Source organism: Homo sapiens, chromosome X, assembly GCF_000001405.40.
Source record: "Homo sapiens chromosome X, GRCh38.p14 Primary Assembly".
Classification (NCBI taxonomy): Eukaryota; Metazoa; Chordata; class Mammalia; order Primates; family Hominidae; genus Homo; species Homo sapiens.
Genome location: NC_000023.11, coordinates 54748516 through 54861490, shown reverse-complemented (window position 1 = coordinate 54861490; position 112975 = coordinate 54748516). Strand labels below are relative to the sequence as shown.

General features: G+C 44.0%; 2 protein-coding genes and 1 non-coding gene across 5 annotated transcripts; 1 reads left to right on the top strand and 2 right to left on the bottom strand.

Annotated features, from left to right (window-relative positions):
• On the bottom strand, positions 45476 to 53746 carry MAGED2 (MAGE family member D2). Of its 3 annotated transcripts, none has more exons than NM_177433.3 (13): positions 53689 to 53746; positions 52115 to 52188; positions 51278 to 51769; positions 50362 to 50670; positions 50178 to 50241; positions 49838 to 49917; positions 49240 to 49334; positions 48467 to 48546; positions 48331 to 48373; positions 47941 to 48003; positions 46716 to 46830; positions 45801 to 46243; positions 45476 to 45610 (listed from the first exon to the last, which is right to left on the bottom strand). In NM_177433.3, exons 2-12 carry the CDS (start codon positions 52157 to 52159, stop codon positions 45809 to 45811), a joined length of 1821 nt encoding a protein of 606 aa, NP_803182.1. In that variant the 5' UTR covers positions 52160 to 52188; positions 53689 to 53746; the 3' UTR covers positions 45476 to 45610; positions 45801 to 45808. The 3 variants fall into 3 exon arrangements, with proteins under 3 accessions (NP_803182.1, NP_055414.2, NP_957516.1); NM_014599.6 differs by lacking the exon at positions 53689 to 53746 and adding an exon at positions 53058 to 53145; NM_201222.3 differs by lacking the exon at positions 53689 to 53746 and adding an exon at positions 52268 to 52410.
• Positions 46991 to 47121, bottom strand: SNORA11 (small nucleolar RNA, H/ACA box 11). The gene has a single exon (NR_002953.1). It is a non-coding gene; the product is annotated as a small nucleolar RNA, H/ACA box 11 (small nucleolar RNA).
• On the top strand, positions 63236 to 112573 carry ITIH6 (inter-alpha-trypsin inhibitor heavy chain family member 6). The gene is made up of 13 exons (NM_198510.3): positions 63236 to 63382; positions 64395 to 64549; positions 69455 to 69565; positions 70407 to 70654; positions 72842 to 73011; positions 87294 to 87410; positions 101564 to 101735; positions 102493 to 104526; positions 106382 to 106474; positions 107526 to 107561; positions 107727 to 107840; positions 110111 to 110488; positions 111385 to 112573. Exons 1-13 carry the CDS (start codon positions 63281 to 63283, stop codon positions 111594 to 111596), a joined length of 3942 nt encoding a protein of 1313 aa, NP_940912.1. The 5' UTR covers positions 63236 to 63280; the 3' UTR covers positions 111597 to 112573.

The following is a 112975-nucleotide window of genomic DNA, read 5'->3' as shown; positions in this document are numbered from 1 at the left end:
CAAAGAGAATAAAACACCTAGGAATCCAACTTACAAGGGATGTGAAGGACCTCTTCAAAGAGAACTGCAAACCACTGCTCAATGAAATAAAAGAGGATACAAACAAATGGAAGAACATTCCATGCTCATGGGCAGGAAGAATCAATATCGTGAAAATGGCCAAATTACCCAAAGTATTTTATAGATTCAATGCCATCCCCATCAAGCTACCAATGACTTTCTTCACAGAATTGGAAAAAACTACTTTAAAATTCATACAGAACCAAAAAAGAGCACGCATTGCCAAGTCAATCCTAAGCCAAAAGAACAAAGTTGGAGACATCACGCTACCTGACTTCAAACTAAACTACAAGGCTACAGTAATCAAAACAGCATGGTACTGGTACCAAAACAGAGATATAGACCAATGGAACAGAACAGAGCCTTCAGAAATAATGCTGCATATCTACAACCATCTGATCTTTGACAAACCTGAGAAAAACAAGCAATGGGGAAAGGATTCCCTATTTAATAAACGGTGCTGGGAAAACTGGCTAGCCATATGTAGAAAGCTGAAACTGGATCCTTTCCTTATACCTTATACAAAAATTAATTCAAGATGGATGAAAGACTTACATGTTAGACCTAAAACCATAAAAACCCTAGAAGAAAACCTAGGCAATAAAATTCAGGACATAGGCATGGGCAAGGACTTCATGTCTAAAACACCAAAAGCAATGGCAACAAAAGACAAAATTGACAAATGGGAGCTAATTAAACTCAAGAGCTTCTGCACAGCAAAAGAAACTACCATCAGAGTGAACAGGCAACCTACAGAATGGGAGAAAATTTTTGCGATCTACTCATCTGACAAATGGCTAATATCCAGAATCTATGATGAACTCAAACAAACTTACAAGAAAAAAACAAACAATCCCATCAAAAAGTGGGTGAAGGACATGAATAGACACTTCTCAAAAGAAGACATTTATGCAGCCAAAAGACACATGAAAAAATGCTCATCATCACTGGCCATCAGAGAAATGCAAATCAAAACCAAAATGAGATACCATCTCACACCAGTTAGAACAGTGATCATTAAAAAGTTAGGAAACACCAGGTGCTGGAGAGGATGTGGAGAAATAGGAACACTTTTACACTGTTGATGGGACTGTAAACTAGTTCAACCATTGTGGAAGTCAGTGTGGCAATTCCTCAGGGATCTAGAACTAGAAATACCATTTGACCCAGCAATCCCATTACTGGGTATATACCCAAAGGATTATAAATCTTGCTGCTATAAAGACACATGCACATGTATGTTTATTGCAGCACTATTCACAATAGCAAAGACTTGGAACCAAGCCAAATGTCCAACAATGATAGACTGCATGAAGAAAATGTGGCACAGGGGGTGGAGCCAAGATGGCCAAATAGGAACTGCTCCAGTCTACAGCTCCCAGTGTGAGCGATGTAGAAGATGGGTGATTTCTACATTTCCAACTGAAGTACCAGGTTCCTCTCACTGGGGAGTGCCGGACAGTGGGTGCAGGACAGTGGGTGCAGGACAGTGGGTGCAGCACACCATGCGTTAGCCAAAGCAGGGCGGAGCAACACCTCACCCGGGAAGTGCAAGGGGTCAGGGAATTCCTTTTCCTAGTCAAAGAAAGAGGTGACAGACGGCACCTGGAAAATCAGGTCACTCCCACCCTAATACTGTGCATTTCCAATGGGTTTAACAAATGGCCCACCAGGAGATTATATCCCACACATGGCTCCGAGGGTCCTACGCCCATGGAGCCTCGCTCATTGCTAGCACAGCAGTCTGAGATCAAACTGCAAGGCAGCAGCAAGGCTGGGGGAGAGTCGCCTGCCATTGCCAAGGCTTGAGTAGGTAAACAAAGCAGCCGGGAAGCTCGAACTGGGTGGAGCCCACCACAGCTCAAGGAGGCCTGCCTGCCTGCCTCTGTAGGCTCCACCTGTGGGGGCAGGGCACAGACAAACAAAAAGACAGCAGTAACCTCTGCAGACTTAAATATCCCTGTCTGACAGCTTTGAAGAAAGTAGTGGTTCTCCCAGCACACAGCTTGAGATCTGAGAATGGAAAGACTGCCTCCTCAAGTGGGCCCCTGATCCCCGAGTAGCCTAACTGGGAGGCACACTGAAGTAGGGCAGACTGACACCTCACACGGCCGGGTACTCCTCTGCGACAAAACTTCCAGAGGAGCAAGCAGGCAGCAGCATTTGCAGTTCACCAATATCCGCTGTTCTGCAGCCACCACTGCTGATACGCAGGCAAGTAGAGTCTGGAGTGGACCTCCAGCAAACCCCAACAGACCTGCAGCTGAGGGTCCTGACTGTTAGAAGGAAAACTAACAAACAGAAAGGGCATCAATACCAAAAACCCATCTGTACATCACCATCATCAAAGACTAAAGGTAGAGGAAACCACAAAGATGGGGAAAAAACACAGCAGAAAAACCGGAAACTCTAGAAATAAGAGCACCTCTCCTCCTCCAAAGGAACACAGCTCCTCACCAGCAATGGGACAAAGCTGGACAGAGAATGACTTTGACGAGTTGAGAGAAGAAGGCTTCAGAAGATCAAACTACTCCGAGCAAAAGGAGGAAGTTCTAATCAATGGCAAAGAAGTTAAAAACCTTGAAAAAAAATTAGATGAATGGCTAACTAGAATAACCAATGCAGAGAAGTCCTAAAAATACCTAATGGAGCTGAAGACCACAGCACGAGAACTACGTCACAAATGCAAAAGCCTCAGTAGCCAATGCAATCAACTGGAAGAAAGGGTATCAGCGATGGAAGATGAAATGAATGAAATGAAGTGAGAAAAGACGTTTAGAAAAAAGAAAAAACACAAATGAACAAAGCCTCCAAGAAATATGGGACTATGTGAAAAGACCAAATGTACGTCTGATTGGTGTACCTGAAAGTGAAACGGAGAATGGAACCAAGTTGGAAAACATTTTGCAGGATATTATCCAGGAGAACTTCCCCAATCTAGCAAGACAGGCCAACATTCAAATTCAGGAAATACAGAGAACATCACAAAGATACTCCTTGAGAAGAGCAACTCAAAGACACATAATTGTCAGATTCACCAAAGTTGAAGTGAAGGAAAAAATGTTAAAGGCAGCCAGAGAGAAAGGTCGGGTTACCCACAAAGGAAAGCCCGTCAGACTAACAGCAGATCTCTCAGCAGAAACTCTACAAGCCAGAAGAGAGTGGGGGCCAATATTCAACATTCTTAAAGAAAAGAATTTTCAACCCAGAATTTCATATCCAGCCAAACTAAGCTTCATAAGTGAAGGAGAAATAAAATCCTTTACAGAAAACAAATGCTGAGAAGTCTTGTCACCACCAGGCCTGCCCTAAAAGAACTACTGAAGGAAGCACTAACCATGGAAAGGAACAACCGGTACCACCCAATGCAAAAACATGCCAAATTGTAAAGACCATCAAGGCTAGAAAGAAACTGCATCAACTAACGAGCAAAATAACCAGCTAACATCATAATGACAGGATCAAATTCACACATAACAATATGAACCTTAAATGTAAATGGGCTAAATGCTCCAATTAAAAGACACAGACTGGCAAATTGGATAAAGAGTCAAGACCCATCATTGTGCTGTATTCAGGAAACCCATCTCAAGTGCAGAGACACACATTGGCTCAAAATAAAGGGATGGAGGAAGATCTACCAAGCAAATGGAAAACAAGAAAAAGGCAGGGGTTGCAATCCTAGTCTCTGATAAAACAGACTTTAAACTAACAAAGATCAAAAGATACAAAGAAAGCCATTACATAAGGGTAAAGGGATCAATTCAACAAGAAGAACTAACTATCCTAAATATATATGCACCCAATACAGGAGCACCCAGATTCATAAAGCAAGTCCTGAGTGACCAACAAAGAGACTTAGACTCCCACACAATAATAATGGGAGACTTTAACACCCCACTGTCAACATTAGACAGATCAACGAGACAGAAAGTTAACAAGGATATCCAGGAATTGAATTCAGCTCTGCACCAAGCGGACCTAATAGACATCTACAGAACTCTCCACCTCAAATCAACAGAATATACATTTTTTTCAGCACCACACCACACCTATTCCAAAATTGACCACATAGTTGGAAGTAAAGCACTCCTCAGCAAATGTAAAAGAACAGAAATTATAACAAACTGTCTCTCAGACCACAGTGCAATCAAACTACAACTCAGGATTAAGAAACTCAGTCAAAACTGCTCAACTACATGGAAACTGAACAACCTGCTCCTGAATGACTGCTGGGTACATAATGAAATGAAGGCAGAAGTAAAGATGTTCTTTGAAAACAACAAGAACAAAGACACAACATACCAGAATCTCTGGGACACATTCAAAGCAGTGTGTAGAGGAAAATTTATAGCACTAAATGCCCACAAGAGAAAGCAGGAAAGATCCAAAATTGACACCCTAACATCATAATTAAAAGAACTAGAAAAGCAAGAGCAAACACATTCAAAAGCTAGCAGAAGGCAAGAAATAACTAAGATCAGAGCATAACTGAAGGAAATAGAGAAACAAAAAACCCTTCAAAAAATCAATGAATCCAGGAGCTGGTTTTTTGAAAAGATCAACAAAATTGATAGACCGCTAGCAAGACTAATAAAGAATAAAAGACAGAAGAATCTAACAGAGGCAATAACAAATGACAAAGGGGATATCACCACCGAGCCCACAGAAATACAAACTACCATTAGAGAATACTATAAACACCTCTATGCAAATAAGCTAGAAAATCTAGAAGAAATGGATAAATTCCTGGACACATACACCCTCCCAAGACTAAACCAGGAAGAAGTTGAATCTCCGAATAGACCAATAACAGGCTCTGAAATTGAGGCAATAATTAATAGCTTACCAACCAAAAAAAGTCCAGGACCGGATGGATTCACAGCCGAATTCTACTAGAGGTACAAGGAGGAGCTGGTACCATTCCTTCTGAAACTATTCCAATCAACAGAAAAAGAGGGAATCCTCCTTAACTCATTTTATGAGGCCAGCATCATCCTGATACCACAGCCAGGCAGAGACACAACAAAAAAAGAGAATTTTAGACAAATATCCCTGGTGAACATTGATGCAAAAATCCTCAATAAAATACTGGCAAACCAAATCCAGCAGCACATCAAAAAGCTTATCCACCATGATCAAGTGGGCTTTATCCCTGGGATGCAAGGCTGGTTCAACATATGAAAATGAATAAACGTAATCCAGCATATAAACAGAATGAAAGACAAAAACCACATGATTATCTCAATAGATGCAGTAAAGACCTTTGACAAAACTCAACAGCCCTTCATGCTAAAAAACTCTCAGTAAATTAGGTATTGATGGGACATATCTCAAAATAATAAGAGCTATCTATGACACAACCACAGCCAACATCATACTGAATGGGCAAAAACTGGAAGCATTCCCTTTGAAAACTGGCACAAGGCAGGGATGCCCTCTCTCACCACTCCTATTCAACATAGTGTTGGAAGTTCTGGCCAGGGCAATCAGGCAGGAGAAGGAAATAAAGGGCATTCAATTAGGAAAAGAGGAAGTCAAATTGTCCCTGTTTGCAGACGACATGATTGTATATCTAGAAAACCCCATTGTCTCAGCTCAAAATCTCCTTAAGCTGATAAGCAACTTCAGCAAAGTCTCAGGATACAAAATCAATGTACAAAAATCACAAGCATTCTTACACACCAATAACAGACAAACAGAGAGCCATATCATGAGTGAACTGCCATTCACAATTGCTTCAAAGGGAATAAAATACCTAGGAATCCAACTTACAAGGGATGTGAAGGACCTCTTCAAGGAGAACTACAAACCACTGCTCAATGAAATAAAAGAGGATACAAACAAATGGAAGAACATTCCGTGCTCATGGGTAGAAAGAATCAATATATTGAAAATGGCCATACTGCCCAAGGTAATTTATAGATTCAATGCCATCCCCATCAAGCTACCAATGACTTTCTTCACAGGATTGGAAAAAACTACTTTAAAGTTCATATGGAACCAAAAAAGAGCCTGCATGGCCAAGTCAATCCTAAGCCAAAAGAACAAAGCTGGAGGCATCACACTACCTGACTTCAAACTATACTACAAGGCTACAGTAACCAAAACAGCATGGTACTGGTACCAAAACAGAGATATAGACCAATGGAACAGAATAGAGCCCTCAGAAATATTGCCACATATCTACAACTATCTGATCTTTGAGAAACCTGACAAAAACAAGCAATAGGGAAAGGAGTCCCTATTTAATAAATGGTGCTGGGAAAACTGGCTAGCCATATGTAGAAAGCTGAAACTGGATCCCTTCCTTACACCTTATACAAAAATTAATTCAAGATGGATGAAAGACTTAAATGTTAAACCTAAAACCATAAAAACCCTAGAAGAAAACCTAGGCAATACTGTTCAGGACATAGGCATGGGCAAGGACTAAATGTCTAAAACAGCAAAAGCAATGGCAACAAAAGCCAAAATTGACAAATGGGATCTAATTAAACTCAAGAGCTTCTGCACAGCAAAAGAAACTACCATCAGAGTGGACAGGCAACCTACAGAATGGGAGAAAATTTTTGCAACCTACTCATCTGACAAAGGGCTAATATCCAGAATCTGCAATGAACTCAAACAAATTTACAAGAAAAAAACAAACAACCCCATCAAAAAGTGGGTGAAGGATATGAACAGACACTTCTCAAAAGAAGACATTTATGCAGCCAAAAGACACATGAAAAAATGCTCATCATCACTGGCCATCAGAGAAATGCAAATCAAAACCACAATGAGATACCATCTCACACCAGTTAGAATGGCAATCATTAAAAAGTCAGGAAACAACAGGTGCTGGAGAGGATGTGGAGAAATAGGAACACTTTTACACTGTTGGTGGGACTGGAAACTAGTTCAACCATTGTGGAAGTCAGTGTGGTGATTACCTCAGTGTTCTAGAACTAGAAATACCATTTGACCCAGCCATCCTATTACTGGGTATACACCCAAAGGATTATAAATCATACTGTTATAAAGAGACATGCACATGTATGTTTATTGCAGCACTATTCACAATAGCAAAGACTTGGCACCAACCCAAATATCCAACAATGATAGACTGGATTAAGAAAATGTGGCACATATACACCATGGAATACTATGCAGCCATAAAAAATGATGAGTTCATGTCCTTGGTAGGGACATGGATGAAGCTGGAAACCATCATTCTCAGCAAACTATCGCAAGGACAAAAAACCAAACACCACATGTTTTCCCTCCTAGGTGGGAATTGAACAATAAGAACACATGGACACTGGAAGGGGAACATCACACCCCAGGGACTGTTGTGAGGTGGGGGGAGGGGGGAGGGATAGCATTAGGAGACATACCTAATGCTAAATGATGAGTTAATGGGTGCAGGACACCAACATGGCACATGTATACATATGTAACAATCCTGCACATTGTGCACATGTACCCTAAAACTTAAAGTATAATAAAAAAATAAATAAATAAAAAATAAAATAAATAAATAAATAAATAAAAGAAAATGTGGCACATATACACCATGGAATACTATGCATCCATAAAAAAGGATGAGTTCATGTCCTTTGTAGGGACATGGGTGAAGCTGGAAACCATCATTCTCAGCAAACTATCACAAGGACAAAAAACCAAACACCGCATGTTCTCACTCATAGGTGGGAGTTGAACAATGAGAACACATGGACACAGGAAGGGGAACATCACACCCCAGGGCCTGTTGTTGGGTGGGGGGAGGGGGGAGGGATACCATTAGGAGATATACCTAATGTTAAATGACGAGTTAATTGGTGCAGCACACCAACATGGCACATGTATACATATGTAACTAACCTGCACGTTGTGCACATGTACCCTAAAACTTAAAGTATAATAATAAAAAAAAGAGATGAAGAGACAATCTACAGAATGGGAGAAAACATTTGAAAACCATGCATCTGATAAGGGGATAATATCTGAAATGCATAAGGAACTCAAACTCAATAGAAAGCGAACAAGTAACTTGATTTAAAAAAGGTCAATATACTTGAACAAATATTTCTCAAAAGAAGGCTAAAAACATCCAGTGAGTATATGACAAAATGCTCAACATCACTAATCATCATGGAAATGCAAGTTAAGAGTACAATGAGATATTATCCAACTCCTGTTAGAATGACTTTTACCAAAGAGACAAAAGATAACAAGTGTTGTCAAAGATGTAGAGAAGGCGGAACCTTGTACATTGTTGCTGGAAATGTAAATAAGTACAGCCATTATGGAAAACAGCATTGAGGGTCCTCAAAAAATTAAAAATAGAACTATCATATAATCCAGCAATCTTGCTACTTGGTATATAGCCAAAAGAAGTGAAATTGCTATGTAGTAGAAATATCTGTATTCCCACGTTCACAGTAGTATTATTTATGATAGTCAACATATGAATCAATCAAATTGTCCATCAACAGATGAGTGAATAAAGGAAATATAGCATATATACACAATGAAATACTATTCAGTCTTTAAAAAAGAAAATTCTTCTGTTTGCATTAACATGGATAAACCTGGAGGACATTGTTAAGTAAAATATGTCAGGCACAGAAAGACAAATACCACATGATCTTAATTATATTTGGAATAAAAAAAATAGTGGAACTTGGTTGCTCTGTCTATGGAGTGGCCATTCTTTTATTCTTCTCCCTTCTTAATAAACTTGTTTTCACTTTACTCTATGGACTTGCCCTGAATTCTTTCTTGTGTGAGATCCAAGAGCCCTCTCTTGGAGTCTAGATCAGGACCCCTTTCCTGTAACCTCTTTCTGGCAACCACGGAATGGACTATAGTGTGGAAACCCCTGACCCAAAGGCTAACTTTGGGTAAGTGGTGGGGTTCGGTAACATCTTTCTGGCAAATCCTGAAGGGACGATACTGAAGAGACTCCCAATCCAAAGGAAAATCATCTGCGTACACAAATTGGCTAACTTTGGGTAAGTGGACTGTGTATACCCGGGTAAAGAAGGATTGGGTTAGAGGCCCAACTTAGGGGAGTTAGAGTCTCTCCTAAAACAGAGAGGGTTAGAGGCTCCTCTCAATAAAATGCAGGGACGCTTGACCAACCTTGGGTTGGAGACCCAACTTAGGAAGGTTAGAGTCCCTTCTAAGATTTAGGAGGTTAGAGGCCCCTCCCAGTAAAATCCCTGTCGGTAAAGTCCCTTTTGGCTAAGAATGGATTTGGCACCACGGGATGTTAACTGCTATTCTCTTTGGATTAATCTGCCTTGCACTCTTTGCTGATGGCTGTGGGTGACGGGGTTAGGCATGTACAGGATTGCGGGACATGAGAAGCTTTTTCCTCCCTAAAAGGGGAAACCTGAGAGCTGATGGGACTGCTGGAAAAAATCCCTTCACGATAGCAGCCACCTGATCTTTTCAGTGTCACTACTATGGGTGGGTCTTTCTCTGGCCTCCCTGATCATTTTGCCTTCCCCACCCTGCCACAGGCAATGCTTTTCTCTCTCTCCTTTCCCTTTTTTATCTCTTCTATTACTCAGGGAGACCATCTTGCCCAGAGACCACATGTTGAAACTCCTGGTTGGAGGATGGATTAACGATTATGGGAGCAAGTTTGAGCCCTGCCAGTTTGATATTGGGTGCTAAGCAGAGTGGCTAATGTATATGTTTTGTCACACGTATTTTACTCTGGCCAGAATGGAAAGATATAATTTTTGTTTGTGTTGCAGCTTGGCCCCCAGGGCTGTGGTGCAGCCGTCTGGGTCACTAGGGCCACTCAGGGAAAGAAAACCCAGAAGCCTGGCATGCTAGCAAAAGGGTAAGAATTTATTACCACTCAGACTTCCGGCCTCTTTCTCTCTTTTTTTTTCTCTGTTTCTCTCTCTCTCTCTTTCTCTTTCTCTCTCTCTCTGTGTGTGTGTGTGTGTGTGTGTGTGTGTGTGTGTGTGTGTGTGTGTGTGTGTGTAAACTGGATGAGGTTTCCCTTTGGTCAGTCATGTCCTTGGGAGCTTGACCTTGTAACCACGTGGCAGTACTTTCTCTTGGTCTCCACCATCACAATGGTGGCCTGGGTTCTGGGGCTAATTCCCAGCCTAGGGGATGATCCTTTCTTTTCTGTCTGTCTATGTATTTATATGTATTATGTGTGTGTAATATAAAAGAGTTTTAATTAATTGGTTTAAAAATGAGAGCTTAAATCAAATATTTTCTCAAAAAAGCAAAAAGCATAATGCCTTTTAGTTCATGTGACCTAAGTAATCTTTGGGAAATACAGACACTTGTAAAAATTACTGGTAAAATAAAATATCTTCAAAAATGTAGACGTGTTCTAAGTTATGCAAGTCAGATATTAGGTTTGCATAAACTGCTTCTTTGACTTTTGAAAATTGTTCAATTTACCTACCTTGGAGACATTAGATTCTAGATAAAGCCTGGGGACATGTGGAATTAGCCATGCCCCAGCTATGCAAAGAAGGTTATGAAGAAAAGATATTTTATATAAGAAAATATGTTGTATGATAAATTCTTGTCCTAAAGCAAAATGACTGGTTGTTTAAAAAGAGGGATTTTTTTTTAATTATTATTATACTTAAGTTCTGGGATACATGTGCAGAATGTGCAGGTTTGTTACGTCGGTATACATGTGCCATGGTGGTTTGCTGCAACCACCAACCCGTCATCAACATTAGGTATTTCTCCTAATGCTATCCCTCCCCTTGCTCCCCACCCCCTGACAGGCCCCAGTGTGTGATGTTCCCCTTCCTGTGCCCATATGTTCTAAAAAGAGGGATGTTTAAGGCAAGTCTACACATGTCTGTGTAAGTAGCAAAAAAAATCATGAAAGGGAATTTATGCAAAAAAAGTTGTACAATTTAAAGGTGATTAGGCCTCCTAAATGCATCATAAAATGCCACTATGGCTCTAACTGTACAACTTCCCTGCTTTACAACTAGGTAAGGCCTGGGACATGTGGAGTTAGCCATGTCCCCTAGCTATGCTAGAAAAAGCCCTTATCTGCACTTCTGCCTGGTGTGTCCTAGGATAGGCTCCACACCTGGTACATAATTAAAATTGCTACTCATCAAGGTTTTCACCAAAAGTAAAAGTTACTAAGAGTTAACATTGTATCATGTAATTGAGAATACTGAAGAAATAGTTTTACATGCAAGGTGTGCAAGAGAAATGAAATGAGTTTTTGGTAAAAGATTATAAGAAGGCATGGGTATGTGGATTTTTCTTGCCTAGATTAAAGAGTTAAAGGATTGTTTTAAATCAGATAGAATAAAGCTGGAGGTTTAAGCTTTGTGGAAGGTTTGTAAAAATTAATTATAAAAGAAATTCTGTGTATGAACATATTGGGTAAAGTTAAAGGGGTATTATTCAGTTTTTTGTAAACGGAACATTTGAATAAAAGCACAACAGGTTTTTCTTAAAGCAAAAACCTGTTACAATCTGCTCTTTAACAAAAATTTGTAAAGGGTTATAAAAGATTTATGAAAATCTTACTTTATGGTCAAACTGATTAAGATTAAATACATTTTTCTATAAGGTTTTATTAAGAATTGGGTTTGACATCAATAACGTACTAATGCAACAGTGACATTTGGCTCTTTTGATACAAAAATCATACAGGAAGCATTCTCAAACATGAAATGGTGCTTAGTTTTCTGTAGGCTGTGTTTCTATAAATATGTTATTGGTATGTATTCCAAAATCATGGAAAATTCCTATAATTCTGATATAACTTAGCATATGTTGTTAATAATTGTTATATAAAATCATTGTATGCTACAGAGGTAACCAAATTTGTCAATTGTGTTTTTGACTGTGGCTGTCCTAAGACATTTTATCATCCACAGGCAATTACTGTCTTGTTTTAATTTTCTTCAAAAGGTGGTTTCTAATCAGCTATAGGACTCTAACAGGTGTTCTTACATGCAGATTTCTGATAACTTTGAAAATTGTGACATTAGAGTGAGGAAACAACTTTCAGAACTCTCATGGAGAGCTGAAGTGTTCACAAATATCAAGCAGAACAGGAGTTAACTGCATAAACTAAACTAAAAAAGTCTGAAGTAATATTTTTAACTTTGCTTAAAACATTGTTAATCCTTTTTTTGTTTTTCAGAGTCAAGGAAATTTTACTGTGAGCTATTTACAGCTTTTAGCAATTCAGTAAAGTATACTTCTGTGAACAAAATTTAGAGCATATTTGTTTCTACCTGATTTCTCCAGAATTTGAAAACTAGTTGTGAGAGTATTCTTAATTTATGGCAATATCATAATTTGCATAAGTGCAATAAGAGTCTATTTTCTTTTCCAACAGGACATAATTGGAGAAATCGGTTATTTCACCAAGGATTTGATTGGAATGACATGCTTTCCTTTTAGGAATCAAACTTGACTTGTAAAGCCAATAAAAGCCTTTTGAGGAACTGGCCTCATACCTTGCCTACACAGTCTCTGTACAGGGTATCTGACCTGAGGTAAGTAAAGAATGTCTCTTTCTAACAGGTCCAGAAGCCCCAATTTATCTTGGGACCACAAGAGGAGAGGAACTTACTCAACTCATAGGTATTTGAGGGTACAAACCCATGGCTGGGCTCAGCTTTTAAAAAGTCTTATCTAAGATTCCTTCTATGGAACAAAGTTCCTTCAAGGCCAGTTTACAAAGAGCTTATGTGAAAAAAATTATTCTTGCTGCACTTTATACAAATAATCAGGCCTAGTATAATAAAGCAAATTGATCTTATCATAATTTTTCTCTAGTAAAAATGGGAAACTGGCGAGAAATATGTTTCAATGACTGTGGTACACTTGTTATTAAATTCTAGTCTCATCAGTTGTTTTTAAATTTGTTTCTGGAATTTAGGGCTAACCTTGCTTGTTCCTGTGAACCAACAAGTGATCTCTAACTGCTGCTCAGAAGAAACAAGAGGGATGGGTAATGTAAAAATCTGGATCAGTATTCTAATCCTGGGCATGTATTGGAATCATCTAGAAGCCCCATATCAGCTTGGGTTCAACAGTTGCCCAGTTCATGGAAAGTCTTCTAATTTACTTTACTTGGGATAATTTTACTTATTTTGCTTTACTCTTGTGGAACATATTGCTGTTGTACTCTTCATGTAGGAATGCAGAATAAGCTTACTGAATTACATATATATATATATATATATATGCTTTAAGTTCTGGGGTACATGTGCAGAACGTGCAGTTTTGTTACATAGGTATACACGTGCCATGGTGGTTTGCTGCACCCATCAACCCGTCATCTACATTAGGTATTTCTCCTAATGTTATATCTCCCCTAGCCCCCCACCACCTGACAGACCCCGGTGTATGATGTTCCCCTCCCTATGTCCATGTGTTCTCATTGTTCAACTCCCACTTATGAGTGAGAACATGCAGTGTTTGGTTTTCTGTTCTTGTCATAGTTTGCTGAGAATGATGGTTTCCAGCTTCATCCATGTCCCAGCAAAGGACATAAACTCATCCTTTTCATGGCTGCATAGTATTCCATGGTGTATATGTGCCACATTGTCTTTATCCAGTCTACTGTTGATGGACTTTTGGCTTGGTTCCAAGTCTCTGCTATTGTGAATAGTACCACAATAAACATACGTGTGTATGTGTCTTTATAGTAGAATGATTTATAACCCTTTGGGTATATACCCAGTAATGGGATTTTGGGGTCAAATGGTATTTCTAGTTCTAGATCCTTGAGGAATCACCACACTGTCTTCCACAATGGTTGAACTAATGTATACTCCCAATAGTGTAAAAGTGTCCCTATTTCTCCACATCCTCTCCAGCATCTGTTGTTTCCTGACTTTTTAATGATCGCCATTCTAACTGGCATGAGATGGTACCTCATTGTGGTTTTGGTTTGCATTTCTCTAATGACCAGTGATGATGAGCTTTTTTTCATATGTCTGTTGGCTGCATAAATGTCTTCTTTTAAGAAGTGTCTGTTCATATCCTTCACCCACTTTTTGATGGGGTTGTTTGTTTTTTTCTTGTAAATTTGTTTAAGTTCATTGTAGATTCTGGATATTAACCCATTGTCAGATGGATAGATTGGAAAAATTTTCTCCCATTCTGTAGGTTGTCTGTTCACTCTGATGATAGTTTCTTTTGCTGTGCAGAAGCTCTTTAGTTTAATTAGATCCCATTTGTCAATTTTGGCTTTTGTCACCATTGCTTTTAGTATTTTAGACATGAAGTCTTTGCCCATGCCTATGTCCTGAATGGTATTGCCCAGGTTTTCTTCTAGGATTTTTATGGTCCTAGGTCTTACATTTAAGTCTTTGATCCATCTTGAGTTGATTTTTGTATAAGGTGTAAGGAAGGGGTCCAGTTTCCATTTTCTGCATATGGCTAGCCAGTTTTCCCAACACCGTTTATTAAGTAGGGAATCTTTTCTCCATTACTTGTGTCAAGTTTGTCATTATGACACTAGCTGGTTGTTTTGCCCATTAGTTGATGCAGTTTCTTCATAATGTCGATGGTCTTTACAATTTGGTATGGTTTTTCAGTGGCTGGTACCGGTTGTTCCTTTCCATGTTTAGTGTTTCCTTCAAGAACCCTTGTAAGGCAGGCCTGGTGATGACAAAAATCTCTCAGCATTTGCTTGTCTGTAAAGGATGTTATTTCTCCTACACTTATGAAGCTTAGTTTGGCTGGATATGAAATTCTGAGTTGAAAATTCTTTTCTTTAAGAATGTTGAATATTGGCCTCCACTCTCTTCTGGCTTGTAGGGTTTCTGCAAAGAGATCCGCTGTTAGTCTGATGGGCTTCCCTTTTTGGGTAACCTGACCTTTCTCTCTGGCTTCCCTTAATATTTTTCCATTCATTTCAACCTTGGTGAATCTGATAATTATATGTCTTGGGGTTGCTCTTTGTGGTGTTCTATTTCCTGAATTTGAATGTTGGCCTGCCTTGCTAGGTTGGGGAAGTTCTCCTGGATAATCTCCTGAAGAGTGTTTTCCATTTGGTTCCATTCTCCTCATCACTTTCAGGTACACCAATTGAACACGGTTTGTTCATTTCACGTAGTCCTATATTTCTTGGAGGCTTTGTTAATTCCTTTTAATTTTTTTCTCTCTAATCTTTTCTTCTCTCTTTATTTCATTAAGTTGATCTTAAATCACTGTTATCCTTTCTTCTGCTTGATCATTGCAGCTATTGAAACTTGTGTATGCTTCACGAAGTTCTCCTGCTGTGTTTTTCAGCTCCATCAGGTCATTTATGTTCTTCTCTACACTGGTTATTCTAGTTAGCAATTCATCTAACCTTTTTTCAAGGTTGTTAGCTTCCTTGCATTGGGTTAGAACATGCTCCTTTAGCTCGGAGGAGTTTGTTATTACCCACCTTCTGAAGTCTACTTCCATCAATTTGTCAAACTCATTCTCTGTCCAGTTTTGTTCCCTTGCTAGTGAGAAGTTGTGATCCTTTGGAGGATAAGAGGTGTTCTGGTTTTTGGAATTTTCATCCTTTTTGCGCTGGTTTCTCCCCAACTTTGTGGATGTATCTACCTTTCTTCTTTGATGTTGGTGGCCTTCAGATGGGGTCTTTGAGTGGACGTGCTATTCCTTTCTGTTTATTAATTTTCCTTCTGACAGTCAGGCTCCTCTGCTGCCAGTCTGCTGGAATTTGCTGGGGGTCCACTCCCGACCCTGTTTGCCTAGGTATCACCAGCGAATGCTCAACTGGAAATGCAGAAATCACCCACCTTCTGTGCCAATCTCGCTGGGAGCTGCAGACCGAAGCTGTTCCTATTCAGCCATCTTGCTAGCAAATGCCTGAATGTTTTCTTAAACTGAACACCTATTGATCTTCCAGATATCACCAAGAATCATGAATGGCCCTCACCATACTGATGCGTTCTGACTGAGCTTCTCTCTACCCTGAACACAAGAGACCCTAATAGGCAGGAATGTCATCACCCCTATTCAGCCTGAAGAAGTTATAGAAGATGGATCTTTTTCCCTCTGCAACCTTTAGGATTATGGGTTCTTTTATAAAAAGAGAGGGGGGAAATGTCAGAGGAGCGTGAACCAGAGCAACTCCATCTTGAATGGGAACTGGGTAAAATGAGGCTGAGACCTAATGGGCTGCATTCCCAGATGGTTAAGGCATTCTAAGTCACAGGATGAAATAGGAGTCGGTGCAAGATACAGGTCATGAAGACCTTGCTGATAAAATAGGTTGCAGTAAAGAAGGTGGCCAAAACCCACCAAAACCAAGATGACCACAAGAGTATCCTCTGGTCATCTTCTCTGCTACACTCTCACCAGAGCCATGACAGTTGACAAATGCCATGGCAATGTCAGGAAGTTTCCCTATATGGTCTAAAAAGGAGAGGCATGAATAATCCACCCCTTGTTTAGCATATTATCAAGAAATAACCATAAAAATGGGCAACCAGCAGCCCTCGGGGCTTCTCTGTTTATGGAGTAGCCATTCTCGTATCCTTCTACTTTCTTAAACTTTCTTTCACTTACAAAAAAATAGTGGAACTCAGAAGTAGAGAATAAAATGGTGGTTACCAAGTTCTGGAGAGGTGGGGGATTAGAAGATGTTGTTCAAAGAATACAAAATTTCAGTTAGGCAGGAAGAATGAGTTCCAAAGATCTATTGTACAATACAGTGATACATACTTAATGACAATGTACTGTATATGTGAAAATTGCTAAGAGCACATTTTCGGTATTCTCACCACAAAGAAATGATGTGAGGTAATGCATATGTTAAACAGCTTGATTTAGCCATTCCACACATATACATATTTCAGAACATCGTGTTGTATCCCGTTAAATATGTACAATTTTGTTTGTCAAAAAGTGAAAAGAGAAAAGAAGGTAAACTCTGTTATTGCATGCAGTGGTCCACAAATATCATTTATGTCAAACTGTTAAACATTCTTGTTCAAATTACCTATATCCTTAAAAATTTGTTAACTAAACTGTTTTATCAGTTACTGAATTATGTTTAAATCATTACTTATGACTGCAATTTTATTCATTTATCCTTTTATTTCTGTCAAATTTTGTTTTACATATTTCAACTATTGATAGGGTTGAATACAAATTTATAAATATGCCTTACAACTGAATTGATCCCTTTATCATTAAAAATATTCATCTTTATATAAGGTAATATCTCTTGATTCAAAGTATATTTGTTCTAGCATTAATACAAGCACAACAGCTATCTTTCTACTTTCAGTCCTACAACACTTGTAATATTTCACTTTACTCTCTTCTTGCTTCCATGATTTCAGAAAAGAAGTCTCATGCAATTCATATCCTCGCTCCTCTATAAATAAGGTACTTTTTTCCTCTGGATTTTAGAAAGATTTTCTCTTCGTCTTTCATTTTTCCATCATGAGAATATGATACGCCTAGGTTTGAATTTCTTAGTATTTATCCTGCTTATAGTTCCCTGAGGTCCTTGGACCTGAGGTTTGGTGTCCATAATTTATTTTGGAAAATTTGTATCTATTATTACTTCAAATATTTCTTCTGTTCCTTTCTCTCTTCTTTCTCCTTCTATTAGTCTCATAAAAATAATTACTATTCTCACAGTAATATGCATATGTTACACTTTTATAATTGACCCAAAATTCTTGGATATTCTGGGGTATCTTTGAATTTTTTTTTCTTTTTGGTTTTCAGCTTGAAGAATTTCCATGGACATACCCTCAAGTTCACTGATGCTCTCCCCAGCCATATCTAGTCTACTGATGAACCAATCAAAGACATTTTTCATTCCTGTTACAGTGTTTCTGATATCTAGCATTTCTTTTTTATTTTCCTAGCATTTTCATACCACTGCTTACATTACCATGAGTTGTCCTTGCATGTTGTGCACCATACCGATTAATGCCCATAGCATATAAATCATGAGTTTTTTTAAATTCTCAGCTTGATAATCCCAACATCTGTGACATATCAAAGTCTGGTTGTGATGTTTCTTTTGTCTCTTCAGACAGTGTTTTTCTCCTTTTAGCATGCCTTCTCATTTTAGGTTGAAAGCCACGCATGATGTATCAGGTAAAAGGAACTAAACTAAAAGGCTTTTAGTGTTGGGATTTACCAACACTAAAAGGCTTTTAGTTTTGGGATTACCTAACTCATTACCTAACTCTTACTAAGAGTTAGGTAATGTTTACTGTTTGGAACATTTATAGGTGACAGAGACTGAAATTATTTCTAGTGTCCATGTTTTTGTTGTTTCTGCTATCTTTGGTTTTCCCTAGGAACATTTTCTTAAACATGGTGTAGGACTTGTAGTTCTATCAGCTATAATACTCTATTATTGCCGAGGAGCCCAGCTGATGTGGTGATAATGTGTGGAGTGAGAGGAAGCATTCTATACTCTTATGAGGTGGTCTCAGTCTTTTAGTGAACTGGTGTCCCTGGGATAGAAACTTCACAAGTGCTTCTGAGATTTTACCCCTCTTCAGTGAGACAAGAAGGCTAGAAAGGGCTGGATTTGAGGAGATCTCTTCCCCTACACTGGGGCTTGGAAGCTGGCTTGGAGAACTACCCTTCTTTCCTCAGGTTGCTCAACTCTGGTAAAACAAACTCAGCCTTAGGTCCCAAGGGCTCTGTGGTTGAAAGATAAAGGAACAAAAGCTATAAAATCACAGGACACCTGAACAAAAGCTCCAGGGTATTATGGTATGAAATGCTGCTTGCAGAACTTTATGGATTCAGGGGCTAAAGTCAAAGCCTGCTTGGTCTACGGCCTCAAAACTCTGACCCATGGGCACAGTAGTAGAAGTGCAGCAAGATTAAAATTGATATGGCTCCAGACTGTATGGTTTCTAATTCTGTAATGCCAGTACTCTATACTATTAGGCCTTTAAAGTAAAATTTAAAAAACAATTATCAAACCCAAAACCCTGTGACCTCAGAAAGAATCAGAGCCTCTGTGACCTAAGGTTTTCTTGCTTCTGGATTCTAGGATCCCAGGATGCTCTAGCTTAAGAGTCCTATATGACTCTCGGCTTTTGTGGTTGAGGGTCTCAATGGTTTCAGTCCCCATAGAACAATGTGTCAATGTTCTTAGGACTCTGTGGCTCCAGGTCCACAGGCTCCTGTTAGGTAAGATATAAGGACCCTAGGGTAGGCCCAAGTCTGTAAGACTCAAGGGTCATGGGGTGGTGGAATCTCTCCTTCTAGGATCCCATTGTTACCACACTGTCTGATTTCTGGGCCTTCTGATGCTAGCACTAAGAAAGGTCTCCAGGATCCTTGTTACCTGTTTCATCTTGGTACCAAACATGAAGCCACTTATGTCAATAACAAAAACCACATTCTTCTCCATAGGTGGAAGGCCTCTGGGGGCAAAGTAGTGAATGAAATAGTCATTATAAATCTGGACAAAAAAAAAAGGTAAAACCAAGAAGGACTGTGAAAGCCAATCTAAATCAAGTCCCCTCTTATTTTACTGCATAACACTCTGTGTTTTGCTTCCCAGGACTACTCACTTTCTAAACAGGCATGTGTGTGACTTCTCGCTGTCCATCTCCTTCAGAACCGTGTCTCTGCCATTCAGACTTTCATCCCAGGGCCTCCCCCAGAGCTGTGGAGGGAATGAGACTGGCTTGTAGCCCACCACTCCAAGGATCAGGATCTCTGTAATATATGAGTTCCTGTCTGTGAGAGAGTTGGGCTTGCACAGCCTTGAGGGTCCCTAGGGATATTTTGCCTGGGCTGCAGGAACTCCAAGTATTGTTTTAACCTCCCTATATAGAGTGAGCCTGGGGCCCAGCTCTTTGCTGCCAGGGGCTGGGAGTTGTAGGGCCTCCTTCTCCTCCTAAAACCTCCTTTCTGCTGTTGCTGGGCAGAGCAGGGAGAGGAGGAGGGAACCTAAGCTGAGTGAGCTGTTTATTCAGAGGGGATTGGTTACACCAGGTACAGATGCCTTGGGCTGTCCTGGATGTGATTGGCTGCTGACTCCCCTCCCCCACTCCATTCCTCCCTCTGCAGAGCCTCGGGGCTGGGACAGCTGAGGGAAGGGGAGGGAAGCTGGGAGGGCCCCTCAGGACCAGTCTCAGCTCAGCTCAGGGATGTCTGCGCTGGCTGAGGGTCTGTGCTACCCTGAAGCTGAAGCAGGCTCTGCCCAGGGCCACAGGCTTTTGCTCCTCTCTGCCCTTCAGGCACTCTCTGACCATTAGGCTGTACACTACCTCTTCCCTCTCAAGAGGAAAGAGGAGATGGGAAGACATCTGCTCTTCCCCCTCCACCCCGGCCTTTGAATTAATTCACATGTGCAATTGCAGCCTCTGTCTCTTTTAATCCTGGCACTCTGGTACAGTTCAAAAAGGCCTGTGTCACCCACACTACAACTGCCCAAGCCAACAGCAGAACCCAGTGGCCTCTGCACACCACCCATACCTGGGCCGGTGAGCGCTCCTGGGAAAATCATGCCTACCTTTCCCCCACCCCATGCCCACCAGGGCCCCCACTTCCTATCACATAACTCAAGAGCAGGACCTTGCTCACCAACCTCTCCCAGTCACTTTAGCAGTCATTCCATCCTACCCACCTGACTCAGGAAAAGAATTAAGAGCACGGAGCCAGGGACTCTTTGCCCACTCCACCCATATAGAGGCTCCACATCACCATATACCTCCTCCCTCAGCCTAAGGACAAAGAGGTCCTGCCTTGGACCTCATGCACTCCAAGTGCCCAGCCTCTCCAGTACTCCTCAGGTCCCCTCTCTCCAACCCCCTTTAACATGTACCCCACTGGGTCTTCCTTGGAGTATAGAATTTTATTGTCTTTTCCATGCACTAAGACTAGCTCTTGTCCCCAGTCCACTCCCAAACTTCTCTCTAGCTTCTGTTTTCCCTGGAGCATCACAGACTGAGAAAGTAGGCACCCTCAATGGGCTCAAGTGCAGATCACTCCTGGGGACCACCACAGTCTGGCTCCTGTGCCCACCCCACATGAACACTTCCCTCACTAAAGGCAACTGTGACTAGTTGCCTCCAAACTCAATGGCTGGGAGAGAGGTGAAGCAAGATGGTAGACTAGAAGTCCCCACTGATTGCCCCCCCACCAAGGAAGGACACCAATTTAACAACCATCTACACAAAAAAAGCACCTTCAAATGAACCAAAAATCAGGTGAGCATTCAGTAGCAGATTTTAACTTCATATCAATGAAAGAGGCACTGAAGCGGTAGAAAGAAGTCTTGAATTGCTGATGCCACCCCTACCCCACCCTCCACCTCTGCCCCCAGCAGTGGTGGCATGGTGTGGAAGAGCATTTCTGTGTGTTGGGGGAGGGAGAGTGCAAAAATTGTGAGGCATTGACCTCAGTGCTGTCCTCTTAGAGCAGTAAGAAAAAAACTGAACCAAACTCAGCTGATGCCTGCACATGGAGAGAGGATTTAAAACGGCCCTAGCTACAGGTGAATTACCCATGTCAGCAGTTGAAACATGAATTCCCACAATCCTCGCTACCATGAGCTAAAGTGCTCCAGGGCTGTAAGTAAACTTGAAAGGCAGTCTAGGCCACAAGGGCTGCAACTCCTAGGAGAGTCTTAGTGCTGAACTGGGCCCAGAGAGAGTGGACTGAGGGGGGCAGACAACCTGAGACACCAGGTAGGGTGGCTAAGGGAGTGCTGGCATCACCACTCCTCTAACCCTAGGCTCCATAGCTTGTGGTTCCAAAAGAGACCCCTTCATTCTACCTGAGGAGATAAGAGGGAAGAGTGGAAAGGACTTTATCTTGCATCTTGTATACCAGCTCAGCTGCAGCAGGATAGAGCACCAATCAGGGTTGTGAAATGCACTTTCCAGGGCCTAACACCCAAACCACATTTCTAGACACACCCTGGGCCAGAAAGAAACCTACTGCCTTGAAGGGAAGGACCCATTCCTGGCAGCAGTCTTCACATGCTAAACGAAGAGCCCTTGGGCCCTGAATAACCAGCTATGATACCCAGGTACTACATTGAGGGCCTTGAGTGAGACTCTGAGACAAGCTGGCTTCAGGCAATGCACATTCCAAGCTGTAGTGGCTATTGGGAGAGAGTCCTTATGCTTTACAAAAGCAGAGGGAAAAGAAAATGGGACACTGACTTGTACTTTAGGTACCAGCTTGGCCACAAGGGTGTAGAGCACCAAGCAGGCTCTTGGGGTCCCAGGTTCTAGGCATTGGCTCTTGGATGGCCTATAATCCAACTTTCGGGCCTGCCCTAGGCTAGAGGGGTGCCTACTGCCCAGAATAGGCAGCATTCACCACAAGGTGACTGAAGAGCCTTTGGGCCTTAAGGGAACATCAGTGGTAGTCTGTCAGTACTCCCTGTAAGCCTGTGGTTGCAGCGGCCATGGGGTGAGGCTCTTCTGCCTTTGAAAAGGGAAGGGAAGAGTGGTAAGGACTTTCTCTTGTGATTTGATTGTCAGCTAAGCCGCAGGACAATAGAACACCAGGTAGAATTCTAAGGTGTTTGACTCTAGTCTCTGGCTCCTGGATAATACCTCTAGACCCACCTAGGGCCTGGAGGAACTCACTACCCAAAAGCAAAGGACACAGGCCTTGCTGGTTTTGACACTTTCTAATTGTACAGCCACAGGGTCTTGAGCAAACATAGGTGGAAGCCAGAACGTGGTTGCAGCAGGCCTTGGGCGAGAACTAGTACTGTGCTGGCTTCAAGTCTGACCCAGTGCAGTCATAATGGTGGTGGCCACAGGGGCACTTGTGTCAATCCACCCCCAGCTTCAGGTGGCTCCCAACAGAGAGAGAGAGAGACTGTTTGGGAGAAAGTAAGGGAAGAGAACAAGAGTCTCTGCCTGGTAATGGAGAGAATTCTCCCAGATATTGTCCAAGACCATCAAGACAATACTTCTATGAGTCTGCAAGAACCACAGCATTACTAGGCTTGGAGTGCCCCCTAAAGCAGATACAGCTTAGATCACAACACATACATACATTCAAATATCTGGAAAGCCTTCCCAAGACGGACGGGTACATGAAAGCCCAGCCTGCAAAGACTATAATAAATACCTAACTCTTCAATGCCCACCCACAGAAGAACAGCTAAAAGTATCAAGAAAATGCAGGAAAACATCATGTCACCAAATAAACTAAATAAGCCACCAGGGAACAATTCTGGAGAAACAGAGATATGTGACTTTTCAGATAGAGAATTCAAAATAGCTGTGTTGAGGAAACTCAAAGAATTTCAAGAAAACACAGAGAAGGAATTCAGAATTGTATCAGATGGAAATAACAAAGATATTGAAATAATTTTAAAAAATCAAGAAGAAATTCTGGAAGTGAAAAAAAATTGACATATTGAAGAATGTGCCAGAGTCTTTTAAGAGCAGAACTGATCAAGCAGAAGAAAGAATAGTGAGTTTCAAGACAGGCTATTTGAAAATATGTCGTCAGAGAAGACAAAAGAAAAAATAATAAGAAGCAATGAAGCATGCCTACAGGATCTAGAAAATAGCCACAGACAGACAAATCTAAGAGTTAGTGGCCCTAAAAAGGAGATGGAGAAAGAGGTAAGGATAGAAATTTTAATCAAAGGGATAATAAAAGAGAACTTCCCAAACAGAGAGAAAGATATCAATATTCAGATACAAGAAGGTGATAGAACACCAAGAAGATTTTACCTAAAAAGACGGCCTTGAGCCATTTAATAATCAAACTCCCGAAGGTCAAGGATAAAGAAAAAATCCTAAAAGCAGCAAGAGAAGAGAAAAAAATAACAGACAAGGAGTCTCCAATACTTCTGTCAGCAGACTTTTCAGTGGAAACCTTAAAGGCCAAGAGTGTGTGGCATGACGTATTTAAAATGCTAAAGGAAAAAATGCTTTTACCCTAGAATAGTATATACAGAGAAAATATCCTTCAAACATGAAGGAGAAATAGTTACCCAGACAAACAAGAACTGAGGAATTTCATAAATGCCAGATATGTCCTACAAGAAATGCTAAAGGGAGTACTTGAAACAGAAAGAAAAGGACATTACTGAGCAATAAATAATCACCTGAAGGTACAAAACTTACTGGTAATAGTAAATACACAGAAAGACACAAAATATTGTAACACCATAACAGTGGCGTGTAAACCACTCTTAACTCTAAGTAGACAGACTAAATGATGACCCAATCAAAACTACTAACTACAACAACTTTTCAAGACATAGTCTGTACAATAAGATATACATAGACACAAAAAAGAAATAAAAAGCAGGAGGATTAAGTTAAGGCACTGAGTTTTTATTAGTTTTCTTTTTGTTTGTTAGTGCAAACAGTGTTAAGTTGTTATCAGCTTAAAATAGTGAGTTATGAGATAGTATTTACAAGCCTCATGGTGACCTCAAAACAAAATCATACAAAGGATACACAGAAAACAAAAAAGTAAGAAACTAAACCATATCACCAAAGAAAACCTTTGCTAAAAGGAAGACAGGAAGGAAAAAAGGAAGGAAGAGCAGCCCACAAAAAAATAGGAAAACCAACAACAAAATGGCAGAAGTAAGTCCTTACTTATCAATAATAACACAGAATATAAATGGGCTAAATTCTCCAATCAAAAGACAAAGAGTGGTGGAATGGATTAAAAAAAAAAGACCCATCGATCTGTTGCCTACAATTAACACACTTCACCTATAAAGACACATGTAGACTGCAAATAAAGGGATGGAAGAAGATATTCCATGCCAGTGGAAACTAAAAAAGAGAAGGAGGGCTATACTGGGACAAAATCTGTAAGAAGAAACAAAGAAGGCAAAAATATAATGATAAAGGCGTCAATTTGGCAAGAGGATATAACAATTGTGAAAATATGTGTACCCATCACTGGAGTACCAAGATATATAAAGCAAATATTATTAAAGCTAAAGAGAGAGGTAGACTACAATATAATAATCACTAGAGACTTCAACACCACACATTCTGCACTGGATATCTTCCAGACAAAAAAATCAACAAGGAAACATTGGACTTCAACTGCACTATAGAACAAATAAACCTAACAGATATTTACAGAACAATTCATCCAATGGCTACAGAGTACACATTCTTTTCTTCAGCACATGGTTCATTCTCAAAGATAGACCATATGTTAGGTCACAAAACAAGTCTGAAAACATTCAAAACAATTGAAATACCATCAAGCATCTTCTCTGATCACAGTGGAATAATACTAGAAATCAATAACAAGAGGAACTTTGGAAACTACAGAAATCCATAGAATATGCTCCTAAATGAACAGTGGGTCAACGAAGAATATGCCCCTAAATGAAGAGTGGGTCAATGAAGAAATTCTGAAAGAAACTGAAAATTTTCTCAAAACAGATGATAATGGAAACACAATATACCAAAACCTATGGGATACAGTAAGAGCGGGACTCACAGGGAACTTTACAGCTATAAGTGCTTACATCAAATAAGAAGAAAAACATAAACAACATAATGATGCATCTTAAGGAACTAGAAAAGCAAGAGCAAACCAAACCCTAAATTAGTAGAAGAAAAAATAATAAAGGTTAGAGCACAAATAAAGAAACTAAAATGAAGAAAACAATACAAAAGATCAAGGAAAAAAGGGTTTTTTTGAAAACAAAAAAGGTCAACAAAATTGACAAACCTTTACCCAGAGTAAGAAAAAAAGAGAGAAGAACTAAATAAATAAAATCAGAATAAAAAAGGAGACATTGCAAAATGATACTGCAGAAATTCAAAGGATCATTAGTGGCTACTGTGAGCAACTATATGCCAATAAATTAGAAAATCTAGACGACAATAGAGAACCCATAAATAAGGCCACACACCTACAACTATCTGATCTTCAACAAACCTGACAAAAACAAGCAGTGGGGAAAGGATTCCCTATTCAATAAATGGTGCTGGGATAACTGGCAAGCCATTTGCAGAAAACTGAAACTAGAACCCTTCCTCATACCATATACAAAAATTAACTCAAGATGGTTTAAAGACTTCAATGTAAAACCCAAAACTATAAAAACCCTGGAAGACAACCTAGGCAATACAATTCTGGACATAGGAACGGACAAATATTTCATGATGAAGACACCAAAAGCAGTTGCAACAATAGCAAAAATGGACAAATGCAATCCAATTAAACTAATGAGCTTCTACATAACAAAGGAAACTATTAACAGAGTGAACAGACATGAGAAAATGTTTGCAAACTATGCATCTGAAAAGGCCTAGCATCTATAAGAAACTTAAACAAATTTTCAAGAAAAAAACAAACAGCCACATCAAAAAGTAAGCAAAGGGCATAAACAGACACTTCTCAAAAGAAGACATACATGTGGCTAACAATCATATGGAAAAAAGCTCAACATCACTGATCATTAGAGAAACACAAATCAAAACCACAATGAGATACCATCTCACACCGGTTAGAATGGCTACTATTAAAAAGTGCAAAAACAACAGACGCCAGCAAGATTGTGGAAAAACAGGGAACGCTTTTATACACTATTGGTGAGAGTGTAAATTAGTTCAACCACTATGGAAGACAGTGTGGCGATTCCTCAAAACCTAAAACACAAATACCATTTGACCCAGCAATCCCATTACTTGGTATATACCCAAAGGAATACAAATTTTTCTGTTAGAAAGACACATGGATACATATGTCCATTGCAGCACTATTTACAATAGCACAGACATGGAATCAAACTAAATGCCCATCAATGATAGACTGAATAAAGAAAACATGGTGCATATACACCATGGAATAGTATGCAACCATTAAAACAACGAGATTATGTTTTTTACAGGAACAGAGAAGCTGGAAGCTATTATCATTAGCAAACTAACACAGAAACAGAAAACCAAACACTACCTGTCCTCACTTATGAATGAGAGTTAAATGATGAGAACATATGGAAGCATAGAGGCAAATGACACACACTGTGGCTGGTCAGAGGTGGACGGCGGAAGAGAGAGAGAATCATGAAAAATAACTAATGGATAATAGGCTTAATACCAGGGTGACAAAATAATCTGTACAACAAACCGCCATGACACAAATGTACCTATGTAGCAAACCTGAACGTGTACTCTTGAGCTTAAAAGTTAAATTAACAGAAAGAAAACCTAGAAGAAATGGACAAATTCCTAGACACATACAAGCTACCAAGACTGAAGCATGAAGAAGTTCAAAACCAAGGCCAAGCCTGGTGGCTCATGCCTGTAATCCCAGCACTTTGGAAGGCCTAGGCAGGCAGATTACCTGAGATCAGGAGTTGGAGAGCAGCCTGGCCAACATGGTGAAACCCCATCTCTACTAAAAAAACAAAAATTGGACTGGTGTGGTGGTGGACACCTGTAATTCCAGCTACATGGGAAGCTGAGGTGGGAGAATTGCTTGAGCCCAGGAGGCAGAGGTTACAGGGAGCCGAGACCATGCCACTGTACTCCAGCCTGAACAACAGAACAAGACTCTGTCTCAAAAAAAAAGAAGAAGAAGAAAAGAAAAGAAATTCAAAACCTGAACAGGCCAATAAAAAGTAACAAGATCAAAGCCATGACAAAAAGCCTCTCAGTAAAGAAAGGCTCAGGACCTGATGGCTTCATCTCTGAATTCTACAAAACAGTTAAAAACGAACTAATACCAGTCCTACTCAAACTCTTCCAAAAAATGGAAGAGGACAGAATACTTCAAAATTCATTCTACATGGCCAGTATTGCCCTGATACCAAAACCAGACAAAGACACATCAAAAAATGACAACTATAGGCCAATGACTCTGATGAATATGGATGCACACATTCTCAACAAAATACTAACAAACTGAACTCAATAACACACTTAAAAGATCTTCATGACCAAGTGGGATTTATCCCTGAGATGCAAGGATGGTTCAACATATGCAAAGCAATCAGTGTGATACAGTATACCAACTGAATGAAGAACAAAAACCATATGATCATTTCAATTGATGCTGAAAAAGCATTTAATAGAACTCAACATTTCTTCATGACAAAACCCTCAAAACACTGGGGATAAAAGGAACATACCTCAACATAACAAAAGCCATATATGACAGAGCCACACCTAGTATCATACTGAAGAGAAAAACTGAAAGCCTTTCTGCTAAGGTCTGGAGCATGACACAGATGCTCGCTTTCACCACTGTTATTCCACAAAGTACTGGAAGGACTACCTAGAACAATCAGACAAGAGAAAGAAATAAAGGGCATCCGAATTGGAAAGGAATAAGTCAAATCATCCTTGTTTGCAGATGATATGATCTTATACTAGGAAAACCCTAAAGACCCCACAAAAAATATTAGAACTGATAACAAATGCAGGAAAGTTGCAGGATACAAAATCAGCAAAACAAAATCAGTAGTATTTCTATATGCCAACAGTGAACAATCTGAAAAAGACATTTAAAAAGAAACCGCATTTACAGTAGCCATGAATAAAATTAAATGCTAGGAATTAACCAAAGAAGTGAAACATCTTTATAATGAAAAGTGTAAAACACTGTTAAAAGAAATTGAAGAGGACATTTTTATATCTAAAAAATGGAAAGATATTCCATGTTCATGGATTGGAAGAATCAATATTGTTAAAACATTCATACTACCCAAAGCAATCTACAGATTCAATGCAATCCCTATCAAAATCGCAATGACATTCTTCACAGATTGAAAAAAAATCCTACAATTTATATAGAACCATGAAAGACCCAGAATAACCAAAGCTATCCTAAGCCAAAAGAACAAAACTGAAGGAATCACATTACCTGATTTCAAATTATACGGCAGAGCTATAGCAACAAAAACAGATTGGTAATGAGACAGAAACAGACACATAGACCGATGGAAAAGAATAAAAAACCCAGAAACAAATATATTCACCTATGGTGAACTGATTTTTAACACAGGTGCCAACAACAAACACTGGGGAAAGAACAGTCTCTTCAGTAAAAGGTGCTGGGAAAACTGGATACCCATATGCAGAATAATGAAACTAGACCTCTCCTCTCTCTCACCATATACAAAAATCAAATCAAAATGAATTAAAGACTTAAATCTCAGACCTCAAACTATGATACTATTAATACTACAAGAAAATCTTGGGAAAATCTCCAGAGCATTGGTCTGAGCAAAAATTTCTTGAATAATGCCCGATAAGCACAAGCAACCATAGTAAAAGTGGACAAATGGGATCACATCAAGTTAAAACGCTTCTACACTGCAAGGGAAATGATAAACAAAGTGAAGAGACAATCCACGGAATGGGACAAAATATTTGCAAACTACCCATCTCACAAGGGTATAATAACCAGATTATACAAGGAGCTCAAACAACTCCATAGGAAAAAAATCTAAGAATCCCATTGAAAAAGGGCAAAAGATTTGAATAGATATTTCTCAAAAGAAGACATACAAATGGCAAACAGATATATGAAAAGGTTCTCAACATCACTATCATCAGAAATGTGAAAATCAAACTACAATGAGATATCATCTCAACCCAACTAAAATGGCTTCTAACCCAGAGACAGGCAATAAGAAATGCTGGCGAGGATGTGGAGAAAAGGGATCCCCATACACTGTTGGTGGGAATGTGAATTAGTAGAACCATATGGAGAACAGTTTGGAGGCTCCTCAATAAACTAAAAATTAGAGCTTCATCATACAATCCAACCATCCCACTTCTGGGTATATACCCAAAAGAAAGAAAATCAGTGTATCCAAGAGATATCTTCACCCTCCTTTTTGTTGCAGCGCTGTTCACAACGGCCAAGACTTGGAAACAACATAAGTGTCCATCAACAGATGAATGGATAAAGAAAACATGGTACATATACACAATGGAGTACTAATCAGCCATAAAAAAGAATGGGATCTTGCCATTTGCAACAACATGAATGGAACTGGAGATCATTATGTTACATGAAATAAGTCAGGCACAGAAAGACAAATCTCACATGTTGTCACTCATTAGTGGGATCTAAAAAATGAAAGCAGTTGAACTCATGGAGATAGAGCATAGAAGAGTGGTTACCAGAGGCTGAGGGAGGAGGGGCAGCAGGCAGTGGGGAGATAGGTGGGAGGTAGGGATGGTTAAAGGGTACAAAGAAAAGAGAAATAATGAATAAGACTTAGTATTTGATAGCACGACAGGGTAACTATAGTCAATAATAATTTAATTGTACATTTAAAAATAAGTAAAAGAGTATAAATGGATTGTTTGTAACACAGGGATAAATGCTTGACGGAATGGGTACCCCGTGATGCGATTATTACAGATTGCATGCCTGTACCAAAACATCTCACTTATCCCATAAATATATACACCTACTGTGTACCCTCAAAAATTAAACATAGGAACTTTACTAAAACAAACAAACCCAATGTCTGTATTTTGAGTCTTTTGGGACTGCCTTCCCCACCCATATACATCACAGTTGAACACGGGTGACTTCTGCGGTCTTCAAAAGTCGTTTTCCCAATTCTGTGAAGAAAGTCATTGGTAGCTTGATGCGGATGGCATTGAATCTATAAATTACCGTGGGCAGTATGGCCATCTTCACGATATTGATTCTTCCTACCCATGAGCATGGAATGTTCTTCCATTTCTTTGTATCCTCTTTTATTTCATTGAGCAGTGGTTTGTAGTTCTCCTTGAAGAGGTCCTTCACATCCCTTGTAAGTTGGATTCCTAGGTATTTTATTCTCTTTGAAGCAATTGTGAATGGAGTTCACTCAGGATTTGGCTCTCTGTTTGTCTGTTATTGGTGTATAAGAATGCTTGTGATTTTTGCACATTGATTTTGTATCCTGAGACTTTGCTGAAGTTACTTATCAGCTTAAGGAGATTTTGGGCTGAAACAATGGGGTTTTCTAGATATACAATCATGTCATCTGCAAACAGGGATAATTTGACTTCCTCTTTTCCTAATTGAATACCCTTTATTTCCTTCTCCTGCCTAACTGCCCTGGCCAGAACTTCCAACACTATGTTGAATAGGAGTGGTGAGAGGGGGCATCCCTGTCTTGTGCCCGTTTTCAAAGGGAATGCTTCCAGTTTTTGCCCATTCAGTATGATATTGGCTGTGGGTTTGTCATAGATAGCTCTTATTATTTTGAAATACGTCCCATCAATACCTAATTTATTGAGAGTTTTTAGCATGAAGTGTTGTTGAATTTTGTCAAAGGCCTTTTCAGCATCTATTGAGATAATCATGTGGTTTTTGTCTTTGGTTCTGTTTATATGCTGGATGACATTTATTGATTTGCATATATTGAACCAGCCTTGCATCCCAGGGATGAAGCCCACTTGATCATGGTGGATAAGTTTTTTGATGTGCTGCTGGATTCGTTTTGCCAGTATTTTACTGAGGATTTTTGCATCAATGTTCATCAAGGATATTGGTCTAAAATTCTCTTTTTTGGTTGTGTCTCTGCCCAGCTTTGGTATCAGAATGATGCTGGCCTCATAAAATGAGTTAGGGAGGATTCCCTCTTTTTCTATTGATTGGAATAGTTTCAGAAGGAATGGTACCAGTTCCTCCTTGTACCTCTGGTAGAATTCGGCTGTGAATCCATCTGGTCCTGGACTCTTTTTGGTTGGTAAGCTATTGATTACTGCCACAATATCAGAGCCTGTTATTGGTCTATTCAGAGATTCAACTTCCTCCTGGTTTAGTCTGGGAGAGTGTATGTGTTGAGGAATTTATCCATTTCTTCTAGATTTTCTAGTTTATTTGCATAGAGGTGTTTGTAGTATTCTCTGATGGTAGTTTGTATTTCTGTGGGATCGGTGGTGATATCCCCTTTATCATTTTTTATTGCGTCTATTTGATTCTTCTCTCTTTTTTTCTTTATTAGTCTTGCTAGCGGTCTATCAATTTTGTTCATCCTTTCAAAAAACCAGCTCCTGGATTCATTAATTTTTTGAAGGGTTTTTTGTGTCTCTATTTCCTTCAGTTCTGCTCTGATTTTAGTTATTTCTTGCCTTCTGCTAGCTTTGGAATGTGTTTGCTCTTGCTTTTCTAGTTCTTTTAATTGTGATGTTAGGGTGTCAATTTTGGATCTTTCCTGCTTTCTCTTTAAAGTTCATATGGAACCAAAAAAGAGCCTGCATTGCCAATTCAATCCTAAGCCAAAAGAACAAAGCTGGAGGCATCACACTACCTGACTTCAAACTATACTACAAGGCTACAGTAACCAAAACAGCATGGTACTGGTACCAAAACAGAGATATAGATCAACGGAACAGAACAGAGCCCTCAGAAATAATGCCGCATATCTACAACTATCTGATCTTTGACAAACCTGAGAAAAACAAGCAATGGGGAAATGATTCCCTATTTAATAAATGGTGCTGGGAAAACTGGCTAGCCATATGTAGAAAGCTGAAACTGGATCCCTTCCTTACACCTTATACAAAAATCAATTCAAGATGGATTAAAGACTTAAACGTTAGACCTAAAACCATAAAAACCCCAGAAGAAAACCTAGGCATTACCATTCAGGACATAGGCATGGGCAAGGACTTCATGTCTAAAACACCAAAAGCAATGGCAACAAAAGACAAAATTGACAAATGGGATCTAATTAAACTAAAGAGCTTCTGCACAGCAAAAGAAACTACCATCAGACTGAACAGGCAACCTACAAAATAGGAGAAAATTTTTGCAACCTACTCATCTGACAAAGGGCTAATATCCAGAATCTGCAATGAACTCAAACAAATTTACAAGAAAAAAACAAACAACCCCATCAAAAAGTGGGCGAAGGACATGAACAGTCACTTCTCAAAAGAAGACATTTATGCAGCCAAAAAACACATGAAAAAATGCTCATCATCACTGGCCTTCAGAGAAATGCAAATCAAAGCCACAATGAGATACCATCTCACACCAGTTAGAATGGCAATCATTAAAAAGTCAGGAAACAACAGGTGCTGGAGAGGATGTGGAGAAATAGGAACACTTTTACACTGTTGGTGGGACTGGAAACTAGTTCAACCATCGTGGAAGTCAGTGTGGCGATTCCTCAGGGATCTAGAACTAGAAATACCATTTGACCCAGCCATCCCATTACTGGGTATATACCCAAAGGACTATAAATCATGCTGCTATAAAGACACATGCACACGTATGTTTATTGCGGCATTATTCACAATAGCAAAGACTTGGAACCAACCCGAATGTCCAACAATGATAGACTGGATTAAGAAAATGTGGCACATATACACCATGGAATACTATGCAGCCATAAAAAATGATGAGTTCATGTCCTTTGTAGGGACATGGATGAAATTGGAAATCATCATTCTCAGTAAACTATTGCAAGAACAAAAAACCAAACACCGCATATTCTCACTCATAGGTGGGAATTGAACAATGAGAACACATGGACACAGGAAGGGGAACATCACACTCTGGGGACTGTTGTGGGGTGGGGGGAGGGGAGAGGGATAGCATTGGGAGGTATGCCTAATGCTAGATGATGAGTTAGTGGGTGCAGCACACCAGCATGGCACATGTATACATATGTAACTAACCTGCACAATGTGCACATGTACCCTAAAACTTAAAGTATAATAAAAAATAAAATAAAATTTAAAAAAAAAAAGTCGTTTTCCCTGCAATCTGCTACAGTGAACTCTCCTTATTCTCCTACCACTTCTGTCTGCCCACTCCCTTCGCAGTGTTTCCCAGTATTTCTCAGGTCAAAGAAAATAATTATGCTGGTGCAGCTCAATGGAGTGAACTGCTGGGGACTGGGGCTCTGGGCAGGCTGTGCGCAGTTGATGGGGTGGCTGAAGGGATCCATAGCTGCTGGATTGGGCCACTCCACCTTAGCTGCTGCCTTGAAGGATCTTCCCTTCTGGCTCCACACATGCTCCCTAGGTGACCTCCCTCTGTCACTTGGTTTCCACCACAGAAGCCCTACCAGTCACTCTGAATCTCTTCTCCCATCTAGGGCTCCCACAATTGCCCCCTCACCAGTGGGTGCAGACTCACAGTTGGACATCTGCCCCGGAATGTTTCAAGAAGCCTCCAATGCATCCTGCCCAAACAATGAATTCGTTGTCCTGCCCCTACTTGGCCCTTTATGCCTTCGCAGTCAGGGGCACCATCATCCACATGGTCACTCTGGAGACAAATCTGAGTGTTGCCTTCAATCTTCAGGTGGCCCCCATTCCCTGCAGCCAATCAACTTCCAATTCTTATTGCTTTTCTCTGCTGGATGCTTCTCCAGGCCACCCTCCTCTTCATCCCTAACTGACCAAGCCCAAGCTTAGGCCTCATTTTTCTCAGTTTCCCTCTTCTACTGCGGCCTCTCCCATCCATGCTGCTCAGAGGCAGCCGCTGAGACCCTGTAAACATTACCTCACATGTCATTTTATCTCATGGCTCCCTGTTCAACTACAGGACAAATACCATATTCCTTGTGTTGCCCTGCAGGACTCTCCAGCCTTCTATGTGGCTCTTTGGGTTTTTCATCTCAAATCTCTGCTCCAGAACGCCAAGCTGTTTGCAATTCCCTACACATACTTGGTAAGTTTTTGCCTGTTTCTTTTCTCAGGCAGCCACTACATTGCTGGAATGCCTTTCCCTCCCACAGGCCCTCGCCTATGGCCCATTTTTATTAATTCCTTAACAGACAGGTCAGCCTTGGTCTCCCCCTGGGAACCTTCTGGAACTGCCTTTCCTCTTCATTATGGCTTCCATCCTACCTTGTGTGTCATGGAAAGGGCAATTCTACCCTAGTGCCAATATTGGGTTTCTGTGTCTCGCCCATAGACAATAGGTAGGCGGTGTGTGTGATACCCTTTGGGGTTCCCAACGTCAGCCAACACCAGGTATGACACAGATGAGGTGCTCAGTGAGCCCCAGCGGGGTGGATGATCTGATGATGTGCTGGGCTTTCAAAGAGGAGCACACTCAAATAGGAAGTGGGAGATGACCTGAGTGTTCCTGGCAGGGTGTCAGAGGGGGTCAGGGCTCACGGTGCTTGGGAGTTCCTGGTTGTACTAGTCAATGCTTAATCCCATGCCTCCATCCATCCGTATTTCAACTGCAGGCAGCTGTGGTGATGGTAAAGAATGAACCAGCAGAGGAATACCTCCATGAACTAAACACACCCACGAGACATAACACCAGGTTAAAGCCCCTGCTGCCACCTGCTGGCAAGGTACCCTTGGCTCCTATCCTGGCAGGAGAATAACTTTTACTCCCCCTACACAACAGACTGAGCCACACCTCTGTGCCTCTGCAATGCTGTTCCTTCTCACTGCATGCCTTTCCCTTCACCTTCTCGACCGACTTGCAGGTATATCCAATTCATTTTTCCCATGCTTACTTAAATTCCAACTCCTTTAGGATGACGGCCCTGAAACCCTCCTCCACTGGCACCACGACAGAACCCATGACACACTTAAACACAACACCTAGAACACTTGATGACTGTCAAGGCTCTGTGTATCTGGGTGCTTCAGGATGGGGTGATGGCAGAGGGAGATGAGTGGCTGTGTCTGACTCACTTCTGAGTTGTCAGAGTCAATGAGTACAAGACTGGCCTAGTCCACTTATTCATTCAACATGTGAATGAATGAATGAATGATGCATGAGAAGAGGTTTAACCATGGGACACTTTTAGTCCAGGGCAGACAAACGAATTGTTGGTGGACTGGAGTCATCAAGGAGGAGGTGTTTCGGCAGTGTTTCAGGAACACAAGGATGCTGAGCAGTGGAGCAAGGAGGAAGAAGTCATTCTCAGGGCAGTGGCCACCATGAGCAAATGCTCACACAGATGAGAGGCAGGCTCGGGTGTTTTGGAGAAAAGTGTGGTGTGGTGTGGTGTGGTTTGGGGCAGCTGGAGGGTGGTTTGTGTGCTGGGGTTGAGAGTTCTGTGGCGGGAGAGGCAGAGTGGAACCAGATGTCTCAGGCTGCCCCGCCATCCTTGTGCTCAAGCCAGGGCCCTGGGATCAGTGCTCTGTCCTTTCCCATCTGGGAGAGTGTGGGACCTCTGCTCTTTCTTCATGAATGTGGAAACTCAGAATTGAAGGGCTCCCTGTTTAGGCAGATGGCTCCACTGAAGCAATAAGGATTGTTAAAAGCCGAGAGAGAGCAAGGAAGCCCAAGAGAACACAGGAGAGTATAGGAGCTATAGAATGCATGAGAGCCCATGAACATGAGTGCCCAATTAGTGGCCAAGGGTTTACTTTGCAGAAGGACTGTTTTCGAGCAGGCTATGACTTGATTCAGTTAGGGATGGGTCCTTTGGGCACTTGATTCACTGGAGACAGTTCCAGGTCTCCAACCCTTTGGGGGATTCGATGTGCCTCCCAAGGTTGAAGCCATGTGTCTTTTCACATCAGCCTATCCTTGTTCGCTAGCTCTCACTTATCCCTAGGGAAACTGGAGTGACCAGCTGGAGAGACCCGAGCAGTGTGCTCAGGCCTGTCTGACTCCAGAGCCCATCCTCTCTCCTCTTCCCCAGGCCCCCTCACCTGCACGGCTCTAATGATGTCCTCCATGACCACATCGTACTGAACCGGGAAGTCAGCCATGATGCCTGAGCCAACTGGTCTTGCAATGTCGGGCAGTAGGTGGTGTGGTGTGGGGCTGCTGAGGGGTGGTTTGTGTGCTGGGGTTGAGAGTCCTATAGCAGGAGATGCACGATGGGACCAGATGTCTCAGGCTGCCCTCTCGATCCTGGTGGATGGGGGCAAATCAGCCTCACCTGTATGAGTGGGTACGATTGGGATGGGGTGGTACAGAGGGCTCACAAGACAGAAGAACCACAGAAAGGGCAGCACAAGGGGTGCTATCTGGGGAGGGTGAGAAGTCTAACCCCTCCCCAAACCTCCGGTGACTCCTGCCTACAACACCCTTCCACCTGCCCCACGCTCCTCTCCCAGTCCCACAGCCAGCTCCTCTCTGCATCCTCCATTGAGCCCAGCCGGACAGACCCAGCTTGGCCCTCAGCTCCCAGGCCCTAGCAGTGTGACGCTCACTGGCAACCTCACCCTACCTCATTGCCCATGCAACCTGGGGCCCAGTCTTTGGAGGCATGGCAAGTCTGGAGGTACACCAGCAGCCTGCGTCTCCTCCCAGAGAGGCAGTGCAGTCAGTGTGTGTCCAGGAGACAGACAGACACACAGACAAGGTCTAGGTCTCCTCCCATCCCCCCACTGCTGTGGAAACAGCAGCCTAGCAAGGTTATCCTCTGGATCGGATTTCATATTTCTTCTTCCCTCTCTGCCTTCTGACTCTGGGCATCATGTGTGTGAACAAGCCTTTTAGAGTCTCATGAAATCACAGATGACTCTCTAGTCCCGGATGTTTGCTGAGCTGGCCACAAGATCAACTCCTCTGGAATCCAAGACAAATGTCCATTTAGAAATGTCACTGTGCCTCCTTTTTTTCCAGAAAATGGAAACTTGGGAATTCTGCTCCCCCTTCTTCCTGCCACAGCTGTCAGGAAGCTCAGGGACACACTGAGCCCCATACTCTCTGAGGCGCCTGCTCACATACATTCCCTTGGCTTCCTTCCTCTCAGAGCTCTTTGTTCTGTTTTCTCCCCCACAGGATTGGTCCTACCCTCTGTTTTAACCTTTAAGGAGAATGGGGGAGGGACCTGCCATTTTTAGCTTAGGGCTGAAGAGTGCAGGCTGCAGGGACTCAGATGGCCTGTGGGCCCAGGTCCCCGCTGCTGCTGTGTGTCCCTGGACAAGAGACTCATTCTCTCTAAGCCTCTGGCTCCTCATCTACAGCACAGGCATGACCACAGCTCCTACTTCATAGGCAGTGCTTGTGGGAAATAAATGAGGCCATTCATGTAAAGCGTTTGGAGCCATACCTGCATCTCAGTGAGTGCCACCTAATGCTAATGAGTAGAATGATCGTGCAATCTTCTCTGCACCATGTAGTTGGGAGGGAGGAATTCTCTCAAAGTCTCACAGTGGTCCTGAGCTGTAGATGGCATCTCGTCCATTTTACAGATGGGAAAAGTGAAGTCGAGCAATGGAGTGACTGGCTTTGATCGTCCCACATTAGGGGAGTGTCAGCACTGGGATTTGGATCCAGTCTGTGTGTCTGTCTGTGTCTGTTACATCCACTGTCCACCCCAGTGCCTCTCTGGGTCAACAGAGTCGAATGAGTTGGGACCTCCAATGCTAAACAGCTTTGGAGGGGCTGCCACATGAGCCAGGGATTTCTCTGCACCTGTCCTCTCATCTCTCAGATGAGGTGAGCAGGCCAGCTCCGTGATTCTCCAACCTGGCTGGATGTCAATGTCCCCTGAGACTGGTTGATGACACAGCTTCCTGGGCCCCACCCCCATGCTACTGAACCAGACCCTGAAGGCTGGGCTCCAGGAATCTGCATTTCTAGGAGCCCATGTTGTGATTCTGAGGTAGCCAGTCTGGCCTTCCAAAACCTCTAGGTGAGATTTGAAGCAAGTCTGTGAGGCAGGATGCTCCTCTTCCCTCCAGGGTGTGAGACGGTGTCCTCCAAAGAGCCTGCACTTGCTGCACTCACTGACCTGCCATTCTCAGTGGGGATCCAGGGAAAAGCACGATTTGGCCAGTGTGGATTCTACAACCTCAGCAAAATAAACAAGGAAAGTTTCACACAAAAATTCCTCATTCACACTTGTTTTCTCATTCATTCATGCATTTACTTTCACCCACTCTTTCCTTCGCTCACATTTATTCATTCCTTTTTACACTCACATTCACTCTCTGTGTCAGGCAGAATGCTGTCCCAAAACACATGGCAAACTCCGTGGGCAAACTGATGGTAAACTCATGAGGACATAATTTACAGAGGTAGGTGGCATTAGAGGACCCACAAGGGATGGGCAGAGATGGGGGAACTGAATCTGCCAAAAGCCATTACCACCTCAAGCCCTGAAGGGTCAAGGTGCAATGGCAGTTAAAAGAAAGTGACAAGAGTCACAGCCACGGAAGAAGAGCGGCCCATGGGAACTGATGGCCCGAGTTAGGGGAGCCTCGTGACAGCTAAAGCACAACCCAGCAGATAGGGAGGCATAGGGATAAATACCCTAAAGCTCTCGTTGTGACCTCCGCGCATCGGGTGCCATTGTCTCTCACTTGCAGGACAAGGAGCCCAGATGATACAATCAGCAACGGTCAGTCTCCTGAAGCACAGAGCGGGACAGGCATAGATGGGGAGTGGATTTAGAAGGGCAAGTGGGGAGTAATGAAGAGAGCCCCCACCATTAGCCCCTGAGCAGCCCTTGCTCCTGCTTGGGTCTGGCCCAGCCACCTGTCCCACCTCAAGATCTTCATCGTGGGCACACGCTACATGGTAACTGAGTGCAAGAGCACATCCAGCCGCACAGAATACTACCTCATGAATATCCCATCACGCCCCACTCTATCTACCTATGCCAGCGTGGTGGGAGCAAACTCAACCTCAGAGGCCACATTGGAGGCGACTCTTGACTCTCAGCTTGCGGCCAGCAGGTAGGGAGGGCCACACACACAGATGGGTTGGCTGGGCTGTCCCAGGTGGGCTAGGGGTGTAGGGGTAGCCACTGCCTGGGTCCTGAGGTGGGAGACAGATTCTGTCACTCTTGCTCTTCCACCCGTCAGCCACTCAATCTTGCCCCAGCCACCAAATGACTCCCAATGCCACCTGCTCTGCAGGTCTAAGAGCTTGGCCCCGGCACCCAAGCCCTACCCAAAGCCAGCTGCTTCATGACAGTGACCCCCTTGACTCTGCCTGACTGGTCCCCTCATCTTTCTCATGACTCCATGCCTTTGCTGGTGCACCTCCCCCACCTAGACGGCCCTCCTCTGTCCCCTCTGTCAGCAGGTGACCATCACTGGTCACACAGACCGCTGCCCTGAGACACCCACCCTTGAACCACTCTTCTCCCCTCCTCACCCCAACATAGGTGTCACACTGGCAGCCCTGTCCCCACCCATGACTGTGTCCTTCTTGCCCTCCCCACTCCCTTCCAAGGCCCAACACTGGCTCCATGGTGTGGTCCAGGAAGCCCTCTTCATCTTCTCCTCCCTCCCAGGCAGGTTGCTGTGCCCTGGGCTTCAGTTCTCCCAGTTCTGGCCCATGTGTGGCTTTCCTGGCCCGAGTCTCTTCTCCCCAGCCCAGGACAGTGATCTGCACATTCTGGGTGCTGGCTGAATAAAGGGATCCATTTCCACAGCATTTACCCCTGCACCTGGGCTTCTTAGCACAGGTATTGTTCCTTCTGGCAGGACTGGTTGGGGGTGGGACAAGTGGGAAAATTAGTGCAGGAAGGACAGTTGTTGTCACAATTGTCATTTATTGGACACCTATGCACAATCATGGTGCCATCTGCTTCCGCATATGTGGCTCATTTCATCTTCACCACGAGTCTATGGGATGGGCATTCCTGCCACTGGTTTATGGATGAGGAAGCAGAGTGGCCCCAGGGCAGGCAGCTAGGATGAGACAGAGCCAGGACTGAAAGCTGGCCTACCCGCCTGCCCTCAGCTCCCCCATTGGAGAGGTGGGGGTGCCCCAGGCAAGTCGCTGCCCTGATGGATGGCTGCGTCCTCGTGGCTCCCTTTCTGTTATCTCTAGACTGACAGCCTCCCCTCAAGGTAGACTCTGACCTGTTACTCCCCCATGGCCCACTCCTCAGAGCAGAGTCAGAGGCCGCAGGAAGTGTGACCCTGGCCCATGGCAGCCCCTGCAGCCAGGGCCATCTTGGCTGGAGCCAGCCTGGCCTTGCCAACACAGCTTGGAGCCCAGCTAGACACGTGGCCGTCTCCACAGGGCATGCCTCCCTGCACACAACCCTGTGTGTGCATGCACACAACCGGCACCACCTTCATGTTCATCACAGAGCACCAGGCCCAGTTTACAAAGCACCTCCCCGTCGAGGTAACTCTCACTTGCGCAGCACCCCCCATGTACCAGGCCACGGTCCGGGTGCTCCCCACCCACTATCTAAAGTGCGGCCCCCAGAGAGCAGGCCGGGTGAGCCAATGCTCTTTGGATATGAGGCCAGAGAGGGGCAGGGACGTGTCCGAGGGCACAAGGGACCATGTAAGGGAGCTGGGGGAGTTTACCCTACGGCTCCTTCCTCCCAGTCAAGGGCTCCTTCCACGAGAGCACGCTGACTGCTGACTCATGTCCATAATGAAATGTATGTATGAAACGCCTATAGCCGCATATAGAAATGTGTGCCTGGACCTATGCACCTGTGCAGATGTTCCTAACACATGCCATCAGCGGTTAACAACACGCCTATACACAGAGGAGGAAATCACTAGCTCCTCTGGGCTCCCACAGCCCTTTATGGTTCCCCTCGGTGCTGCCAGTGTTTCCCTCACCGGATTGGCCGTCTTGAGAACAGGAACACCCCAGCACCCAGCACAGGGTGCTCACTACATGGAACCCTGCAGTCACTATACATGGCAGTTGAAGGAACAAATAAATGTCTGACAGATTGGGATGCTGTGTGGAGCCTGTGAGAAGCCCCATCTGGAGAATCATAGCGTGAGCTTCTAGCATTTTGGAGCAAAAGCCATGCTCTCTTCATCAAATAACCACTCACCTTTTGAGAAGTGGCACCTGGCACCTGACGATTAATTCAACAAGGTTGAACTACTGGCTCCTGGTAGAGTATGAGCACTTAACCACGGGACCCCAAGTGACCATGCACCTGAGCTGCTCACCCTAGGCCTGTGCCATCTTATCCACCAAACCATAAAGTCAGGCAGGTAATGACAATGCTTCATCACCAAAGGGCAGTGGTCACAGGAGATCAGACCGGAGCAGGTCCTGCAGGCACAAGTGAGTTACGGGAGGCTCACCCTCCCCATAACACCTTCTCCTGCCGCATTGCTTGCCCTCCCTCAGCTCACACCGAGGGCCTTGTACCGAGTTCCCAACAACCAGCTTCCCAAAGAAGGAAAAAAGCCCAGGAGCATGGTTTGCAAATGACACACATGGTAAGCAGGAACTAGCTGGAGGCTGAGCTGTGGTGCAACAGCCGCACTCAGGTGTGACCCTGACGGGAAGTAAAAAAAGGAAATCCTCTTCGGAGTCAAAACTCAACAGCCATGCATGTGGGTTGATCTCTGTCCAGAAAGCGACTTGGCCAGGGGCACTGATCAATACAGATTGTGTCTGCCAGATAGAGACTGGGAAGGAATGAGATTGGAGAATTGATAGCAATAATGACCATGTAATAAAATACTTAAGAGTACTCATTATGTGCAAGGCACAGTTCTAATTGATTTGCCTGCATATATATGAGGAGCAAGTGGACAGATCTCTCAGGATGGGTTGTGTGGGGATATTTGTGTCCCATGTGAGTGCTCACCAAAAGGTGCATGATTACCCAGCCCGTGGAAGTCTGTCAACCTCTTCTCCAGACACCCAGTGCTTGTTCAATGAGCCAATGAACAAAATTATCATAGTAGAAGGGATGGATGTTATGCACCAGTTCAACATTGATTTACCTTCACATTAACTTTTTACTTAAATATTTTATTCATTATTAACCCTGTATTGAATAAAAAGAGTAAGGTTTATTTTTTATGTATAAAGCACAAATATACATAGTTATTAAATAGATATCTACAGTATATCTGTGTAAATAAAACTACATGGGGAAGGACAATTAGGATAAAAATGTCTAAAAAGGCTTCTTAAAGGGTGATAATAAAAAAAAAAATGGGTGGAGCAGCTGCTAAAGGGGCTCTGGCCACCACTAGCCAAGGGGAAGATACATGATACAATCTACAATTATTTGGAATTTACTTAATAATATACTGAAGAAAAAACTGAAAATTGTGGGAGTTCATTCGTCACAGTAACGGCCTCCAGGCTGATAAAGATGGCAAAAACATGAACAAGGGTCTGTTCTCATTTCCCCTGCCACTCCTTCCCCCTGCTCCGAACACTCCCCTGCTTGCCTGGGACCAGACCTGCTCTCTCCTTCCCTGTCCCACCTGCCTTCAGTCTGACACTTGAGGAGCGGGGAGTGAGGAGTGAGGAAGAGCCAACCCCTTCTCCTGTCAAATTCTAGGCTTTGTGGGAAGGGAGGAAGAGGCGGGTGCTCTTCAAGCCCAGTGTCCTGTGGAAGGAAGGCAAGAGGAAAGAAGAGTTCTGCATGACTATGGGTCACACTTAACTCTATCAAACACTTGGAACTCATTTTTCTTAGCATCACAGTCCCTGAGTTCCTCACCACCTCATCATCGCCCACCCCTTCCATTTTCAGATGGACATCACCAGAGAATCTGAGGGGGCCCTAGACACAGTACCCACTGAGAGTCCTTCCTAGGAGGCCAAAGCTGCCTGTGATTTTGTCTACCTGTCCTGGGTACTACCCAGGCCCTGAGGAGACCATATCCTAATCTTCAATGGAAGAGCCTCTGTTTCTAGTGAAGATCACTTCAGCAGGTCTCAATTCACAGCCACAGGTAAGGAGCTGTCTTGCTGCACATGGAGCTGTGTTTCTCTTTTTAAAATTCTGTTCCCTAAGCAATAAACATCCTTCCTTTATTGCTTATAGATTCTACAGGAGAGGAGAGGTGGCCATTACCGGGGCCTCATTGTCCACAAGATCGTCCCAGTGATTAGAAGCCCAGTGATGTTGGGATTGGAGATGGCGAGGGCTTCGTGGGGAGAAAGGTGGTCCAGGGCAGTACCCCCCCAAAACAGGGAGGTGGATCTCTAATAGCCTGAGGGCCCTGTCCCTTAGTGAGCAGTGTAGCTGAGAGGACACCACATGTGGGTACTTTCGCACCTGGCTCATAATGCTCCCCTCTCTCCCACCTCCTGCCACCATCTGGGTGATCTCACTGTCCACGTGGATAACCCAACCAATACCCTGGCCTCCCAGACCACCGACTCCACATCCGCAGGAAGCATCTCTACCCTTCGACTACCCATTCCTTGAACCTCCCCATCACCCAGAGCTCTCTGTGCTGTGACTTCCTAAATACAATCATCCCACTGTCTGACTAGTCCCCCAGATCACACTTCTTATTCTCTCAATACCCCTTTCCAGATACCTGGAATGCTGCCAGACATATAGCAGGCACTCCTAATGAGGACTTCACTGAGACTTCTGCACTGTCAGATGCACATCACTCACACAGATATCCATCCACAGACTCCTGCACTGTCCCCAAATCTATCACACACTCTCCTCATCCCCCCTCCCCAAGCCTGCCTGGGTCCCATGGTCCATTTCTTCCACCACTCTGTGTACAACTACTACATGTCAGGTACCATGGACACAGTGGTGAAGGTACAGACTCATCCAGTCACTGCCCTGGTCCTGTGTTCTTTTTTTTTTTTTTTTTTTTTTTTTTTTTTGAGACGGAGTCTCGCTCTGTCGCCCAGGCTGGAGTGCAGTGGCGCGATCTCGGCTCACTGCAAGCTCCGCCTCCCGGGTTCACGCCATTCTCCTGCCTCAGCCTCCCGAGTAGCTGGGACTACAGGCGCCCGCTACCACGCCCAGCTAATTTTTTGTATTTTTAGTAGAGACGGGGTTTCACCGTGTTAGCCAGGATGGTCTCGATCTCCTGACCTCGTGATCCACCCGCCTCGGCCTCCCAAAGTGCTGGGATTACAGGCGTGAGCCACCGCGCCCGGCCCCTGTGTTCTTATTCCAGATCCAAACAGCAGAACCCAAACCTTGGAATAAACCAACACTCATCTTCATGGTTCCTATACCAAGATTACTGAGCACCTTGCTATGTTCCCCCAAAAATCATGGGCTCCATCCTCTACTGGGGCCTCCCTACTGCTCAACATCCTCTCACAGTCCCCCTCTCTGAGTCCTATCCGAGTAGTCCCTTCTCCCAGGCCTTCCCACAACCCAACTCCTCTCACCTCCTCCAGGACTGGGCTGCAAAAGTCAACATTCAACTTCTCCCTCTCCGTTGACTCCTCCCTACTCAAGTCTCTCTCTCCTTCCCCAAGAAAATGCTCCCTTGTTCCTGTATCTCCATTTAGCTCTGTACCCCTCTCTCTCCTCATTCAAATTTCTCAAAAAGGGATTCTATATTTGATGTCCAGTCTCCTCTACTTACACTTTCTGCTCTAGACTTGCCGACCTCAAGCCTCTCCTTCAAAGTGTGTCCTCTGTAACTACAATCTCTTGAACTCCACCCCACTAAAATCCCACCACCCTGAAGGCTAGACGTGATGCCCAATCTATCCCAGAAAGGTGTGTTAATCTCGCTCCTGGGAATCCAACAATTAGACGTGAGGCCCAATCTATCCCAGAAAGGTGTGTTAATCTCGCTCCTGGGAATCCAACAATATCACCTCAAACTAAACACAGACTGAGGTGGAAACTTTCCCAACTCACTGATTTTTAAATGTGATACCAAAATGTGACAGCCCGCCAAAAAAAGCAATAAACTCAGAAATGGCAAATAGATTTAATGCAGAGTGTCAACTTCAATTGATTGATAGTGGCTGCCTAGAGTGCTGTGTTGAGTAGGTTTCTGAGGATGCACCCTGGCTTGAAGAGAAAGACTGGCAGGATTAACAATATCTGAAAACACAAGTAAGAGAAAATAAAAGGGTCAATTGACATCCAGCAAACAGAAAGGAATAAAATGCCAAAAGCAGTGTCTTGGCACACTCTCCACATCATTCTCCAACTTGGGCCTTCCTAGAATCATCCAGCTCCTCATCCCAGCCCCATAAGCCCCAGATGTCCCCACTGAAACCAAGGCAGATACCTAAAATCTCACTTGTAGGAGAAACCACAGGCACCAGAGCTGCCACTGGTGCTGGCACCAGCTCCACCAAGGCCAGCGAAGAGCCCAAATGTGAGAGTGGCGGTCAGGCTGGCACCAGCACTGAAGCCACCACTGGTGCTGGCACTGGCACTGGCACTGTTATTGGTACTGGTACTGGCACCAGTGCTGGCACTGCCACTCTCTTGGGCTTTGGCTTTAGCTTCTGCTCCCGCCTGGATCCGGGCTTTGGCCCAGGGTCCGATATCAGCTTCGTCCCAGTTGCAGGGCCCGGCAGCATTCTCCGAGCCGAGCCCAATGCCCATTCGAGCTCTAATCTCGGCCCTAGCCTTGGCTTCAGCTGCAGCCTCAGCTGCAGCCTTCAAATCCGCTTCCATCGCCTCTCGGTACTGAGCTGCCCATTCCTTGGGATCCTTCTTTTGTACCTGAAACAAAAATAACCATCAGAAGGAGCATAGAGGGATTAAGCCATAGTAATAATACAGTATTACTATGTAAATAACCATCAGAAGGAGCATAAGAGGATTAAGCATCTACCTTTATGCTAGGCACTATGCTACATGCTTAGTATAAAAAGATAATAGTAATAATACAGTATTACCAGTAATTATGCACCTAATATTCCATCCCTGCTCTGACACTTCCTAGCCCCATGACTTTGGACATGTCACCTACCAACCTTTCTGGGCCTCGGTTTTCTCATCTGTAACAGGGCAATGACATATCAGGTTGTAAGGCTTAAATGATTCAGATAAAGTGCCTGTTACAGTGTTTTGACAATTAACAGAAGCACCAAAACATTCAGATTTGAACTGCAGGCTGCTCTGCACACAGCCTGCCCCAGCCAGGGGCACCCCATGCTCTTGACTTGCCAAGCTCAAGGAGCTCTCCAATTACCTTGCAGGCAAACTTGAGGACTTTCATCTTGCTGGTCTCATAGTAAGAGCGCAGGCCCCAGAAGAACTCATATTCAGGGGGATTGCTATTGGGGACTCTGGCATAGTCCAGGTACCTTGGAAAGAGAGGTTCAAAGCCTTTATTTCTAAGACCATTCATGGCCTACCCATGCATAGACTGGACAGGCTCCAGATGGCAACATCATCCACTAATTACTACAGTCTTTCTTCCAATATTGAGCCCTGTCCCACTGGTCTTGCCCAGAAGCCACATAGAGGTGTTGGGGGACGTTTGTTCATAGGGAAGCCACAAGTTTGACGCCCTCATCACAATGACCCCAGATTCCTGTTGGGTGTGTTGTAAACAGAGGAGCCATTCTTTGGGCCCCCTGCTCTGAGCACACCCCACTGCAAGTGTCTTGGCCTCAGCCTGGCCAAGCCCAGAAAGGTCCACCACAGAAAATGACCAGAAAGACTACAGAGGAAGAACAGCCAATAGCAGCATGCTTCACACATGCTGAATTCCTGACCCTTTGTGTGTGTTTCTGTGTGCACATGCGTGTGGCTGTGTGAGTGTTTGCATGTCCTCCAAGGACCAAGGATAGGTGAGCTTTGGCCAGAAATTCAAGAGGACTGGGCTCCAGGCCCATACCAGCTGTGGGCCATGCTCAGATCTCCCTTCTCGGAGCCCCAGGTCCCTCAACTGTAAAACGGGGATGGGATGACAGCTGCAGGGTAGTTATGAAAATGAAATGAGATGTACAAGTCAACTCCCCAGCATGGTACCTGGTTGCCTGAAGCTACCATTCTATGTCATTTCTTTACGGAAATTAATTTCTATGAAGCTCTAGTTAGCAGAATAAAAAGAACTAAGGCTTTGGAGCCAAGTTCTAAACATAACTCTTCTACTTGCTACCTGTGTAACCCTGACCAAATGACTTCACCTCTCTAAACCTCAGTTTCTGCATACGTACAATGATGGTAATGATAATCCCTCCCTTGCAGAACTGGTCTCAAGACAAATGTTGAGGTATATGTAACAGATCAGGAAACATGTGCTGCTCCTGTTTCCCATCACCGCCCAAGGAATAATCCCACCTGCATACATGCAAATATGCAAATACATACACACATAGACACATGCATCCATGCACCACGGCTTTATCACTCAGTTCTGAAATAGGCCAAATGCATGGGACACATGAACACCAGACAGAGATACTTACTTCTGCTTCACAAACTCATCAGTGATGAGCTTCTTCACGTCCCCAAAGAGTGAATGATGTATCCTGAGAGAAGAAAAAGAAAAATAAATAAACAAATAAATTCACTCAAGGCTATGGCACTTCCCAGATGTGGGCAGAGGCATTTCCAAGATGGAAAAGAGGTTTCCAGCACAAGAGGGAAGCTCCATAGAAGCCCAAGAGACACTGAGAGAGGGAGCAGAGAGTTCAGGACCATTCACCCATCATCCACCCAGGTCAGAACCCTGGGCCCTCTACCCAGTCCAGCACCCCACCCGCTCCACCAGACCACCAGACTGATGCAATCCTAGGACCGTCCTCTCTTGCCAAAGGACAACACGGACAGCAAGCGCTGAGAGAGCCCAATCATACCCAGGGCGCAGCCCCAACTTGCGCAGCACCTCCCAGATGACAGCTGCGAGGGGAGGCAAGAGGAGACAGGGACAGAAATTGAACACATGGAATCTAGACCACAGCCACCCATTCAGCTGCAAGCCCAGCCACTCACCCTCACTGGACCGATTTCCATTCATGAAGATGATGCTAAGAAGCACCATGAGCAGACCCAGCTTGGGTGAGTCCTTAGTCCTAGAGAAATAACAGGACAGAGAGGTTTATGTTCAGCAGCCATCTGCAACAGACACACCAGCCAACTCACTAGGCTAGCCTCTCCCAGATTCCTCAGATACAGAATTCTACCCAGTCTCTGCTTCCAGCTCTATGCCACCCTTGGCAAGGCACTTAGACTTGCAAGCCTCAGTCTACTCTTCAGTAAAATAGAAAAAATCATATTTTCCCTTCCCTGGGTTTCCAAGAAGATGGAAGAATGGCTGCCAACCTGGTACAACACAAGCACTCAGTCAATGTGAGTCCCTTCTTTCTGTCCCAGAACCTTCAGCCCCACTGACACTCCTGCGCTTCATGCATCCTGATCCACCCACACCAGGAAGCCCTCCTTGAGAACCACTCTGCCAAAGCCAGGCCAGGCACCCAGTAGGAAGAGGCAAGCAACGACAGGCCTGCTTTCCTGGGAAGCTTCTACAGAGACAGCAAACCTGACAGCAGGAATGTCCCACTCCAGGCTCCTACACCCTCCAGTCAATCATAATCAGGTGCCACCACTGTAAGCAGGGCTCCAACTATGCATAGGAACTGGGACGGGGCTTTTGAGACCCTGTCTTTCCTGACTCTCTAAGAGGATGGGGGAAGTAGGACAAAGGAGGAGTAGCAGCACATGGCCAAAGCAGAAGCCCCCCACACCTCAGCCCTTTCCCAGCTTACGTTCCCAGTATGCCTGCATCAGTGGGCTCTAAGGTGCTGAGAAGAATGTACAAGTGGTCATTCTTATCAATTTCCTTCAATTGAATCCCAAATACCTGTGGATGGGGAGAACAGCTTGTGAGATGACAAAATTCAGCTTCCGGGGCATGCTGCAGCTCCCTATGTACCTAGGAGTTTCGCATGTGTGAGAAATCAGTGAGATAATACGCACAAAGTACATAGCTAAGTGCCTGGCACCCGGTAAACACGCTGCAAATGTACTATTGTCATCATCATCTTTGTGGTGAGTGGGACTCTAGGGAGACAGAGAATGGGGAATGAAAGGGAGAGGTGAAATCTCAAATACATGGCAGGAGCTGCCATGGACGGACAGAAGCCAGGATTAAGTTGGGTGTCTTGGGTCCTAGCTGCACTTTTACCATTGACTTGCTGTGTGACCCATCGCTAATCTACACCCCTCCCTAGGCCACTGTCTGCCCCTCAGCATAGCGATGGAGCTGGATTAGCAGGTCTCTTTGGTTCCCGAGAAGGGACTTGTACATTTTTGTTCAATTCAAGGCTTCCCCACTGTGCCCATCCCCCAGGGCTGCCCCTTCACCTTCTCCAAGGAATAGCCTGCTCGTTCAATGATTTCGGGGTACACATCAGTGTATTCTTTGATGATGTCCTTCAGCATGTCTGCAAGGGGAGAGTGTTGTGAGCACCTGACTGAAGAGATGCCAGGTGGCCCTGATGCCCAAGCTATAGACTCTTTGCCAACCACACCAAGGGTGGCATAACCCGGTTCTGTGCTTATCAACAGAGATGCTAGCACTGCCAAATCAGAACTTTGGGAGGACAGAGACATAAGCATAAGAGCAGGGGATATCCCCAGCACAATGGTGTAAGGGCAATGGAGGGCAGAGCTCAGGGCAGAGGGAGGATTGGTAGGACTTTACCCGAGCGCTTGATGGGAATCTTCGTCTGGTCTTTAGCCAAAAGGTACTTCACCAAATCATTTGCCTGGCAGAGTAGAAAAAGATGGAAAGACCAAAACAAGTTTGCAGAAAACTTGAGACGATGGCAAAGAAAAGGACAGCCAAGGCAGTAGAAAAGGCAGAATAAAAACGACAGAGTTCTTACCCTCCCTTGCAAAAGGGCCACATCCCGAGGTGGTGGTGCTTCAGGCTCTTGGGATGACTGGAGCTTGGCAGCTCTACGGCGAGCCTTGCCCCTACGGGCTTTAGGTGATCTCAGGGAGAGCAAGGCTCTCCGGGCCCAAGCAGCCAACCGAGTCCTTGATGCCCTGCGGGCCCAAAAGGCTATGGGACCCCTTGAAGCCCTGCGGGCCATTGAGGCCATTAGGGCCTTTGAGACCCTTCGGCCACCTGTGGTTCCAGAAGCCTGACTCTGATCACTGCTGCCATCCTCTTCCCCATCCAGATGCTTCACCTGCATCAACAGAGAGGAAGCTCAACGTCACCAGATGAAGCAAGTGGTCCTTTTCCTCTCCCTATCTCTTCCAGGAAGCACCCGCTAATCCCACCCCTGTAGTAACAGCCTGACTCAATAGATGTTGGCCATGCTGAACCCTGGATTTGTTTCTCACTGACTTCCAAGCAGGTGTTTCATCTGCCTAGCAGGCCAGGAGCAAACCAAGGGTGGGTGGAGGCTGAGTCTTCTTCTCTTTCTGTGCCCACTACTGGCTCTGCTTGAACCATCCTAGACAAGCCGCTTCACCTCTCTGGAACTCAGCTTCCTTCTCCATAAAATTGGGGCTATGAGAATTACTTTCAAGATTTAATGAGATAACCTGCATAAATGTGCTTAGCTCAAGGCCTAATACAGGGCAGCTACTATGTAAACATAAACTGCATTACATTCAGATTGCACCTCCCCATCAGTCTGCAAGCTCTCTGAAGACAGGAATTACATCACATTACTCTCAGTGCCCCCCACAGCCCTGATGAGCACAGGGATCTTTCTAAATGTTTGTAGAACAAATGAATCAACTGAGAGAGGAGTAGAAAACCAAGGGTGGTGACTGCAGAGGTCTTACCTTTCGGGCTTTCTTGGCTTTGACCTTGGGCCGAGTATCCTGATTCTCCTGAGACTGGGCAGCTGCACTCTCAGGCTCAGGTTCATCTGCTGGGGCCTGAGAGGGTGCAGCCTCAGTCTCCTGAGCCTTTGTATTGACCTTTGTATCAGCCACATGGCTGACCTTTTTGGTCTCAGTGGCAGGCATTGTCACAGCCTGCGGGTCAGCATTCTGTTTCTTGGTGTCAGCTGCTAGACTCTTGTTTTCAGCTGCCAGAACCTGGGTATCAGTCAGCTGAGTAGTAGATGAGGCCTGGGTGGCAGGTGCCTCCCGAGCCTCTGGGGTCTTTGAGACCTCTGTGGCCTTTGAGACCCCAGAGGCTTTTGAGACCTTCACATCCTCTGAGACCTCCAGTGCCTTTGAGGCCTTCGGTGTCTCTGGGACCTCCACATTCTGGGTCACTGTCAACAGAGTCTGCATCATCGAGCTACTGTCCTTTTCTGAAGCTTCAGCCTGCAAGAGGAAGCAGGGAAGTTCATAGACCTTCTCCTCACCCCCAACTAAGCAAATGGCTCCAAAATTCCAAGGCCACACTTCTCTGACCTGTACTGACTCCTACCTGCGGTGTGCTCTGACCACCTCAGCCCAACAAGGCCTCCCTTTCCTCTGAGCAAGAACTGATGGCAGAAGAGGGGCCCGCCCACCTTCTCTCCCTCCCTCCACTGGGCAGGGGGACACCCAGGCAGGAAAGTAGGTGGAGAAGGACAAGGATGGGAGGGGAAGAGCCAAGGGACTTGGGGGCAGCAACAAGGGCTGGAGAGGAAAAGCAGCTGGGGAAAGGACAGAAAGAGGCCTTACCTGGAAGCGAGTTAGACCTGCACCACTCTCGCTTGTGTCAGACATGTCTCAATTTGGCCTGGCAAGAGCTGAGCCTGAAGGGGAGAAGGCCTGGGTCAAGTTGAAGCCCACTGAACGTCCTCTCCCCTGTTGTGCCTGGAGGCTGATCCTCACCTTCCGTAGGTCCCCAATTCCAACCCCCTCCACCACCCCCAACGACTCCGTTCTCAGATACAGGAATTCAAAGCTTCTAAGTCTCAATTCTCTGCAGCCGCACCCTCCCCTTCTCCAGGAAGATGTGCCAGCGCGGCAGCTCTGAGGACCCCGCCCCTTTTCCCAGTGCACCCCCCACCCAGCCGCAGGTCGATAGAGCGCATGCGCGTCGGCTGCAGGGCCGCTCTCAGCCCCGCCCGCTTTCCCAGCACGAGCCCTTTCTTTGATGTCCACCGTGCACATGCGCATTCAGCAGCTGGCTCTTCTCAGTGCTGGCCCTTCTCAACACGCCCCTTTCTAGCGAAACATAGTGCGCATGCGCAATGGTCGTGGTCTCAGTCTGGCACTCTGCCCCAACACACGCCCCTCTCCAGGTCCGCAGTACCATTCGGTCCCGCCCCCTGCCCAACAAGCCTTCCTCCAAAATTGTCGCAGTGTCTGGTGGACCCGGCCCCTCCCCTACTCACGCCCTACAGAGTCCAGTGTCTCTTGGCCCCGCCCTTCTTCCTAACACGCCCCCCTCCAAACAGGCGCATCTTGGTTCCGCCCCTTCCCTATTACACCCCCTCCTCAAATAAATACTGAGCTAGTGATTCCATCTTGGGCCCGGCCAAACCGGGTCCAGTCCCCTCCCTTCCCAGCCGGATGGATCCGGTACGATCCGGTCCTTAAGGCAGGTTTTCTCCAGATCCCAGAGGGTGGGGCCGACCCCTAGCGGGGCTCTCATCCAAAAGCCGACCCGGCTGCTCACCTCGTCCTCCTACAATTCCCGAGTGCGTCCACTCACTCCAAGCCCCTCCGAAACTCGGAGACTGCCCTCCCCTCTCTAGGCCGGAAGTGGTCCCGCCCCTTTCCGCCTCCCTAGGGGGCCTCCGTCCCAGCCTGTCTGCCCCTCCCCCGCTCCCTGCTCCTCATTCCTTATGCCCCCCTCCGTATTCCCTTAGCCTGGCTCCCTACTCCCTATTCCTACCTCACATTTCCTATTTACTCCAGAATTCCTTCTTCCCATTTCTTACATCCTCCTCCGTGTTACGTTTGCACACCCTGCCCCTCAGTATTCCTTAATCCCTCTCTGCATCCCCGATTCTCTTCTCTGGATCTTCACTCCCCCTCAGTGTTCCCCTCCCTCCTTGTATTCCTCGTCCCCCTCCCAACATTCCTGGTTCCCCGTTTTTCTCCCCTCCTCCCTCCGCTAGTCTCTGCTCCCAGTCTGTACAGCCTACTACTTTCTCAGTCGTCCTCATTGCCTACACCCCACTCCAGGTCACCTCTGCTTCAGCTGCAGTGGTGCAGTAAGAATTGCTCATCTGCCTGGCTATGGGTTCGAGGGGTCTGGAACCACTGTCTGACCTCCATAAAACCCCAATATCAACGCCCCTCACCTTGTCCTCCAGCGAGTTCGGGATGCGTCTGCCTTCTCTAAGTCCCTCTCGAAGTCTCAGCCTCCTGGACTAGAGCTGCAGACAGCCCAACCCAGCCCAGCCCCTTTCCGCAGCCCCCTGCCACCCCCCCTCGCCTTCCTCGGGGGTGGGGCAATGGGGCCCCGCTCAGGGCTGTCTGACGCCAAAGCCCATGTTTATGCCACTGTACCAGGCTCAGTCTGAAGCTCTTCCAACTCAAACCGCCCCCTGAAAGCAAGTCATTCATTGAATTTATTTTTATATCTTCATTTTTTCTTATTACAAAGGTAATATGTTGTTCTTTTGTTGTTGTTGTAAAAATTCAAACAATGCAGTAATATATAACACACCAATGAAAGGCCACTCATCTCCCAGAAATAACCACTATTAACATTTTGCTATCCAGATTTTTTTTCTATTCGTATACTAATTATTCAGGTTCTCTCTCCGACAAATGGTACACTATACATACCTTCTGTTCTGCGACCTGTTTTTTTCCAGTTATATATAAAACATCTTTCCGTTAGTGCACATTTTTCTAAACAGCTGCATGATCTTTTCTTGCATAGATGTCCCATAATTTATTGAACCAGTCCAGTACACATGTACATTTAGATTGCTTGGTGCACTTTTTGTTATTTATGGTATTTTTTGCTAGCTCAAATGCTACAAAAAAGTCTTCCATTTTGATGCAAAATTTGTCAACTTACTCCTAAAAAGTAAATGGATAACATTCCCGCCAGCAATGTCTCTCCTGTACATGTCACATATTACAAATATTTTTCATGTTATTTATGATAATTTTTGCCAAACAAAAATGTTTAATTATTATGTAGTCAAATATATCCATTTTTCCTTCATCACAACTGGATTCTGCTGCTTGCTTAAAGATGCTTTTCACACTCCTATAACAAACCCCGTTTTTTTTTTCAAGCACTTTTGTGGCTTTATTATTTACATTTAGATGTTTGATCATTTCAAAATTTATTTTCTATACGGATTCAGCTTGATTACTCTTCAAAATCATAGTCTCTTACCTCTACATCATGTGCAAACTAATCCATCTTTTCCCTCTCTGCTTTGAAATGGCACCTCTATCACATAATAAATTCACATAACCAATTGGATCTGTTCAAGAGAACAAAATAAGATGTAAAATAATAGGAAATAGACAAATCATCATTAATTACTGAATATATAAATGCAGACCTGGAAAACCCAAGAGCATCAACTAAAAAGTTATTAGAAACCATAATAAAATTCAGCACAACTGTTAGTTGCAGAAATAATATTCAGTGCCTTTCCACATATAAATGTAATTCAAATGGACACAAGTCTTCTGCTTTATGTGGTCACCTTTTACTATGTAAATAACATATAATGAATCCCTGTGTTCCATGGATAATTCAAGATAGACAAACACACAAATTTCTTGCATATTCAAGGCAGGCTTCTGTTTTCCTGTCTTTTCTCTTTCTCTGAATTATTGCTTTCTCCAAGTGTGTGATATCAGTTCACCATGTTCTTGCCTCCTAGATTTTCTCCCTTATCCACACTAGACATAGCCCCTCCTTTTCTTCTACTTCTGGCATCTCAAATTCCCCACCCCTTCCAAATCATGGCAAGTTGGCAAGTTTAGAATGCCAAGATGAGGACTTTGGTGTTGATCCTGAGAGCACCCAGGAGTTACTAAAGAATTCTAGGCAAGGATACAGCATAGGTTTGTGTTTTAGAAAGAACACCTAGCTGCTATATGGAGTGTGGATTAGGTGTTGTCTTGGAAACAGGGAGAGTGCTTATGACTTTTGTAGTCATCTAGGTAAGCAATGATTGTGCTTTGGCCTAGAGTGGTGGCAGATAGTGAGAAGTGATTGAATCGAGGAGATAGTAAAGAAGTAAAAAGTAACTGGACTTGAGTAACTGGATTGTGAAGAGAAGGGCAAGGAGGAGGGGAGTGTCAAAGGGAACTCTTGGCGATCTGATTTGAGAGATTGTGTGAATGGTAACCCCTTTCACTGAGATCAGGAATACTGAAGGAAGAGCGGGTTTGAGGAGCAGGTTAGACAAGAACTGAACATTGCTTTTGAGGCACCTGTGGCATGTCCAGGTGGAAATGTACCACAGGCAGTTGAATATACATATCTGAAGCTCAGAGAAGTGGTCTAGGCTGAGGTTATAGATCTAGGAGTCATCAGTACATAAATAGTTCTTGAATTCCTGAGAAAGGGTAACAGCACCCCGGTGAATGCGTAGTGCTAGAAGAGACATGGGCCCACGGAAGAGCCCTGCAGTCCAACAGCATCTTTGGTATAGGTGGAGGAAAAGAAACTCATGAAAGAGGCTGATAAGGAGTGACCAAAGAGGCAGAGAGAAAAACAGGAGAGGGCCGGGCATGGTGGCTCACACCTGTAATCCCAGCACTTTGGGAGGCTGAGGTGGGCAGATCACCTGAGGTCAGGAGTTCAGGACCAGCCTGGTCAACACGGTGAAACCCCATCTCTACTAAAAATACAAAAATTTAGCTGGGTGTGGTGGACCACACCTGTAGTCTCAGCTACTCGGGAAGCTGAGGCAGGAGAATCGCTTGAACCTGGGAGATAGAGGTTACAGTGAGCCGAGATTGTGCCGCTGCACTCCAGCCTGGGTGATAGAGTGAGACACCATCAAAAAAAACAAACAAACAAACACAAAAAAAAAAACCGGAGAAAGGAGTGTCACAAAAGTAAGGGAAGAGATTGTTTCAAAAGGAGGGAGGAGTCAAGGTCAATAGTGATGAATGGTGCCAAGAATCAAGAAAAGTAAGACCTGAAAAAATGTCTGGGGATTTTGACGATCAAGTGGTGGTCTCTGGTGACCTTGGAAGGAATAGTTTCAGTGCACATGTTTGTGGCATAGCTTGCTAATTGCTTACCCTAGTATTCATCCTCCTCTTCTTCCTTAGTAATAAGTCACCTGATTTTTAGCTAGATACATAGCCTCCCAGAATAAAGGCCATGAGGACTAGGGTCACACTCTAAGGATACTGGATTAGTAAACTAAAAAGAACCTGGATCCGTAACAATTTCATGAAGCCAACGTGAACTGCCTACCTCTGGATTTCTTTTAGGTGAGGCAAATAGATGTATGTCTTATTTAAGCTATTGTTATTTCAGAGTCTATTCCATGCAACAGTTTCCTGATTGCAGTGAGTTGAGATATGAATAGCAGGTGAGGTATACATGACAATGGGTATGGAATGCTTTCCCAAGAAACGCCTGAGCTTGATTTCAAGGCTCTCCCAAAATCCAGCCCTGACTGCTTTTCCAGCCCTTTTCCTGCTGTTTTTCTGAGAGTACTAGATATAGTTGCCTATATTCCACCTAAACAGAACACTTCACTATTACCAGATATGCCCTGCCTTCTCTTGCCTAGGAGCCTTTGTTATGCAATTTTGTCCCCATGGGGAACACCCTCTGCTACAACTACCCTTCTGGTATATCTATGCTCGGTTACAACCTCCAACATTTTAAGTTTCACAATGTTTTAGGTCCCAGTTGTGGTCTTTGGGATCCTGGGGTAATTTAAAGGAATACAGAGTCAGAACGTTAGGAGATATTATTGGATTCAGGAAGTCAGAAGAAATCTCAGTCCAAATCCATCAGAGAGGCATTCCCAAAGATTGTCAAACCCAAACTTCCCCAGACCCCTCTCAATTCCACCACCTTCATAACATAATACCATTAACAACCTTATCTTATGACCTGGGGATCAGAGGATAGGAGGCAGCCTTATCGGGGGAGAAAAGACAAATTAGTTCATAATCTTTACCCTTTGACCAGAGAGATTTCCTCCCACCTTCTCCTTGTGAACTCTTGGAATCTTGATCTTCAGCATTCACCCATAAACTCTGAAGAACCTAGGTCACTGGGTCTCAGGCCCATTTCTAGCACCCATAAATCAGTAGAGAAATATCTGAGACCATATAGATCCTACATATCAACTAAGAGGAAAGATGAAAAGCCGTTATCATCAGGCAGCTCTGTTCTGGAGATAAGGAAAGGCAGGCTAAGGATTGCTTAGTGCAGAATGTAGAGATGGAACTGTCTAGTCCCACAGGCATCCAAGACTCCAGACTCCTGAAGCTCAAATGGAAAGCCCAGAATATCCCCACCACCAATCCTATCCTAGCACATTTACTTTCTCCTAAACTATACAGAATCCGTATCTCTGAATTTTGGAAAATTTGGGAGAGGGTAGCAAAGGTTTCCTTTTAAGGCTGCCTGTCATTTCTTTAGTCATTTAAACCATGCAGCTCAGCATAGAAATCAACTTTAAATTGGACATCAGACTTTCTTGTTCTTCAGATTTCCATAACCATTCCCACCACTGGGAAAGGCCTAATAATTGTTCCTTCTCCTAGGCCCCATGCCCCACCCCTGTTGGACCCTTTCTGTCCCCCAACATGCTGGCAACTTCTCTCCTTTCCATTTCCAGGCTTCTATATCCTCTCTCTCTCTCTCTCTCTCTCTCTCTCTCTGTCTTCCCCCCACCTCCCCCAGGGTCTCACTCCGTCACTCTGGTTGAAGTGCAGTGGTGTGATCCCAGCTCACTGCAACCTCCACCTCCTGGGCTCAAGCGATCCTCCCACCTCAGCCTCCAGAAGTAGCTGGGACTACAGGCACATGCCAACACGCCCTACTAATTTTTGGGGTTTTGTTTGTTTGTTTGTATTTTTGGTAGAGATGGGGTTTCACCATGTTGCCCAGGCTGGTCCAAAATTCTTGGACTCAAGCGATTCACCCGCCTCAGCCTCCCAAATTGTTGGGATTACAGGCATGAGCCACCGTACCTGGCCTATGTCTTCTTTCTTGAGCTGCTGGTGAAATCTCATTTTTTCCCCTTTTATATGTAGGGCAATTTAGTTAACTTTGTTTCACTCTAAGCCCTAAGGGTTACCTTTCCACAGCAAAAATGACATTTTGTCAAACAAAAGACAAATTTCCCATAGATGAGGAAACCTGCTACCCACTTTTGGACTAACCCTCATTCTCCCCTGTTCTCTGTATATTGAGTCCTTCCTCAGCACAAGCTTGTGAGCTATGATTAGGCCATTCAACAGAAAATGAGCACCAACTATGTATTAGACACCTCTCCAGAGGTGGCCCTTGCTCTTAAGGGGTTTATTTTTATACTGTGTGAACATTAGCCTCATTTCACAGATGGCAATATTAAAAGTGAGAGGGGTAACTTGCCCAAGGCAAGGCGACCAATGAGTGGCACAGAGAGGACTTGAACCCGAGTCAGTGGAATATCAAATACCAAAGACTTAACCACTACACTATACTTTGTCCAATGATTTAAGTCCCAGAATATCCTTTCCAACAGTCTTCACAGACATATGCTAGGCACATTACAGTATGTTTTTCATCTATAGAGGCACGTCTAACTGGATATCCATATGCCCATTTAGATATTGTCATAAGCATCATAGGAAATATAATTATTTCATTGTTTTGAGATCAACATGCAGTTTTTAACATTTGATTTTTATGAATTTCATGCTTGTACATGACAACAAATGAAATAGTACAGAAGATCATATGATAAAAATGAATAGTCCCCTGCCTCAACCCTCCCCATCTCCCTCCCACCCCCTCAAAGCCAACTTTTAACAGTTTTTAGTTTTAGCTCTACTGTTGGTTCCCTTTACAACTCTAGATAATATGTATGTAATGTTTCTTTTTTAAAAAAAATTAGACAATATCCTATTGACTCCCAGAGATGGCAGTAAGGATTTTGTTTATGTACTGTGCCTCACTTTTCCCTCTACTCCCCTGCAATGGTTAACACTGATGTTCCTTTTTTGTTTTTGGTTAATTTTATAACTTGAAAAAAATATACTCAGACCTCTATTTTGTATTCCATCCATTTTGACAGATAATTTGACTCCCCATTTTTTAAGACAAGGATATTATGGCTACAACCCTCCCCCTGCCCATTCAATGTCCCACATTGTCAGTTTTATCTTTCCTTTTACATTGCCCTGGTTATTAACATTTACATTCTGTTCTGCAGCCACAATCAGATCTTCCCTGCTTTGTCTCCCCAGGTTGACTCTATGACCTGAAACCCAATAAACAGCATTCACATTATCATGGCTATGTAAATATTTTTCAAAATCTAGCCAAGCAGTGAGCCTGGAATACGCTTCCTTCTCTTCAAGTTCAATGTCACAATCTTTGGGCCTCTCAGAGGAGAATGTTTCTAGCATCAAGGTCAAATGGAATCTTTCTTATACTCTTATCAGCTGCTCATAATCATATTACATTTTATTTTGCTTTGTATTTGGCCAAGACTTTCTTGAATAATTACACACACACACACACACACACACACACACACACAGAGTTTCTAAAAGCCTTTCTTTTTTCCTTGAATTATATGCTTTTATTGTATTCACTCATTCAACAAGTATTTTTTGAGTGTCTACTACGTGTCAGGTACTGTTCTAGGAGATTAGGCTAGGCAGTGAAGAAGACAGATAGCAATCCTTGGCCCCCATGGAGCTGATTCTAGTAAGGGAGAGAGAAAAGATAATAAGATAAATCAGTAAAATGTATCCAAATTAAAATGTGTGATAAGTGCTATGGAGAAAAATTTCAGTTTTAAATAGGCTTGTCATAACAATGTGTTGTATATTTCAAAATAGCTAGAAAAGATAAGTTGAAATTTTCCCAACACATAGAAATGATAAATACTCAAGGCAATGGATACCATAAATACCCTGACTTGATTATTACACATTCTATGCATGTAACAAAATATCAGTGTATCCCATAAATTTATACAAATATTATGTATCAATAACAAAAAAGTTAAAAAATAAGTAAATAGGTTGGTCAGGGAAACACTCACTGAAAAGGTAGCATGTGGGCAAAGACTAGCATAAGGTGAGAGAACTAGTCAAGTGGATACTTGGTGAGAAAACATTCCAAGCAGAAAGAACAGTCATTGCAAAGGCCATGGGACAGGATCATGCCTGGCATTTTTTCCCCATGCCTGGCACTTTTGAAGAACACAATGGCCAGAGTTGCTAGAGTGATGGAGGAAGGCAGGAAGGGAAGTAATAGGAAATGGGGTCAGATGGGTAATGAGGGCTTGCCTCACTGACCCCTCTCACATAGGGCCATGTAAGCCACAAGCAGGATCCACAGGAGAGTTTTGAGCAAAAAGGGGACAGGATCTGACTTGGGTTTCAAAAGGATCCCTCTGGTTGTTGTAAAAATATACTGGTGGGAGGCAGAAAAGGGGATGATGAAGGCTGAAGCAGGAGGACCAGTAAGGAGGCTGCTGCAGTTATTGCTTGAATTGGATTCACTGTTTCCTGGCTTCACTGTTTCCTGGATTCACTGTTCTGGGCACCTGTCTGGAGATCCTTCTTCAGGTGTAGGAAATTATTATAACTTCTAATATATCTATTTTTTTGAGACAGGGTCTCACTCTGTCTCCCAAGCTGGAGTACAGTGGCACAATCATGGCTCGCTGTAACCTCGAACTCCTGGGCTCAAGCAATCCTCCCGCCTCTGCTTCCCAAGTAGCTGGGATTTACAGATGAGAGCCATCACGACTGGCTATTTCTTTTTACTTTTTTTTGTAGAGTCAGGGTCTCACTATGTTAGCCAGGCTGATCTCAAACTCCTGGCCTCAAGCGATCCTCCCGCCTCAACCCCCCAAAGTGCTGGGATTACAGATGTGAGCCACCACATCTGGCCTAATATGTTTTCAATAAAGTTTCCTTCATTGTTTTGTTTTCTCTATCTAGAACTCCTATTATTTGAATGTCTAATTTGCTAGATTAATCCATCTCTCTTAAATTTTCTCTCACATTTTCTGTTGCCTTGGCTTTTTTGCCCTACATTCTGGAAGATTTCCTCATTTCCTGGTCCTGGAAAATGTATTATTTCAGTAACATATTTTTAATTTCTAAGGAATCTCTGTTTTCTCTGATTGTTCCTGTTTTATGGCATCTAGTTCTTGTTTTATGCATGTTATATCTTCTTGAATCTTATTCAGAATAGTATCAATTTTTCCCCTGAAGTTCTCTTTTGTTTCCCAGATCCTCAAATTGCTCTAGGGTCAGTTGTTCTATTTGTTTCTTTTAGTATTTTGCTTTCATGCTACAGGCTTCCTTAATTTGCTTGAGGCTCCTTGGCTACTCATTCATATTTAAGAGAAAAGGACTGGGTAGCCGATGGGAGTTTTCTCTGTTGCTGTATAAGCAGAGCTGTTCTCTAGCTAGGACTCTCCCTCGTGAGGAAATCCTGAGAGGAAACTTGGTGCGGACTTGTGCGAGGTGGCAACTGACAGGTTTTGGGACCCACAGATGCCAGAATGAGAAGACTTTGTTGGGATGCCAAATGCCCTAGGACAAATCTGAGTGTTCCTGGGGCAGTTTGTAAAATGTCATCAGAGATTTTGCCCCTGAGAGTAAGTACTGGAGCTGTCTATGCTCCCTGTGTGGATGGGTAGAGGCCGGAGGGCCAGGGTCGGCAGGATTCTGACTGAGGCTGATAGTCCTTGTGCAGACCTTCAAGTACTTTCCTTTTTCTCAGCCCCATTCCTCACCCCCACCCTCCACAGGACCTGCAGATCCTGAGTCCAGAGCACCTCAGCTCCTCCCTTCTCCCTCCACTCAGGTCTCAGAGGACAGGGAGCTTTCCAGACTTTTGATCTCTGTCATGCCTCATCCTGCCCTCCTCCTAGCAGCTATTTACTGATCACTTACCATGTGCCAAGCATTCTAAAAGTACAAACTCACTTAATCTTCATAAGAACTTTATGAAGTAGGTGCTATTACTATTCTTATTTTATAGATGAAGAAACTGAGGCTACAGAGAGGTTAATTAACTTGCTCAGTATTATACAGTCAGTAAGTGGCAGAACTGAGATTCAAACCCATGTGGTCTGGGTCTGGAGCCTGTATTTTGAAACCACTGTGTTATATTCTTTCTCAGTCCTGCCCCAGCCTGTCTTGGCCTCTGGCTATTCTAGAGATTGTAAGTCTTATTATGTCTATGGGACCCCTAAATTGTTATAGGATCCTGAGTAAGTCCCTCCCGGCACTAGGCTAAAGTCAATAATACCAGGGAAGACCAGTATTGGGGGCTTGCCTTGCCAATCCCTCTCTCATCGCCACTACCTTTTTAAGATGATCAGTGCTAAGTGACCTTTCTCTGGCCCCAGTTACTGGGCTCCTGTGGATGTTTATAGGAAAGAAAAACCCCACCCTGAGCCAACACAGCAAACAGACAGACCCAGCACTCTGGTATGTTTAGTTTCCATTCATCTTACAGCTGGATGAGGGGAAAAAAGGAAGCGTAGAACTGGCCCTTCTCCAGGCAAGATGCCAGCCCCAGCTCTTGGACAATCCTGGCTTGTGTGAGCCTCAATGCCACATTCAGAGCCTTCCCCACCCTTCAGGATGGTCCCTCCCTCTCAAGAGAAGGGATACCTGGAGGTTTAAAAGAGCAAGGGTTTGGAGATCGGGCTCAGATCTTCTGGATGTGAACAACAGATCCAGGCCAGAGGTGGCATCATGTCTGGGTGGAGGTACCTCATCTGTGTCAGCTTTTTGCTGACCATTCTTCTTGAACTGACATACCAGGGACCCCCTGTCCCCGCTTCATCAAGCACAAAGGTCAGTTCTGGGATGAGGGAAAAAAGCTTGGGGATTTGTGATAAAATTAGCTTCTTGGGGGAAATTTGGGAAGGTTATTCAGTGTGTTTCTTCAGTCCTATGACTGAGAAACTAGAGCCAGAGAAAAGAGGTACTATTTGCTGAGCACATGTCAGGTGCTGCACCAGGGGTCCCAGAATTATTATTTCATTTAGTCCTCACAGCATCTCTGTGAGCTGGGCTATATTATTATCCCCATTATAGAGAAGAGAAAACAGAGGTTCCAAGGTTAAGACACAGTTAGGAAGTGGCAGAACCGTCTGATCTCAAATCATCCTCATTTCCCACTGCCCCACACTGGGAAGGAACTAGCTCTGCATCACGTGTGGGTAGATAGAGGGACCATTGCCTCAAGAAAGGAGAGGAAGAAGATAGATATTGTACTTGCTGTGTGCCCTCATCATGGATGCCAGATACTTACCATGCTTGCAGTGCATGATTGTGCTTATAAGTGCAACTCTTTACACCTGAGATCCTAAAGAAGAAAAAAATCAGTATTTATCACAGTGCCTTGGACAGAGTAGGATTCAATGAATGGCGGATGCTCTGCTATATTCTAAAGCCTTGCTACTCAAAGTGAAATCTGTGGACTAGCAGCAGCATCATTCCATGGGAGCTTTTTAGAAAGATAAAATCTCAGCCTTCACCCTAGTCTTGCTGAATCAGAATCTTCATTTTAACAAGCTTTCCAGGAGATTCATGTGCACATCAAAGTTAGAGAAGTGCTTGTCCAGAGAGGTCCCTTGATCTCTAATCTTCTGTGAGTCTTGGGTTCTGAGACTTGATAAAGCTTGCTGAAGTAATCAGGCAGATCCACCAAATGGATGACAGAGGTTGTTTTCCCTCTCTAGGCCTTAGTTTATCCACCTGTATACTTTGAGGCCTGTGTAGGAATCTTGGGTTCCCAAAGACTAGCCCATCTAGGCTGAGGACATAGTCTACCTAAAACACCTCCTCCTGTCTTCTCTCTCAGTTGTTAATGACAAGCTATTCTATGCGCTCCACGGTGGTGTCTCGCTATGCCCACACCTTGGTCACCTCTGTCCTGTTTAATCCACATGCTGAAGCCCATGAAGCCATCTTTGACCTGGATCTGCCTCATCTTGCCTTTATCTCCAATTTCACTATGTAAGTCTGCTTCCAAAGTCACCACTTCATTCATTTGTGCATATATTTGTTCGTTCTTGTGCTTATTCTGTCAGCAGAGCATAGTGATTAAGACAATGCACTCTGAGATCAGACTTCTTGAGTCTGAATCCTGGCTCTGCCAGTTTGGGACCCAGGGCAAGTTACTTCATTTCTGGGAGTCTCATTTTACATATCTACAAAATGGGGATAAAATTAGAACCCACTTTCTTTTTTTCTTTCTTTCTTTTTTTTTTTTTTGACATGGAGTCTCGCTCTGTTGCCCAGGCTGGAGTGCAGTGGCACAATCTCAGCTCACTGCAACATCCACCTCCCAGGTTCAAGCGATTCTCCTACTTCAGCCTCCCAAGTAGCTGGGACTACAGGCGCATGCCACCACACCCGGCTAATTTTTTGTACTTTTAGTAGAGACGGGGTTTCACCGTGTTAGCCAGGATGGTCTCAATCTCTGACCTCGTGATCTGCCCACCTCGGCCTCCCAAAGTGCTGGGATTACAGGCATGAGCCACCACACCCGGCCAGAACTCACTTTCAAGGATTAAATGAACTAATATACATGGAAACATATGCTAAAATTAGCTCCAGGCACATATTAAGTAGTTGATAATATTAGCTTTATTGCTTTTTAAACAAACATTTCCTGGTGCTGAGTGTGTGACTTACACTGTGCTGAGTCCAACAGAAAGAGGAAGGTGAACTGCATATAGTCCCTAGCCTCAGAGAGTTCACAATTTAAGGGGGGATATAAAAAAGGAAACTGGCCCAGCACAGTGACTCACACCTGTAATCCCAGAGCTTCATGAGGCTGAAGTGGGAGGATTGCTTGAGGCCAGGAGATCAAGACTAGCCTGGGCAATATAGGGAGAACCCATCTTTAGAAAAAAAATAAAAATTAGCAGGGTGTGGTGGTGCATGCCTATAGTCTCAGCTACTCAGAAGGCTGAGGCAGGAGGATTGCTTGAACATGGGAAGTTGAGGCTGCACTGTGCTATGATCTCTGCACTCCAGCCTGGGTGACAGAGTGAGACTGTCTCTAAAAAAGAGCATTGGGTTGGGGAGCAGTGAGCAGATTACTTTAATAAAGTATGCTGGGGAAAACTGAAGTCTGAATGTGGAATGGTTGGAATGGTGAGGTGGACCAGAAGACAATGGTGGGTTTCCTATTCCCAGGCTGGTGGAGAAAACCTCAGAGAGATAACACCTAAACTGAGGCTTGAAATAGGACATCTTCACCAGGCAACCAGGGTGAGGGCAGGACTGGAGGAATCCAGGAAAAAGGAATAAAGGCACAAATGTTCCCTTAATTAGGGGAACTGCAAGTACTTCTGTGTCACTGTACTGTCAGGGACAGACAAGAGGTAGAAGAGTGGTAGAAGAGTGAGATGTGAGAGGCAGAGAAAGACTAGGCTGTGGAGGACTTTCAATGTTAGAGCACCTCCTTGGGTCTCACTTAATGGTCTCCAAACCATCTTATGTGTTTGCACACCTATCAGGAAAAACTTGATCCTATACTCTCAAAACATATATACTTATTCATTTATGCATTATATAAATATACTGCTGAGCAAATATATTAGGTACATTATGAAGCATATAAATATTAATCCCTAAAGGATAAGGAAAAAGCCCTAAAATAGAGTATGAATATTATTTTTCCACTCCCTTTCGATTTGTCTCCAGCATCCCCTGGGACATGTGCACCCCTCTTTAGAAATAAGTGTGGGCCATAATAAGGAGACATGGCAAGGTGTTAAGCAAGGAGAGGTGATTGTGAAGTGGTAGCAGACTGGAGGGGCCGGCTAGGTGGCCAGGAGCTGAGTAGGCAAACAGGGGCAGAATCCACGTAGGAGTTGCTGAAGGTGGGAGCAGGACAGTGGTGGTGGATCTGAGAGACTATCGAAAGAGAAACAACCTGACTGTAGTGGAGAGTAAGTAAATATAGATGGTGTTTACCTTTTTTCGGCTTGTTAGACCTGGTAGATGACAGTACCCTGTTGAGGTGATAAACAAGGGAGCTGGAGCAGATAAAGGGAAAGCTTAGTGGGGCCTCAGTAGCCAGTATCACACTTTAGTGTGAATTACAAAAAGGCCCCTGGATTTGGGTAGAGGGACTATCAGATTTACCAGATAAGTGAGCCCAGCACAAGCAGAATATCCACCCTTGTTCAGCCCCGCTTGTCCCTGTTAGTTGGGAGGAGGTTCTTGTGCCATCAATAATCTGTACAACCTCAAACAGCAGCCCTGGGGTGGGCCTAGGCTGTGCCATCAAGAACCTCCTGGCACTTCCCCTGGAGAAGGATTGGGTTAGAGGAGGGGATTGGTATGGAGTCAGAGCCAGGGAATTTGGGGGAGAAGTGCTGAGGCAGTCAAGGAGGGCTCCCTGAAAGCAGGATTTCCATATGGGTAAGATTTGAAGGGACCAAGATCATTGCATGTTGGGACCCAGGGGAATCAAGGACCAAAAAGAGCAGGCGTGGGTTTGGACTATGGGGGGCTAACCAGAGAAGCTGGCAGTCAAATGATGTAAGGGCCAAGTAGTCAGGCAGAATTTGGATTTTTGCTTCAGTTGAAAAAAACACCAACAGATTTTTTTAAAAAAAATTAAGCAAAGCAGGCTGGAGGAAATGTTCTTGGGCAGACTCTGTGGAAAGTATGCTGGCTGGAGGCAGCACACACACAGAGGCCCCAGTGTCCTGCTGCCAGACCAGCTCCACCCTACCCCCCTCACCCCCCAGGAGACCTTGGGGAGGTGCCAACTCGGCCCACCCCCACACTAGCCCAGCCACAGCAATACTCTGTTTCAACTGCCTAGAAACACTTCTTCCCTGAGTGGTCTCTTCTGCCACCAGCCTATCTTCCCCCAGTGCTCCTGGAAGCTGCTGCCTTGGTCAAGCAACTTCCTGATACCTGTGCCTCAGTTACTCCACTTGTAAAATGGAAACTGTTGTACTTGCGTCCTACAGAGTTGCACTAACTTTCTCTAGGACACCCAACTATCACTCCTCAAAGGCCAGCTCTGATCCATCCTTCCCCTTTTCAAGATTTGTCCAAGACTCTCCATTCTCCACGGCAAAAAGTCTTTGCTGCTGTATGAGCTCATTGAGTCTTGTGTTCAAAGCCCCCTATTCTCTAGGCCCACTCAACCACCCCAACTTTCTCTCCATACCTCCCTTCCCTGCCCCTCCACTCCAGTCAAATTTAACTACTTGCTGTCCCCTGAAACACATTCTGTGTTTTCCTGCTGTCTGTCCAGGATGTCCACTCCACAAATAATTGTTGAGCACCTCCTCTGTGCCAAGCCATATTCCAGACACCAGGGGTACAGCAGCAAATAAAGTGGTAAGAAGTCAGTCAGATTGTGGATGTCTTCTAAAGATGGAGCTGAAAATCCCTGATGGATTGGATGTGGATTGTGAAACAAAGAGGAGAATCCAACATGACTCTAAGATTTTTAGCTGAGCAACTATGTCCTGAAACAAAGATACCAGAGGAGGAGCAGATTTGGGAGGGGAGAGTTGTCAGGAGCTCAGTTTTGGATCTGTTCAGCTTGAGGTGTCTATGGAACATCCTAGTGGAGATGTCAAGTAAGAAATTGGTTTTTTGTTCCTGTGACAGTTTACTGAGAATGATGATTTCCAATTTCATCCATGTCCCTACAAAGGACATGAACTCATCATTTTTATGGCTGCATAGTATTCCATGATGTATATGTGCCACCATATGTAACTAACCTGCACATTGTGCACATGTACCCTAAAACTTAAAGTATAATAATAATAAAATTTAAAAAAAAAGAAATTGGATGGGTCTGAAGTTCAGGGCACAAGTCCACACTGGAGATACATATTTGGGAGGCATCTGTATATAAATGGTATTTAAGGCCATGGTGCTAAATGACATCACCTAGAGAGCCAATGTAGAAAGAATAGAGGACAGAAGGGGAGAGGGAGGGAGGGGAGAGGATAAAAGGTTGACAACAGAGCCTTGGAGTGTTCCAAAGATTTAGAGGTTAGGAAGAGAAAGAGCCAACAGAGGAAACTGAGAAGGCATGGCCAGTGAGGATTATTTATCCATATCCTCCCTGTCTTTCAGGCTTAGCTTCAAGACTACCTTCTCTAGGACCCTTTCCTGAAGACTTGGGCAAAAGTGTTCTCTCCCTTCTTTGAGCTTCTTTTCACTTTATTACCTTCCTTAGAGAAATGGGGAGAATGGGGGTAAGCAAGTCTGCTTGTAACTCATCAGTCTCTGAGCTCCCTGAGGACAAGGCCTCCTCCCTAGTCAGGCCCAGAAGACTTTGCAACAATTTGCACACTTCTTTCACAATTTTTACCACTTTTACCACCCACAGTATTTACTTAATATATTTTTATATTAATATGGCCATATTATTTACCCAATATATTTTTTCAATAGATATACTTTCTGAGATGATCTGAGTTAGTTTTATTCTGAGCAACAATATCTATGAGATCATGGGTTTAATGTGCTAGTTGTAATTTAAGAAACATTACTGTAAATACATAACAATTATAATAAAAATATTCGGTTATATCGTACCTAAAATTATGCTGTGTGCCAAAAGGTAGAATTCATTCAACACTTTGGGAAACACAAGACTCTAACAACCAGATCCACCATATGCTGTGTGGCCTCTATTTCCCCATCTGACAAATGGAGATAATGATAACTACTTCACTCTGTTATCTCCCTCTCCTTTCCTCTTCTTCTCTTCTTGCCGCTCACACTGGGGCTTTATGGCACTGTGTTGTTCTTTCTCTTTCCCTATCTCTACCCTCCTCTTTCTACCTCATGTGTCTCTTTCTCTGTCTCTGACCAACTCTTTATTTTCTCTGTCTCTACTGTCCCTCCTCTTTCCTGCCCCATTAGGACCATCAACAATAAAGTCTACATTGCAGAAGTCAAAGAGAAGCACCAGGCAAAGAAAATCTATGAAGAAGCCCATCAGCAGGGAAAGACAGCTGCTCATGTAGGCATCAGGTAAGGCCCCATCCAGTCCAAAACATGACTTAATCATCTTAGCTGTGTGATCAGGGGAGATGCACGTTCTCTCTGGTCCTCAGTCTCCATCTCTGCAGAGTGGGGACATGACCTCTACTTCACAGGATCATGTGAAGATGATGTGAGTTAATGAATATCAAAGCCTGTAACAGGGTGGGTGTTCAATAAATGGAAATTTACTTCCCCATTTCTACTTTTCTACTGTCAGCAGATTGTGGCTTATTTAAGAATTGGCACCTTCCAGGAAGGTTATATGCAAGTGAGATTTTTCTAAATTGAATTTTGTTTCCTGAGTTCCATTCAGCGGGCAGAAATGTATTGTCTTCCTTCAGTGTTTCCTCCCAGCTTCCAAGAGAGTTTCATGGAGCAAACACTTTAGCTTTGGCTCCAGCAAACTGAGTTACTGCCATATAAACAAGCTCCTTCAAAAGCATAGGGGAGAGGATAGTAGGAGGGTCTATTTGAAGGGGCTGAGGCATTGTATGTAAATTGAAAACTCTTTTGTAAAATGAATCATTAGACCCTAGTTGGTCTGTTATATATTCAGATTTTGATGGACTAAGTTCCCTTAAGGGTGGACCACCTGTGAGATAATTTCTCAAGCAGAATATTTAGGAGGCTGAATGAGGGAGGGAGGGAGAGAGAGACTGATAAGTGGATGCATGGATGACGGACCATGAGCCAGTGACTCAGTTGAACCAGAAGCCTAGTCAGGTCGGCTGGGACCAGGGTTGGGGGGAGCAAAACTAGGTCATCTAACAGCCCCTGTACTCCTCTGAAGGTCCCTTTCTCTTCCCACCATCCTCCCTTTCCTGCCCAGGGACCGGGAATCAGAGAAGTTCCGCATCTCCACCAGCCTGGCAGCAGGCACAGAGGTGACTTTTTCCCTGGCCTATGAGGAACTGCTTCAGCGGCACCAGGGCCAGTACCAGCTGGTGGTGAGCCTGAGGCCTGGCCAATTGGTGAAGAGGCTGAGCATAGAGGTTACAGTGTCAGAAAGGACAGGCATCTCCTATGTGCACATACCACCCCTGAGGACCGGCCGTCTGCGCACCAATGCCCATGCAAGTATGTGGGCAGCACTATGGGTCACCCATCAGACTGGCCTTCACTGAATGAAAACCTTATCGATTCCACTGGGTTTCCCTCTAGTGCCACTTCTGCTCTGTACTCACTGCCAAGTTCCTTCCTGATTCAGTGAGAAGAGGGCATGTTTGAAGGTGAAAATATTTGGATTTTAACCTTGGCCTGGTCCTTACAGGCTATATGACCTGGCACATTAGAAACTTCCCAGACTCTTGATTTCCCTAAAAAAAAAAAAATCAGTGATAAGGGAGGGTTTGTTGGGTGGGCTAATGAAATTAAATCATATGTTAACCATGTTGAAGGCTGTAGAAGCCACACTGGCCAAATCACGCTTTTCCCTGGATCCCCACTGAGAATGGCAGGAGAGTGAGTGCACAGCAAGTGCAGGCTCCCTGGAGGACACCATCTCAGGCCCTGGAGGGAAGAGAAGCATCCTGCCTCAGAAGTTTGCTTCAAATGTCACCTAGAGGTTTTGGAAGCCCAGACTGGCTACATCAGAATCACAACATGGGCTCCTAGAAATGCAGATTCCTGGAGCCCAGCCTTCAGGGTCTGGTTCAGTAGCATGGGGGTGGGGCCCAGGAAGCTGTGTCATCAACCAGTCTCAGGGGACATTGACATCCAGCCAGGTTGGAGAATCACGGAGCTGGCCTGCTCACCTCATCTGAGAGATGAGAGGACAGGTGCAGAGAAATCCCTGGCTCATGTGGCAGCCCCTCCAAAGCTGTTTAGCATTGGAGGTCCCAACTCATTCGACTCTGTTGACCCAGAGAGGCACTGGGGTGGACAGTGGATGTAACAGACACAGACAGACACACAGACTGGATCCAAATCCCAGTGCTGACACTCCCCTAATGTGGGACGATCAAAGCCAGTCACTCCATTGCTCGACTTCACTTTTCCCATCTGTAAAATGGACGAGATGCCATCTACAGCTCAGGACCACTGTGAGACTTTGAGAGAATTCCTCCCTCCCAACTACGTGGTGCAGAGAAGATTGCACGATCATTCTACTCATTAGCATTAGGTGGCACTCACTGAGATGCAGGTATGGCTCCAAACGCTTTACATGAATGGCCTCATTTATTTCCCACAAGCACTGCCTATGAAGTAGGAGCTGTGGTCATGCCTGTGCTGTAGATGAGGAGCCAGAGGCTTAGAGAGAATGAGTCGCTTGTCCAGGGACACACAGCAGCAGCTGGAACCTGGACCCACAGGCCATTTGAGTCCGGGCAGGCCGCACTCTTCAGCCCTAAGCTATAAATGGCAGATCCCTCCCCCATTCTCCTTAAAGGTTAAAACAGAGGGTAGGACCAATCCTGTGGGGGAGAAAACAGAACAAAGAGCTCTGAGAGGAAGGAAGCCAAGGGAATGTATGTGAGCAGGCGCCTCAGAGAGTATGGGGCTCAGTGTGCCCCTGAGCTTCCTGACAGCTGTGGCAGGAAGGAGGGGGAGCAGAATTCCCAAGTTTCCATTTTCTGGAAAAAAAGGAGGCACAGTGACATTTCTAAATGGACATTTGTCTTGGATTCCAGAGGAGTTGATCTTGTGGCCAGCTCAGCAAACATCCGGGACTAGAGAGTCATCTGTGATTTCATGAGACTCTAAAAGGCTTGTTCACACACATGATGCCCAGAGTCAGAAGGCAGAGAGGGAAGAAGAAATATGAAATCCGACCCAGAGGACAACCTTGCTAGGCTGCTGTTTCCCACAGCAGTGGGGGAATGAGAGGAGACCTAGACCTTGTCTGTGTGTCTGTCTGTCTGTCTCCTGGACACACACTGACTGCACTGCCTCTCTGGGAGGAGGCGAGGGCTGCTGGCGTACCTCCGGACATGCCACGCCTCCAAAGACTTGGCCCCAGGTTGCACGGAAAATGAAGCAGGGTGAGGTTGCCAGTGAGGGCCACATTGCCAGGGCCTGGGAGCTGATGGCCAGGTTGGGTCTGTCCGGCTAGGCTCAATGGAGGATGCAGAGAGGAGCTGGCTGTGGGACTGGGAGAGGAGCATGGGGCAGGTGGAAAGATGTAGGCAGGAGGCACCAGAGGTTTGGGGAAGAGTTAGACTTCTCACCCTCCCCAGATAGCACCCTTTGTGCTGCCCTTTCCCTGGTTCTTCTGTCTTGCGAGTCCTCTGTACCACCCCGCCCCGATCCTCCCCACCCATACAGGTGAGGTGGATTCACCCCCATCCACCAGGATCGAGAGGGGAGAGACCTGTGTCCGAATCACCTACTGCCCGACATTGCAAGACCAGTCGTCCATCTCTGGGTCAGGCATCATGGCTGACTTCCTGGTTCAGTACGATGTGGTCATGGAGGACATCATTGGAGACGTGCAGGTGAGGGGGCCTGGGGAAGAGGAGAGAGGATGGGCTCTGGAGTCAGACAGGCCTGAGCATTAGGCCTCTCCAGCTGTTCACACCAGTTTCCCTAGAGATAAGCAAGGGCTAGGGAACAAGGATAGGCTGACGTGAAAAGACACACGGCTTCAACTTTGGGAGGCACATCAAATCCCCCAAAGGGTTGGAGACCTGGAACTGTCTCCAGTGAATCAAGTGCCCAAAGGACCCATCCCTAACTGAATCAAGTCATAGCCTACTCGAAAACAGTCCTTCTGCAAAGTAAACCCTTGGCCACTAATTGGGCACCTAAGCTTATGGATTCTCACGCGTTCTGCAGCTCCTATACTCTCCTGTGTTCTCTTGGGCTTCCTTGCTCTCTCTCGGCTTTTAACAATCCTTATTGCTTCAGTGGAGCCATCTGCCTAAACAGAGAGTCCTTCAGTTCTGAGTTTCCACATTCATGAAGAAAGAGCAGAGGTCCCACACTCTCCCAGATGGGAAAGCACAGAGCACCGATCCCAGGGCCCTGGCTTGAGCACAAGGATGGCGGGGTAGCCTGAGACATCTGGTTCCACTCTGCCTCTCCCACCACAGGACTCTCAACCCCAGCACACAAACCACCCTCCAGCTGCCCCACACCATATCACACCTTTCTCCAAAACACCCAAGCCTGCCTCTCCTCTGTGTGAGGATTTGTTCATAGTGGCCGCTGCCCTGAGAATGACTTCTTCCTCCTTGCTCCACTGCTCAGCATCCTCGTGTTCCTGAAACACTGCCGAAACACCTCCTCCTTGATGACTCCAGTCCACCAACAATTCGTTTGTCTGCCCTGGACTAAAAATGACCTATGGTTGAACGTTTTCTCATGCAACATTCATTCATTCATATGTTGAATGAATATGTGAACTAGGCCAGTCCTGTACTCATTGACTCTGACAACTCAGAAGTGAGTCGGACACAGCCACTCATCTCCCTCTGCCATCACCCCATCCTGAAGCACCCAGATACACAGAGCCTTGTCGGTCATCAAATGTTCTAGGTGCTGTGTTTGAGTGTGTCATGGATTCTGCAGAGGTGCCAGTGGAGGAGGGTTTCAGGGCCGTCATCCTAAAGGAGTTGGAATTTAAGTAAGCATGGGAAAAATGAATTGGATATATCTGCAAGTCAGTCAGTCAGGTGAAGGGAAAGACATGCAGAGAGAAGGAACAGCATGTGCAGAGGCACAGAGGTGTGGCTCAGTCTGTTGTGCAGGAGGAATAAAAGTTATTCTCCTGCCAGGATAGGAGCCAAGGGTACCTTGCCAGCAGGTGGCAGCAGGGGCTTTAACCTGGTGTTCTGTCATGTGGGTGTGTTTAGCTCATGGAGGTATGCCTCTGCAGGTTTATTCTTTACCATTAACACAGCTGCCTGCAGTTGAAATACAGATGGAAGGCATTGACTAGTACAACCAGGAACTCCCATGCACCGTGAGCCCTTACCCCTCCTGACACCCCGCCAGGAACACTCAGTTCATCCCCCACTTCCTACTTGAGTGTGCCCTTCGTTCAAAGCCCAGCACATCATCAGATCATCCACCCCGCTGGGGCTCACTGGGCACCTAATCTGTGTCATACCTTGAGTTGGCCAACGTTGGGAACCCGGAAGGGTATCACACACACAGCCTACTTATCGTCTCTGAGTGAGATGCAGAAACCCAATACTGACACTAAGGTAGAAGTGCCCTTTCCATGACACACAAGGTAAGATGGAAGCCATAATGAAGAGGAAAGCCAGTTCCAGAAGGCTCCCTGAAGGCAACCAAGGCTGACCTGTGTGTTACGGAATGAATAAAAGTGGGCCATGGGAGGGGGCCTGTGGGAGGGAAAGGCATTCCGGCAAAGTGGGGGCCGCACGAGAAAAGAAACAGGCTAAAACTCACCAAACGTGTGTATGGAATTGCAAATAGCTTGGCGTTCTGGAGCAGAGATTTGAGATGAAAAACCCAAAGAGCCACATAGAAGGCTGGAGAGTCCTGCAGGGCAACGAAAGGAACATGGGATTTGTCCTGTAGGTGACCAGGGAGCCATGAGATAAAATGACATTGTGAGGTCGTGTTTACAGGGTCCCAGCCACTGCCTCCAAGCAGCATGGATGGGAGAGGTCGCAGTAGAAGAAGGAAACCTGAGACGAATGAGGCCTGAGCTTGGGCTTTGTCAGTTAGGGATGAAGAGGAGGGTGGCCTGGAGAAGTATCCAGCAGAGAAAAGCAACAGGAGGCTGATTGGCTGTGGGGAATGGGGGCCACCCGAGGATTGAAGGCAACACTCAGATTTGTCTCCAGAGTGACCATGTGGATGATGGTGCCCCTGACCAGGAAGGCATAAAAGGGCCACGTGGGGGCAGTACAACGAATTCACTGCTTGGGCAGGATGCATCAGAGGCTTCTTGAAACATCCTGGGGCACATGTCCAACAGTGAGTGTGCACCCACTGGTGAGGGGCAACTGTGGGAGCCCTAGACGGGAGAAGAGATGCAGAGTGATTGATAGGGGTTCTGTGGTGGAAGCCAAGTGACAAAGGGAGGTCACCCAGGGAGCATGTGTGGAGCCAGAAGGGAAAATCCCTGAAGGCAAAGCTAAGGTGAAGCAGCCCAATCCAGCAGCTATGGATACCCTCAGCTGCCCCATCAACTGCACACAGCTGCCCAGAGCCCCAGTCCCCAGCAGTTCACTCCACTGAGCTGCACCAGCATAATCATTTTCTTTTCATGCTTTGACCTGACAAATAATGGGAAGCACTGCGAAGGGAGTGGGCAGACAGAGGCGGTAGGAGAATAAGGAGAGTTCACTGTCGCAGATCGCAGGGGAAACGACTTTTGAAGACAGCAGAAGTCATCCATGTTCAACTGTGACATTCATGGGCCGGGAAGGCAGTCCCAAGAGACTCAAAATACAGACATTGGGTTTGTTTTTTAGTAAAGTTGTTACTTTTAATTTTTGAGGGTACACAGTAGGTGTATATATTTATGGGTTAAGTGAGATGTTTTGGTACAGGCATGCAATCTGTAATAATCACATCACACGGTACCGATTCCCTCAAGCATGTATCCCTGTGTTACAAACAATCCACTTAATACTCTTTTACTTATTTTTAAATGTACAATTAAAGTATTATTGACTATAGTCACCCTGTCTTGCTATCAAATACTAAGTCTTATCCATTATTTCTCACTTTTCTTTGTACCCATTAACCATCCCTGCCTTCCCCACCCCCCATCTCCCCGCTACCCCACTCCCCGCAGCCTCTGGTAACCACTCTTCTACTCTCTATCTCCATGAGTTCAACGGCTTTCATTTTTTAGATCCCACTGATGAGTGATCTAAAAAATGCGAGATTTGTCTTTCTGTGCCTGGCTTATTTCAAGTCACATAATGATCTCCAGTTCCATTCATGTTGTTGCAAACGACAGGACCTCATTCTTTTTTGTGGCTGAATAGTACTCCATTGTGTATATGCACCACGTTTTCTTTATACATTCGTCTGTTGATGAACACTTAGGTTGTCTCCAAGTCTTGGCTATTGTGAACAGCACTGTAAGAAAAAGAAGGGTACAGACATCTCTTGGATACACTGATTTTCTTTATTTGGGGTATATACCCAGAAGTGGAATGGCCGGATTGTATGATGAAGCCCTAATTTTTAGTTTATTGAGGAGCCTCCAAACTGTTCTCCATATGGTTCTACTAATTTACATTCCCACCAACTGTGTATGGGGGTCCCTTTTCTCCACATCCTCGCCGGCATTTCTTATTGCCTGTCTCTGGGATAGAAGCCATTTTAGCTGAGGTGAGATGATATCTCATTGTAGTTTTTGACTTTCACTTCTCTGATGATCAGTGATGTTGAGCACCTTTTCATATGTCTGTTTGCCATTTGTATGTCTTCTTTTGAGAAATATCTATTCAAATCTTTTGCCCTTTTTTGATTGGATTTTTAGATTTTTTTCCTATGGAGTTGTTTGAGCTCCTTATATATTCTGGTTATTAATCCCTTGTGAAATGGGTAGTTTGCAAATATTTTGTCCCATTCTGTGGGTTGTCTCTTCACTTTGTTTATCATTTCCCTTGCAGTGTAGAAGCTTTTTAACTTGATGTGATCCCATTTGTCCACTTTTACTACGGTTGCTTGTGCTTATTGGGCATTATTCAAGAAATTTTTGCCCAAACCAATGCCCTGGCGATTTTCCCAAGGTTTTCTTGTAGTATTAATAGTATCATAGTTTGAGGTCTGAGATTGAAGTCTTTAATCAATTTTGATTTGATTTTTGTATATGGTGAGAGAGAGGTCTAGTTTCATTATTCTGCATATGGATATCCAGTTTTCCCAGCACCATTTATTGAGGCGACTGTTCTTTCCCCAATGTATGTTCTTGGCACCTGTGTTGAAAATCATTTCACTATAGATTAGTGTATTTGTTTCTGGGTTCTCTATTCCTTTCCATCGGTCTATGTGTCTGTTTCTATCCCAGTACCAATCTGTTTTTGTTGCTATAGCTCTGCCGTATAATTTGAAGTCAGATAATGTGATTCCTCCAGTTTTGTTCTTCTGGTTTAGGATAGCTTTGGTTATTCTGGGTCTTTTCTGGTTCCATTTAGATTTTAGGATTGTTTTTTCAATGTCTGTGAAGAATGTCATTGCGATTTTGATAGGGATTGCTTTGAATCTGTAGATTGCTTTGGGTAGTATGGACACTTTAACAATATTGAGTCTTCCAATCCATGAACATGGAATATCTTTCCATTTTTTAGTGTCCTCTTTGATTTCCTTTAACAGTGTTTTATACTTTTCATTATAGAGATGTTTCACTTCTTTGGTTAAGTTAATTCCTAGTGTTTAATTTTGTTTGTGGCTATTATAAATAGGGTTTCTTTTTAATTTTCTTTTTCAGATTGTTCACTGTTGGCATATAGAAATGCTACTGATTTTATTTTGTTGATTTTGTATCCTGCAACTTTCCTGCATTTGTTTATCAGTTCTAATATATTTTGTGGGATCTTTAGGGTTTTCCAAGTATAAGATCATATCATCTGCAAACAAGGATAATTTGACTTATTCCTTTCCAATTCAGATGCCCTTTATTTCTTTCTCTTGTCTGATTGCTCTAGGTAGGCCTTCCAGTACTTTGTGGAATAACAGTGGTGAAAGTGAGCATCCGTGTCGTGCTCCAGTCCTTAGGGGAAAGGCTTTCAGTTTTTCCCCATTCAGTATGATACTAGCTGTGGGTCTGTCATATATGGCTTTTATTATATTGAGGTATGTTCCTTCTATCCCCAGTGTTTTGAAGGTTTTTGTCATGAAGAAATGTTGAGTTTTATTAAATGCTTTTTCAGCATCAATTGAAATGATCATATGGTTTCTGTCCTTCATTCAGTTGATATAATGTATCACATTGATTGCTTTGCATATATTGACCCATCCTTGCATCCCAGGGATAAATCCCACTTGGTCATAATGATCTTTTGAGTGTGTTATTGAGTTAAGTTTGTTAGTATTTTGTTGAGGACATGCACATCCATATTCATCAGAGTCGTTGGCCTATAGTTTTCATTTTTTGATGTGTCTTTGTCTGGTTTTGGTATCAGGGCAATACTGACCATGTAGAATGAGTTTGGAAGTATTCCATCATCCTCTATTTTTTGTAATAATTTGAGTAGGATTTGTATTAGTTATTCTTTAACTGTTTGGTAGAATTCAGTGGTGAAGTCATCAGGTCCTGGGCCTTTCTTTACTGGGAGATTTTTTTATCATGGCTTTGTTCTTGTTGCATGTTATTGTTCTGTTCATGTTTGAATTTCTTCATGCTGCAGTGATGGTTAGGTTGTATGTGTCTAGGAATTTGTCCATTTCTTCTAGATTTTCTTTTTGTTAATTTAACTTTTAAGTTCAAGGGTACACATAAAGGTTTGTTATATAGGTAAATGTGGGTCATGGGGGTTTGTTTTACAGACACCCCATGTTGTCACCCCAGTATTAAGCCTAGTACCCATTAGTTATTTTTATTTAATTATTATTATTATTATTTTGAGACAGAGTTTCGCTCTTGTTGCCCAGGCTGGAGTGCAATGGCACAATCTCGGCTCACCACAACCTCGGTCTCCTGCGTTCAAGCGATTCTCCTGCCTCAGCCTCTTGAGTAGCTGGGATTACAGGCATGCACCACCACGCCCTGCTAATTTTGTATTTTTAGTAGAGATGGGGTTTCTCCATGTTGGTCAGGCTGATCTCGAACTCCTTACCTCAGGTGATCTGCCTGCCTCAGTTTCTGAAAGTGCTGAGATTACAGGCATGAGCCACTGTGTCCAACCCCATTAGTTATTTTTCCTGATTCTCACTCTCCTACCACCCTCCAGAGGGTGCTCTGACAGGCCCCAGTGTGTGTTATTCCCCTCTATGTGTCCATGTATTCTCATTATTTAGCTCCCACTCATAATTGAGGACATGCAGTATTTGGTTTTCTGTTCGTGTGTTAGTTTGCTAAGGATAATGGCCTCCAGCTTCTTCTCTGTTCCTGTTAAAAACATAATCTCATTGTTTTGAATGGTTGCATACTATTTCATGGTGTATATGTACCATATTTTCTTATCCAGTCTATCACTGATGGACATTTAGGTTGATTCCAAGTCTTTGCTATTGTATATAGTGCTGCAATGGACATACATGTGCATGTGTCTTTATAATAGAAAAACTTACAATCCTTTGATTATATACCCAGTAATGGGATTGCTGGGTCAAATGCTATTTCTGATTTTAGGTTTTTGAGGAATTGCAACACTGTCTTCCATAGTGGTTGAACCAACTTATGCTCTCACCAACAGTGTTTAAGCATTCCCTTTTCTCTGCAATCTTGCCTTCATCTGTTGTTTTTGGACTTTTTAACAGTAGCCATTCTGACTGGTTGTGAGATGGTGTCTCATTGTGGTTTTGATTTGTGTTTCTCTAATGATCAACGATGTTGAGCTTTTTTTCATATGGTTGTTAGCCGCATGTATGTCTTCTTTTGAGAAGTGTCTGTTCATGCCTTTCCTTACTTTTTAATGTGGCTGCTTGTTTTTTTTCTTGTAAATTTGTTTAAGTTCCTTATAGATGCTGCATATTAGACCTTTGCCAGATGCATAGTTTGCAAACATTTTCTTATGTCTGTTCACTCTGTTGATGGTTTTCTTTGCTATGTAGAAGCTGTTTAGTTTAATTGGATCCCACTTGTCTCTTTTTGCTTTTGTTGCAACTGCTTTTGGCGTCTTCATCATGAAATCTTTGCCCTTTCCTATGTCCAGAATGCTATTGCCTAGATTGTCTTCCAGGGTTTTTATAGTTTTGGGTTTTACGTTTAAGTTTTTAAACCATCTTGAGTTAATTTTTGTATATGGTATGAGGAAGGGGTCCAGTTTCATTTTTCTGCAAATGGCTTGCCTGTTATCCCACCACCATTTACTGAATAGGAAACTCTTTCCTCATTGCTTGTTTTTGTCAGGTTTGTTGAAAATCAGATAGTTGCAGGTGTGTGGCCTTATTTCTGGGTTCTCTAGCCTCTTCTAGATTTTCTAACTTATTGGCATATAATTGCTCATAGTAGGCATTAATGATCCTTTGAATTTCTGCAGTATCATTTTGTAATGTCTACTTTCTCATCTGATTTTATTTATTTGGATCTTCTCTTTTTTTAACTAGTCGGGGTAAAGGTTTGTCAATTTTGTTAAACTTAAAAAAAAAACTCTTTTTGTTTCCTTGATCTTTTTATTGTTTTCGTCACTTCAATTTCTTTATTTGTGCTCTAATCTTTATTAGTTGTTTCCTTCTACTAATTTAGGGTTTGGTTTGCTCTTGCTTTTCTAGTTCCTTAAGATGCATCATTATGTTGTTTACATTTTTCTTCTTATTTGATGTAGGCACTTACAGCTATAAAGTTCCCTCTGAGAACTGCTTTTGCTGTATCTCATAGGTTTTGGCATGTTGTCTTTACATTGTCATCTGTTTTGAGAAATTTTTTAATTTCTTTCTGAATTTCTTCATTGACCCACTGTTCATTCAGGAGCATGTTGTTTAATTTCCATGTATTTCTATATCTTCCAAAGTTCCTTTTGTTATTGATTTTTAGTGTTATTCCATTGTGGTCAGAGAAGATGCTTGATGGTATTTCAATTGTTTTGAATTTTGAGTCTTGCTTTGTGACCTGATATATCGTCTGTCTTTGAGAATGAACCATGTGCTGAAGAAAAGAATGCATATTCTGCAGCCATTGGATGAAATGTTCTATAAATATCTATTAGGTTTCTGATCTATAGTGCAGATTAAGTCTGATGTTTCCTTGTTGATTTTCTGCCTGGAAGATGTCCAGTGCCAAATGTGGGGTCTTGAGGACTCTAGCGATTATCATGTTGGAGTCTATCTCTCCCTTTAGCTCTAATAATATTTACCTTATATATCTTGGTTCTCCAGTGTTGGGTACATATATTTTCACAATTGTTACATCCTCTTGCTAAATCGACCCCTTTATCATTATATTGCTACCTTCTTTGTCTCTTCTTATAGATTTTTTCTCTGTATGGCTCCTCCTCATCTTTTTTGTTTGTTTCCACTGGCATGGAATATCATCTTCCATCTCTTTATTTGTAGTCTATGTGTGTCTTATAGATGAAATGTTTTTCTTATAGGCAACAGATCAGTGGGTCTTATTTTTTTTAATCCATTCAGTCACTCTATGTCTTTTGATTGGAGAGTTAAGCCCATTTACATTCGATGTGATTATTGACAAGTAAGGACTTACTCCTGCCATTTTGTTATTGGTTTTCCTACTTTTTGTGGTCTGCTCATCCTTTTTTTTCCTTCCTGTCTTCCTTTTAGCAAGATTATTTTCTTTGGTAATATGATTTAGTTTCTTACTTTTTTATTTTCTGTGTATCTGTTGTATGTTTTTTGTTTTGAGGTTACCATGAGGCCTGTAAATACTATCTTATTAATCATTATTTTAAGCTGATAACAACTTAACACTGTTTGCACTAACAAACAAACAAAAAGAAAACTAATAAAAACTCTATGCCTTAACTTCATCCTCTTGCTTTTTATTTCTTTGTTGTTTCTATTTGTAACTTCTTGTACTATGTCTTGAAAAGTTGTTTAGTTAGTACTTTTGATTAGGTCATCATTCAGTATTTCTACTTAAGCATGAGAGTGGTTTATACACCACTGTTACAGTGTTATAATATTTTGTGTTTTTCTGTGTACTTACTATTGCCAGTAAGTTTTGTACCTTCAGATGATTATTTATTGCTCAGTAACATCCTTTACTGTCTGATTCAAGTACTCCCTTTAGCATTTCTTGTAGGACAGGTCTAGCAATGATGAAATCCCTCAGCTCTTTTTTGTCTGGGAAACTCTTTATTTCTCTTTCACGTTTGAGGGATATTTTCTCCAGATATACTATTCTAGGGTAAAAGTAGTTTTTTCCTTCAGCATTTTAAATACATCATGACACTCTCTCAGCCTTAAAGGTTTCCACTGAAAAGTCTGCTGACAGAAATATTGGAGATGTCTGTTATTTGTTTCTCTTCTCTTGCTGCTTTTAGGATCCTTTCTTTATCCTTGTCCTTTGGGAGTTTGATTATAAAATTCCTCAAAGTAGTCTTTTTTGGGTAAAATCTGCTTGGTGTTCTGGTAGCTTCTTGTATCTGGATATTGATATCTTTCTCTCAGTTTGGAAAGTTCTCTGTTATTATCCCTCTGAATAAACTTTCTACCCCTATCTCTTTCTCTATCTCCTCATTAGGGCCACTAACTCTTAGATTTGCCTATCTGTGGCTATTTTCTAGATCATGTAGGCATGCTTCATTGCTTCTTATTCTTTTTACTTTTGTCTCTTCTTACTGTTTATTTTCAAATAGCCTATCTTGTAATTCACTAATTGTTTTTTCTGGTTGAACAATTCTGCTTTTAAAAAACTCAGGTGCAGGCCGGGTGCAGTGGCTCATGCCTTTAAACCCAGCACTTTGGGATGCTGAGACGGGTGGACCACTTGAAGTCAGGACTTTGAGACCAGCCTGGACAACATAGTGAAACCTTGTCTCTACTAAAAATACAAAAATTAGCCGGGCATGGTGGTGCATGCCTGTAATCCCAGCTACTCGGGAGGCTGAGGCGGGAGAATCGCTTGAACCCAGGAGGCAGAGGTTGTAGTGAGCCAACATCGTGCCACTGCACTCCAGCCTGGGTGACGGAGGGAGACTCTGTCAAAAAAAAAAAAAAAAAAAGACTCTGGTGCATTCTTCAGTATGTCAATTGCATTTTCCAGAATTTCTGCTTGATTCTTTTAAATTATTGCAATCTCATTGCAATCTCTTTGTTACTTTCATCTGATAGAATTCTGAATGCCTTCTCTGTGTTATCTCAAATTTCTTTGAGTTTCCTCAACACAGCTATTTTGAATTCTGTGTCTGAAAGGTCACATATCTCTATTTCTTCAGAATTGGTCCCTGGTGACTTATTTAGTTTATTTGGTAATGTCATATATTTTCCTGGATTGTCATGATACTTTTAGATGTTCTTCTGTGTCTGGACATTGAAGAGTTAAGTATTTATTATAGTCTTCACAGTCTGAGCTTGCTTGTACCTGTCCTTCTTGGAAAGACTTTCCAGATATTCAAATGTACATACATGTTGTGATCTAAGCTGCATCTGCTTTAGGGGTCACCCCAAGCCTCGTAATGCTGTGGTTCTTGCAGACTCATAGAAGTATTGTCTTGATGGTCTTGGACAATATCTGGGAGAATTCTTTCCATTACCAGGCAGACTAATTCGCTTTCCTTACTTACTCCCAAACAGAGTCTCTCTCTCTCTCTCTCTGTTGTGAGCCACCTGAAGCAGGGGGTGTATTGACACAAGCACTCCTGTGGCCACCACCTATGACTGCGTTGGGTCAGACTTGAAGCCAGCACAGTACTGGGTCTCACCCAAAGCCTGCTGTAACCACATCCTGGCTTCCGCCTATGTTCACTCAAGACCCTGGGGCTGTACAATCAGAAAGTGTCAAAAACAACCAGGCCTGTGTCCTTCACTTTGGGATAGTGAGTTCCTTCAGGCCCTAGGTGGATCCAGAGGTGCCATCCAGGAGCCAGAGACTAGAGTCAAACTCCTTAGAATTCTACCTGGTGTTCTATTGTCCTGCTGGTAAACTGGCAGTCAAACCACAAGATACACTTCCTCTCACTCTGCCTTTCCCTTTTCAAAGGCAGAAGAGCCTCACCTCATGGCCATTGCCACCACAGGCTCACAAGGAGTACTGACAGACAACCACCGATTTTCCCTTAAGGCCCAAAGGTTCTTCAGTCAGCTTGTGGTATACGCTGCCTATCCTTAGCCTCACCTTTCAGGGCAGTAGGCTCTTCTCTGGCCTAGGGCAGGCCCGGAAGTTGGATTCTAGGCCATCCAAGAGCCCATGCCTAGAATCTAGGACCTCAAGAGCCTGCTTGGTGCTCTATACCCTTGTGGCCAAGCTGGTACTTAAGCTTCAAGACAGTGTCCAATTTACTTTCTCCTCTACTTTTGTAAAACATAAGCACTCTCCCAATAGCCACCGCAGCTTGGAATGTGCATCACCTAAAGCCAGCAAGTCTCAGAGTCTCACCCAAGGCCCTCAATGTAGTACCTGGGCATTATTGCTGGTTATTCAGGGCCCAAGGGCTCTTCATTTAGCAGGTGAAGAATGCAGCAAGAACTGGGTCCTTCCCTTCAAGGCAGCAGGTTTCCTTCTGGCCCAGGGTGTGTCTAGAAATGTGGTTTGGGAGTTAGGGCCTGGAAAGGGGGCCTCGCGACTCTTACTGGTGCCCTATCCTGCTGCAGCTGAGCTGGTATACAAGATGCAAGACAACGTCTTTTCCACTCTTCCCTCTCCAGTCTTCAAGCAGAATGAAGGGGTCTCTTTTGGAGCCACAAGCTGTGGAGCCTGGGGTTAGAGGAGGGGTGATGCTAGCACTCACTTAGCTGCCCTAGCTGCTATCTCGGTAGGTTGTGTGCCCCCTAAGTCCACTGTCTCTGGGCCCAGTTCAGCACTAGGCCCCTACTAGGAGTTGCAGTCCTTGTGTCTAGGCTGTCTTTCAAGTTTATTTAGAGCCCTAGAGCACTTTAGTCCATGGCGGTGAGGCTTGCAGGAACTCAAGTGCCAACAGCTGACATGCTGACATGGGTAATTCACGTGTAGCTAGGGCTGTTTTGAATGCTCCCTCCGTATGCAGGCATCAGCCGAGTTTGGTTCAGTTTTTTTTTTTTACTCCTCTAAGAGGGCAACACTGAGGTCAATGCCTCACAATAGCTGCACTCTCCCTCCCCCAACACACAGAAATGCTCTTGCCCACCGTGCCTCAGCTGCTGGGGGCAGAGTTGGAGGGTGGGGTAGGCGTGGTGTTGGCAATTCAAGACTGTTCTTTCTACCACTTCAGTGCCTCTTTCATTGATATGAAGTTAAAACCAGGTACTGAGCTTTTGGTTCTTTTGAAGGTGCTTATTTGTGTGTAGATGGTTGTTAAATTGGTGTCCTTCCTAGGGGGATGACGATCAGTGGAGCTTTTATTCCACCATCTTGCTTCACCCATCTTCCAGCCATTGAGTTTGGAGGCAAGTTAGTCACAGTTGCCTTTAGCAAGGGAAGTGTCTATGCGGGGTGGGCACAGTAGCCAGTCTGTGGTGGTCCCCAGGAGTGATCTGCACTTGAGCCCATTGAGGGTGCCCACTTTCTCAGCCTGTGATGCTTCAGGGAAAAAAGAGGCTAGAGAGAAGTTTGGGAGTGGACTGGGGACAAGAGCTAGTCTTAGTGCATGGAAAAGACAATAAAATTCTATATTTCAAGAAGACCCAGTGGGGTACATGTTAAATGGAGTTAGAGAGAGGGGACCTGAGGAGTACTGGAGGGGCTGGGCACTTGGAGTGCATGGGGTCCAAGGCAGGACCTCCTTTCCTTAGGCTGAGGGAGGAGGTTTATGGTGATGTGGACCCTCTAGAAGGGTGGGGTGGGCAATCAAAGTGTCCCTGGCTCCATGCTCTTAATTCTCTTCCTGAGTCAGGTGGGTAGGATGGAATGACTGCTAAAGTGACTGGGAGAGGTTGGTGAGCAAGGTCCTGCCCTTGAGTTATGTGATAGGAAGTGGGGGCCCTGGTGGGCATGGGATCGGGGAAAGATAAGCATGATTTTCCCAGAAGCACTCACCGGCCCAGGTATGGGAGGTGTGCAGAGGCCACTGGGTTCTGCTGTTGGCTTGGGCAGTTGTAATGTGGGTGACACAGGCCTTTTTGAACTGTACCAGAGTGCCAGGATTAGCAGAGACAGAGGCTGCAATTGCACATGTGAATTAATTCAAAGGCTGGGGTGGAGGGGGAAGAGCAGATGTCTTCCCATCTCCTCTTTCCTCTTCAGAGGGAAGAGGTAGTGTACAGCCTAATGGTCAGAGAGTGACTGAAGGGCAGAGAGGAGCAAAAGCCTGTGGCCCTGGGCAGAGCCTGCTTCAGCTTCAGGGTAGCACAGACCCTCAGCCAGCACAGACATCCCTGAGCTGAGCTGAGACTGGTCCTGAGGGGCCCTCCCAGCCCCCCTCCCCTCCCCTTCCCTCAGCTGTCCCAGCCCCGAGGCTCTGCAGAGGGAGGAATGGAGTGGGGGAGGGGAGTCAGCAGCCAATCACATCCAGGACAGCCCAAGGCATCTGTACCTGGTGTAACCAATCCCCTCTGAATAAACAGCTCACTCAGCTTAGGTTCCCTCCTCCTCTCCCTGCTCTGCCCAGCAACAGCAGAAAGGAGGTTTTAGGAGGAGAGGGAGGCCCTGCAACTCCCAGCCCCTGGCAGCAAAGAGCTGGGCCCCAGGCTCACTCTATACAGGGAGGTTAAAACAATACTTGGAGTTCCTGCAGCCCAGGCAAAATATCCCTAGGGACCTTCAAGGCTGTGCAAGCCCAACTCTCTCACAGACAGGAACTCACATATTACAGAGATCCTGATCCTTGGAGTCCTGGGCTACAAGCCAGTCTCATTCCCTCCACAGCTCTGGGGCAGGCCCCGGGATGAAGGTCTGAAGAGCTGAGACACGGTTCTAGTGAAGGAGATGGACAGTGAGCAAACAGTCACACACATGCCTGTTTAGAAACAGTGAGAAGTCCTGGGGAACAAAGCACAGTGTTATGCAGGAAAATAAGAGGGGACCTGATTTAGATTGGCTTTCACTGTTCTTCTTGGTTCTACTTTTTTTTTTTTTTTTTTGGTCCAGATTTACGATGACTATTTCATTCACTACTTTGCCCCCAGAGGCCTTCCACCTATGGAGAAGAATGTGGTTTTTGTTATTGACGTAAGCAGCTCCATGTTTGGTACCAAGATGGAACAGGTAACAAGGATCCTGGAAACCTTTCTTAGTCCTAGTATCAGAAGACCCAGAAAGCAGAGAGCGTGGTAACAATGGGGCCCTGGGAGAAGAGATTCCACCATCCCATGACCCTTGAGTCTTACAGGCTTGGGCCTACCCTAGGGTCCTGGTATCTTACCTAACAGGAGCCTGTGGACCTGGAGCCACAGAGTCCTAAGAACATTGACACATTGGTCACTGTGAAACCATTGAGACCCTCAACCACGAAAGCCCAGGGTCATATAGGACCCTCAAGCTAGAGCACCCTGGGATCCTAGAATCCAAAAGCAAGAAAACCTTAGGTGAGAAAGACTCTGAGTCTTCCTGAGGCCACAAGGTTTTGGGTCTTTGTAATTTTTTTTTTTTTTACTTTAAAGGCCTAATAGTATAGAGTACTAGCATTATAGAATTAGAAACCATAGAGTCAGGAGTCATATCGATTTTAATCTTGTTGCACTTCTACCACTGTGCCCATGGGTCAGAGTTCTGAGGCCGTAGACCAAGCAGGCTTTGACTTTAGTCCCTGAATCCATAAAGTTCTGCAGGCAGCATTTCATACCATAATACCCTGGAGCTTTTTGTACCGGTGTCTTGCAGTTGTATAGCTTTGCTCCTTAATCTTTCAATCACAGAGCCTTTGGGACCTAAGGCTGAGTTTGTTTTACCAGAGTTGAGCAACCTGGGGAAAAATGGGTAATACCCCAAGCCAGCTCCCCAGCCCCAGTGTAGGGGGAGGGATCTCCCCAAATCCAGCCCTTTCTAGCCTTCTTGTCTCACTGAGGAGGGGTAAAAATCTCAGAAGTCCTTGTGAAGTTTCTATCTCAGGGACACCAATTCACTAAAAGATTGAGACCTCCTCATAAGAGTATAGAATGCTTCCTCTCACTCCACACATTATCACCACATCAACTGGGCTCCTCGGCAATAACGGAAAGTTACAGCTGATAGAACTACAAGCCCAAACCCTATTGAAGAAAATGTTCCTAGGGAAAACCAAAGACAACAGAAGCAACAAAAATACAGACACTAGAAGGGGAGCTGAGGTAGGTGGATCACTTGAGCCCAGGAGTTTGAGACCAGCCTGGGCAACATGGCAAAACCCTGTCTCTACTAAAAATACAAAAATTAGCCAGGTGTGGTGGTGCGCACCTGTAGTCCCAGCTACTCAGGAGGCTGCATTTGGAAAATGGCTTGAGCCCAGCGAGTGGAGCTTGCAGTGAACCAAGATCACACCACTGCTCTCAAGCTGGGGCAACACAGCAAGACCCTGTCAAAAAAATAGTAGTTTTAGCCTCTGACAACTAAAACTGCCCCAAACAAGAAACATTACCTAACTCATAGCCAGATAAACTTAAAACCCCACACTAAATGCCTTTTAGTTTATTTCCTTTTACCTGATACATCACGTCTGGCTTTCAACCTAAAATGAGAAGGCATGCTAAAAGGAGAAAAACACTGTCTGAAGAGAGTAAACAAACATCACAGCCAGACTTCAATATGTCAGATATGTCGAAATTATCAAACAATTTTATTTTTGATTGAAATTTTTTTTCCAACTTTTATTTTAGGTTCAGTGGATACATGAGCAGGTTTGTTACATGGGTAAATTTAGTATTGCAGGTTTTTGGTGTACAGATTATTTTGTCACCCAGGTAATAAGCACAGTATGTAATACATCATTTTTCAATCTTCACTCTTCTCCGAACTTCCACCCTCAAGTAGGCCCCAGTGTCTCTTGTCCCCTTCTTTGTGTACATGTGTGTTCAATGTTTAGCTCCCACTGATAAGTGAGAATATGTAGCATTGGTTTTCTGCTCTTGCATTAATTCACTTAGGATGATTGCCTCCAGTTCCCATCCCTGTTCCTGCAAAGGACAGGATTTCATTCTTTTTTATGGCTGCATAGTATTTCATGGTGTATATGTACCACATTTTCTTTATCCAGTCCACTATTGATGAGCATTTAGGTTGATTCCATGTCTTTGCTATTGTGAATTGTGCTGCAATGAACATACATGTGCATGAGTCTTTATGGTAGAACGACTTACATTCCTTTGGGTATATACCCAGTAATGAGTTTGCTGGGTCAAACGGTATTTCTGTTTTTAGATCTTTGAGGAATTGCCACACTGTCTTCCACAATGGTTGTACTAATTTACACTCCCACCAACAGTGTATAAGCGTTCCCTTTTCTCCACAACCTTGCCAGCATCTGTTGTTGTTGTTTTTTTTTAACTATTTAATAATAGCCATTCTGACTGGTGTAAGATGGTATCTCATTGTGGTTTTGATTTCCATTTCTCTAATGATCAGTGATGTTAAGCATTTTTTTCGTATGCTTGTTGTCTACATGTATGTCTTCTTTTCAGAAGTATCTGTTCATGTCCTTTGCCAATTTTTTAATGGGTCAAACCAAGAATTTAAAAACCCATGATTAATATGCTGTGGGCACTAATGGATAGAGTGCACCACATATAAGGACAACACATGGTAATGTAAGCAGAGACATGAAAACCCTAGGAAAATAAAAAGGAAATGCTGGATATCAGAAATACTGCAACAGGAATGAAGAATCCCTTTGATTCACTCATCAGTAGACTGGACATGGTTGGGTAAAGAACCAATGAGCTTGAAGATACGTTCATAGAAATTCCTGAAGCTAAAAAACAAAAATAAAAAGAATTTTAAGAAACACCCTAGAATATCCAAGAATTGTGGAACAATTTTAAAAGTGTTACATATGCATCATGGAAATAATAGAAGGAGAAGAAAGAGAGAAAGGAACAGAAGAAATACTTGAAGTAATAATAGATACAAATTTTCCAAAATAAATTATGCACACCAAACCTCAGGTCTAAGAAGCTTAGGAGAACACAAAGCAGGATAAATACTAAACAATCTACACCTAGGCATATCATATTCAGACAGCAGAAAAATCTTTTAAAAAGCCAGAGGAAAATGTACCTTACCTATAGAGGAGCAAGGATATAAACTATATCAGACTTTTCTTCAGAAACCATGGGAGCAAGAAGAAAGTGGAGTGAAATATTACAAGTGTTAAAGGAAAAAACCCACCAGCCTAGAATTCTGTATACATCAAAATTATTCTTCCAAAGTGAAAAAAAAATAAAGACTTTCTCAAACAAACAAAAATTTTGGGAATTGTCACCAATAAACCTGCTTTGCAAGAAATGTTAAAAGAAGTTCTACATAGAGGAAGAAAATGGTATATCTCAGATACTTGGATCTACATAAAGAAAGGAAAAGTGTTGGAGAAGGAATAAATGAAGGTAAAATAAAATAGTTTTCTTATTAACTGACCTAACAGATAATATTTTTTCAAAATAACAATGTATTTAGTGAATGTAGCTTAGGAATAAGTGAAATTAATGAGAGTAATATTGTATAGGATGGGAGGGAATAATTGGGAATACTCTGTTACAAGGTACTTGCACTATGCATAAAGCTGTATAGTGTTATTTGAAAGTGGATTTGGATTGGTTGTAAATGTATACTGCAAACTCTAAGGGAACTGCTAAAATTTTTTAAGTCTAATGCGTATGCTAAGAGATAAGATAAAACGGGATCATGTAAAATGCCCAGTTAAAACTAGAGAAGCCAAAAAATAAGTGGAAGACATAAGAGTAAAGAATTTTAAGGGGAGGAGCCAAGATGGCCGAATAGGAACAGCTCCGGTCTACAGCTCCCAGCGTGAGCGACGCATAAGACGGGTGATTTCTGCATTTCCATCTGAGGTACCGGGTTCATCTCACTAGGGAGTGCCAGACAGTGGGCGCAGGCCAGTGGGTGCGCGCACCATGCGCGAGCCGAAGCAGGGCGAGGCATTGCCTCACCTGGGAAGCGCAAGGGGACAGGGAGTTCCCTTTCCGAGTCAAAGAAAGGGGTGAGGGACGCACCTGAAAAATCGGGTCACTCCCACCCGAATATTGCGCTTTTCAGACCGGCTTAAAAAACGGCGCACCATGAGACTATATCCCACACCTGGCTCGGAGGGTCCTACGCCCACGGAATCTCGCTGATTGCTAGCACAGCAGTCTGAGATCAAACTGCAAGGCGGCAGCAAGGCTGGGGGAGGGGCGCCCGCCATTGCCCAGGCTTGCTTAGGTAAACAAAGCAGCCGGGAAGCTCGAACTGGGTGGAGCCCACCACAGCTCAAGGAGGCCTGCCTGCCTCTGTAGGCTCCACCTCTGGGGGCAGGGCACAGACAAACAAAAAGACAGCAGTAACCTCTGCAGACTTAAATGTCCCTGTCTGACAGCTTTGAAGAGAGCAGTGGTTCTCCCAGCACGCAGCTGGAGATCTGAGAACGGGCAGACTGCCTCCTCAAGTGGGTCCCTGACCCCTGACCCCCGAGCAGCCTAACTGGGAGGCACCCCCCAGCAGGGGCACACTGACACCTCACACGGCAGGGCATTCCAACAGACCTGCAGCTGAGGGTCCTGTCTGTTAGAAGGAAAACTAACAAACAGAAAGGACATCCACACTGAAAACCCATCTGTACATCACCATCATCAAAGACCAAAAGTAGATAAAACCACAAAGATGGGGAAAAAACAGAACAGAAAAACTGGAAATTCTAAAACGCAGAGTGCCTCTCCTCCTCCAAAGGAACGCAGTTCCTCACCAGCAACGGAACAAAGCTGGATGGAGAATGATTTTGACGAGCTGAGAGAAGAAGGCTTCAGACGATCAAATTACTCTGAGCTACGGGAGGACATTCAAACCAAAGGCAAAGAAGTTGAAAACTTTGAAAAAAATTTAGAAGAATGTATAACTAGAATAACCAATACAGAGAAGTGCTTAAAGGAGCTGATGGAGCTGAAAACCAAGGCTCGAGAACTACGTGAAGAATGCAGAAGCCTCAGGAGCCGATGCGATCAACTGGAAGAAAGGGTATCAGCAATGGAAGATGAAATGAATGAAATGAAGCGAGAAGGGAAGTTTAGAGACAAAAGAATAAAAAGAAATGAGCAAAGCCTCCAAGAAATATGGGACTATGTGAAAAGACCAAATCTACGTCTGATTGGTGTACCTGAAAGTGGTGGGGAGAATGGAATCAAGTTGGAAAACACTCTGCAGGATATTATCCAGGAGAACTTCCCCAATCTAGCAAGGCAGGACAACGTTCAGATTCAGGAAATACAGAGAACACCACAAAGATACTCCTCGAGAAGAGCAACTCCAAGACACATAATTGTCAGACTCACCAAAGTTGAAATGAAGGAAAAAATGTTAAGGGCAGCCAGAGAGAAAGGTCGGGTTACCCTCAAAGGGAAGCCCATCAGACTAACAGCGGATCTCTCGGCAGAAACCCTACAAGCCAGAAGAGAGTGGGGGCCAATATTCAACATTCTTAAAGAAAAGAATTTTCAACCCAGAATTTCATATCCAGCCAAACTAAGCTTCATATAAAATACTTTACAGACAAGCAAATGCTGACCGATTTTGTCACCACCAGGCCTGCCCTAAAAGAGCTCCTGAAGGAAGCACTAAACATGGAAAGGAACAACCGGTACCAGCCGCTGCAAAATCATGCCAAAATGTAAAGACCATCGAGACTAGGAAGAAACTGCATCAACTAACGAGCAAAATCACCAGCTAACATCATAATGACAGGATCAAATTCACACATAACAATATTAACTTTAAATGCAAATGGACTAAATTCTCCAATTAAAAGACACAGACTGGCAAGTTGGATAAAGAGTCAAGACCCATCAGTGTGCTGTATTCAGGAAACCCATCTCACGTGCAGAGACACACATAGGCTCAAAATAAAAGGATGGAGGAAGATCTACCAAGCAAATGGAAAACAAAAAAAGGCAGGGGTTGCAATCCTAGTCTCTGATAAAACAGACTTTAAACCAACAAAGATCAAAAGAGACAAAGAAGGCCATTACATAATGGTAAAGGGATCAATTCAACAAGAGGAGCTAACTATCCTAAATATATATGCACCCAATACAGGAGCACCCAGATTCATAAAGCATGTCCTGAGTGACCTACAAAGAGACTTAGACTCCCACACATTAATAATGGGAGATTTTAACACCCCACTGTCAACATTAGACAGATCAATGAGACAGAAAGTCAACAAGGATACCCAGGAATTGAACTCAGCTCTGCACCAAGCGGACCTAATAGACATCTACAGAACTCTCCACCCCAAATCAACAGAATATACATTTTTTTCAGCACCACACCACACCTATTCCAAAATTGACCACATAGTTGGAAGTAAAGCTCTCCTCAGCAAATGTAAAAGAACAGAAATTATAACAAACTATCTATCAGACCACAGTGCAATCAAACTAGAACTCAGGATTAAGAATCTCACTCAAAGCCGCTCAACTACATGGAAACTGAACAACCTGCTCCTGAATGACTACTGGGTGCATAACGAAATGAAGGCAGAAATAAAGATGTTCTTTGAAACCAACGAGAACAAAGACACAACATACCAGAATCTCTGGGACGCATTCAAAGCAGTGTGTAGAGGGAAATTTATAGCACTAAATGCCCACAAGAGAAAGCAGGAAAGATCCAAAATGGACACCCTAACATCACAATTAAAAGAACTAGAAAAGCAAGAGCAAACACATTCAAAAGCTAGCAGAAGGCAAGAAATAACTAAAATCAGAGCAGAACTGAAGGAAATAGAGACACAAAAAAACCCTTCAAAAAATCAATGAATCCAGGAGCTGGTTTTTTGAAAGGATCAACAAAACTGATAGACCGCTAGCAAGACTAATAAAGAAAAAAAGAGAGAAGAATCAAATAGACACAATAAAAAATGATAAAGGGGATATCACCACCGATCCCACAGAAATACAAACTACCATCAGAGAATACTACAAACACCTCTACGCAAATAAACTAGAAAATCTAGAAGAAATGGATACATTCCTCGACGCATACACTCTCCCAAGACTAAACCAGGAAGAAGTTGAATCTCTGAATAGACCAATAACAGGAGCTGAAATTGTGGCAATAACCAATAGTTTACCAACCAAAAAGAGTCCAGGACCAGATGGATTCATAGCCGAATTCTACCAGAGGTACAAGGAGGAACTGGTACCATTCCTTCTGAAACTATTCCAATCAATAGAAAAAGAGGGAATCCTCCCTAACTCATTTCATGAGGCCAGCATCATTCTGATACCAAAGCCAGGCAGAGACACAACCAAAAAAGAGAATTTTAGACCAATATCCTTGATGAACATTGATGCAAAAATCCTCAATAAAATACTGGCAAACCAAATCCAGCAGCACATCAAAAAGCTTATACACCATGATCAAGTGGGCTTCATCCCTGGGATGCAAGGCTGGTTCAATATACGCAAATCAATAAATGTAATCCAGCATATAAACAGAACCAAAGACAAAAACCACATGATTATCTCAATAGATGCAGAAAAAGCCTTTGACAAAATTCAACAACCCTTCATGCTAAAAACTCTCAATAAATTAGGTATTGATGGGACGTATTTCAAAATAATAAGAGCTATCTATGACAAACCCACAGCCAATATCATACTGAATGGGCAAAAACTGGAAGCATTCCCTTTGAAAACTGGCACAAGACAGGGATGCCCTCTCTCACTGCTCCTATTCAACATAGTGTTGGAAGTTCTGGCCAGGGCAATCAGGCAGGAGAAGGAAATAAAGGGTATTCAATTAGGAAAAGAGGAAGTCAAATTGTCCCTGTTTGCAGACGACATGATTGTTTATCTAGAAAACCCCATCATCTCAGCCCAAAATCTCCTTAAGCTGATAAGCAACTTCAGCAAAGTCTCAGGATACAAAATCAATGTACAAAAATCACAAGCATTCCTATACACCAACAACAGACAGAGAGCCAAATCATGAGTGAACTCCCATTCACAATTGCTTCAAAGAGAATGAAATACCTAGGAATCCAACTTACAAGGGATGTGAAGGACCTCTTCAAGGAGAACTACAAACCACTGCTCAAGGATATAAAAGAGGATACAAACAAATGGAAGAACATTCCATGCTCATGGGTAGGAAGAATCAATATCGTGAAAATGGCCATACTGCCTAAGGTAATTTACAGATTCAATGCCATCCCCATCAATCTACCAATGACTTTCTTCACAGAATTGGAATAAACTACTTTCAAGTTCATATGGAACCAAAAAAGAGCCCGCATTGCCAAGTCAATCCTAAGCCAAAAGAACAAAGCTGGAGGCATCACACTACCTGACTTCAAACTATACTACAAGGCTACAGTAACCAAAACAGCATGGTACTGTTACCAAAACAGAGATATAGATCAATGGAACAGAACAGAGCCCTCAGAAATAACGCCGCTTCGTGAACCCAGGAAGCGGAGCTTGCAGTGAGCCGAGATTGCACCACTGCAGTCCGCAGTCTGGCCTGGGCAACAGAGCGAGACTCCGTCTCAAAAAAAAAAAAAAAAAAAAGAAAAGAAATAATGCCGCTTACCTACAACTATCTGATCTTTGACAAACCTGAGAAAAATAAGCAATGGGGAAATGATTCCCTATTTAATAAATGGTGCTGGGAAAACTGGCTAGCCATATGTAGAAAGCTGAAACTGGATCCCTTCCTTACACCTTATACAAAAATCAATTCAAGATGGATTAAAGATTTAAACGTTAGACCTAAAACCATAAAAACCCTAGAAGAAAACCTAGGCATTACCATTCAGGACATAGGCGTGGGCAAGGACTTCATGTCCAAAACACCAAAAGCAATGGCAACAAAAGCCAAAATTGACAAATGGGATCTAATTAAACTAAAGAGCTTCTGCACAGCAAAAGAAACTACCATCAGACTGAACAGGCAACCTACAACATGGGAGAAAATTTTCGCAACCTACTCATCTGACAAAGGGCTAATATCCAGAATCTACAATGAACTCAAACAAATTTACAAGAAAAAAACAAACAACCCCATCAAAAAGTGGGCGAAGGACATGAACAGACACTTCTCAAAAGAAGACATTTATGCAGCCAAAAAACACATGAAAAAATGCTCATCATCACTGGCCATCAGAGAAATGCAAATCAAAACCACTATGAGATATCATCTCACACCAGTTAGAATGGCAATCATTAAAAAGTCAGGAAACAACAGGTGCTGGAGAGGATGTGGAGAAATAGGGACACTTTTACACTGTTGGTGGGACTGGAAACTAGTTCAACCATTGTGGAAGTCAGTGTGGCGATTCCTCAGGGATCTAGAACTAGAAATACCATTTGACCCAGCCATCCCATTACTGGGTATATACCCAAATGACTATAAATCATGCTGCTATAAAGACACATGCACACGTATGTTTATTGTGGCATTATTCACAATAGCAAAGACTTGGAACCAACCCAAATGTCCAACAATGATAGACTGGATTAAGAAAATGTGGCACATATACACCATGGAATACTATGCAGCCATAAAAAATGATGAGTTCATGTCCTTTGTAGGGACATGGATGAAATTGGAAACCATCATTCTCAGTAAACTATCGCAAGAACAAAAAATCAAACACTGCATATTCTCACTCATAGGTGGGAATTGAACAATGAGATCGCATGGACACAGGAAGCGGAATATCACACTCTGGGGACTGTGGTGGGGAGGGGGAAGGGGGGAGGGATAGCATTGGGAGATATACCTAATACTAGATGACGAGTTAGTGGGTGCAGCCCACCAGCATGGCACATGTATACATATGTAACTAACCTGCACAATGTGCACATGTACCCTAAAACTTAAAGTATAATTAAAAAAAAAAAGAATTTTAAAAGAATAGAAAATATTTACAACTATGGCAAATATTAATCCAACTATGTCAGTAATGACTGCAATCATAAATGGTTTAAATATACCAATTAAAAGACAGATACTCTCAGTGTGGATAATAAAATAAGACCCAATTGTAGGTTGTTTATAAGAAAACCACTTTAAATATAAAGATGCAGATAAATCAAAAGCAAAGGGATAGAGAAAGATATACCATGCTAACACAAATTAAAGAAAGCTGGCTGGGGTAGCTGTATTAGTTTTGGACAAAATAGACTTCAAAGCAAGGAAATTTTCAGCAATAAATAGTTGCATTATATGATATAACAATAAAACAAATATAATGGTAAAGGGGAAATTCTCCAAGAAGACAAACAATCCTTAATGTGCATGCAACGAACAACATACCAAAATATATGAAGTAAAAACTGACGAAACTGGAAGGTAAAAATACATGAATCCACTATTATAATTAGAGACTTCATCATCGCTTTATCAGTAATTGACAGATTCAGCAGGCAGAAAATCAGTAAGGACATAGTTGAACTGAACAGCACCATCAATTAACTGGATCGAATTGACATTTCTAGAATACTTTATTCAACAACATTACACATTCTGCTCAAGCAGATTACACATTCTTCTCAAGCTCACGTGGAACATTTACCAAGATGGACCATATCCTTGGCCTTAAAACATACCTTAACAAATTTAAAATAATATAAATTGTACCAAGTATGCTCTCAAATCAAATGGAATTAAACTAGAATTCAATTACAGAAAGATAGCTGGGAAATCTCAAAGTAATTGGAGATTAAACAGCACACTTCTACAGTCTATTCCCGGTCAACAAGAGGTTCTGACTTCTAGGACCTCATAGGCTCTCACTTTTCTACAGCTCTTCTCAGGAAAGGCAATCCTATTAAGTCTCTTCCCTCTCAATGGAAACAAGAGTATGGTGCTTAGCTCCCTGTCCCAGAATATACGACCTATCCCCAGAGCTCTCCCTATGGCAGGAAAGACTCTAATCCACTTAGAAGCATTCAAGATATTTCCTATCCGTTTAAGTTATAGAGAAAGGTGGGTCTCAAGTGTCCTTCCTGTGGTCTCTGAAATCCATATCTATATAAAGGATTGAAAGCATAATATTGTGCTTAGGGTCACTGGATTTAAAACCTCCCAAATGTGTATTTGAATCCCTTGTCCATCAATGACTAGCTGTATGACCTTAAGCAAGCACCCACCTCTCTGAGTCTCAGTGTCATCACCTGTAAAATGAGGATAGTATTAATACCTTCTTCATTGTGTTGCTGTGATAATTAAGTGAGCTGATGCATCAAAAGGGTTAAGCACAGTGCCTGGAACATAGCAAGTGTCCTGTAAATGATACCTAATAGTAGATCCTACACACTCTATTCCCTGAACCTCCTATGGGCCTAGCCCTATGCTAGTATTGCCATGGAGAAGGGAGACAAGAAGCAGCAACATTATAAGCCCTTCTCTCAAAGGGTTCAATATTTGGATAGAAAGTAAAAATATTTCATGTAAAACAGTCAGTTAACAGACTGGGACAGGGAATATCTAAGTGAGAAGGGCAGGGGTCAGGGTTGGCAACTTAAGGAAGAACTTTCCAGAGAAGGAGCAACTGAAAGAACAGTAAAGATGTGAATAAATAAAGGGAAGTTGGAAAGTATGCTATCTAAAGAGCATAAAATAGCAAGGTTTATGGAGTTAAACTGGAACCTGAGTTTTCTAGGGGCTGGTGAGACCAGCCTGGAAGAAATGGAGGGTGAGGCAGAAGAGCAGATTACAGCAGAACCAAAGCATGCAAAGTCATTGAAAGGCAGCTATAAAGACCTGGGATCCTGTTTGCAGATGACATGATTGTATATCTAGAAAACCCCATTGTCTTAGCCCAAAATCTCCTTAAGCTGATAAGCAACTTCAGCAAAGTCTCAGGATACAAAATCAATGTGCAAAAATCACAAGCATTCTTATACACCAATAACAGACAAACAGAGAGCCAAATCATGAGTGAACTCCCAGTCACAATTGCTTCAAAGAGAATAAAATACCTAGGAATCCAACTTACAAGGGATGTGAAGGACTTCTTCAAGGAGAACTACAAACCACTGTTCAATGAAATAAAACAGGACACAAATAAATGGAAGAACATTCCATGCTCATGGATAGGAAGAATCAATGTCGTGAAAATGGCCATACTGCCCAAGGTAATTTACAGATTCAATGCCATCCCCATCAAGCTACCAAGGACTTTCTTCACAGGATTGGAAAAAACTACTTTAAAGTTCATATGGAACCAAAAAAGAGCCCACATTGCCAAGTCAGTCTTAAGCCAAAAGAACAAAGCTGAAGGCATCACACTACCTGACTTCAAACTATACTACAAGGCTACAGTAACCAAAACAGCATGGTACTGGTACCAAAACAGAGACATAGACCAATGGAACAGAACAGAGCCCTCAGAAATAATACCACACATCTACAACCATCTGATCTTTGACAAACCTGACAAAAACAAGAAATGGGGAAAGGATTCCCTATTTAATAAATGGTGCTGGGAAAACTGGCTAGCCATATGTAGAAAGCTGAAACTGGATCCCTTCCTTACACCTTATACAAAAATTAATTCAAGACGGATTAAAGACTTAAATGTTAGACCTAAAACCATAAAAACCCTAGAAGAAAACCTAGGCAATACCATTCAGGACGTAGGCATGGGCAAGGACTTCATGTCTAAAACATCAAAAGCAATGGCAGCAAAAGCCAAAATTGACAAATGGGATCTAATTAAACTAAAGAGCTTCTGCACAGCAAAAGAAACTACCATCAGACTGAACAGGCAACCTACAAAATGGGAGAAAATTTTTGCAATCTATTCATCTGACAAAGGGCTAATATCCAGAATCTACAAAGAACTCAAACAAATTTACAAGAAAAAAAGAACAACCCCATCAAAAAGTGGGTGAAGGATATGAACAGACACTTCTCAAAAGAAGACATTTATGCAGCCAACAGACATATGAAAAAATGCTCATCATCACTGGCCATCAGAGAAATGCAAATCAAAATCACAATGAGATACCATCTCACACCAGTTAAAATGGCAATCATTAAAAAGTCAGGAAACAACAGGTGCTGGAGAGGATGTGGAGAAATAGGAACACTTTTACACTGTTGGTGGGACTAGAAACTAGTTCAACCATTGTGGAAGACAGTGTGGCGATTCCTCAGGGATCTAGAACTAGAAATACCATTTGACCCAGCCATCCCATTTCTGGGTATATACCCAAAGGATTATAAATCATGCTGCTATAAAGACACATGCACACGTATGTTTATTGTGGCACTATTCACAATAGCAAAGACTTGGAACCAAGCCAAATGTCCAACAATGATAGACTGGATTAAGAAAATGTGGCACATATACACCATGGAATACTATGCAGCCATAAAAAATGATGAGTTCATGTCCTTTGTAGGGACATGGATGAAGCTGGAAACCATCATTCTCAGCTAACTATCTCAAGGACAAAAAGCCAAACACCACATGTTCTCACTCATAGGTGGGAATTGAACAATGAGAACACATGGACACAGGAAGGGGAACATCACACACTGGGGCCTGTTGTAGCATGGGGCGGGGGGAAGGATAGCATTAGGAGATATACCTAATGTAAATGACGAGTTAATGGGTGCAGCACACCAACATGGCACATGTATACATATGTAACAAACCTGCATGTTGTGTACATGTACCCTAGAGCTTAAAGTATAATAATAAAAAAGAGACCTGGGATCATAAAGGTCCTAAACATCATTGAATCCCGGGTCATGGAGCCCAGGAACCATATAGCAAATGAATTCTAGAGCTCTAAAAACAGGGAGCTTGAACCTTTTAGATGACCAGTGTCCAATATGACTTTCGTGATGATGGAAATGATCTAAAATTCTGTGCTATCTAATATAGTAGCCACTGGCAACATGTGGCTATTGAACACTTGAAATGTGGCTACTGCAAATAAAGAATTAAATGTTTGAATTTTTCTTTAATTTTAGCTAGTTTATATTCAAATATAAGTAGCTACATGTGACTATTAGTTCCCATATTAAACAGTGCAGTTCTATGCCTTGGAACCCATAGAGTCTTTTCACCTGAGAATCCTAGATTCACAGAGTCCTGCAGTCAGAGAGTCTTAAAACCATATAACACTTAGATGTTAATGCCTTGTGTAGAAAAAGCCTTTCAATCTCATAGACCTCAAGTCTTGTCCCATTCTCTTCATTTCATCCATATCCCACAGACTAAAACGGCCATGAATGTGATCCTCAGTGACCTTCAAGCCAATGACTACTTCAACATCATCTCCTTTTCTGACACAGTTAATGTTTGGAAAGCTGGAGGCTCAATCCAGGCCACCATCCAGAATGTCCACAGTGCCAAGGACTACCTGCATTGCATGGAAGCCGATGGCTGTAAGTGTTAGATCTACCCACCCAAATGGGCAGGCTGTGGTGATATGGGAAATTCCTGAAACCCTCTCTTCATTCCCCCATCCTCCTCAACTCTCACAGTTCCTGAAATATCAAGACCACATTTCACACAAATATGGTCCTTTGTCCTCTGTGTTCTCCCATCACCCTTTCCTTGTAGAAAGAGCACAGCCGATTCTCCATGTATCTTAGGGCACATTTCTTTTTGGCCTCAGTTTCCTCTTCTTTAAAGCAAACACTTGAAAGAATTTGCTAAACTTTCTTTAAATCAATAATCTAGATATTTATTTCCAAGCATTTGAGGAAGCTGCTGCCCTGATTCTAGCTTTTAAGCAATCGTCTCTGACAACTACTGAAGTCTCCTCTACCCACTGCCTCCTGTCAACTCTGTCCTTTCTTCCCCTGTAGCAAGAAGGTTGGAGGGGGGGGTGCTAGCCTTGGGAGCCTGCCAGTCTGGCTCGGGAATGAGACATCTCCCCCCTCGACCCTGCACCACCAAGGAAACAGACAAAGAACAGTGTGAGACAGAGAGTGATAAAAGCCAAGGACATGTGGGCCCCAATGTCAGATCTCAGCAAGTCTGGGTGGGAGTGGAGAAGTTGGGAAGGAGAAACAGTGGATACAGCCTGAGCAAAGATAAGGAGCTGTGAGCCTGGGAAGTTGATGAGGTGCCCAGTGTGTCTGCAATGGGGGTAGAAGTGACCAGAGAAGATGGTCTCACAATCTATTCCCCAATTAGGGACAGACGTCAACTCAGCTCTGCTGGCAGCTGCTTCAGTGCTGAACCATAGCAACCAGGAGCCTGGGAGGGGCCCCAGTGTGGGGAGGATCCCTCTTATCATCTTCCTGACGGATGGGGAGCCCACGGCCGGCGTGACGACCCCCAGTGTGATCCTCTCCAATGTCCGTCAGGCGCTAGGCCACAGGGTATCCCTTTTCAGCTTGGCCTTTGGGGATGATGCTGACTTTACACTGCTGCGCCGCCTGTCCCTGGAAAACCGGGGAATAGCCCGGCGCATATATGAGGACACTGATGCGGCCCTACAGCTGAAGGGCCTCTATGAGGAGATCTCCATGCCTCTGCTGGCAGATGTGCGTCTGAACTACCTGGGTGGCTTGGTTGGGGCCTCCCCTTGGGCCGTTTTCCCCAACTACTTTGGTGGCTCTGAGCTGGTGGTGGCAGGACAGGTGCAGCCAGGCAAACAGGAACTGGGCATCCACCTGGCAGCCCGTGGCCCCAAGGATCAGCTTCTTGTGGCCCACCACAGTGAAGGGGCCACCAACAACAGCCAGAAGGCCTTTGGTTGCCCAGGGGAGCCAGCCCCCAATGTGGCCCACTTCATCCGCCGCCTCTGGGCCTATGTCACCATTGGAGAACTGCTGGATGCACACTTCCAAGCTCGTGACACCACCACTCGCCACCTGCTGGCTGCCAAAGTCCTCAACCTGTCCCTTGAATACAACTTTGTCACACCTCTGACTTCACTGGTCATGGTGCAACCCAAACAGGCCAGTGAGGAGACCAGGAGACAGACTTCCACCTCTGCTGGGCCAGACACCATCATGCCCTCATCCAGCAGCAGGCATGGCCTAGGGGTAAGCACAGCTCAGCCAGCCTTGGTGCCCAAGGTCATCTCCCCCAAATCAAGGCCTGTGAAACCAAAGTTCTACTTATCCTCAACTACTACTGCCTCTACCAAGAAGATGCTAAGTTCCAAAGAGCTGGAGCCATTGGGAGAGAGCCCTCATACCCTGTCAATGCCCACATACCCAAAGGCCAAAATTCCAGCACAACAGGATTCTGGCACCTTGGCCCAGCCAACTCTCAGGACAAAACCTACCATTCTTGTGCCCTCAAATTCTGGTACTCTGTTGCCTCTGAAGCCCGGCTCTCTATCACACCAGAATCCTGATATATTACCCACGAACTCCAGGACACAAGTCCCACCTGTGAAACCTGGCATCCCAGCCTCGCCCAAAGCTGACACTGTGAAATGTGTTACTCCACTGCATTCCAAACCTGGTGCTCCATCGCACCCCCAACTTGGGGCACTCACATCACAGGCACCTAAAGGCCTGCCACAGTCAAGACCTGGAGTCTCTACACTTCAGGTTCCCAAGTACCCACTACACACCAGACCTAGGGTTCCTGCTCCCAAGACCCGAAACAACATGCCACACCTGGGGCCTGGAATCCTCTTGTCCAAGACCCCTAAAATCTTATTATCTCTTAAACCGAGTGCCCCACCACACCAAATTTCCACAAGCATATCACTTTCCAAGCCTGAGACCCCAAACCCCCATATGCCTCAAACCCCACTACCTCCTAGACCTGACAGACCAAGGCCCCCACTTCCTGAGAGCCTAAGCACATTCCCAAATACAATCTCAAGTTCCACAGGTCCCAGCAGTACCACAACCACCTCTGTCCTTGGAGAACCCCTCCCCATGCCCTTTACTCCCACTCTGCCCCCTGGAAGGTTCTGGCATCAGTATGACCTCCTCCCGGGTCCCCAGAGGACCAGGCAAGTTCTGGGACCATCTAGGCCAGGAGTTCCAACAATGAGCCTACTCAACAGCTCCAGGCCTACACCAGAAGGCAGCCCTCCAAACCTGCCAATCTTGCTGCCTTCTAGCATCCTCCCTGAGGCCATCAGTCTGCTCCTTCTCCCTGAGGAGCTAGAGCTGCTGTCTGAATCAATGGTGGAATCCAAGTTCGTGGAGTCCTTGAACCCACCAGCTTTCTATACCTTCCTCACTCCTGATGAAGATGGTGAGTGCCATGGGTAAGAGGTCGAGCCATGAGGGTGAGGTATGAATGGACAGTACCAGGAGCTGGGAATCTACAAGGCTTATGCAGACTCCAGTGATGGGACAGCTGCTTCCTTGCTTGCTTGCTTGCTTGCTTGCTTGCTTGCTTGCTTGCTTTGGGACTTTGGACAAGTTACTTAACTTCTCTGGGCCTCAGTATACATGCATGGAATTAGAGGCCTTGGGAGAGGAGGAGTGTTGAGACTGGGAAGGCTGAACAGAAACAAATTGGCCAAGGGTTAGCTTTGACATTTGTTTTGTTGGACAAAAGAATTGCTGATGCTTCCTAAGCAGGGGAGGAATGCATCATTGGATGAGGCGGGTCTTATTGGTTTTTCTGTGCTCTGTGAATAGTCCTGCTTAATGACAGGGGTAGAAGAATTGGGGAAGATAATTAAAATTATCTTTAATTTCCAAAAAAAGTATGAAATAATAAGTTAACATTTGTGAGCTCTTCCTATGCACAAGTACTGCTCTACATACTGTACTTGTCCCTCATTTAATCCTCACAAGAAACATCTTTCTTTCTTGACATCGTCATTTTACACGTGAGGAGAATGAAGCACAGAGAGGTAAAATAAGTTTCTCAATGTCACACAGCTAGTCAGAGAGTTGAACTCATACAATCTGGTCACAGAATGAATGTGATTCACCACTCCAGTATCCTGCCTTCCTAAGAGAAGGAGTGACATTTCCTAGGTGACCTTATAGGGCAGGATTAGAACCCACTGAGAGTGCCTAAGTCACAGGGATGCAAATTTGGGTATGACATCCTCTACATGCCTCTCTCCTCAGACACCCCTCCAATATCCTATCCATCCTCAGTTATTGACAATGCTACCTCTAATATATTTACCAAATCCATCCACTTCCCACCACCCCAAGTGTCACTGTGCTACAGCAGACCACCATTGTGTCTCACCTAGAAAACTGTTCCAGGCTCCTCACTGGTTTCCCTGCTTCCTCTCCTGTCCTGTTACAGGCCAGTCTCTCCCAGCAGCCAAAGGGATCCTTTAAAGACACAAATCACTTCATGCCCCTTCCCTACTTAAAATCCCTCAAGGGTTTCCCATCGTACTTAGAATGAAGTTAAAAGTCCTCTTCATGGCCAGCAGGCTCTGCATGATCTGCTCCCTACCCCCATTCCTCTATGACCTCACTCTCTCCCACCCATTCTCTGAACTCCAGCCCCACTGGTCTCTATTTTGCCCCTCCAATGAACACCCTACCCCATCTCCACTCAGGGACTTTTTTCAAGCTACTGTCTCTGCTTCATAATCATCTGACCTGCTTTGTCCTACCCCTTCCTGCTGCCCTTATCCCTTCCATTGCCCTTCGAACTCCAGCTCATGCCTTAGATCTCAGCTCAGATCTCCTTACCCACCCTCCCCCAAGCAGGCTACTTCAGGTCTCTGTTTAACTCCCACAGTCACCTCATTATTTTTTTCCAATAGCATTTATCACCATTTGTGATAAATTATGATTTCATTCATGTCTGCCACCCCCTACTAAACTATGAGCTTCACCAGGTCAGAAACTATGTCTTTATTTTTCACCACCATATACCTAATACCTAAGCAATGCCTGAATGAATGAATGAATGAATGAATGGACAAATGAATGTATAAATGCTATAAGGAAGAACTTTGAACATATCTGAGCTTGAGAGATTAAGAGGCTGTGGAGAGCATAAGGTCCCAGTCCTGGAGATGGGCAGGTCAACCTGCAGAGCCAGTGAGGGCTCTCCTTGTCAGAAAGATTTTGAGACTTTGCCCCTGGAATTTGAAGGGTTTTCTTATTTCTTTTGTGCTTGGCAGGAAGTCCAAACTGGGATGGCAATTCTGAGGAGATCCTGGGAGGAGCTGGAGGCAGCATGGAATCTCAAGGAAGTTCTGTGGGGTTAGCAAAAGGTGAGCAAGGAGCTCTCCTGACAAAGATCCCCTGGGCCTTCATTTCCATTCCATTAGAATTCTTATTGACATTGTGGGAGACCAGAGGGAAGTAATGTATTAGTTTTCTATTGTTGTGTAACATTTATCACAAATTTAGTAGCTTAAAACAACACCAATTAATAATCTCACAGTTCTGTTAGTCAGTAGTCTAGAAATAGCTTAGTTAGATTCTCTGCTCAGGATCTCACAAGATTGAAATCAAGGTGTCTGTCACACTGAGCTCTCATCCTCTTCCACACTCATTCACGTTGTTAGCAGAATTTAGTTATTTGTGTTGCTGGGACTGAGGTTCCCATTTTCTTGCTGGCTGTTGGCTGGAGGATCGCTCTCAGCTGCAAGAGGTTACCTGGGGCCACTCTCAGTACCTAGAAATCTCCTGCATTCCTTGCCATGTGGTCCCCCTCCATCTTCAAAGGCAGCTATGGAGCATTCCCCTAATGCCAAACCCTTCTCACACTTTAAATTTCTCTGACTCCTCTGTCTCTGACCTCTAGATACAAATATTAAGGGCTTACGTGATTAGGTCAGGCCCCACCTGGATAATATACCCTTCATAAGTTCAATAGGGTCACATGAAATAACCTATTTCTGGGAGGATATTTCATCATATTCACAGCTCTGGAGATTTTACAGAGTGTGTACACCAAGAGATCCTGTGGGCCATCTTAGAATTCTACCTACCACAGGCAGAGAGCAAGAGAAAAGAGCATTTGGGCTGGCCTTGAAGGATAACTAGAAATTCATCCTTGGTAGTTAAGGGAAAGGAAAACATTCCAGGTGGCAGGAAAAACAGGAGTAAAGGGTCACTAGGAAGAGAAGGTAGGACACTCATAACAATAGTTTGGTTGGGCTAGAGCACAAAGACTGGAGAGCTAGGCAGGGACTAGATTTCAGAAAAGCCTTAAATGCTGAACACAGGAATTTGGCCCTTATCTGGGAGTATGTCCCAGAATTCCTAGGAATGTGATACATTAGTCCCTTCCCAACACAGTCTCTCTCTCCTTTGCAGGCACATTGCCTAGCATCTTCACCTTCTCCTCCTCAGGTAAGCCAGTCACCCCCATGGCTCCCCTGTTTGAGTACAGGGCAGCTTGTGCACTGGGACTGGGGCTGGGGAAATAGACATAACCTCTTCCCTTTCCCTCCTCTCTCTTTCCCTCTCCCTTCCATTTATTCCTTTAACTTTAGAGTTGTATCTTCTGCCTTGCAGTGGACGGGGACCCCCACTTTGTGATCCAAATCCCACACTCAGAAGAGAAGATCTGCTTCACACTGAATGGGCACCCTGGGGACTTGCTGCAGCTCATAGAGGACCCAAAGGCAGGTAAGAGCCCCAAGAACTCCATCACCATACACCAAAGCTGGATATATCCATGTCAATACCCCTAGACATTTGTGGGTTAATACCCCAGACACATAGCAATGCACCTCACTAACACACGGTAACACACAAGAACACACCAAGACACACAAAAAAACACACATGAATACACTCAAACACCAAGATACTCACAGATACACGCACAAAAGGGCATAGAGTAAACTCACACAAATATGATGGAACTTCAAAAAGTTTGTGGTAAAATGGAATTAAACGATAAAAAATTAAAAACATAAACATTGTTTCTCAACATAAGCTCCATCAAGTACAAGATAAGCAATGATAGCAGCCATTTAGTCCATCCCTAAAGAACTGAGGGTCCTGGGAATTTAACCATGTTAATGCAGTATTTTATACATTATTTAAAAATGAAGAAAACTGGGTGCCATTTAAAGATTTTTTAAGATTAGGAAACAAAAATAAGTCAGAAGGAGCCAAATCAGGACCGTAAGGTCAATGCCTAATGATTTCTCATCAAAACTCTTGAAAAATTGCCCTTGTTTGATGAGAGAAATGAGCAGAAGCATTGTCATGGTGGAGAATTCTCCGGTGAGGCTTTCCCAGGCATTTTTCTACTAAAGTTTTGGCTAACTTTCTCAAAACATTCTCATAATAAGCAGATATTATCATGCTTTGGCCCTCCAGAACGTCAACTAGTAAAATGTCTTGAGCATCTCCCAAAACCAGTTGCCATGACCTTTGCTCTTGACAAGTCTGCTTTTGCTTTGAATGAACCACTTCTACCTCTTGGTAGCCATTGCTTTGATTGTGCTTTTGTCTCCAGGATCATACTGATAAAGCCATGTTTCATTTTCTGTTATACTTCTTTGAGGGAATGCTTTAGGATCTTGATCCCACTTGTTTAAAGTTTTCATTGAAAGCTCTGCTCTTGTCTGCAGGTGATCTGGGTGCAATGGTTTTGGCACCTGTCAAGTTGAAAGTTTACTCAACTTTAATTTTTCCATCAGAATTGTGTAAGCTGAACCAATTGAGATGTCTATGGTGTTGGCTATTGTTTCTGTTGTTAATTGCCAGTTCTCTTCAATTAGAGCATGAACAAGATGAATTTTTCCTCGAAAATTGATGTAGATGGTCTGCACTGCAGCCTTCTTCATCTTCAACATTGTCTCATCCCTTCTTAAAACGAGTTATCCATTTGTAAACTTCTGCTTTCTTTAGGACATTGTCCTTATAAACTTTTCATAAAATGCCAATAATTTTACCATTCTTGCACCCAAGCTTCACCATAAATTGTTCTTCCTTCAATTTTAGCAGAGTTCATGCTGCTCTGATAGGGGCTCTTTTCAAACTGATGTCTTGTCCTTCTTAATGCTTCAAACTAGATCTGGTTCATCCGTGTTGTAACAAATTAGTATGAGTTTATTTTGGTGCAAAAAATTTTGAAATCCATCCATAGTTTTTCATAAAATGCATTTTCCATGAACTTTTTGAAGACTCCTCATACACACCATGGTGTACATATTTTGACACTCCTTTCACCCACAAATATGCAAATATGCACCTAGACACATGGTGACACACAACACATGCCCAGATATACACAATGGCATGGACATCAACACACTCGGGCATACAAGTACTGAATACCCCAAGGTTAATCCCAATTTCCAGGTATTCAACACATACAGGCAGCAAACATACTCTGCTACACTAGTTATATGAAATACACTGATGCATGGAAATACCTGCCAAGCCAAACAATGACACTAATCCAGATGCACACACTGACACTCCATATACACATCAGCACAGACCAACACATAACCAGGTACACACAACATACACTATTGCACCAAGACATATAACACCAACATATCCAGAGGCGCATACATAAATATACAAGCAAAAATACGCACTCTAACATACCACCTTCTCCAAACATGCAGATGTACTGATATGCCCAGACTTACTCATATGAACATAACCAAACACACATATTACACACTCAGAGGCAAACACACATATATATGCAAACAACCACACTGGGGTAAGCGTGTGCACACATACTACATGCCCCCACTCCACACACTGCTCAGGAAGGAGCAGCCAGGTGGACCATGGTAGAAGTAGTTCTCTCAGGAGTCGGCCCTCTAGCCACAAATCTGCACTACTTCATCTGCCCATGCTGTGGGTGACCATGTAAATGACCATGCAAAAGCCCCCGCTCCAGGCCCACACTCCCCTCCCTCCAGGGCTGCATGTGAGTGGGAAGCTGCTTGGCGCACCACCAAGGCCGGGCCACAAGGACCAGACTCGCACCTACTTCCAGATCATCACAGTCACTACAGACAAACCCCGGGCCTATACTATCACCATCAGCCGCAGTTCTATATCTTTGCGAGGCGAGGGTACCTTGCGCCTGTCCTGGGACCAACCTGCCCTGCTGAAGAGGCCCCAGCTGGAGCTCTATGTGGCTGCTGCAGCCCGCCTTACCCTCCGCCTTGGGCCCTACCTTGAGTTCCTAGTCCTCCGACACCGCTACAGGCATCCCAGTACCCTGCAACTACCCCACCTGGGGTTCTACGTGGCCAATGGCTCAGGCCTCAGCCCCTCAGCCCGTGGCCTGATAGGTAAGTGCAGCTGAGGCTGAGAGGGGCCAGGGAGCACCAGCCACCAAAAAGACCCTGCCAGGGTGAAAGGCATGTATATCCCCAACAAGGAAGAGGAATCAGCAACAGACTCTTCCCTTGGGGAGCTCCTCATCTTGGGAGAGGACAGACCCAGATATGGATAGTGAACACAGGAGGGGATCATTGCTGGACAGAAAGCTGCCCAGGGAGCTAGAGAAAACCAGAGTGGGGGAATTTGCCCAGCCTCAGAGCTCAAGAAGGACTTCCTGGAGGAGGTAGACACACCCACGCTGAGTCTGAAAGGCTAAACAAGAGTGTGGAGGAAAGGAATGGAAGTTGGAGGAAATAGAGTTGAGTGGTCAGAGTTGAATGCCAGGATGAGGAATTGGGCTTTATCCTGAAAGCAATGAGGAGCCATGAAGGGTTGTAAGCCGAGGAGAGACACAGTCATATCTGGGTGTTACAAAGATCCCTCTGGAGACTGCTATGAAGGGAGGTTGTAGGAAGCCAGGCTGTAGGTCAGGAGACACTGGCAGAACCTGAGGCAGAGGCTCACATCAAAGAGTGACAGTGGGTTAAACAGATATTTTTACCTCCTCTGGGCCTCCTCCCTCCTCTTGTCTCCTTCTTTCTAATCTTCCCTGTCTTCTCCAAACCTGGCTGTCCCCCTTTCTCTGCCATCTCATGTACTTTGGCTCCCTACTTCCATATTACACTCCAGCCCCATCTGGCTCCTGTACAGTTCCCACAATGCCAAGCCTCTTCCCTCTGGTCTTTTGCTGCCCCTCCTTCTTCCTCCTTTAAATCCCTCTGGATTTCCTGCTGGGCCTCCTTGCAGATCTCTGAGCAGGGACTCAGGCCACCTCCCTGACTAGCACTGCATCTCTCTCCCTCAGGGCAGTTCCAGCACGCAGACATCCGACTGGTGACAGGACCTATGGGGCCATGCTTACGAAGGCACCATGGCCCAGATGTGCCTGTGATTCTAGGCAAGAGGCTGCTGAAGGACTCACCAAGGCTGCTGCCCCGCTGGGCTTCCTGCTGGCTGGTGAAGCGCTCTCATGTAGAGCTGCTTCTGGGCCACCCCTACCTCTCCTATGTCCTGTGATGGCTTCTGAATTCCAGAGCCAGGAGACCTGAATTTGGGAGATCCAGAAACCAGGGCATGGGGTGAGCCAGGGACAGAGACCCAAGGACATGGAAGCACACACAGGGACACACAGACTCACGCATGTTCTAAGGAACACATATACAAGGGTATACAAACACATAGACATGCAGAGACATAGAGTCAGGGACTCCTGCATCTTCATGGTCCTTCACATCTCCAGTCTCACCCTCTCCAAATCCATGCTCCTCACCAGCCCTACAAGCCACTTTTGTAAAACGAAAAAATGATCAGTAGTTCTGCTCACAGCTTTCCCTAACTCCTATGGCATATTCAAGGCTCTCAGAGTTTCCCTAACAAACCATGCTCACTCCTACCACTGGACCATTGCATGTGCTTTTCCTTCTGCATGAAACACTCTTCCTTTGTTCCTGTAGGTGAGTATAATTCATCCTTCAAATCCTAGTTGTTACCTCTTCTAGGAGGCCTTTCCTGATGCCTGCCCTAGATTGAGTTTGGTCCTGTCCTCTGGGTTCCTATAGCCCACCCCCAACCCTCCACGCTCACAGTATTTATACTGTGTAGTAATCATCTGTTTACTTGTCTGGATCCCTGACTTAGACTGTGAGATCTTTGAGGGCAAGGACCTTTTCTGAATCATCTATGTATCCCCAGTGCCTCTCACATAATAGGTGCTTAGTAAATATTTGTTAAAAGAATGAATTAATTAATTAACAAAAAAGGATCCCATAACATAGCAATAGACACACATATATACATACTCACAACCAAAGACACAGGATCACACCCGGAAAAACAGTGACAAGGGCACAGATATGGATGGATAGAGGGACAGACATTTATGGAAACACAGGAATCACAAAACAAACATGGACATAGGGGTATAGAGACATAAAAAGATGGGGACAGGGAGCCAGAGTGGCAGAATCAGGGACATAAACTCAGAGAAAAAGGAACAGATGCTCTCTGGCTGCACCTCTGTGTCTTCGTGGTTTTCAGTTACTGTCCCTGTCACAAAGAGGCAAAGAGTAAAAAAGGTCACTTAGGTACAGACACATAATGAGTAATGTAAAGACACTGATACATAACTATATACAAACTAAGAGATAGATAAACATAGAGATTCAGACACAGGAGCAGAGGTATTAAGACACACAGAGACATGGGGACATAGGTAACCAAGGAGACACTGACCAGGACCACAGTCCAAGACACCAAGGTCAGAGGGGTAGAAACTCAGAGATACACAGACATGCTGATTTGCAGACATGAGGCAGAGAATAGGAGAAGAACAGAGAAACACAGGGCCAGAGACATATAAAGATGTAGAAACAGAGATGTTACACAGACTGAGGCTT

Coding starts and splice junctions, on each gene's coding strand:
- ITIH6 (NM_198510.3), top strand. CDS start 63,281: ATGTCTGGGTGGAGGTACCTCATCTGTGTCAGCTTTTTGCTGACCATT. Junction 104,527..106,381: donor CCTCACTCCTGATGAAGATG/GTGAGTGCCATG, acceptor TGTGCTTGGCAG/GAAGTCCAAACTGGGATGGC. Junction 106,475..107,525: donor TTCTGTGGGGTTAGCAAAAG/GTGAGCAAGGAG, acceptor TCTCCTTTGCAG/GCACATTGCCTAGCATCTTC.
- MAGED2 (NM_177433.3), bottom strand. CDS start 52,159: ATGTCTGACACAAGCGAGAGTGGTGCAGGTCTAACTCGCTTCCAG. Junction 51,770..52,114: donor CAGGTCTAACTCGCTTCCAG/GTAAGGCCTCTT, acceptor TTCCTCTTGCAG/GCTGAAGCTTCAGAAAAGGA. Junction 50,242..50,361: donor TGGCCCTTTTGCAAGGGAGG/GTAAGAACTCTG, acceptor CTACTCTGCCAG/GCAAATGATTTGGTGAAGTA.